At 52.0% G+C, this 112,927-nt stretch overlaps 6 protein-coding genes across 7 annotated transcripts; 3 read left to right on the forward strand and 3 right to left on the reverse strand.

Annotated features, from left to right (window-relative positions):
* Positions 1-766: 766 nt before the first annotated feature.
* Positions 767-51,060, forward strand: BAZ1B (bromodomain adjacent to zinc finger domain 1B; the record flags this gene model as incomplete). Of its 2 annotated transcripts, none has more annotated exons than XM_079544973.1 (19): positions 767-879; positions 4,385-4,501; positions 6,506-6,650; positions 7,549-7,747; positions 11,389-11,510; positions 12,341-12,538; positions 17,966-19,658; positions 22,966-23,104; positions 23,548-23,699; positions 26,439-26,550; positions 36,377-36,475; positions 36,884-37,061; positions 38,029-38,214; positions 42,240-42,387; positions 43,961-44,108; positions 45,902-46,020; positions 48,269-48,420; positions 50,073-50,176; positions 50,694-51,060. In XM_079544973.1, 19 exons carry the CDS (start codon positions 767-769, stop codon positions 51,058-51,060), a joined length of 4,491 nt encoding a protein of 1,496 aa, XP_079401099.1. The 2 variants fall into 2 exon arrangements, with proteins under 2 accessions (XP_079401099.1, XP_079401100.1); XM_079544974.1 differs by having other exon boundaries at positions 23,548-23,678.
* Positions 51,061-56,107: 5,047 nt separating this feature from the next.
* Positions 56,108-57,859, reverse strand: FZD9 (frizzled class receptor 9; the record flags this gene model as incomplete). The annotated part of the gene is made up of 1 exon (XM_079545149.1): positions 56,108-57,859. The coding sequence occupies one exon, from the start codon at positions 57,857-57,859 to the stop codon at positions 56,108-56,110; it is 1,752 nt and encodes a 583-aa protein (XP_079401275.1).
* A 23,599-nt stretch (positions 57,860-81,458) lies between these two features.
* FKBP6 (FKBP prolyl isomerase family member 6 (inactive)) lies at positions 81,459-89,004 on the reverse strand (the record flags this gene model as incomplete). The annotated part of the gene is made up of 7 exons (XM_079545032.1): positions 81,459-81,534; positions 84,532-84,641; positions 84,961-85,155; positions 85,757-85,876; positions 87,061-87,263; positions 87,790-87,879; positions 88,833-89,004. 7 exons carry the CDS (start codon positions 89,002-89,004, stop codon positions 81,459-81,461), a joined length of 966 nt encoding a protein of 321 aa, XP_079401158.1.
* A 2,940-nt stretch (positions 89,005-91,944) lies between these two features.
* On the forward strand, positions 91,945-96,016 carry TRIM50 (tripartite motif containing 50; the record flags this gene model as incomplete). The annotated part of the gene is made up of 6 exons (XM_079545255.1): positions 91,945-92,349; positions 93,244-93,339; positions 94,176-94,406; positions 94,741-94,763; positions 95,052-95,176; positions 95,418-96,016. The coding sequence occupies 6 exons, from the start codon at positions 91,945-91,947 to the stop codon at positions 96,014-96,016; spliced, it is 1,479 nt and encodes a 492-aa protein (XP_079401381.1).
* A 197-nt stretch (positions 96,017-96,213) lies between these two features.
* NSUN5 (NOP2/Sun RNA methyltransferase 5) lies at positions 96,214-99,059 on the forward strand (the record flags this gene model as incomplete). Its single annotated transcript, XM_079544997.1, has 10 exons — positions 96,214-96,306; positions 96,394-96,516; positions 96,606-96,780; positions 96,846-96,954; positions 97,230-97,368; positions 97,806-97,921; positions 98,104-98,282; positions 98,375-98,579; positions 98,681-98,833; positions 98,954-99,059. The coding sequence occupies 10 exons, from the start codon at positions 96,214-96,216 to the stop codon at positions 99,057-99,059; spliced, it is 1,398 nt and encodes a 465-aa protein (XP_079401123.1).
* A 3,002-nt stretch (positions 99,060-102,061) lies between these two features.
* Positions 102,062-111,602, reverse strand: POM121 (POM121 transmembrane nucleoporin; the record flags this gene model as incomplete). Its single annotated transcript, XM_079545038.1, is given in 14 exon segments — positions 102,062-102,156; positions 102,336-102,464; positions 103,256-104,899; positions 105,188-105,370; positions 105,686-105,788; positions 106,184-106,311; positions 107,018-107,088; positions 107,915-108,006; positions 108,759-108,930; positions 109,243-109,323; positions 110,739-110,909; positions 111,012-111,203; positions 111,287-111,578; positions 111,581-111,602. Coding segments are annotated over 14 exon segments (3,375 nt in total).
* Between the last annotated feature and the right edge of the window lie 1,325 nt (positions 111,603-112,927).

A 112,927-nucleotide genomic window follows, 5' to 3' on the forward strand; every position in this document is an offset into this window, starting at 1 on the left:
CTCAGACTGGGAACTGCTGCAGAGAGCCCAGAGGAGGGCTGGTCAGGGCCTGAAGCATCTCCCTTATGAGGAAAGGCTGAGAGCCCTGGGCTGTTCACGCGGAGAAAGGCTGAGGGGATATCAGTGCCTGTAATGGGCAGGAGTCAAACGGACGGGGCCAGGCAGGGACAGGACGAGGGTCAACGGGCGCAAAGCCACACAGCTCCACACCGACACGAGCACCAACCTCGCTGTGAGGCCGCCACCTCCCCACAATGCCCCGCGCGCCGCGGCCCCTTCAAGCGCCGCGAGGGAAGGAGGGAGCGCGGGGGAGGGTAGGAGCCGAACGCGGAGGACAAAGCCCGGCGCCCGGCCGCCTCGCGGTACCCGGATAGGCGGGGGGAGGCGACACGCCGCGATTGGCCGCCGCGGGGAGTGGGCGGGCGGATAACGGAGCCACAAAATGGCGCCGCGCTCCCCGCCACTTACATAACGCGACCTCTCACCTTCCGCGCGGCGCAAGGCAGCTTGCTGCACCGGCGGGCGGGGCGAGGAGGCGCGATTGGCGGATCCGTCGACTAATCGGAAGGCGGCGGCCCCGGCCGTCCTCCAATAGGCTATCGGGGCGGCAAGAGGGCGGGCGGCGCGGGGCGGCGGGAGGGTTGGGGTGCGCGCGGGCAGGCCGGGCCCGCCGCCTGCCCGGCAGGGGGAGGGGAATCTCCCGCCATTTTTCAATCCTCCCGCCCGGGCCCGGCGTCACCGCGCGGATCCGGCGGCCGTCGCCGCCATGGCGCCGTTGCTGGGCCGCAAGCCCTTCCCGCTGGCCAAGCCGCTGCCGCCGGGGGAACCGGGGGAGCGCTTCATCGTCCCGCACACGCAGGAGGCTTTCCGCACCCGCGAGTATCCTCACGGCCGGGGCGGGCGGAGGGGGGAGGAGCGGGGCGGGCGGCTGAACGGCAGTGGGTGCGGGGGGAGCACCGGGAGGTCGGGCCGGGCGGAACAAAGGGGCTGGCGGTCCTCGTGGGGCGGCGCGGGGCACAGCTGCGCTCCTGCGGGGTTTGGGGTCCCGGCTGCCCCCGCCGGGGATGGAGATCCCGCAGGTCTTGGCGGTTCAGACGTTCCGTTTATGACTGAAAAAGCTGCCAAAGAAAAACAAAAAAAATCTGGGGGGAAAAAAAAAAAAGAAAAAAAAAAAAAAAAAAAGAGCCCGCTCTCATTCTCCGCGAGGAAGCGGGCGAGAAGGATCTGGAGGAGTTCAATTCCTGTCGCTGTCGGGCAGCCCCGGCCCCCGGGCGCAGCTCTGAGCGGGGCCGCAGCTCCGGCTCGTGGGGAGCAGCGGGGCTGCCGGCTCTGCGCCTTCTGGAAAGTTCACGTCGCCAGAGAGACGTCACGGGGCTAAAAAGAGAAACTAACGCCGGGTTTGTGCCGTACTCTGCTGGCGATGCGTGCGATGGAAGCTAGGCCAGAGGTGGAAGAGAGAAGAGGAGGAAGAATGCAAAGGAGTGTCGGCTGCAGGGAGGTGTTGCCCAGTGATGGCAGGTGGGGTTCTGTTGGCCCCGGCTTTCCCCAGCTGGAGGAGCAGTGAATCAGCACTTGCTCTGTGCGGGCTCCTGTGGTGCACGTCCATGAGTGAGGTGTGTGCATGGCAGTGGGTTCACACAATCGGAGAACGGGTTGGAAGGGACCTCAGAGACCATGGATCTCCAACTCCCCTGCCACAGACAGGGCCACCAACCTCCACGTTTAATAGTAGACCAGGCTGCCCAGGGCCCCATCCAGCCTTGAGCACCTCCAGGGAAGGGCACAGCGCTCTGTAAGGCTCTTTAGAACTTGCAGCTGTAGAATAGGGTGAAGAAAAATAGGGGTGTCGTGGCATTGTCTGGTAAATGTGAGTAGATGCACCTGTCCTGTGACTGAGCGTTCAGGTGTCTGAGGGCACTGGGCAAGTGGGTAGAGTGGACTGGGGATTTATTTGGCTGTAGTGTTTCCTTGTGGCTTCCTTCTGCAGCCATACCCCTGCAAACTCATTAAGAGGAGCCGTGCTGCCCGTGGTCCCTGGTGTCAGGTGAAGCCCACGGTGCCCAGAGTGAGCGGGCGTAGTGTGGGCGAAGTGCCGGCATCTGGAGATGGGCTCCTTGCTGCTGGAGCTCTGCAGGGACTCCTGGGATCACGTGGGCTGCAGAGCAGATAAATGCTCCCCGTGTTGTGCATGGGATGGGCTTGTCCTGTTACTTCGTCATGCACCTGGAAAAGCCAAGTGTGTGTGTGTGTGTGTGTGTGTGTGTGTGTGTGTGTACATGTGCTGAGGGCTTCGTGTCAAAATACAGAGTTCTGTTGACCAGCTTATCTCCCTGAGCATGTTGGCTGCTGTGTGTGACACCAGTCAGGCAGTGTGAGAGCATGTGGTCGCCAGGGCTGACCCTGAGCTGGCATGGCTGTGCTGAGCAAAGCACCCACAGGGTCTGTTCTGGGAGCACTGCTGCTTTTCTTCCCAGGCAAAACCTGCTGCCGTTGCACCCATCTTCAGTTTGTGCTGTGAGCAGCAGAGAAAAATACCGATCAGGCTGCGTTTTGTGCGCATGTTGAAGACTATAGTTTACATCTTCAGTGCAGTATCATCCAGTTTAGATCTGGCTGAAGGATGGCAGTGCTAAAACATTACGGTGCCATGCTCAGTAATTGTAGCAAGCTTTGCCTGCCACCTTGGGAACTGTGCTTCCTAAATACACTCCTGGGAGTTTGCCCCTTTAGCTGGTACATGTGGGGCCAATTATGACACAATTAAGCTATTTTGGAGCTGGCACTCATTTCTGGAAGAGTTTCACTAACCCACGAAGGAGTGAACTGTCTGGTTAGTGCTCCTCCTGTATAGTGGCCAGCTTGTTTGCTTTAAAACATTTTTCTTTGACACAGTCTCTTGTTTTTAATTTGGTTTTGTTCTCTGGCTTTTGACAAACATCTAAGCGATCATTGCTGTGATACAATCTGTAGATAGCTAGTTTCATGCAGCGTGTGTGTTACGGCTTTCTGGGGATTGACTGCACGGAGCTGTGTCCACGGTTGGTTATTTATGAGTTTGTGGCAGCTCTGGCTCTGTGCTGCTGGCACGTCCCACGTGTAGCCCCACGCCAGACCTGCTGCATGGTCTGAAGTGCACCGCGCTTCTTTCCAGTCCGAGTGGAAAGGGCGGGCAGTGTGCATGTAGTGGAAAGTTTGAGCTATAGCGAATTTACAAAAACATTCTGCTGCTGTTTGCCTTTGTGCTCGTCCTGTGGCAGCAGGGTGGGTGGTCATGTGCCTGCAGCGTGCAGGAGGAGCAGAGGGATGCGCAGTGCAGGAGGGAGCTGGGAGCTGCTCTGCCTCTGTTTGCATCCCTGCCAGTGAGGGCTGGGCTGGCTTTCCTTATGGGGAAGGCACAGGAAAAAGCAGAGCTATGGTGTCAAGTTGTTCATTACTAAAGCGGCCAACTGCTGTGGTGCGTGCAGGGCTGTTGGTTTCCTGTTTTATTTTTGCTGTTTGGTATCACTGCAGAGAAGTGCCCAAATTCCCCTTTGGTTTGGTTGTGGTGCCTTATAGGCAGGAGGCAGCTGGGCTCTCTGTTATGTCTGCAGCCACAGGGAACACTGGGAAACACCACCAGTGTGGCAGCTGTGAGCTGGGCTAACTGCAGGGCTGCTCTGTGGATGTACAGTGTGCAGCAGCAGCCACCCCTGGGCTGTGTCTGGGCAGCTGCCTGGCAGTGCTCACACTCCTGCACCTCCTGCTCTGACTCAGGACTGGGGAGAAATGCCCAGGGAAGTGGGCTTGTTGGAGTTGTGACTTACCTTCCTAGTGCAAATTTAAAAAACAAAACAAAACCAACAAACAAAACAAAGACAAAAGCATACAGCAAATGAACAGGCTGGATGAGTAAGGATTTGCACTGTTACATTTTCTGATGGTTGTTCCCGTGCAGTCTGTAGAAAGCTTCATGTATGTGTGTGACCCCATAAGGCAGGGAGCAGCAGTTGCCAGTGGACGGGCAGGTGGTGAGGGTCCTTCTGTGCCTCTTCCATGTGCCTGTGGTGCCGGGGCTGCTTCCCCACAAGTCTGCCTGGGAAAGCTGGAGTCTCATCAGACCCAAGAAGTGCTCAGCCACACGTATTTCCTGGTGCATTCCTCAGCTTGGTTGGTGGCGTGGAGTTTCCGTAGGGCAGCGCAGAAGAGGACAGGCTATGGAGAGCTCTGGTAGTTCCTGGTCTGACAGCATTCAGATTTAGTGCAGCAGAGATGCAGGGTCAAACCTTGCTGTAATGTGGCCTTTATGCACTCAGACAGAAAGAGTCTAATTGAATAAGACTGTTTCGTGCTATTGTGGTGGTGCCTACTGCATAACTCCTGTTTTCCTGAGCTGCTGCTGCTACAGGGAGTATGAAGCGCGGTTGGAGCGATACAGCGAGCGAATATGGACGTGCAAGAGCACAGGAAGCAGCCAGCTGACACACAAAGAGGCCTGGGAGGAGGAGCAGGAAGTTGCTGAGCTGTGAGTACCCTGCAGAGCTGGTATGTGCCTGTGTGTGGGCACTGGGGCAGGGCAGGGGGTGTGCAGGGAGGTGTGGGTGCTGGACGGGGAGGTGGCTGCCTTCCTGCTGCCTGGCAGTAGGTCTGGGGCTTCTGGAGTCACAAGCAAAATATCTGAACTTGATGCTGTTGCTAAAACAGGACAGTAAGGTACTTTGCTGTAGCTTGGTGTTACTGAACTCAAATAGCTCAGTGTATGTATTTGTTGTGTTTTAAAGCTCCCTGAGTAATGGGAGTTCTGTATAGTGAGGGGAAAAAAAATCCTGATGTAAAAATAGAGCAAGATGCTGTTGGAGCATTTTGTATCAGTGAGATCTGCAGCTGTAATTATTTTTGACAGATCTGTGGTGGAACTGGTCATTCAGCTGTTCTGGAGTAAGTGTTTGGGCATTCATTCTACTTGAAATGATAGAGAACAAAGGGAGAACAGCAAGAACAATTACTTTGTTCAGACCAACAGTGTTCTTCCTTGCTCATGTGTCCCCAGCTTGCCCTTGCAGTGCTCAGCATCGCCCTGAGTCTTTGGTCGAGATCCAGCACGGCCCTAGAGCCACAGGGGAATTGTCTGTGAAGGTACTTGCCCGTGACTGAAGTCACATCTGTGGTTTGGTACTCATGAAATAAACTGTATGAATAATGCCAGACGAAGGGCATGTTTCTCTGTTCTGCAAACTGATTACTTAAATTTGTGACTTTTTTTTTTACCTGGATTCAAACAGGGCAGATAGTGGTACCACCAAGGCAGGAGAACTTCTGTGTCTCTTGGCGAAGAGTGCAAATTCCTGATTGGTTGGTGGAGGAGTTGATAGCTTCACCTTGAGGAGAAATGCCCCATAATTTAAGGTTTAAACACGTTCTTAAAGGCAACGAATAGGAGACCTATTTCCTGCTGGTCCTTATTTCAGTGGAGCTTGAAGTGCTGCTGTCACCTTCCTCACCTGTGTTTGTGCTCAAGAGGAGGGCATGCAGCTGGCAAAGGTTGTGTTCTGTTGGGTGGTGAGGTTCGATTGGCTGGGCACTTTGGAGGGGAAAAAAAAAACCCCAAAAGGACCAAAGTGTGACTGAAAGGTTTGTCGATAACTGTAGCTGCAGCATCTCTGAATGTTGGTGGAAAAAAGGATTTGATGAAATTTTGTGTGTCTCTAAATGGGTCTAAAAGCTGTTTAGTGGCTGCTGACAGGAAAAAGAACGAGATTGTTTAGTTTGCTGAAGGAATCAATCTGTTGGTGGCAGTTGCAGAACAGCAAACAGCAGAGGAAGCTGAAAGGGTTTTGGAAAAAGCAGAGCATTTTGTGCCTTCTTGCAGTAACGTGACACAGATCTGATTTTTTTGCAGCTCAGAGAGCTTTCCACAGTGCACTTCTCAGTACCCTGTCAATTCCTGGACTTGACTGGTTCAAGAATAAGTGAACTTGTAACAGTTTTTTGTCTCTTTTGAAAAAGTTGTAGAATCTTGACATGATGAAACACAGAACGTTTTCCTGTGGAAAGATGAGATTGTGTAAGCCTGCCTTTGCTTTCTTTGTTGTGTTTGGAGTGCGTAGGGCCAGGGTTTAGGAAGCAGGAAGCTCTCAGTGTTTACCAGCATCATCTTATGGTTTGTAGGAAGCAACAGTTTTGAACAGGACCCAGAATAATGGCAAGATCTTGGTGTATATTTAACATCAGTTCAGGAGGCAATAATTACCAGCAGGAAAGGGTTTACCAGCAGTGCTGCTCTTCCCAGAACCCCCTTCAGCGTTCCTTCTGGGAAGGACAAGTACAATTAGTGTTGTCGTGCCAATTAACACTTCATGGGCTGGTCACACAGGGCAGCGCATGAAAAAACTGTCTCTGCATTCCAGTGTGGCTTCTGCCTGGAACATTGTGCTGGCTGTGGCTGCTGCTGGAATTGTGAAATGGGAGACTGCTTTGCATTTTGACTTTTATTCCCTGAATAACGAAAGCTTCTTATGCCCTCGCTCAGCTTGAAGGAGGAGTTCCCCATCTGGTATGAGAAACCGGTGCTGGAAATAGTTCACCACAACACTGTATCTTTGGAGAAGCTGGTGGATGCAGCTTGGGTGGAGATCATGACCAAATTTGCAGTGGGAGAGGAGTGTGATCTTGAGGTATGGATGTGTTTTCTATTTGATCCCCTGCTTTTGCGCAGAGCCGATCTGGGATATCTAAAGGCAGGAGTGGGAAAGGATAGATCAGTCACTTGTGTTATCAGAAGGGTGGTGAGAATTTCTGTTCTGTGGAAGCCCAGGGGCAGCACTGCTCTCAAATGCAGAGCAGTTCCATAAACAGAAGTGTATGGATGCACCACACTGATGTCCTGAGAAGGACTGACTTGTGTGTGCGTGGGGAAAGCGAGGATACCTTTCTTATCGGCTGAAGTGTGTGATGCTCTGTGTGTATATATTTAAATATATACAATAATTCGTATTTGTTTTAATTGGAAGTGGTTACAGTTCATAATCTGCTGTGGCCTTTTCACGTAACGTGTTCCCAGAAGTGGGAATCTTAAACTGGTATGGATTGAAGTCAACAGCTTGGATGTATTTAGTGATGTTCTGATAATTAGAAAAACCCCTCTGAAACAAGGATTAATGGGAAAAACTCAGGCTCATTTAAACTAGGGAAAGTGACGAAAAACAGCTTTCTGCTAACAATCTGTTTAGGACCTCTTCTGGAGCTACCAAAGTAACTCCTTCCTTAGACTGAGAAAGCAGCATTGTGAAATGCTGGAGAAACTTGTGGGTTGGCAGTTCTTGTTCTTAAGAATTTGTACAAAGTGTCCTGATAGGAGTAGGAGGGGAAAGCTTGCAGTTGTTTCATGACAGAGATGAGCTTCTCTCAGTCAGGCGTCCATTAAGTGTTTTGCCAAACCACAGTTTAGAAGCCCATTTATTTATTGTGAGTTGTTTGTCTATTCGGTGGGGTGACTTCTTTCTGCCTTTTCATAGCATTAGAACTCATTCACAGGTCTTGCTCAAGCTTACTTTTGTTGATAATCTGATGCAGGTCGGTAAGGAGAAAATGCTGCCTGTGAAAGTTGTGAAAATACATCCCCTGGAGAAAGTTGATGAAGAGGCCTCTGAAAAGAAATCTGAAGGAGCCTGCGATTCCCCATCCAGTGATAAAGAGAATTCCAGCCAGGCAGCCCAGGACAATCAGAAGGAGTCTATCCTGAAGGAGGAAGACAACAGGAAGGAAAGTATGAGTAAGTAGTAAAACAGCATGCCACCAGGGAACAGCTTGTGTAACCAGGGTCCTGAAATTGTCTTTGTTAGTGGTGGCATCAGTGCTGTTGCCTCGCTTATTTGAAAATGGAAGCCATTCTGTATTCCAAAGGTGCAGTGCAGAATGCTACATGTGGAACGGTGGAAACATGTGGAAGGTTTGAAAGTATAACAAGTGTACTGAAAAGGGTGAGGGGAACTCAGAAGTTGATGCAGAATCATAAAATTCTGCTGCCATATCCCTGTTCCATCCTTTGAAAAACCACCTCTGTCATTCTGTGATCAGATGCGAGTTCTCGTTTTCTTTCTGCTATCAGACAAGCTCTTTTTTTCATGTCCCCGTTTGACATAAAAAGCAAACATTGGGCTTTCCCCACTCCAGTTTTCAAATGATGAGCCAAAGTTCCTGCAGAAACGTACATACCAAACTCTTTTCTAAGGGTTCGAGGTAAGGTGTGCTTTCAAGTATTGTTCCCTGATCTTGTATCTGCTTCTCCTTGCTGTGGATAAAGCAGTGGATGTCCAAATCTTGAATCTGAAAAGTTTTGACTGAAAGAAAAGAAGCAAACAAAACCAACAAAATAGTTTAATCTCCTGTATAACTTCTTGGAAGTGGAATTCTAATACTCTTTAACAGATACGGAAGTGTTTGTTAACCCAAGCCAAGAAAATCCATAGCATATTAATAATCTGGATAGGCTGAATTTTAAAGACAAAGAGATGCAATAAGCTGCTTCCTTGTTGTAAGTAGTCAGTCCAGCATCTAAGAAAGGTGTACAGCCTCCTCTGGTACAGAGTAGGGGGAGCTCAAAGGCAGCGCAGCAAGCTAGCTGTGGAATCAGGAGCAGAATACAAGTTGTTCCAAGCTCTCTTCTGGGCTTAGTAATTGTCAACTGTTTCTGATTTGTACTGGAAAAAGTTACAAACTGTTTTGATTTACAGCAGCTTTTTTGGGCTGAGATCTTTCATAAGGACCACTGTGATAATTTGCTCAGTGGTGTGTGGTGCTCCAACCAGCTGCGTTCAGCTGCAGTCCTGTGCAGGCTGGCAGTGTTGCTGTGCAGCATGGCACATCTCTGTAGTGGAGCAGGGATCCCTGCACCTTTCTCAGGCCATGGCTCACGTTTGACCTGCCTTAAGTTGCCCCCTGGTAAAGTGGGATTGTCCTTCCCTTTCTGTAGAAGATAAACCCTGCCAGCTGTCTCACACCATAATCACTAGAAGCAGTGAGCGCTCCAACTCTTCTTGTATGTAGGCCTTTATTAAAAGGTATGTAATGCTATGCTTTTACGTCCCAGGTTGTAACAGAAGATCGTCCATAGACGTCAACTCATTCCGAAATATGTATCCCAGAGTCTGTTACAATAATGTATTTTTACAGCATACTTTTGCAGAAGTAATGAAGACCCCACTCCTGCAGTGCTCCCTTGACTGCAGCTGCAGGAGACAGCATATAACCTCTGTGGGTCACCTCGCCATGCTTACTTGCACTTTTGCTTTCCTGTGTTACATATTTGAACCACTGTTGATGTGTGTTGAGGTCACTGAACAAGAGTGAATGCTGAGGCTTTGCGTCACTGCCTGCTGTGGGACTGTGTCGTTCTCTGAGCTCAGCAGGGGGCACAGTTAACCCAAGTGTTTCACTGATGTCAAACTTGCAGATTCTGTTGAAAGACAGCTTTGGTTTCCTTAATTGGGAGATTATGGTGCTTATGTTGGGGGAAAAAAAATGCAGCTGCATACAGGAATTATTGTCAGATGTGCGGTCTAAAGTAGCTTTGTGTCTTTAGTTGCTTAGGGAGTGAAATCTGGGAAGTCTGCAGAACCGAAAGGCTAGCTTTTCCTGAACGTGGATGATGAGCTCCTGAAGGCAAGTTCTGCAGCTTGAGCTGCACGTAGAGCTAATACTGCTTTGGAAAATCTAAAATAACTGATGAATAGGAGACAACAACATGTGGGTGTTTTGTAAGGTTCCAGGAGTGTGGCTGATGTAAGCTTTGTTCCAGTACAATGCATCAAAAAATGTACTTAAGGTATGCATTTTATAAAAATAACTTCAGGAAGGAGTGTGTAGTGATTTATTGCCATCTTCTCTTGGATTTCCAGCTGCTGTTTGGTGAGCTGCAATTCAGTTATGCCTATTTCTAGAGTGTAGGTATTAAATCGTAGAGAGGTCACTTGCAGGCCTATTGCAGAGTGGTGTGTGGCCAAGTCCTTCAGAGTCAGAGCCAGGACCGAGCAATGCCATGTTAACTGTAGGCACAAGTCTGTCATGTGTGGTACACATCTGCAGCAGAGAGAGCACTGCCAGTTAGGACACTGAACCAGATTTCTAAAAGCAGATCTTTTACACAACTTGAAGTGTCTTGTGTGCAGCTTCCAGTGTGCTGTTGAGTGAAAAAAACATGATTTGGTGTTTGTTAACTTACCAAGACTTCTAATACAAATGCGGAACAACAGCAGGTCGAAGTCAAGGCTTGTGGGGAGCTGATGAGTTGCTTTTCATGCGTACTATTACAAAACTCAGGGTGCTTTTTTTGTTTACTCAGAACCTCTGTAATGAGTAGCACTTGGAACAGAATTGAACCTTCATTGTGTGGAGTACATGGTGAAGGCAGGAAGTAACTACATGTTTGCGTGGATGGTGCAGGCAGCCCCTGGCATCTGTGGTCTGTTACCGAGTCTCCTGATTTTTGGAGGAGATGGGTGGCAGAAATTGGTTGTGATATCCATAAGCTGCAGTTTATATATACACTGCTGAAGTTTAAATGCTGTAGGACTTAATGTGCGACAGTGATATGCCAATTAAAAAATCTGACTTAATCTAGCATCTTATAACTTGTGTTCTGTCTATACTTAGCAGGCAATTATTTTCATCTGTCAGGCTTACTTTAGTGCTTTCATTGAGTCATAGCCACAAGTGTGAAAAACATCTGGGGATTGCTTTGTTCAATAAGCTTGGGTTTTTGTCTTGAGTGATGAAAAGTGCGACCTGAATGTGGAAACAATAGGCCTGGTGTCAGCTGGCGAGGAGATGTGATTCCTTTGTGCTCTTGCAATTACATCTCTCCTGAGAGTGATTTAGGGAAGTTGTATGAATATATTTAAAATCCACAGCTAAACTAGCTCACATGCACGGTAGCACATAGCTGGAAGTCACTTAGTGACCAGGGAAGTGAATTACTGACTTCAAATTAAACTCCTGCAATAGAATTATGCAGTAGAATTATTTGAAATATGTTATGACAGAGCCAGTTGGCTAAGCAGCAGCCAGCTAAGCAGGTTGCCAGTTAGATCATAAAACCTAGTGTCAATTTGTAAACTTCATACGACTTTTCTGCCTCTTCAGAAGTAGTTGCAGCTTGGCTTCCTTAAGGAGGTGAGTTTAAGTAGTGCTAGTAGTCCTTTATGCTCCTTGAAAACAGGTGTGGTCACTGATTTCACACCTATTTTGGGATTTCCCTTTCTGCCTCTGTCTTAAGAATGTTTCTGAAAACTAATCTGGGGACTTTTAACCAAACACTGTGTGGGTGGTGAGAGTGCACAGCTCCAGTTAACATCAGAGTTCTTTAACTTAGAAGTCTAACACTGAGACACTTAGTGTCTTGTCTTGGTTTATCAGATGATCGAGCACGTCGGTCTCCTCGGAAGCTTCCTACTTCTTTGAAAAAGGAAGAAAGAAAGTGGGTTCCACCAAAATTCCTGCCCCACAAGTATGATGTCAAGCTGAAAAATGAAGACAAGGTGAGATGACTGCTTGAATCCTTCCTCTTATAACATGAGCATGGAAGCTCAGTTTAATAATCTATAGGTAGTGTATGTAATATGACATAATACTTCCTGATGGAGTTGGAAGCAAGATGTCTGCAGTTACCAGCAGGGCTGACTAGTCTCACTATTCCTATATGTAGTTTGGTTTTGTGTGTGGAGACACGTGACAATCCCCTGGTACTACACAGAGCTGAGACAGTGCTGCACTGGCTTTAGAGATGCTGCTGTTTCCTGGCTCACCTGCAATCAGGCTGTGAATGAAACATGGTGGGGGCTGGGGTGCTGATAGTTGCGAGCAGGAGCAGCTGCTTTTGTTCTAACAGAACCTCATTGAGCATCACAGGGAACTGTGCTTGTGGAAGCTCTGCGTAGCTGCATCACTGCTGCATGCTTTTTGTCATCTGTTTGCCATTTTGATGGAGGCAGCACTGACCTCAGCTTAATGAGTACTGTTTGCAGAGTCTGGTATCAGGGCAGAAATCGAGACAAAATAAACACTAACATGTGAAAGCTTCTAGGTTAGTAGCAAGCATGTGTGAGGAAAGGTCAGAGACTTCCGTAGTTGCCAAGTAAAGCAATGGGCTTTGGCAAGAAGTCTGTAACATAAAATAATACTTCTAAGGATTTTTTGGCTGAGTCCCCTACTCATCTCTATTATGTATCTCAGTTCTGTTTCTGAGTCTTTGTGTAATAGTTTGTGGACATGAGGCAGTGTACCAGCCCGTGCTCCTTTTAGCCATGTGATGTCTGTCTGTCATGTGCCTAGATGTTAGATGCTAACAGCATGTGTGCTTATGTCCAAGATCATCAGCAACGTGCCAGCAGACAGCTTGGTCCGTACAGAGCGTCCTCCCAACAAGGAGATCCTGAGGTACTTCATCCGGCACAACGCGCTGCGCGCTGGCATCGGTGAGAACGCCCCGTGGGTGGTGGAGGATGAGCTGGTGAAGAAATATTCTCTCCCCAGCAAATTTAGTGACTTCTTGCTTGACCCGCATAAGGTAAGAGTTCCTAAAACTATCTCCTTCGGAAGGTGGGGAATGGATGACAAAACCAGTTCTCAGCATGCTGGTTTGGTTCTGCTACTCCTGAACTGAAATTCAAGAGGCCTACAGAGCAGATGCCCTGCTCTTGTCATCTGTGACATCTGTATGGAGTGACACGCTTTACTTGTCTAAAGCAGTGGTCCACATTAATCACAGAATCACAGAATTGTAGGGGTTGGAAGGGACCTCCAGAGATCATCGAGTCCAACCCCCCTGCCAAAGCAGGTTCCCTACAGCAGGTCGCACAGGTCAGCATCCAGGCAGGTCTTGAACATCTCCAGAGAAGGAGACTCCACCACCTCCCTGGGCAGCCTGTTCCAGTGCTCCGTCACCTCACTGTACAGAAGTTCTTGCGCACATTTGTGTGGAACTTCCTATGCTGCAGTTTCCGGCCGTTTCCCCTTGTCCTGTCTCCACTCACCACTGAAAAGAGTCTGGCCTCGCCATTCTGCCCCCACACCTTAGATACTGATAGACCTGGATCAGGTCCCCTCTCAGTCTTCTTTTCTCGAGGCTGAACAGACCCAGTTCGCTCAGCCTTTCCTCATAGGAGAGATGCTCCAGGCCCCTCATCATCTTCACGGCCCTCCGCTGGACACTTTCCAAGAGATCCCTGTCTTTTTTGTACTGGGGAGCCCAGAACTGGACACAGTGCTCCAGATGAGGCCTTACCAGGGCAGAGTAGAGGGAGAGGATCACCTCCCTTGACCTGCTGGCCACGCTCTTTTTAATGCATCCCAGAATGCTATTGGCCCTCTTGGCCACAAGGGCACACTGCTGGCTCATGGCTGACCTGTCGTCCACCAGGACACCCAGGTCCCTCTCTGCAGAGCTCCCCTCCAGCAGCTCATCCCCCAACCTGTACTGGTGCATGCAATTATTCCTCCCCAGATGCAAGACTCTACACTTGCTTCTGTTAAACCTCATCCGGTTTTTTTCTGCCCAGCTCTCCAGCCTGTCCAGCTCTCGCTGAATGGCAGCACAGCCTTCAGGCTGTCAGCCAATCCTCCCAATTTCGTATCATCACAAACTTGCTGAGGGTGGCCACCATCCCCTCATCAAGGTCATTGATGAAGGTGTTGAACAAGACCGGACCCAGCACCAACCCCTGAGGAACACCGCTGGTTACAGGCCTCCAACTGGACTCTGCACCACCACCAACGACCCTCTGCGCTCTGCCAGTCAGCCAGTTCTCAACCCACCTCACTGTCCACTCATCTATCCCACACTTCCTCAGCTTTGTTATAAGGATGTCGTGGGGGACAGTATCAAATGCCTTGCTGAAATCAAGGCAGACTACATCCACTGCTCTCCCCCTATCCACCCAGCCAGAGACAACATCATAGAAGGCCACCAGGTTGGTCAAGCATGACCTCCCCCTGGTGAACCCGTGCTGATTACTCCTGATAACCTCCTTTTCTTCCAGTTGTCTGGAGATGACATCCAGCACAAACTGTTCCATCACCTTTCCAGGGACAGAGGTGAGGCTGACTGGCCTATAATTGCCTGGATCTTCCTTCTTGCCCTTTTTGAAGACTGGAGTGACATTGGCTATCCTCCAGTCTTCAGGCACCTCCCCTGTCCTCCAAGACCTCTCAAAGATGACAGAAAGCGGTTCAGCAATCACCTCTGCCAGCTCCCTCAGCTCCAGTGGATGCATCCCATCGGGTCCCATGGATTTGTGAGCATTGGTGTTGCCTAGGCGCTCTCGGACCACCTCTTCCCTGACTGCAGGGAGGTCTTCCATTCCCCAGATCCTCTCTCTAACCTCCAGGGTCTCGGATTCCTGAGGGGGAGCTTTTTCACTGAAGACAGAAGCAAAGAAAGCATTCAGTATCTCTGCCTTCTCAGCATCCCCCGTTACCAGCACACCCCCGTCACTTAGCAGGGGAGCCACATTCTCCCTAGTCTTCCTTTTACTGTTAACGTAATTAAAAAAGCCATTTTTATTATCCTTTATCCCCTTTGCCAGATTTAATTCCAGGCGGGCTTTAGCCTTCCTTGTCGCATCCCTGCAGGCCCTGACAACATTCCTGTATTCTTCCCAAGTAGTCAGACCCTTTTTCCACATTTCATGGGCCTTCTTTCCTTTGAGTTTGCGCCTGAGCTCCTTGCTCATCCACACAGCTCTCCTGCCACCCTTTCCCGATTTCTTCCTCACAGGGACACACTGATCCTGAGCTTGGAAGAAGAGCTGCATTTAAGAGCATTTAAATGCCGACCAGCTCTCACAGGCCCCCTTGCCTTCTAACACCCTCGCCCATGGGATTGCTCCAAGAAGGTCTCAGAAGAGATCGCAGTTGGCTCTCCTGAAGTCCAGGATAGCAATCCTACTTTTTGCTTTACTTCTTCCACTCAGGATCTTGAACTCCACCATCTCATGGTCACTACAACCCAAGCTGCCCCCGACCTTTACTTCCCTGACAAGCCGTTCTCTATTAGTGAGAGTAAGGTCCAGCAGTACCCCTCTCCTTGTTGATTCCTCCACCACCTGCATCAGGAAGTTGTCTTCAACACATTGCAGGAACCGTCCGGACCACACGTGCCTGGCCACATTGCTTTTCCAGCAAATATCTGGATAATTGAAGTCCCCCCATAAGCACCAGCGCCTGGGATCGTGACATTGCTTCCAATTGCTTGAGGAAGGCCTCATCAACCTCCTCCTCCTGATCAGGGGGCCTGTAGCACACACCCACAACAGTGTCAGCCATACCAGCCCGCCCCTTGATTCTCACCCACAAGCTCTCCACTGCTACACCGCTCTCCCCCAGGTTCAATACATTCTAGCTGCTCTCTCACATAAAGAGCAACTCCACCACCCCGCCTCGCTGGCCGATCTTTCCTAAAAAGCACACAGCCCTCCATGACAACATTCCAGTCATGCCAGCTGTCCCACCACGTCTCCGTGATCGCAATGAGATCGTAGCCATGCGACCGCACGCAGATCTCCAGCTCTTGCTGTTTATTTCCCATACTGCGTGCATTAGTGTATAGACACTTCAGGGAAGCAGCATTCCCCTGCCACACTCCATTCCTTCAAACTCCACCCATCAAGTTCACTTTTGAACCTCGAACTTCCTGCACAACCTCAGCAGCCCTCATTTTGTCCCCTTCCCCCTTCTTACCTAGTTTAAAGACCTTTCAATGAGGCCCGCCTGCTCCTGGGCTAGGATCCTTTTACCCCTTGCAGACAGGTGAGCTCCATCTGCAGCCGTCATACCAGGAGCCGAGTAAATTGCCCCATGTTAAAAAAAACCAAAGTTCTTGTGCCTGCACCAGCCTCTAAGCCATTTATTGATGAGGAGGGGTTTTTTGTTCCTCTCAGTGTCCTTCCCTGCCACTGAAGGGATAGAAGAGAAGACCACCTGCACTCCCGCACCATCCAGTACCCTCCCCAGACCCTTGAAGTCATTCCTGATAGCCCTTAGGCTTCTCTTGGCAGCATCATCACTGCCAACCTGAACTACCAATAAGGGGTAGTAGTCAGATGGGTGAATAAGCCCAGGCAGCTTTCTAGAGATGTCCCTGACCCGTGCCCCAGGGAGGCAGCACACTTCCCTCCGGGTGGGGTGGGGTCGACATATCGGGCCCTCAGTTCCTTTTAGAAGGGAATCTCCTGCAACTATCACCCTCCTTTCTTTACCAGAAGAGGCGGTCTGCAAGCGTGGAGCCGAGCGCCTCTCCTTAGGAAATCTCGGCGGCTGTTCCACCACCTCATTCTCAGCCTCCTCACCCTCCAGTTCCAGGGTTTCAAACCTGTTACTCAGAGGCACCTGGGGAACCGAGGTTGGTCGGGAAGGGCGCCGCCTGCGTCACTGAGATGGGACCTGCTGCCATTCCTCTTCTCTCAAGTCAGCTCTCTCAGTTTGACCATGGCAAGGGAGAGAGTCCACTACAGGCTGGAGGTTGCAGTCTCTGCTTGTTTCTCACAGAGAGTTACACCACCAGTCCATCTCCCTCTTGCAGTCTCTAACGGATCTTAACCTCTCCACCTCTTCCCTAAGCTCCACCACAAGAATTCACATTAAGAATTCAAGTTGTTCTGTACTCTAACTTGACTCTTCTTAACCTTTCCAGGTCTGCTTCTGGTGTGGGAAAAAGCACACAGCTAGCATCTTCCATGTGATTTGCAGAGGCCCCTAGCTTTGTGGTTCAGGATGGCGCTTCTGCCATGTTTCCCACTCGGCACGGAGATTGAATTTTAAACCAAGAAATGATTGGAGAACTTTTTAATCCAGTGTTCTGGCAAAGTAACTGTTGTATAACTGGCAGCTTAATACACAGCATGAGCTGTGGATCTGTTAACTTGCAGTTACGGTAACTTGTTAACACTGGATGCTTTCAATAGAGAAGTCAACACCATTTTTGTAGAATGAAGTTATGCTTGGATAAGCAGATTCAACTTTGGTGCCATCTTTAGTAAAAAAAAAAAGTCTCTTAACAGCTAATGAGGACTCTTAAATTGGAGTAAGGCCTTCAAGAGTGAACACGCAGAGACCAGAAAATCTGATTTTTTTTTTTGACAATCTTGATTGCATGTGTGAGCTGGTTTTACCTAAGTCTGTTCTTACGAGTACCTTCCTGTGAGCTTCCATCTTTATCTATGATAACTACTGCAGAGTTTTTTATTGCTACGTAATTTTTGACTCTTCAGCTGCTGTTTTCTGGTCATTTTATCCATAACCTAAATGTCATATTCTTATAAGTGTGTGATATTTGATTTTTCACTTATTGAAATGGCTTTCTGAATTCCTGAAACTGAATTGAGTTGCTGAAATCAGTTTCTGACTCTGGGTTAAACTGTTCTATGCTGAAAGTGTGCTGTCAGGTGGATTATTTCAACAGCTTAAAAACAAAATTCTATTACATGAATTCAGAATTGAATTTTCTTTCTTCAGTTTCATTTGTGACCTCATCCTTAAAGTGCAAATATGGATCGTGAAACTTCCAGGCAGTTCAGAGGCAGGTCTCTGAATTGCTGTTAGCCATCACCTCTGTGCTCTATCAGTTTTTACTTGGATGAGGTCAAGACTGGACCCTACAGGACTTGCTAAGAAATCTTGAAGTGAAACAGCTTCTGAAATTCACCTTTTGAGAGGAAACAGTGATTTTATGCAGTGCAGTGGAAAGCATTTAAAATCTTCTTGTGTGTGTATGCAATACTTTCTTTTACAAAGTTAAATGTTAACTTTCTGGAATGAGCTGCTAATCTCATAATCAACCTGCTGACTGCTGTGCATTGTAATGAAAGCTATTGCAGAAGCCTTTGTTACCTTAAGGTACTGTGTGCTACTTGCCCACGGGGAAGAAATATGTAAAAGCGATCTAGATCCTTCATATATCTTCCAATATTAATATAAAATCCCTTTCTTTTAATCTTAGTATATGACTCTCAACCCCTCAACCAAGAGGAAGAGCTCTGGGTCACCTGACAGAAAACCTTCCAAGAAATCCAAAACTGATGGATCATCTTTGAGTCAGCCACTGAGCCCTACCTTGTGGTGTCACGTGCATTTGGAGAAATCTATTATTGGCTCCCCACTGAAGATGAAAAACTCCAAGATCTCAAAATGTCCCAAAGAGGAGTTGGAAGAGATGATGAAAATCATGTCGCCTGGTAAACTTGATTCTGACTTTCACATTCCAAAGAGGAGCCGACTGGGAAAGGGCAGCAACAAATCCTTGGACAAAAAGCAGAGAGGCAAAAGGGTTTTAAATGGGCAGAAAACGTCCGGGAAATCAAAGTCTCCTGGGAAAGGCTTGAAGACCCCTAAGATGAAAATGAAGCAGATGACGCTCCTGGACATGGCTAAAGGTACCACCAAGGTGTCCAGGACTCCCAGGAGCTCTGGAGGCACCCCTCGGTCTTCCAGCAAACCGCAGAAGCTGCCTCCTGCAGCACTGCATCTGATTGCCTACTACAAAGAGAACAAAGACCGGGAAGACAAAAAAAGTGCACTCTCCTGCATCATTTCCAAAACAGCCAGGCTGCTCTCGAACGAGGATCGTGCCCGACTCCCTGAGGATTTACGAGGACTGGTACAGAAGCGCTATGAGCTCCTCGAGCACAGGAAGAAATTGGCCACCATGACAGAGGAGCAGCGGAAGGAGTATCTGAAGAAGAAAAGGGAAAAGCTGAAAGAGAAACTGAAGGAGAGAGCGAAAGAGCGCAAGGAGAAGGAGATGAAGGAAAAACTGGAAAAAAACAGAAGATTTGAGGACCAAGATCTCAAGGGGAAGAACTTGCCCACATTTAAACTGGTTGATACTCCAGAAGGGCTTCCTAATACGCTCTTTGGGGATGTTGCCATGGTTGTGGAATTCCTGAGCTGTTACTCAGGGCTACTGATGCCAGATGCTCAGTATCCCATTACAGCAGTCTCCTTGATGGAAGCTCTCTGTGCAGAAAAGGGAGGCTTCCTTTACTTGAACCGGGTACTTGTCATTCTTCTGCAGACCCTGCTGCAGGATGAAATTGCTGAAGATTATGCTGAGCTAGGGATGAAGCTCTCTGAAATACCACTTACGTTGCATTCTGCTTCTGAGTTGGTCCGCCTGTGCTTACGCAAGTCGGACGTACAGGAGGAAAGCGAGGCCTCAGATAATGTAGATGAAAGCAAGGATTCGGCGACTTTTGAAGATAACGAAGTACAAGATGAGTTTCTGGAGAAGCTGGAGACGTCGGAGTTCTTCGAGTTGACTCCTGAAGAGAAATTACAGATACTCGGGGCGCTCTGCCACCGGATCCTGATGACCTACTCGGTGCAGGATCACGTAGAGGCCAAGCAGCAGGCCTCAGCCGAGCTGTGGAAGGAGCGCCTCGCTATCCTGAAGGAGGAGAACGACAAGAAGAGAGCGGAAAAACAGAAGCGGAAAGAAATGGTGGCCAAGAACAAGGAGAATGGGAAAGATGAAAATGCAATGGGGAGAAACGAGAAGAAAAAAAATGAGATTGTGAAAATTGAGCACCGGGTAGAAATAGAAGCTGATGATATGATCAGTGCTGTGAAGAGCAGACGCCTTCTTGCTATCCAAGCCAAGAAAGAAAGGGAGCAACAAGAAAGGCAAATGAGAGGTAAGAAAAAGAACGGAGACTGGGGCATTTCTGTGTTGGGGGTGGGGTGTAAGGCAGAGCACGTTAATGGACAGTCTTTCCAAAAACTTTATCTGCCTTTAAGGAATTTGCTTAAAGGAAAAAGGAAAGACACAAATATTCTTTCTTACAGGCTGGGGAAAGCTTTAGGTGTTTGTATGGTGGCTCAAAATCTGGAATGTTAAAAATGATAACTGGTTTTAGTTCTGCCTGCGGGCATCTTTTTAACAGTGCCTTCTAATTCTGTCAGACTCAGGAAAGCTGGAGAACAGAAAAACTGTTTGGAGGACAGGAGAGGAGGGAGGAAAAAAAGAACAGTGTCTAAACAGCTGTGATTCTGTGATCTTCTGACTGCGCAGGGAAGTCTCCTGGCTAATGGCAGGCTCCTGCAGATGCTCCACACATGTTGTCGGATTGATGCTAGCAGGCTTCTCAGAGAAGGATATGGGCAACAAACTTTTGTTTGTGGTTTCTCACTTCAAAGAAGTTGTAATGGAGTTGTATAAATGCAGGCTGTCCCCTCAAGACTCTATAAATCACCAGTTACTCTGAACTTGGGATGCCTCTATTAGCGCTTTTTGCTAAGGAGCGTGGAATATGAGGAGTGAAGCACTGCAGTGTGCTTCTGGGTTTGTTTGGTGTTCTTTTGGTTGGTTTTTCGTAAGCTTGGACAGATGGAAGTGGACAGCATGACCCCATCTGGGTTATTTCCTTTGTGAAATAGTTGAGGGGTGAAGATCTCGCATGGAGCCTGGTTTATGTGACCTTAGTGGAGTCTGGAAATATTTGTTCTAGAGATCGAGGATAGGTAAATTCTATGGAATATCCCAGGGCTCTGAAGGGAAGTATCGTACTGGACACAACCCTAACTTGCACTGAAAGTAATTATACCTTTTAGATCATCTGGTAAGGGATGCAGGTGTTGGAAGTCTCACTAGAATCAATCATCAATCTCAGTGTCAATTAAAAACTGGTAACTGTTCACTTGATGCTCAGCCAGAGGGCATTTGGTTGATGCTTGTTCACAGGTGTCACGCCTTGTGCTGCTTCCCCTGCAGATTGGTTTCTGTTTGACCAGGGGTCTCTCGCTGAGTACAGTACTAATAAATCTCACTGGTCTGGCTTAGATCTCTTACTCCCACATCATAGACATTCTGAATATTGTGGGTTTTGCTTTTTTTCTTCTTGTGCTGTGAGCTGTGGCTTTTACCACGCCCACAAATTTTCTGCATTTATTTATATATATGCATATATATTATAGATGTATTTCGTACAGTTAACCTCTTACTGACTGATTTTACTTTGGTTTCCCTTTTCCCATGGAGCATCTGGAACATTGTCTCACTAATGCAGAAAAACAAAGTATCAGGTGTCAAATAGACTACAGCTGGATGGCTGCTTGGCCCTGGATCTGGTTGTGTTCCAGTTGTTTCATGGCAAGTTTGTGACAAAGCCTTACTTCAAAATGAAACACAATCCAGACACTGCTGCTGCTTGAGCTGCTTCATGTTGTTTTCACTTGGATAGTTTACACTAGTGAGATGTGAAGGAAAAACAATGCTGTTCTGAAGAAGATAAGATTGTGTGCTGGGTAGCTTGATTCATTCCTGGAGTCCAGAAGAAAAACAAGCTCTCTCTGGCAGAGAAGGATGCAGCCTTTCATCGAAGTTTGACTTCGTATTACTTCATTTCCATCCAGCAAAGTCCAACATTTCAGTTATCCAGGTCTACATTTACCTGTTCAGTGGTTACTAGCAGACATAACGATACTCTCATAGCAGCAGAGTTCTGGATTAATGCTGATGGTGCAGTAGTTGGGCTGTGGGGTCAGTGATGCTGAGCCAATCTGCTCAGGGCTTCAGACTCTGGGGGTTGTGTCATTGGAGTGTGTGAAAAACAGAGCTTCGTTCCCACTGTGGTTATCATCTCAGCATGCTCCTTCCATCAGACAGACTTTTTGTGTCTTTTGCACCCTGTCAGTTGCATTTACTTTTAATAATGGTAATGTCTTTTGGAAGTAAAGCAGTTGCAGACAAAACACCTGAGTGGTTGAGCTGGTGGATGAGTGTGTGTGTGTGTGTGTGTGTGTGTGTTGCAGCCAGAGGTGTCCTTGTTGCTGCTTGAGTCACATCTGTGGAGCTGCAAGCTCCAACTGCTTGAAAGTTAAGCCTATGAAGATCGCAGCCAGTACTCCTAAGATGGTCTCAGCTTTAACAGAAAAGAAAGTAAAGGGAGAACTCTCATGCTGCAGTTACTGAAAGTTGGTTAGTATTGGTGTGTTATTATGTGAAAGCTGGTCAGTTGGGTTGGTGTAATAAATGCAGGGGTATGTCTTTCAGCACATCTCATTAGTCTGTTAGGGTTGGTCACGGTGGCAGGACTTCAGAAACCAAGCACATACTTACCAATCAACTGTTACCAAAGCTATTTTAATGCAGCGAATGGCTGCAAGAGAGTAGGTAGCAGCCCTGGGAAAGTTCTAGCAAGAAACTGCCTTTCTCTTTGAGTGAGCAGCTAGCATACAACCTCTGCATGTTAGCTTTTGCCTGCCCTACAGCTCACCCCTTCCATATGCTCTCGTTCCATCTGCTCAAACTCTTTAATGTAAAGATAAGTCTTCATTATTTGGTTCTTTTTATGGAAGGCTAAAAGCCTTCAAACTTTCTCAATGCAAAAGAATATTTCCCACAGTCTCATTTGTTTAAATGCTTCTCCACAGGGTGGCATATCTGGGAAAGAACAAAATGTTAAGACTTACTCATGGTTGTGAGACACTTGTGTCTAGAGTAGGTTTCTGTTGTGCTGCGTCTGTTTGCTCAGTATGTGGACTTGTAGGAACACCATTCTTCATAGCTGCAGATGTGGAGATGCAGGTGCCTGTTGGCCATGCTCATCTCTATCATGTTCTTCCTGCTCTACTCTCAGCCTTAGAGCCGACTAGAGCAGAATTCCTTGTTCTGTGTTGTGCTGTAGTTAAAGAAAGATCTTTGATTCTGTTACGTGGAATTGCATAGCAGTAATTATATAGTAATAGTCAACTTTGTTGACTTATAAGGAACAATAATGAGGAATGTTTTCTCCAGTCTGTTCTTATCCAAACTTCACTTCTTGATAATTTTTTTCTATAGTGGTGGGTGGAAGATGATGTGAAGGGTGGATGGCTAAAGCAGTCGTAACCAAAGTTACCAGTAAATGATTTTTTTTTTCCTGACCAAGTGGAATGAAGGATGATACTCATATACATATGCAATAACAGAAAGCTAACTCTTCCACACACTAATTCCAACAGTGAGAATGGAGAAGGAAGCAGAGGAAGAAAGAATCCGGAAGCATAAAGCTGCAGCTGAGAAGACGTTCCAGGATGGGATTGCCAAAGCAAAGCTTGTGATGCGCAGAACCCCGGTTGGCACTGACCGCAATCACAACAGGTAGGAAAGGAGGTGGCCCTGTGCTGCTGGCTGTCCTCCCTCCTGTAGGAACAGATAACAGCTTCCAAGAAGTGGTTGCTGTGGAGGGTACTCTGCCTGCACTGAAGTTTGGAGGAGAGCAGAAACAAAGTTTGTGCGTACAGAATGTGGTAGTTTTCGCTCATTTACGTAGTTGGCCGTTTGGAGGTTACAGCCCACGAGCCAGCAGAGCTTCAGTGCTCAAGAATCCAGTTACTGTCTTCTCCCTCTTTGTTTTGCAGGAGTGCTCTCGGAATGAATTTTAATAAGAGTTTTTCCAGTTTCTCAACTAAATGTATAGATGCACCCAGATATTAATTCTGAGAACAGATATTCCCTCACATGCAAGTAAAGGTGTATGTGTGTGACAGTCACCAAACTTGTAACAGGTGGCTGCTAACGTGTGCATGTGCCTTGCCCTGCAGGTATTGGCTGTTCTCGGATGAGGTCCCTGGCTTGTTCATTGAGAAAGGTTGGGTACATGACAGTATAGACTACAGATTCATCCTTCCTCATCAGAAAAAAGAAGAAGCCAGAAAAGACTACAGCTCAGGAGGTATGATCAGCCAGCCTCTCTGTGGATCTTTCCTTTGTTGCTGTCTGATTGTTAGGATGGGTTTATGAACTTAAGGGAGAACTGGCCAGTCTTTGTGGGAGTCCTCTGTTCTCAACCTGCTGTGCATGCAGGGGAACCCTCACATGGGGAGTTTGTTCATTATGGTCTCCCTGCTGCGGATTTTGAGACTGCGGTGTAGCACTGAAGCACCATGGGATATGATCATCTCTCTTAAAAGCAGTCAGCATCAGCTACAGAGTAACTGCTCTGTTTTACTTGGTACCTGTTTACTTACCATGTGCCAAACTTCTCGGCAAGCTAAGCTCCACCAGTGACAAAACTCACAAATTCATCTGTTTGCCACAGAGAACAAACATGCTGCTTTTTCTCTGGGAATCCGTAAGCTAAGCTGCGACCAGGTGCTGTCATTGTAGAAATCTCAAGGCCTGTTTACTACTTTTCTGTAGATCCCTCTGGGATAGTGTCAAGCAGAGAAGTCTTCTAGATACTCACAGCTTTGCTGATTGAGGCCATTTTGGCAAATAGTCGCTCTTGCACATCCGCTCAGCCTGCTCTTCACCTTGTCATGAATGTGTCGATGAGGTGGAAGGATTAACCAAAGATCTGGCTCTTGCTCTGTGATTTTTGCTTTGGTGGCGTGGTGCCTGGGTGGTCAAACACTGCACTAGGAAGTGGTTAGGTGTTGTAGGTTGTGGTCAGCAGCTCTGTATCCAGGTGGAGGCCAGTCACGAGTGATATTCATGCTCTTCAGTATGTTTATCAATGACATAAGGAATGGGATTGAGTGTATCCTCAGCAAGTTTACAAACGGCATCAAGCTCAATGGTGTAATTGACACAGTAGAATAATTAAGGTTGGAAAAGTCCTCTAGACCATCTAGACTGACCTTGGTATTGATGATATCAACCTATCATCACCATGCCACTAAGCCCCATCCCTCAGTGCCACATTTCTGCACTTCTTGGAAACTCCTCTGCCTCCCTGGTAGCCTGTTCCAATGCATTTCCTCTCTTTTGAAGAAATTATTCCTAATATCCAATCTCAACCTCCTGTGGTGTGCCAGAAGGCTGTCATTTCTTGTCCTAGTGCTGTTACCTGGGAGCAGAGACCCTTGCGATACCAGTCAGGATGCTGCTGGCCTTCTTGGCTGCCTGGGCAAAGTGTTCATGTTGGCTGGTTCATGTTCAGCCTGCCATTGACTAATGCACTACATTGACTAATACACTTGGATCCTTTTCCTCTGCGCATCTTTCCAGTCACTCTGCCCCAAGCCTGTAGCATTGCATGGGACCAAAGTGCTGGAACCTGTACTTGGTCTTATTGAAGCTCATCCCATTGGCCTTAGTTGTCAGTAAAGATATTAAACAGATCTGCCCCCAGTGCTGACTCCTGGGGAGCACCACTGGTGACTGGCCACCTCTGGCCTGCTCTGGGCTCAGCCCTCCAGCAGAGTTTTACTCAGCAAAGTGTGCATCTGTCCCAGCTACAGGCTGCAGCTTCCCCAGCAGAATGCTGTGGGAGGCACTGTCAGAAGCTTTACTAAATTCTGAGTAGAATTTAGTCTGTGCTGACAGCCTTTCTCTCATCCCCCCGTGCTGTAGAACAAAGTCAGGCTGGTTGGGCAGGACCTGCCCACACTGGCTGGATCTGATCTCTGGTGGTCCTGCATGTGCCTCATGATCATACTTGAGGCAGCGTGCCCTCTGACTTTTCCTGATACCAAGATCAGGCTGTAGTTCCTCAGACAATTGAGAAATTGGCCCACCTGGACCAAATGTTGTTCAACAAGGAAAAGTGCAAGGTGCTGTACCAGGGCAATGGCAGGTATGTGTTCAGAAGGGGGGAAGAACTCCTTGAGAGCAGCCCTGCAGAAAGGACTTGGGGTTCTGGAGCAGGGAAAGCTGACCTGAGCCAGCAGCGTGCAGCCCGGAAAGACGCCAGCAGCCTGGGCTGCATCGGCAGAGGGGTGGCAGCGGGCAGGGAGGGGACTGTCCCCCTCTGCTCTGCCCTCGTGAGGCCCCACCTGGAGTCCTGCGTCCAGGCCTGGGGCCCCCAGCACGAGAAAGACGTGGGGCTGTTGGAGCGGGTCCAGAGGAGGGCACGAGGTGCTCAGAGGGCTGGGGCACCTCTGCTGTGGAGCCGGGCCGAGGAGCTGGGGGTGTTCTGCCTGGAGAAGAGAGGAGAGCTCACTACAGCCTTCCAGTATAAAGGGAATTTGTATGTAGGAGAGAAGATTGACTTTATACGTGGTCTGATAGTGATGAGACAAGGGGGAGTGGCTTTAAATTAGAAGAGGAGAGATTTAGGTTAGAGGCCCTGGTTCTCTGCCTAGAGCTGCGAGTTCTCCATCTCTGGAGGTACTTAAGCCATGAATTTGGTATGGCAGCTGGCAGGGGACAACCAGATCATGGCAGGGATTGGGACTGGCTGTGCTCTAAGGTTCCTTCCACACCATTCTAAAGTTCTGTGAAATGGTTGAAATGCTTTTCTTAATTTAATGAATGTGCTTTAGGATGTAATAATATTTTCTTGAAGAATTGCTCATCTTTGTGTTTCTGTAAGTGCTAGTACTGTGGGCTTTAGCAAAGTAATTCTGGATTGCTTTTCTCTGCCAAATGCACTGTTGGTAGAAGTGTTGATTGGAAGTACTTAACTGAAGGTAGGTTAGTTCTTATGAAATAAAGTATGTCTGAGAAGAAGCACGAATAAGAATTTGAGCTTGTGCTTTTTTTTTTCCAGACAAGCGGAAGAGCACAGCCGCTGATGGCAGAATGAGTGCACTTCACAGGTCTGCATGTGCTGCAGACCTCCCTGCAGAGACCACTGCACCCAAGCAAGGACAGAACTTATGGTAATACATGCTTTATAGCTGCAAAATACTCAAAGCATAAAGGTCAAGGAAACCGTACAGAGAAGTCACTCAATAGGTCCTACTGTGTACATAGTCCTCTTTCAGTATTTAACTGCTGAATTAGTTTATAGGCCTGCCAGACCTCTGTAACTGATATTACTAACAGTGAACAGTGAATGGCAGCTGATCCAAGAGACTGTAGAAACACTCTGTTTAATTTAATTAAACTTAAAGCCAATCTAAATTAACACTTTTTTGTTGTATCAATTTTACCTATTTTATAATCAGGAAAATTCTTATTTGAAAAGATTCGCTGTGTCTGTTGTTTTTAATTCTGCTTTCAGTATTGGCAAGCTGTATTTTGAACAAGAATCTGTGGGAGCAGTGACTTACCTGGTTGTCTAGGTTTTTGTTCATGGCTCGTCTTAACAGGCCTGAACTGTGGCTCATGGAGTCCTTCAGCAGATGAAATAGCCTCTGTATAGCTGTACATATTGCTGTCTTTGGAGCCACATGTATAGGCTGCTCGTTCTTCTATCACGTAAGACATGCAGAGCAGTCCCCCAGCTCCTTCTTTCTTTCTAGGTTTCACAGCAAGTTGGGAGACTGCATTTGTTCTCCTATAACGCCATTATGTGGAATTGTTTTTTGTTGCTATTGATGATTATTAGAGCTTAGCAAAATATTTTTACATGTGGACAGCCAGTTATCCCTTTAATACTTCCTAATGCCAAGCTGTAGCCACCAACGTGTCTTCAAAATGAATCAATTGCATGTGAACAGTCTACCTTTGAGCATGTTTGACCTGCTCCACTGACTGGTTCTATCAGTGTCTTTAAAGAAAGTCTATGTCAAGTGTTGCATTGGATGGTAAGGAGAAGTTAGCATTGTCCCCACGACAGAAGAAAAAATGGCCCCGCCTGTACCTACCAAATTACTTGTGAAGGACTGTGGTTATCCATAACCTTGAAAACTCACAAAGTACTGATGCCTGCAGCTCCTTTATAAGCAGTGTCTTTTTCCCCCAGTTTTCTCCTGCTGACAAGTGGGATTTCTCCATCTTTGCCAAATATCACTAGTTTGTGATTTGAGCTCCAAAGTGTAGTTCTGCTGCTGCAGGTCAGAAATCCTTTACCAAAGGTCTTCCTCCTCTCCCATCAAGAACTGCTGAGGAGACTGACATTTGTGGACATCTTCGTAATTCTCTTCCCTTGCCTTTCGTTGTTAGAGGGCTGTAGGAGAAAGCAAAGATTCCCCTGTGTACCTTCACTCTGTCTAGTATTGCAGTGGGAGATCTCCACCTCTTTTCCAGTCTAAATCATTGCACATCTTGTTACATGGCCAAAATTCAGGAAATAAGTTATTCCTAGATCATGGGTGCTAAATAAGAGGTTGTAGATTGTATGATTCACAAGAAAGTTCGCTCAGCTCTTCCTTAACTGCCTCTTTTACTACTACTTCATTCAGCAGGGGTGGAAATACATGTTCCAGTAGAAGGACAAATTATGAAAGAAAAGCCATAGCTTAAGCTACTAGTGCACACTGCTATGAATTCAAGGTAATACAGAGCCAAATCAGATGAGCTATGTAATACAGAACCCCTGTGTAATTCTAGGCTGAGTTTGAAAAAGCACAGCATTTCAGACAGCACTGCTGAATTTCTCAAATCAGGTTGGCAATTTTTGCTGATGTGCTGAGAGGATCGCAGGCTTACAAGGCTTAAAAGTGCTTTATGGAGTCAGGAGAGGCAGCTTTATGAACCAGGTGTTGTCTGGTCTCAGGACGGAGTTATATTCTACTTTTGAAGAGCAGCTTTGTAAGAAGTGACAAGAATACTGAATCTAAGCATACAATGGTGTTTAAAAAAAGAGAACAAAGTAATTAAGAATCTTAGTTTAAAAAAAAAAACAAACAGACAACAAACCTTAAATTGGCACCCAGAAACCTAAAATGCTTTCAAAAACTTTCAAAGAGATCATGAAATCATAGAGTGGTTAAGGTTGGAAGGGACAGTAGTCCAACCCAACCCAGCCATGCCCACAATCACTCAGTGCCACATCTCCACAGTTCAAGAGCACCTCCAGGGATGGTGACTCCTTCACCTCTCTTCTGGAGAAGAAACTATTCCTGATATCCAGCCTGAATGTCCCCTGGTGCAACTGGCCTTTCTACACCCAGGCAGATCAATTCTTCCTCCCAGCTTGGTGTCATTTGAGAACCTCCTGAGGGTGCACTCAATCCTCTCCTCCGATCCTCACTGAAGGTATTAAACAGATGTGGTTCCAGTACCAATCCCTGGGGAGCGCCCTGGTGATGGCCGCCAGCTGGATGGACCTCCACCCAGCACTGCTCAGAGCCTGGCCCTCAGCTGTGTTTTACCCAGCAAAGTGCACATCTATCCCAGTCCCAGGACAGATGTGAGACAAAGCCTTCACTAAATTCTAGGTGGTTATGTCCAGCCATACCCTCATCCACCAGGTGGATCACCTTCATAGAAGGATTGTTTAGTTTCCATGCTAGGTAATGCCTCTTACCTTTAGGAAAGAAAGTTTTTAGGAAACTAGGGGGGAAAAAAACAACAGCAGTAAGGAAACATTCTCAATATGGCTCATTTCAGGATGAGGATTTTATTAAAAGTAAGAAGGCATGCCTAATAACTGCGGTTGAGTCTAATGAAAGAAATGAAAAGGAGCTTAAACTGAAGTACAGACGAAGGACAAAACAATTCTTCTCAGTCGGGAGCAATCTTGTTTCACAAGATCTGTTGTTACAGGGCCTGGCAGGAGCTGAAGTGCCTTAAGTTGAGAAGGAAGCTTTTCTCATGAGAGAATAATTGGCTGGGAAGCAAATTACAGAAATACTGTAATGTGTCTGTGTTCAGCAGAGTGATAGCAAGTAACGTTAGTGCAGAAGGGAGAAGTCTCCTTAAAGTGCATTTTATTTTGATGTAGAAACGGGGGACCAAAAAATTAAACTAGGAAATGGCAGTTGTTGTTGTTGTTGTTGTTCAAATAGAGAGGAAAGAACTACTTCAGATCTGCTGATATCCCCGACTCACTGCTCCTGGCTGCTGTGGATCTTCTCGTTTGTGCCTGTGCAGCAGTTGGAGAAGCCACTGACAGAGGAGTTTGTTGATGACTGCTAAGCACAGGCGTTCTTGTCCTGGCACTCAAGAAGGTTATGAAAGAGCAAATGCTGAAATCTGAGGGGCAGGTTTAAGAACTGTCTCTGTATGCCTGCTCTGCTCTTCTGCCACTGAGAAATAAGATGCTGGGCTAGATGACTTTTTTTGTCTGACTCTTCTGTTATATAATGTCTTCGATTTCTGTCCTATCTGATGGATGCTAGGAAGGACTGTTAAGAATCGTAGCATTTGCTGATTTTTTTATTTATTATTTTTTTTATTGAATGAAGATATCTTGCCTATGTGCACTGGTCTCACAACCAGGTTGGTAGCAAGCACTGAAGGTGGATGGTCTGAACCAGATTTACACCTTCATGCCCTTAATTGAGCAGAGGGTACAATGGCAGTTTGCTAAAGAGCACATAATCACTTCAGACTGAATTTTTTTCTGCACTGGCTGCATGAATTTCTCCCAACAGGATCACCAAAAGCCGTTTCTACAGAGAAACAGTAAGCTCCCTCCGCTGAAAGACTTTCTTTGAAGCTCTAGAACTGCAGAGAGCCTTTCTGACAGCTATCACTACAAAAGGGAAAGCAAAGGCAACCTGAGATCTGTTTCTTGAAGGGACAGCAGCAACTGCAATTTCCCTCTAGGAAATCCATATTCCTGTTACAGTATTTTGCTTTCTGGCCATCGCCATTGATCTCTCCTTTCTCAAGGACTCTCATGAGTTTAGATGGTACAGAACTGTCTCCTCCTTGACTGCTTTTTCATATTGTCCTTGCATACCCTGAAAGGCCTTGAAACTGCACTGAAGTCCTTGGACATCGGTACTCCCGTATTGTTTGCATGCTATAGCTCATAATGTTGGCATGTGGTGTATAGGAAGTTTCATTTCTTTGTGTTCTGCTGCATCTTCTGCCTCTTTCCTGGTAGTGCATCTAAAACGAAATTAAGAGTAGCCTCACACTGCACATATAGCAAGGTAAAGCTACAGCTGTTCTTCATTTAGGTCTTTGAAATCAGTACCAGATTAACTCCTTGATGTGTTGTTTTTCACAGTCTTGCTCCTTTTCTCCTTGAGAATGGGAATTTACAGGACAATAGTAAGGGAAGAAATAGAATCCGTAATTCCCCAAGAGCTACAGGAACAGTACCATGGACTTACATGAACAGTACCACTTCATGGAAGTGGTTTTTGCTTTTGGAGTACTTTGCCCTGCAAAAGAAGAGGGCCTGCTCTCTGATCCTAGAAGTGGTGAAGCTGAATATCAGTTTCAAACCATAAAAGTCTATTTCAAATCAGAAATGCGTGGATGTTTGCCACTCTTCTGCCAGGAAAAGACAGAAGAACCACACTCACTGATGTTGATGCCTATTAAAATCTCCCTGTTTAAAGATTCTGGGCATTATGGTCCTTGAGAAAGTCTTGTGTCCATGCTTTAGTGCTTTGTGTGATACATGTGCACCTGTCTTTCTGACAAGAACCATGGGTTAATTGAAACCTTTCTAGTAGTACATTAGTGCACAATAGACTTTTCACTTATCCTGCTCAGGAATCCCAGGTGTGTATACAGACTGGGAGGAGCAAACCTTGAGAGCAGCCTTGCAGAGAAGGGCCTGGGGGTTCTAGTGGATGAAAAGCCAGCAGTGTGCTCCTGCAGCTTGGAAAGCAGGTGGTGTCCTGGGTTCCATCAGCAGAGGGGTGGCCAGCAGGGACAGGAAGGTGACTGTCCCTCTGTACTCTGCCTTCATGAGGCCCAATCTGGGGTACTGCATCCAGATCTGGAGCACCCAGTACAAGAAAGACGGAGCTGTTGGTGTTGGAGAGGGTCCAGAGGGAGCCACAAAGATGATCAGGGGACTGGAGCAGCTCCCCTACAAAGGCAGGATGAGGGAGCTGGACTTGTTCAGCCTGCAGAAAAGAAGGCTGCGGGGTGACCTCACTGCAGCCTTTCAGTATAAACAGGAAGGGAATCAACTCTTTGAAAGGATAGATAACAGCAGGATGATGGGGAATGGTTTTAAGTTGAAGGAGGGAACTTCTTTATGAAGACAGTGGTGAGGTGCTGGAACAGCTGCCCAGAGAGGCTGTGGATGCCCCGTCCTTGGAGGCGTTCAGGACCAGGTTGGATGGGGCCCTGGGCTGGTATAAATGGGGAGGTTGATGCCCTGCCTGTAGCAGGGGGTTGGAGCTTGATGATCCTTGAGGTCCTTCTGACCCAAGCCATTCTATGATTCTATGAAAGCAGTTGCATTTTAAAAATAGTGGCATCTCTGCAGAGTAACTCCCATTGTTCTTCATCTATTAGGAATACACCATGGTATGGCGGGTCCCCTCAGCAGACAATTTGAGTTAACCATGTGTGGGTGCTGACAGACTCCATTCTCACGCCTATATTCTACAGATGGAGTTTCCCTGTTTCTACCAATCCTCCAGAGCAGGTACTGATCCTGGGCTCCTCTAGATGTTGTCCTCCTGATTTCCTCATTCCGTAGTCTGCAGTCCAGGTTTTATACCTTTCTTTCTGTCCCTTGCAGCATGAGAACAAGTGGGAATATTCAACCCAAGTGCATGTGAACAGCTCCTTTTGAGTGAATACTTGTATCACGTTCCCTCTGTTACAACTGCTGACCAGCCTGCTGGCTTGTGCTGCCAGATGTGTAAGGAGAGAATCCTGGCTGTTATTTAGGCCTTTAGCCTAAACAGGTTACCCCATTTGTGGTCAGTTTGAAGGCCTCCATCTGGTCTTGGTTCTCCCACGGGCATCATTTCCATTACTTCAGATTGTGTTATAGTGTATAAGTTCTATGTCAAGCTACATGAATGGCACCAGTTACTTTCCCTTCCTACTTACTAAGAATCACAAGATCATGGACCTGTTGTCTCCTCATTTAAAATACCAGCCGTCTTTGTAGTGTCCGTGCTCCCAGCCTTGTGAGCCCTAGTTGGAGGTGCAGGTGTTTCCTTTGGGGGTAGGGAGTGCATGGAGCTGGTTTGGGAAGCAGGAGCTGTAACTGCACATAGCAGCACGGTGTCACTGACCACAGGTGTGTCTTTGATGTGTTTATATTGTGTGCATTTGAGTTCAAGCTGATGTAAAACATCCTACTCCTAGAAGTCCTAGTTCTTACTCATTGGGAGGATTGAGAAAACTTGAGTTTGTCTGTTGCAGGTACTCTCCTTTCCCTGTTTCCTTTTCAGCAGGAACAAACTTGTGCTAGTTTAGCCCGCAGGTTTCCAGCCTTTTGGCTTGACTGAGCCACAGTTAGTGAAGAGGAATTGTCTAGGGCCACATCTACAAAGGTTGCTCTTGAACAAGTGCCTCTTAACTAGTTTCCCTGGAAACTGCAACAGATGCAGAGAACACAAGAACACTATTCAATAGAGCAAATTCTCAGCCACAGAACACTCTTTTTCAGTGTAGTCACCACTAGCTATGTATTTTCACCAGCAGTGAGCAAGAGCCTGCATGCTGCACTCGTAACAACCTGCACTGGTGGAGCTGTGACCCACTGCACTGTCACCACTGCTGAAATGCACCACCCTCTCTCACAGCGCTTGCATCCATGGTTGGGTCCATCAAGCGTTCAGCAAGTGCCCATGTTTGTCAGTGGTGCCACTTTTCCCTTGTGGAGGAGTTCAGTGACACACCTGTGCTTCATATGCGCTTCCATGTTGGATGCTGTTCTGTCAGGTGTGACGGGGCAGTGGTGGGAAGGATCAACCTCTACTGCTGTGCCACCAACAGCTTCTGACACTGTGGGCCAACATCATAAAACAAAGCACTACCTTCAAACAGCCCTCATAAAATATATGATACTGTTAATGTATACAAGTAACGAAACTTATTTTAGTTTTTAATATATTGAATATATAAAAAAGACAAAACATAGGCCCAGTTTCTGGGAAACTAACTTATCTTTGTGGTTTGATGAAAGTAGCTGCAATTCCCTGAGCTCTCAAGGTGTTCATCAGAGGTTGTGGATGAAGTTTTACTCTTCCTGTTCTTCATCATTCAAAACAGCACAAATGTTCGTACTGCCAGAAAGCAGAGAAGAAGGAGCCATTGTGAAGTGAGGGATGTTTCTCTGGTAAGAGAGGGCTTATAGAAGTCTGGCAAAGAGGCATGATCAAATTTTTTATTACAGTTCTATACATTCCATTTGAAAATTTGCAAGTCTTGTTTTTAAGTCGACTGAAAATGGAGTCACAAATAATCCAGGAAGTTGGCGATTTTGTTGGCGATCTTGAGACCGGTTTCAAATTCCTTTATCAAAACGCCCAGCATGGCTGCGGGTTGTTCTCTGTTCACAGGACCGTGTTTATCTGAAGTGGCAAAATCCATAAACTTATTTGTCATAACTTGAGTCAGCACTGCACCATGCCCTCCCCGTGCCCACTTCCAGGGGCAGTAGTGCACTGGTGTTCGCTTGGTGCCCAGTGACAGTTGCACCACAGTGAAGCAATGGCCTGCATGCAGCCCATGGGTGCACGTGCCTGGATGGCCCCACCTGCCTTCCTTACAAGGATGTTCCTCACAAGGATGTTCCCTGCTTTCTCATTCTGGCTGGCAGCCTGCGTTCTTTCCCCAGACGGTGTAGTTGTAGACTCCCAGTGCCTTATGTTAACTGTTTCCAGTGGCCTTTCGTTTCTAGCAGAGAGGAAAACTGTGCAGGAAATTCCCCTCTTAGTTGCGTAGCTTTGGAGGAAAACTGAGAAAGCTGGGGTAGAAATATCTTCTCAGATATTTCCCAAATGAATCCCATGTAAGCAGCAGTGATTTAATGCTGTTTTATCACAACCTAGGCAACCTTCTTAACACACTGGGTATTTGTGCTCTTTGGGTATCTGCAGGATGACTGGAAGCTTGCTTCGTGCCATTCCCATGCTGTGACAAGCTCTTTCTTCTGAAACATGGTTTAGGATCAGTTCAAAGGTTTACCCCAAGGTTTTGGCAGGAAGTTGATGCTAAATAATCTCGAGGAATGTCTCTATTTAGCACAATTCCAGTAGACTTAGAAATGCCAGACTTTGTAATGATCTGTCTGTAGACCTTCAATGAATGTAGGAATGCTGATCACGTCACTCACCACAAGTGGCATCTGCAAGAAAAAGACAGGATTTGTGTTGTTTGACATTGTTTGACATATGGTTATTATGGGATTGTGTGAATGTCTTTTGAGTCATGTGACCAGCCCTTCATTGCTTCAGAAGTGCCTGTGCCAGGCTCCAGTGGGTGAGGGATGTTTGGAGCTGCTCTGTCCTGTTCCTTGCAGGCAGAGTGTGCAGAAATAGTGGCCAAAAGATCTGATCTCTGTGTGCAAAGCGAGGATGCCCTTCAGTGTTGGGGTGTACTGAAGCAGATGATTGGCAAGGGACCATTTTTCTTCTGTTTTTAAACAATTCTGTATTTTATTGGCGTAATCAGTTTAATAAAGCAATGCAGGTTGTCAGGCTGTTCCCCTAACATAAGCATACTAGCGCTGTGAAATACTTTTTTTCCAGATGAGATACTTAGTAAGGATTTCTCCCAGGATAAGAACCCATTGCAGATACTGATATTCCAGGAGAGTCGAACAGCACCCTTCTCTAGCTGTAAGTTGGTTCATCTGAGCTTGTGCCCAAGAAGAAAACTTAGATCTCAGGTCTTCTCTGTGGCTGGCGAGGATCACGTCATGGTGATCACTTTGTGCTTGTTTCCATTTAAGATTTTGCTGATCCTTCAGTTCCCTTTTGTAAGGAGCAATCATCTGCTAGCTACGTGTTTGTATTTTATTTTTTGTAAGCCCAGGTCTGCCAGTGCTCGCACCAGTACGTGGTTCAGGAGATGAGGCACGGAGCCATCACAGGAAAGAACAAAAAGAAAAAGAAAGGTGCAGGTTTTCAGGATATCAGAAAGCTTAGTTTGACCATACAGCCCTGCATCATGACCAGCAGTGTGGTTGCACTCTGCAGTTGCTGAAAGTGCCTGTTTAGAGAACTATGCAGAAATTTTGCCCTTTTAGATTCAGCTAACTGCAGGCTACCATTGCTCTCTTGAAGGACTTTGTGAGCAGAGAGCTGATGAGAGCAGAAAGCTGATGAATGTGATTCCCAGATACTATATTTAATCTTTCAGGTTAATGCAAGCTTCTTAGAAGGGAGATCTTCTGCACTTGTGGAGGGCATGGCTTTCCGTCTCACATCTGTAGCATCAGCTATCGTGGTCTAAACTGGAACATACTCTTTTTGATCTAGGGCTTAATGAAATCAGTTGAAGGCTCTACAGAAAGAATGATTAAATTGCCATACTATGCAGTGCATAACATGTTAATCTTTTCTAGTGCATCAAAAATGACATTCAGATTGCTTAAGCTGACTGCAATTCAGTGAATCTAATCCCTAGGGCAGATTACTAAATTCAAATGCCAGTGTTTTAATAAACTTAGTGGGAGGAGACATCTATAAATTAGTTCTGTGTTTATTTTGTTTTTGTTCTTCTTACCCTGAAATGGGCTACATTTGGGGACCTTGAAATGAGGCCAGTCTTACAGAAAAGCTGGTATAAGCATTCTGCCTAAGTTTTTCACCTCGTCCCTGGGGTTGGGATGTAGATTAATTGTCATTGCTGTCTACTAATTCTTGTGAAGTGCTTAAGAAAAGGAGCTGCTGCTGCAGAGATGGATTAGCTGATGTTGGTGAATGTTGTATCTTCCAGGTTTCTCTGTGACAGTCAGAAGGACTTGGATGAGCTGATAGACTGCCTGCATCCACAAGGAGTAAGAGAGAGCCAGCTAAAGGAGCGCTTGGAGAAAAAGTGAGCCTGCTGTTTCCCTGTGTCCCTTCTCAGCTTCACAGCACATCCTCACCATAGCAAGCTTTTCCATTCCTGTGGCAACGTTCAGCACTTCACTTTGATTGTACCTGTGCAGGGGCAGATAACAAGAATGAGAAATTATTCTTTTGTAGACAGTAACTACAAGTATTACTCAATAAGTAATGCTCAAAATCAGGAGGAGGTTCAGTCTTAAAGGTGCTCCTCGCAGCTTGCAAAGGCAGTGCTGTTCCATCCACAGAGGCGGAGCTTTGCTTTAAAGCATCCTTCAAGGAGCGTTCCATACTGGTGGGGCATGTGGCTGTTATTGGAAGCTGTTGTTGCCCAGCACACTGACAACTCACAGGGCACTGGTCTGCGTGCATTCAAAGGCTTTTCTTGATTTTCTAGGTATCAGGACATCACACATTCTATGCATTTGGCTCGGAAACAGAACTTGGGCCTCAAATCCTGTGATGGCAACCAGGAACTGCTGAACTACCTCCGAAGTGATCTCATTGAGGTTGCAACTCGGCTGCAGAAAGGAGGGTTGGGATACGTTGATGTGACACCGGAATTTGAAGCAAGAGTGAGTGGAAAGTCAAAGTAGTGCTAAGAAAGATAGACCCGTTGACACTGACTCTAAGGTCTTGACTCTTTGGGTCGGGAAAATCAGATTTGTTGCATATGCATTCTTTGTTAACTAGTATTTCAAGACTACACAACTGCTAACTTGAGGCTGATTTGGTGTAGGGGAGCTGTAGCTTTGAGGGTAAATGTCCTGCACAACTGTGCAGCTGTCCTGTTTTCTTCAGCTGTTGGAGGGGCTTCTTTATGGAACTTCAGTGGAGCTCTTTTTGGCTCCTTTTTAGCTTCTGTGTCAGAGCCAGAATGTATTGTTGAGACAGCAGTTTTCTTTTTTTTTGGTGATTTTTCATAAATTCAGACCACATTAGACTTGGAGTAATGTTTGTGCCCCACATCTAGGAGCTAAAGGTCGTTCTGTTCAGCGGTGTATCTGCTCAGTGAGCTGAATATGGCAGTGTTCTGGCTAGTTCAGCCTTGCTCACGTGAGAATTTCTGGTGCACTGTACCTCCTTAGGAGTTGATAAGCTTACCTGATATGGGTAGAGTACACATGCTTGAGACTGGTGCGTGCACCTACCAAAGGATGACATTGTCTTGGAATGCTTAGTAACCTGTTAAACTGCATCCTCAGTCAGAACAGAGACCTCTCTGTGCAGATGCAATCGTAAGTGTTAAGAGAGTGATGGGAAACATCAAATGGAAGAACTTTTTCTTTTCTGCCCTGAAGCATCTTGCTTTTTTTTCCTTTTTTGAACCGACATAAGCATTGATGTGCTATGCATGCTCATCAGCCACGTGTGAGCTCCAGCAGAAGCAGCAGCAACATGCTGATCCCATAACCGAGTGTGGGACTTGGTGCACGGTAACACTGCATTAAGTATCACAGATATCCATTGCCAGGACAGAACCTCCCTAAACAGTGCAAAGAGTGATGTCCAACTGATGTGATTGTGTACTCTTCCTAACAGGTATACTCACTGGAGAGCCTAAAGGATTTTGGAGAGTGTGTGATTGCACTCCAAGCTGGTGTTATTAAGAAGTTTCTGCAAGGTTTCATGGCCCCTAAGCAGAAGAGAAGGAAACATCAAGGAGAGGACTACATTGCCAAGGCTGAGGAGGTAGATGAAGAAAAGAAAATGGCAGAAGAAGCTAAGGTATTGTTCACCCCAGGGCTCTTTTTAGTCCTGTACTGCCTTTGAACCCCGAGTTACATTAAATTTCGTCTGGCAGTAAATCCTGTGCAGTTTCTCCCTATTGCAAGTTTAGGGTGCAGTGAGTTTGTTGTTTATGGGTCCAGATGTTCCCTGGTTACTCTGAAGTGTAAAGGTTTAGCTGAGTAAAAGTCCTTCTGTATAGCTGCAGTTGCAGTATTCTCTCTGTAGGCAGGAAAAGAGTCAAGTTGGGTATCTGACTTCCGTTGCAAAATTCCTCACCTGTGTATAAAAACACATTAATAAAAATGCATTACACAGCATTTCAGGGAACTTGTTGAGTTGTATCCATCAGAGAGAACAGGTGGGGTCTTATTGCCTTCGACCCACAAAGAAAAAGAGAGCCTTGCTGAGGTTCTGGTGAGTATAAGGCAGCGAGGTTCAGGTAAATATCAGAGTTATGCGTATTATTCAGGAAGATAGAAGACTTGTTATGGATAGAAATGCCCACAGCAACGCAGGCTGGGCTACACACAGCTTGCCTGGAAAACCAGGTGGAAGAGCTGGGTGACTCTACAGGTGTAGCCTCCCAAAAGGCATGGAGGGAAGCTGCAGGGGATTTGGTAGATTCTTCAGGCAGTTGCCCTGAACCAGCATTTCATACTGTGAGGATGTTGGTTGTTTTCCTGAGCCGAATGGGACATTGGTGACATGGGATTTTTTTTCTCTTTTTCCTCTCCCTTCAAAATGAAATGATTTGCCCTGATTGGTCACTGTCTTCGGTAGAAGTGGCAAGACCAGCATTGGAGCAGCAGGTGCATTTGACATTTCCAGACTAGAAAAGTAATAGATGTTCAACTCATTATGTTTGTGTTTTTGTTTTTGTTTTGAAACCTCTTATCAGCGTGTGCTGAGCCCTTGGGTCTTTGTTATGCGTGGCATTGCCATGTTAAGAGGATGTTTGGGTAGTCACTAGAAATTTTTCAGTCTTCAGTGTGCTGAAGTATCTAAATTTTGTTAGCTTTGTTGAATCTTCCAGTCTGCAGTGCAGTGGGAATGGAAAGCTCCTTTTTTCTCAAAGCTCTCAGCAGAATGTAGCTGTAGAAATCAGTTTCTCTGGGACAGAAAGGACGTGGATCACGGCGTTTCGCATATCTTCAGCAGCACCACGTTGTGCTGTCGTGTTTTAAAGCTGTAGTTGGAAGTCACTCCTGCAGGGTGTGCATCCAGGGCAAACAAAGACTTACTGCAATATCTAAACTGATGTAGCAGTGAGTTCTGTATTGGAGCCCCAGCCACTTCCCTGCTCACGCTACAGCTATGTTAGACATGAAACCTGAGCTCTTAGTTGCCTGAAAAGTGAGTCATTTTGATCCTGATTAGTTTTGGCACTCTACCCATAGAGCTTTGCTCCCTTGATGACATGGCGAGGCCAGGCTTCCATAGCATTGCTTCATCCTCACAGTTGCAGAGTTTTCAACTATATCAGCTCAGTTAGAAGATGTGCCTAGTATGGCTGAAACATCCTGATTAGTACTTTCGTCCTCTGGAAACCAGCTGGAACAGCAGTACTTCTGAATACTGCAGGATTTAAATTCAAAATGGCAATTAATTTTTGCAGTATTGCCCAGTTTCTCCAACGTGGCTGCATACCTCATTACACAGCTCGGCCCTGTAGTGCCATGAGCACAGGTGTCCTTATCGTCACCCTGGGCAGGTGGCGCTGCAGGTCTCCCTCTGGTGCTCTGGTTTTGGTGTCTCTGGAGCAGTAATGCAGTGCAGTGCCCTCTTTACCTTAGCTGCTCATGGTCATACAGTGAATATTGAACTCTTTGGATTTATTTTTGTGTTCTTACATAGACTTTGAAAAGCAGATCTCAAGCTGGAGTCTTTAGAGGTGTAGCTGCATTGAGAGTACATATCAGGGAAAATACAATGTAGCTGAACTGGAAAAACACACTTGGTGTGCTTGAAGGCTACAGCAGAGAAATTGTGGCCCATTCTGCCTAGTCTTCCCTGTGAGAAGCAAGTTGGGGCTCAATAAGGTATCCATCTGCTGGCATAACTGTCTGCACCAAAGGCTCCTCCTGGCTCAGCTCCCCAGTTAGAGAGGCACTACTGAGTGGTAGAAGAGGGCAGTGCAGACCTGGCTTGTTACTGCTTCTGAAAAACTGTATTTTGCCTGTGTGTTTACACCTGTGTTCCCACGTGGGGAGGCAGTAGCACTGGAGCTGTGCCAGCATAGGCAGTGCATCAGCTGTGGGCCCTTTGCAGCACGAGGTGCAGCACAGCTGTCTGAGCACAGGTCGGCTGCCCGCCCCTGTGCTTGCTGCTCAGGGTGGCTGTGAGGGGCTGGGTGGGGGGCAGCTCTCACTGGAGTGCCCCGATGAGGGCAGACAGCATCCCAGAGTCACAGTCAGAGAGTTATGGTTGCAGAGGTGTTTATGGTGGAAAGGCATTTCTGTCATCTTAGGATACCAGACGAGAGTTTCTTAGGTGCAGGTTTGTCATCTTTCCCAAAGCAGGAATTTTCTGTTACTCTGCAGTTGAAACGTGACTGAGGCTGCCTCTGGCAGTGTATCTGTGGGGCTTTTTTTGTTTTCCCTGCTAGAATGCTCCCTTCCCAGTGGGAGGGTATTTGACTTCCTTCAGTCTCCGTTTTTGCCTAGTTGGCAATTGGAACTCCCCTGATAATGGTCCTGCTAAAATGCCACAGTCTCATGATGCTTGGGAAGCAAGGCTAAAAATCTGTGAAATTCCACAGGCTTGGAGAGAAAAATCTAAGCATAACGTGCCAGCAGCTTTTGCAGATTTATCTTGGCCCAGCAGTTACCCAGTATGTTAACAGCAAAACCCATGGAACAGTTACTTGGAAAATCAATTACACAGTATGTGAAGCACCTCAACAATGTTCTGCAGAGAAGTAGCACGATGCTGTGTAATCTACCACAGTAGGCAATGCAGGTTTCCATTTGTCCTGAATGTCTTGGGCTCCAGGTTGTATGCTAGCAATGGCAACGGGGATGTTGGCTTACTAGAACGGTTTGTGTGTTTTTCCAAGCATCTGATACACACTGTGCTTCTTCAAATGCAGTGGGAGGAGAATGTGCAACTCTGCAAAAGAAAAAAAAACTGGGTTTTGTTTGGCTCCCAAATTGCTGTCAGCTGCAGAGTTCAGTTTTTCCCATCTGACACTTCACTGTTTGTTTTTCATTCTCCTTGGATAGAAGACTAACTTGAGTTCTATTATGTCCCTGTCGTGTCTAGGCCATCACCTCATTGTTGTAAAGCAGAGGATTAATGATAGAGTTGGATGTGCAGTGGCTCTGGATTACTCCTCTGTTCTGGTGCATTTCCGATCTGCAGTAGTATGATTTTCAGAACCCCCTGGAGCTGAGTTGGAGGTTTCACATGCAGCTTACTGTGTGCAGACAGCACAAATCTCAGGCTCTCATCCTCACTTGCAGCTCATTCTGGGATCTCACACGTGCTGAGGTCATTCCATCTCAGGAAAGGGGCAGGTTTCATATCTGGGGCTGTCACATCTGATCACAGTTGATGTCACAGTCCTTTGGCAAGGAGGACGAGTGGCAGCTCCTGCTGATGGGCCCGAGCCACCCTGCAGTATCCACTGGAGGGCAGCGCAGGCTGCTCCAATTCCCCGCACTCGAGTGATGCTGCCAGCTGCCTCCTGACTTTAATCCCACATTTTGCAGTGCTAGATTTCTACTTTTTATTTTCTTAGCCTGCCGATTATTTGGGTTAGACGTTCAGAGTAAGAATCTAGAGGAGTTCACGTTGGTTGTTCCAGCCTGGCCATAAAATGTAGCAGGACTATGAACTGTCTGATCCAGCGAGGCTGGTTATGGATAAACCACAAGTAGGGCCGCAGTGGCTATGTAGAAGGAAAGAAATACAAAGCTGGGTTTTGATTATTAAGGGCCCCGGCTAAAGGGTATAAAAACATCTTCAGACTGTAGCAAGCTGTGTCTGTGTGCTTTGTTGTAAGTTGTTAGGTCTGTCTGCAGGTTGCTTCAGCCATGGAGAAGTGGAAGATGGCAATCCGTGAGGCCCAGACGTTCTCCCGTATGCACGTGCTGCTCGGGATGCTGGATGCCTGTATCAAGTGGGATATGTCAGCAGAGAACGCCCGGTGCAAAGTGTGTCGCAAGAAAGGTACGCACTCCTGCCCGCGCCTGCCTGACAGTCGCACGCTGTCACCTCTCCGTGCCCTGCTTAGGCAACGTGCCCCTCTTGCTGTCACTCTGCCTTTGGCTGTATTTTGAGTTCTGACTGTCAGGATTTACGCGCTCAGAAGCATTGATCTCACGGAAGCGTTTGACCCTGACTCCAATAAACCATTCTGATGAAACTGGTGCGGAGTGTTGCAGAACGCTGCAGTGCTGCTGTCCCCTGGGGTACTTGGACACAGATTGTCTGCAGATCCTTCTGCAGGAGCATTTGTGCCACTGTCTCAGTTTCATTTATGAGCTGGAATGGTCTGTGGGTCTCTGAGCCTTGTCAGTTGTTCCCATCTCCTGCAGAAGGAACAAGCAAGAAGAGGCTGGGAAGGTTAATGCACCCTGTAACTGAATAGGAGAGAGCAGTGGGATGATGCTAGTTTGGGGCTAGAGTGGGAGTGGAACTGCCTGCTGAGCTGGAAGAAGCAAGCTCTTTGTTTCTTTTGTGAGAGCAGAGAAATGAAGCTGTTTGCCTTTGGTCACTGCTGTGGTAAGGCTGGGGAGTACCCAAATAGGTGACAGGAGGGACTGTATGAAGGAGGGCTTGAGAATCCTGCAGGTGGAAGGGGAAATTAGACAGTGTTACCAGTCATTGAGTACTAGTACTAGCAGAGTAAAAATTGTTCTGCCATAACCTCTCCTTTTGGATGGAAGCCTGGAGGAGAGAGCTTGGTAGCACATTCTGCCACATCATGTGCTTTTTGTCTCCTTTTCTATTTGTTGAAACACTAGTGGGAAATGAGGGCAGACAGATCTGAGGGAAAACGGAGCTGCTTTTGCTTACCAGAAGGCTGTGTTGTCCACTTCTGTAAAGAAATGAGCTGAACCAGTGCAACATCCTCCACTGTGGAGCCTCCAAACTAATATGTAAACTGTAAAAATATATAAATTGTAGGCAGATGTAGGAGAGGGATCACCTGAGACTAACAGATTATGGTTTAACAGAACTCAAGAACTGGGATGCTAGGGACATGCTGGCAAGCTCTCCACACTTCTTTTCAGTAAATGAAGTAGCTGGCTCAGGACTGTGTCTGTGTTATCTGTCATCACTGAGAAGCATGGAGAGACTAGTTCTGCTGCATGCCCTTTTTTTTCCTATGGGCTTGCTACCTTAAGTAGAAAGAAAAACACTGTGCCTCACGTTGAGGCTAGAATTGCTATGGTTATGTTCCTAGCTTCTTACTAGGCTCATGGGCATGCTAGGCTCTCTGCAGCATGCTTCTTTCCTCCTGGTCAGTTTGGCATCTACTCTGGGTGAAATGTATTTGGCGGCTTTCTACCCTTGTCTCAAATGAAATCTTTGCAGAGCAATGGACTTTGCTTTGTCTTTTCTTCAAATACTGCTTGTTTCCACCGCAGTGGAAACTGAGAAGGAAGGGTGCCCGCTATCAGAGGGCACTTTGCATCTTCCTCTCACTGCGTTCTGACCTCCAGCCACATGGCAGCTTCTGCGTCGCGGGTTGTGCAGGGCTGTGGTGCTCAGTTACAAGTAGGTTGCGCTCTCCTAGGTGAGGATGACAAGCTGATCCTGTGTGACGAGTGCAACAAAGCCTTCCACCTGTTCTGCCTGAGACCAGCACTCTATGAGATACCAGATGGAGAATGGCAGTGCCCAGCTTGTCAGCCCTCCACTGCCAGGCGCAGCTCCCGGGGCAGGTGAGTGGCACTCCATTCCTTTGAGTTGTCACTGGTGCAGATTTTTAGCCATGTTTTCACGAGGATCAAAACAGCCTTAAACAAAGACCCTTGGAAAGGACCGAAATAGCCAGGTTGACTCAGTATCTCTGAGTTTCTTTAAGTTCAGCACACTTGTGTGGTGACCCATGACATTTAATAAATAGTTTCAGTGTGGCAGTGAAAACGTACACAAAGCGTCAACCAAAATTTATGCACTAGAGACTGTCTTGTTCACCTGAGCAACTAGTTGAGTTCCTTTTTCATGGGATTGTAGTGGGTAGCACTGCAACTCTAATGCCCTGGGCTAAGTTATTCTTGTGGCCTCATCTAATTAAAGCAGACACTACTCCAGGCTGCAGCTCAGCCCCTGTGTGCTACTAAAAATCAGATAATGAAATGCCACCTTGGCACTTCTTTTGGCCTGATGAACATCGGCACTTTTGTGAGGTAGGATCCATTATAGATTGTGGAGATGATATGATTTGAGGAGGAATCAAAGTTGTTGTGTGCAGCAGAATTGAGTAGCTGTTTCCTGACAGCAAGGGGCTGAATTGCTTTGTGAATTGCTGTAGGCTGGAAGTTAAATGTATGCAAAATGTATTTTTCTGCCTATATTGTAAGCTAATTGCAATGCTGCATCTCCCTGCTTGTCAGCAAGGTGAGGCTATCAAATAGCACCTAATGCATAAGCAGTCAACAGATCCTTTCATCCAGAATGGCAGCACAATAGGAGGCGTGCAAACTTGTAGTGTACAGGTGGTGCACAGCCTTAAAAGTATTACTTAACTCCCTGGGCACCATTTAAGGATTCATCAGGCTTGTTCCAGAATGACAGGGCTTTAATGCAGCTGTTCTAGCTTGCGATCGTAGTTGCTTTGATGTGGTGGAGTCACCTGCAAGCTGCTTGGCTGCTGGATGAGAGCCATCAGGTGGGGTAACACCTGTCTTGTTACCTGCCTTCTGCTCTTGTCTTCCTAGCTCAGGCAGGGGAAAAAATGCTGGCCTGCAAAGACTTATGCCCTGCTCTATTGTGGGAGCTAATTCTTATTCCATTTACTGCTCAAGCTCCCTTGTCTCCAGAGGACCGAGACTCCCACAATAGCTTTGCCTTTGTCCCCATCTGCCTATGTGTGCTGCTTTGTTTTCCTGTGTTTATTATGGTTAGAATGCTTTAACAGACACATGCAGAAAGTTAGAACTGTCCTGGGCAGGGTCTTTGTGGCTTTGATGCCAGCACGTAAGAAGTCTGAACTGATATTTGCTCAGTAATACGTGAAGTTTAGCTGTGAATAACACTAAACAAGGTCTGTTTCCTGTAGTGACAGGGGAAAGCAATAACGGGGAAATACTCCAGCAGGAGCCAAAGGGGAAAAAAACAGCCCAAAGTAAAACCATTGTGAAACTCCTCAAGCGAGGCTTGCAAACCAGGGTGAAACAGCAGCACTTGTTCACAGAGAGGAGAATTGTGCAGCAGTCTCAATGTCAAAATCTATTATCACATGGTTATCTAGAACAGGAGTGGGGGAAAAGGGAGAAAAGACACAGATTCAGCTGTTGGGGTGTTCCAGCTGTAGTCCGGGAAGTGTTCTTTTAGCTGTAGCTACAACTTGTATTTCACTGTGTATTTCACTGGATCACTTCAGTTTGAGTCGGGATGTTTATTTTACACACTGAGGTGGTCAAGTCTGTGTGTGAGCAAACAGTACGGGGGGCCCAGGGCTCCTCATTCCCAGGTCCTGGTACAACACATGTGTTTACCTGCCGTGCTCTAGGAACTACACAGAGGATTCTGCTGAAGATGAAGGTGAAGAAGGTGAGGAAGCTTCTGATGAGCAAGATGCTGAGGAAGAAGAAGAGGAAGAAGAAGATTATGAAGTCGCTGGATTGAAACGTAAGGCTTTGACCATGCGGGAAATTAACAGAGAATATTAAGACTATGCCTTCAGTGTTCAAAGAATTGATCCAATTTTAGACTTGTGCTTTCACATGAAACAGGTTCTTACTAGGAAATAGGGAGTTGCACAAGGGAAGTCTGTGATTGTGTTTTCCCTGGGGAGCTGGAGTGAACTCCCTTCCCTTTGTGACAAAGATAGCGCTTCTGTGAACTGTTGTTCTCCTTGGAACACTGCAGACACCCGTTCAGCATCAGCAGAAGCTGCAGCAGGGAAGTCTAGGGAACAGCATTACCTGTAATTGGTACTGGCAGTCTGTGCCTGCAGTGTGTCTTGGAAAACTGGAGCTTTGGCCACAACACTCTACTGCTCTTGCTTTTTCCCTTCCTAGCACAAGCTCGTAGCACCTTACATGCAGGATTTCTAGTGGAAAGGGGCCATTTTTAAGTAGTCAGACCAGGACCTCATCTGTTGGTTCCCGTGGGAAGGCACAGTAGTCAAAGTGCAGCAGGGCCTGGGCAGCCAGCACCTGTTGGTTGCATAGAGACCACTCAGGATACACAGCTGACTCACTCCTGAGCGGAGTGAAATAACATTTTCTAGACTCATCAGTGACTACTTGCCTACCCCAGCGTGCAGTGCAATTTCTGGTATGCATGTTGACTTTGTTTTTAAGGGAGTTTGACTCCGTCTTGTTTGGGCAACTTGGTGCAATGAGCAGCTCAGTCTCAGAACAGCACACAGCCAGCTTTTGCTTTCTGTCAAAATGTCCTTGACTGACATAAAATTAGCTTCAGCCTGTCCTAACCAGGGCAGATGGTGAAATTCAGAGACCAGGACCCCAAGGATTATCCTGTATTCTTTCAGGGGTTTCCATCCGGGTCTATCAGTCTCGATTTGCCTGCTTTATTCTGGTTTCAGGGGTGTTCACTGATACCCTGGCTATGCGTGCTGCTTGTTGTTCTGTGGTGTATCCATGTCCACACTTGGAGTATGTTCAGCCGATGTTGCGCAGCCAAGTCAGGAGCAAAGCCAAGGTTTCCAAACAATAGCATAAGGGTTACAGTCACTAAAAATAAAGCACTAAATGCAACCCCGTGGTTTTAAAGAGCATTAACGTGGAAAGGTCACTGTGGAAAACTTTTGTTTTAATAGAGAAGTCCCATTAATCCTCGTGGCGTTTATCCTGAGGGATATAACCTAGAATGTTGGATTGTCAGACATCTAACACATGCCTCACGCTTGACACACAAGCAGGAGTGACAGCAGGCAGGCGGCCCGCTGCCCTGACACGCGCTGCTCCCGCAGGGGGGCTGGGAGGGATGATTTATTGGGCAGGGCTGGATTAGAGGCTGCAGATGGAGCGCTGCAGCACGCTGGATGCAGCTTGCTCAGACCCTTCTGACCAGATGGAAGGAGCTTGGCTGGGGAGGAAGACCTACACGTTCCCTTGGTACAGAGAGAAACTTAAGGCGAGGGCCTTCAACGCCGTGCTTGTCTCCATGGGCGCAGCGCTCTGACAGGCAGACTCGCACACAGAGCGCTTCTGTGGGACGCAACGCAGCAGCTCCTGTCTTGGGGAATAAAATCCCATTGTTTCCCACTCACAGCTCCCCGCTGCAGTAACACGACACTCCCTCTGCACGCAGTTCACTTTTCAGGGGGGCTTAGCAACTGGCTTACCCTCTGTGTGGGCCACTTGTAAGCACTTGGCAGAGCACCCTGAGGGGCAGTGGGAACCCGAAGGAGGTCTGCAGGTTTCTGCACCCGATGCTTTCTGAAAGGATGTTGCAGTCACATTTAAAACAAATGTCTGTCCCTCACCATCCTTCAAGTCTGGATACAGCAGGGTTTCAGCGCTTCATTCTGCAGGTCTTTACTGCAACGCTCAGACAGAAAGCAAAGCTTTGGGGCAGAGCAGCTGAAAGCCTCCAGATGTCCTGCAGAAGCTGGGGTTTGCTGGAAGCTGGCATGCATGGCCACCCTTAGAAAGCTGCTGCCAGACAGCAGTGGCCTTTTTTTGGATGTGGGCTGTTACCAGCATAGCTCATCTGGAGAGGGTATAGAGCACAGCTGACAGGGGCGTGTGCTGAGTGAGGATGGTGACAGAAAGCCGGGTCACCGCCATCATCCCTGCATTCACTGTGCTGTGAGTGAGGCTGCCTGGCGCTGCCGCTGTGCAAAGGGCTTGTGATCTCTGCTTCCAGATTAACCCATTCCTCTAAGCCACTGGCTTATGTGTTTCAGTGAGACCCAGAAAGGCCGCCCGCGGCAAGCAGAGCACAGCCATGTACTCCTCGAGGCAGGGAAGGCACCAAAGGAAGAAGCAGTCGCTGCACCCTGCCAGGGGACCCCGGCAGCGGGCTGCACCTGTCAACAGCGCAGACATTGATGAGCTGGTAAGAGCCAAATTGCTCCCCGGGGGCTGCTCACATCATGAGTTATAAACGAAACAGGTGTCACGCTTCCTCCCCTCCCCTTCCCAAAGAAATGCCCTGAATTGTACTGTGAAACCTGTGCTGGGCTGCGGGTGGGTTAACAAAGGAGTCATATCCTTAAGGGCCCGGTGCACACGGAGCAGAGATATGCCAGGCATCTTTCCCCAGCCGCTTTCACACATTGTCCCCCTTGATTAGCAGGCAGCCTGCAGCTTGTTAAAGGGTTTTAAATAGCATCCATATGTCTCTGCAGAGAGGTGGGGGGATCGAGGAGGTCCTGGATGGTCAGAGAATGCCAGCAATGTAGGACCCTCACTCCCTAGCCTTGGCCATTTTCTGACAGTTGTTGTGCGTATGGTCACTCTCCAACCTCCAGGACATAATTCAGCTGGCTTAGGTTTCACTTGACATTTAAAGAATAAAACCTTCTGTTCCTGAACAGAGCAATCTTGTGCGTGCGTGCTGTGCTGGTTGTCCTGGGGAGGGCCACACTGCAGCACATACGTGAGGATACCAGAGCTGCACGGGCTGCGTCACAGCTCCTGCTCCATCTGCCATCTGTCTGCTGAGCAGCAGTGGTGGTGCTGCCTGTGTACCCTGCCACTCTTCTTGAGTGGTTCCATCATGTCTTCAAGCTTCTTGTGCTGATCGTGAGTGGGCTGGCTGCCGGATCTGCAGCATCCTTCAGTCTGGTCCATGTTACAGAGTGGAGGGCAACCAAACCAGCAAGCTCATCACGGGCTCCCCCCGTGAGCATAGTGAGCTCAGTGAAATACTCAGGTGGGGAAAAATGTTAGGGAGCAGCTTGGTCAGGAGCTCTGAAAAACTGCCCAGGGCTCTTCCATGAACTGTTTGTCCTGTGAAGAGATGAAAGCTGTTCAGGAACGTCTCCATGTGTTTTGGAGCCTTCCCATCACAGACATACCTCAAGCAGTGCGATGCCTTGTGAGCCGTGTGGCAGAGCCGAGGAGATCTCCCTGTGCTGACCTACAGCTCTGCAGGCAAACGACTGACCTTGTGTCACTCCTGTGTACAGGACAGCAATCTGGAGGCATCAGCTGCTCTCTGGTATTTAAGATGGCAGAGTAGGCTCTACGATGGGCCTGTCAGTACAGCAACACAAGTGCTGTCTCCCTCTGCCTCTCACATGCTGTCCGCCAGGGGCTCATAGAGGGAATTTACACTCTGCATTTGCTGTCTGTATTCTTTGGCTGCTTGCTTTGACCGTGTTGTCTTTGAACCTATCTTGAAAAAGCTTGCTGCCCCCAGTGAGAAGAGAGGCTGCTTGTGATCTATTCCCATCAGAGCTTCTGTATGGGGCTCCCATTTTGTAACTCAGGCCCCCTCCACATGTCTTGGCTGTTACTATCAAAGGTCCCACAGCAGAGCACTTTCGATTATTGTGGAAGATGGCTACATTTGAAAGACCAGAAGTTTTTTCCTGCAGTACTTCTGTATATTCCCACACCACGAAGCGCTGGCTTGTGAGCAAAAGGATTGAAAAGAAAAGCTCTGCTAGGAACTAGCTGCTTCACCCTAGATATTGTTTGCTGAACGCTGAAGCTCATGGTGGTTCCCCTCCTTTTAACAGCATCCCTCCTTTGTGTGGGCAGGTCCTTCAAACAAGGAAGACAGCGCGTCGCCAGAGCCTCGAGCTGCAGAAGTGTGAGGAAATCCTCAGCAAGCTGATCAAGTACCGCTTCAGCTGGCCCTTCAGGTGAGGGGAGGCGGCCTCCTGCGTGCACACAGGACTGTGGGGCGCCATGCTGTGGTCCTGCTGGATCCACTGGCTGGTTGTGAATTGTGCATCCTGTGTTAGGTGTAGCAAGTGACACTTGGGGAGAAGTGCTCCATTAGAAGTTGCTCCAATAGAAATCACCGTGGTCTCAGTTCTCTGCTGGACTGGAGACCTGGGGTTCCTCTGGTGCAGGATAGCAATGCGATCGGTTGTGGGACAAGGGCAGGAGGCTGGGATCGGTTTTCAGCAGCCCCCGGGTTTGTGGGCAGTGGTGCACAGAGCCGTCGAGCCGCGCGCCGCTCCCTGCACCGCCCTCCTTCCTGTTACCAGTGCTGCGCCCACTGCAGGGCTGACCTGTCTGCTGCTCTCGAGGCGTGTGGTTTGCGATGGCACTGTGGTGGGGTGTGCTGGGGCTGCTGCTCACGCTTGGCAGCTCTGCACTGTGCAGGGCCAGAGCTGCTCATTTCCTTCCTCTTTGTGGCTCTTCATTCATCAGGGAGCCAGTGACCACAGAAGACGCCGAAGATTACTGTGAGGTCATCAGCAACCCCATGGACTTCCAGACTATGCAGAGCAAGTGCTCTTGTGGCAATTACCGCTCCGTGCAGGAGTTCCTCTCTGACATGAAGCAGGTGTTCTCCAACGCTGAGCGCTACAACCAGAACGGGAGTCACGTACTGTCCTGCCTGGAGAAGACGGAACAGTGTTTGATCGACATGGTGCACAAGCACCTGCCTGGCCACACCTACGCACGCAGAAAACGCAAGAAGCTCTCTGCTGGTTGCCAGGGACTGGAGGAGCAGGAAGGGGACAGTGAGTCCGAGCCCCTCGAGCATTCCCGGGGGCGGAGAAGGAAGAAGTGAGGGATGGCGGGAGGGGGGAGGGGGGACCAGGGGGAGAGCCAGAGCTGGAGCAGGCCTTCTGGTGCTGCTGGGCAGCAGGATGGGTTGTCTGGAGGGAGTAAAGAAGCAGCAGGGCACTTTGCTATTAATCCAGCCTTTCCTTTGGCCCATCTTAACTTTAATTTTTCTGCAGTTTCCTCAAATATTTTGTCATCCGTTGAGCGAGCGGAGATGACTTAACTGCTTCCTGCAAATTACACAGAGATGATATGTGTCTGTCCTTCCAGGAGGGGAAGGCGGGAGGGCGAAGGAAAGGCCTGGCCAAAGCCTGACTGGGCAGGGGAGCACGAAGCCTACTCCAGCTCCAGCCCTGCCGCTGCCTCGGGCTCTGCTGCCTGCACTGTGAGATCGGCCCCGAGCTGTGCAGGGAGGGATTGTGTTGCTCCACGGACAGACTGGGTGCGACCAGGCCAATGGGCTGCTAGTTCTTGTATGTATATATTTATATGGTGTTAATTTTGAGCCCCTGCTGCAGGGCCGCGTAGCGAGCAAGCACTTACGTTTATGGAGACACAGCTTTCACCAGCATCCTAACACAATTGGCTTCGAGGTGCTCTCGCTTTTCCCCCCTCTCTTCTCGGGGAGTGATCTCTGGAGTTGTTGTGCTCCAGAGGGGTCTTCCGAGCTCAGCTCTGTGCCGAGGTGGCAGAGTAGGCAGCAGGTTTCCCTGCTCACCTTGACCAGCACGCAGTCGTAGCCCTTTGGATGAACCGAGTGCCAGAAGCATACGGGAGAGCATGGTTTTCTGCACACCCCTGGGGAGCTCAAGGGTAAGGGGAGCAGCAGAAACATGTTACGTTTAACTTTTTAAATTAATTTTCTAGTAATTGAAAGTGGCTTGTTTCTAGCTGTGATCTTGTATAAAGAACACCTGTAAGATACCGTTGTCTTGCTTTGGCACATGTACAGTTTATATCAAATGGTGTTTGCTGTATATTTTCCCCCTCTGAAAACTCATTTTCCTATCAGTAGCTGGGGTCGCACCGGGGCACTCGTGAGGGTCCCCAGTCCCACTCCAGCCGTGCTCTCATCTCCTGCAGTCACACCTCCCTTAGCTCACCTCCCTTGCGCCCTTGGTGCCTCAGGCTGCCCCGCGCTGGCCGTGTCCCAGCAGTGGGTTCTGCCATTCGGCACACTGGCTTTTCTCTAAGAAAAGAGTGTTCTTTAATCACCTCTCCATCATGACAGATTTTGATCATACAATCAGGGCTTGAACTTTTTATTATGGAGTTCTGCAGTTTGGAACAAACTAGCCACAGGGCTGCTCTGTCCCGGCTTTGTGACATGGAAAAACGGAAGCAGCAGTTGCAGCTCCTGTGATTTGAGAATAAAAGGATCCTCGGTGACAAGTCGCAGCCTAGTTTTGTGGAGTTTTTGGTTTGTTGTTTTGTTAACAGGTATTTGTTTCAGTTCTGACTGCTGAAGGCTGCAGCCACAAGACACATTTCCAGCCACCTCCCCCCACCCCAGCCTCAGCTCCTGCCCCATGGAGTAGCACTGACGTTTGTATCTCGCACGTCCCCATCAGAGGCCATGTTTTGTCCTGTTAATAGAGAACATTTTCTGCAGGTCCTACACAGTGAAACCTTTGGAACCGTACGTTTTTTAAAAATAAATGTCATTTGTGGGGGGAGGGGGGTTTCTCCTAAGGGCTGTACTTGTAATAAGTTGGAAAATGAAAAATAAACATTATGTACTTGTGTTTGTAAAGCCGGCTCGCAGCGTGTCCTTTGTGGTATCCTCTGCTCCTGCAGCACGGCGGCCTCGCACCTGCTGGAGCTCCCACCAAGAGGCCCAGAGGAGCACTGAGCTGCATCAGGCCAGCTCACAGCTCTGCACTTCTGGGCCAAATGCTGCTCAGGTTGGGTGGCAGCGGCCCCTGACCGTGCCTCTGCTCCAGGCGGTGGAAATGGCTGGGGCCACGTTCACGCAAAGCTGGTGCGAAGCTGCGCTGACAGCAGGTTAATGTGCAGCATGGAGCTGTGTGCCCTGCGCTGGCATTTTGCAACCACGGCTGTCTTTGCTGCAGTCCTGAGATGGCCAAGGCCTGTTCTGTGTGTGTCTGACCAAACAGCCGTCAGATCCCTTACCAGCAGGGCTGGGATGCTGCTCTGCTGAGCTTCAGAAGCAGGGGAAGGAGCTGGTGCTGATGTACGCCCAGCAGCTCTCAAGTGAGGGTGTTTGCCAGTTTTCCTGCACTTCTCCCAGTGCCACAGGAACAAGAGGGCGGTGCTTTCCTGGGTAGCGCTGTCACGCTGCGGCACCAAGCGCAGCCCCCCGAGCTGCGGTGGGGTCTGGCAGTTGGGCAGAGTGAGGCTGAGGAGCCCCGCTGGGTCTGGGGGCTTCAACGTTACAGGCAGCGGATAAACGTTGTTTGCGCAGAGAAACCTCACGGCCGTGCCGCAAGCAGGGGTTCACTGCTGGGTGTGCAACAGGACCCGGGCAAACCGGAGCGTGATCCAGGCTGGGATGTTTCCAGGCCTCGGCGTGGAGTCCTCACATCAGCATCTGCTGCGAGACCTTTTCCAAGCCCTGCTTTTTATAGCAGCCCTGCATGGCATTACTGCCCCGTGAGACCCTATTAATAGCCGTCACTCGGCCAGTGGGCGGCCGTGGCACCCGCTGCACCCACTGCAACGCCGGGCCGGGCCTGGGACCCAACAGGGCTGAGCCACGGTGGCCAGCGGGACCGCACCGAGCTCCTGGGGCTGCGGAGGAGCCGCCCGGGCCGCCGGGGCTGATAGCAGGCGGTGGACAGGCGCTGGTCAGGCGCCGGCGGCCCCGTGCTGCTGATAGTTGGGGCCCAGCAGGACGAGCTTATCTGGGCGAGTGCCTGAGAGGCAGCGAGGCTTGGCAAGAGGCAGGGTGCTCAAGGGCAGGCTGTCCCAACGGGCTCCGAGAGCCACGCAGGAGCTGGACGACCGCAGGGATGCAAGCAGGACACAGAGCTGCCCCCCGCCATCACTGCCGTGTGTCTGTGCTCGGGCTCATGGTGCAGCGCGATCTGGGGCTCAGCGTAGCTCAGGGCTCAGCCCCAAAGAGGCTTCGAGTGCGGAGTGCCGGGGCCTGGGTCACCAGCCCTGGCCCAGGTGAGCAGCTCCTGCCCAGCCCGCCTTGCACCGGACTTTGGAGTCTATCCCTGAGCCAATATTGACTCTCCCAACCCCGGTCTCAGCCCCGTTATCTGCCCACACCGCCCCTCCATGGCAGCTGGGAGGCCGCAACCCCTTGGCCCAGCAACGGGGCACCAGGCAGAGATCCCTGCCCAGGGATGGGGCTGACCACTGGAGCGCCCAGTACCATCGCACGGTGCCCCCGCAGCGACTCACTGGGCACCAACGGCTGCCGTGGTGCCACAGAGCTCCTGCGCAGTGCTGCACGCCCACTGCTGCCCCTCCATGTTGCCTGCTGCTCCGCTCTGTGCGCTGCCGCCAGCGCTGCTCCCGGGGGAGCAGAGGGTTTCTCAGATCCATCGCTCAACTTCTCCCCACATCCCAACACCCCCAGGGGCGGTGGAGAGCGGATTAAAGGCGCTTCCCAACATCAATCGCGGTGGCGATGTGCACACAAAGCCTCGCTCAGCGCTGCGGTGCAGCACTGAAGGGCTGCGTCCCATCCCGGCTGCAGGCTGGGCTGGGCTCGCAGCCCAACTGTGGGCCTCCACTGTTGCCCCTTCGTGGCCGCATGATGCTGCAGTGCCCCCAGCACAGCCTGTGCGACTTCTCCAGCCCCACGGCAGATGTCTGCTGGGCACCAACGAGCTGGGAGCGACCTGGGCAGCACGGGGTGCTCGGTGCAGATGCTCACCGTGGCGCCGGCCCGGCCTGCCAGCAGCAGCTGGGGCTGGGTGCACACAGAGGACACGGCCCCTACAGGACACACCTTGAGCCTGCAGCTCTTATTGGGGCTCTGGGCCACCAGGACTGGTGCCAAGGAATGGTGGGCACCAACCTGTGTGTGCCAAGGCAGCTGCACACAGATGATGAGGGACAAGCAGGCCGCGTGCTGCTCACTAGCTAGAAATGAGAGGACAGAGACTTCCATTCCATCCCGCAACCCCTGCCCACTGCAGGGCTGGGCCCATGGGCTGGCACTGGGAGCCCATAGGCTGTAGCCAGGCACAGGCACCCCACAGCCACAGCTCTCCCTGGCTCCCTGGGCAGCTCCACCAGAGACGCACAGCTCCTGCCCCGGCCCGGCAGCACCAGCTGAGGGTTGAGTTTCCCCTGGGACAATGGGGAAGGCGAGATGGGATGGTAACCGGAGCAGGGGATAAATAAAGCTGCCCAGAAGTTTCCATGACCCGCACCTCAAGCTGCTGCTTGGCACACCGAGGCCAAACCCTGTCCCCCAGCCCAGCACTGGGCTCCCGGCCCCGCACTGCACCAAGACTGCGATGGCACAGCAGCCCCACAGCTCCAACCAACACCACTCAGCATCGAGCACTGAGCGGAAAACATTATTCACTACATGAGGATCTGTGCTGGTGGATCAGTTGGGATGCAGTACTGGGGTTAGGGCTGTCCTGACTCCTCTGGGCGCTGCTCCCCATCACCCAGCCAGGTCAGCCCTGCATGCTGCCTGCACCACAGCACTGGTGAGCTCTGCACGGCCACCCTCAGCCCCTCTGTTCCTGCACACAGCACGAGGCTCGGTTGAAATAACACATCCAGGGTTTATTGTTTTTTCCATTCCTCGCAGCTAATGATTAAAAAAAAAAAAAAAAAAATCTAAAATAAATTACAGAATTAAATAAACACGAACTGGATTATTCCCCTTCCTGCCCCAGCCCCAGCCGCCCCCCCAAAGAAAGCGTTAGAACAGTCACTGGATTTGGCAACAGCAACAACAACGGAACGATCCCTAGGAAAAGCAGCGAGCTGCCTGGGCCGGGCACTGCAGTGGGCAGCCCAAACCCATGCGCCCCCCATTCCACCCCACAGCAGCCCCGGGGCTCAGCCCTTACCCACAGCACTCTCCCGGTGCCACGCGGAGCAGCAGCCCCACGCTAGACGTGTGTCGGGTTGTCCAGGTACGGGTCCGTCTTGGTCATGTGCAGCATGACGGTGGGTGCCTTGTAGTGGCAGTGCACCCCGCCGCAGCTCACCCCGCTGCAGGGCTTGCCCCTCGTCCTCACGCCCAGCTTCCTGTTGCACAGGCTCTGCCAGGTCTGCAGCGTCTTGGAGCTCCACACCCACACCCCGCTGGTGATGCCCACCACCAACGACATGAAAATCTTTAGCATAAAGACAGCCACAGTGGGCACCGAGGCCTCCAGCGAGCAGTTGGCCGCACGTCGGCCGGGCAGCGGTACACAGCCGCGCTCCAGGGCACGAAGGTTCCAGTAATCCACGTTCAGGCGCTCGTAGAAGTAGCAGACGATGACGCAGGTGGCCGGGACGGTGTAGAGGATGGAGAAGACCCCAATCTTCACCATCAGCTTCTCCAGTTTCTCCGTGTTGGTGCCGCCCGTCTTCATGATCTTCCGGATGTGGAAGAGGGCAACGAAGCCGGTGAGGATGAAGGAGGTGCCCACCACCAGGTAGCAGGAGAGCGGGATGAGGACGAAGCCGGTCAGCGCGCTGACGTCCATGCTGCCCACGTAGCACAGCCCCGTCAGCTCGTCCCCCGCCACCTTCCGCATGGTGAGGATCACGATGGTCTTCATGGCCGGGATGCCCCAGGCGGCCATGTGGAAATAGCTGCTGTGGGCCTCGATGGCCTCGTGCCCCCACTTCTTGCCGGCAGCCAGGAACCAGGTGAGGGTGAGCACGACCCACCAGAGCGAGCTGGCCATGCCGAAGTAGTAGAGGATGAGGAAGACGATGGTGCAGCCCGTGCTCTCCAGCCCCTCCTGGATGATGTAGAGCTCGCCGTTCTCCCGGTCACAGGCGATGTTCTCAGCCCCTGCCACCGAGCGGATGATGAAGGCCACTGAGTAGACGTTGTAGCACATGGAGAGGAAGATGATGGGTCTCTCGGGGTACTGGAAGCGGTGCGGGTCGAGCAGGAAGGTGAGAACGGTGAAGGCGGTGGAGACAAAGCAGAGGGTGGACCACACGGCCATCCAGACGAAGGCAAAGTCCTTGTCCTCGCGGGACCAGTAGACGTCCACGCCGGGCGAGCAGCGGGGCGCGCAGGACAGGCTCTTCTCCACATACTGGAACTTCTCGGGGTTGTCGCAGGCTCCCAGCCCGTTGGGGCCACGGCCCTCTGCAGAGCCTGGAGGCCACGGCCGGGGCGCGACCGGCAGCATGCCCTGGCCCTTGTGCGGCTCCGCGGCCGAAGCGTTCTCGGGGGCCTCCATGCAGAGGGCGTTGGGGTCGTTCTTGGTGGGCAGCCGGCCGCAGTCAAGCGACTCGGGCCAGCCGAAATTGAACTGCTCCATGATGGGGACGCACTTGTGGCGCGCCTGCTCGCACATGGGGCGGCAGGCGGGGATGCTGGCGCTCACCTGGTCGGTGCACATGGGCGCGTACAGCGAGCAGAGGAAGAAGCGCAGGTGGACGTGGCAGCCGTACTCCACCAGCGGCGCGAACTCGTGCAGCTTCAGGGCGGCCTCGCGCTGGCTCTCGTGGCCCAGCAGGTTGGGCATGCGGGTCAGGTTGTACCCGATGCCGCGGCACATGGGGATGTCCACGGGCTGGCACCGCGCCGCCCGGCCCCGCGCCGCCTCAAGCGCGCCCAGCTCCAGCCCGCGGCCGGCGGCCGCCAACTGCCACAGCAGCGACAGCGCGAGCCGCAGCCGCAGCGCCGCCATGGCCCGACCCGCGGCTACAGCGCCGCCATGGCCCGGCGCGCCCGCGCCCCTGCGCGCCTCCGCGCCCCCGCGCCCCGCGGCGGCCCCGCGCCGGGGCAGCGCCCGCCGCCCTCCGCCGCGCCGCGCTCCATGCGGCCCCGCGCCGCGCCGAGCCCCGCCGAGCCCCGCGCAGGGCCCGGCACCGCGCCCGCCCCGCGCCGCGCCGCCACGCCCCCGGGGCGGAGTAAGGGCGGGGACGGCCCGGACGGTCGCGCGGATCCCCCGCCGGCGGCCGCGGTTCGGAAGTTCGGCGGTTCGGCGCGTGCGGCCGCTCGTCGGTCGCGGGAAATCGCGGCGCCGCAGCTCCCTGCCGCCGCGGGGCTGTGCGGGTGTCCCGGGGCTGCGGGGAAGCGCCGACCCTCGTGCGTGCGCTGCGGGCCGCGCTGGGGGCGAACCCCAGCCGTGGGCGCTGCTGCGGGCCCGGCGGGGAGGTGGGCGCTCGTCCGGCCCTCGCCCCTCCCGTCCCGCTGCCGCTGGGGCCCCACACGCTCCTACGACAGCGCCGCACGAGCGGCCGCCCGGCGGTGCCCGCAACTCCCGGTGCCTCCGGGCCGCGAAGGGTTAATGAGGGGCGAACTCGCAAATAAATGTCTTTTAATTTAATTTTGCTTTAATATGTAAAACTGTTGCTCTTGGCAGGGGGTGCCGCAGCCCGGCCAAAAGCAACACGTGGATTTTCGGAGTCAAGGGGCTCCTTTCAACGTAGAGGAGCGGCGGTCGCTCACCTCCGTCCCGCGCCCTCGGCCGCCCCGTGGGATGCCCAGGCCCCGCCCGGGGCGCACGGCGTGGGGTCCGGCGGTCCTCAGCACGTCAGCCCCGCGGAACAGCCGGGGGAGCGCCGGGGCGGCCGTGGGGGAGCGCGCCCGGATTGCCGTGCCCGCGGCACCGTGGCTGCGCACAGAAGCTGAGGTCTCCGGCAGGTCTGGAAGCCTCACAGTGAAAACAAGAACAGCAGGTAGAGCAACGCGGCAGATTTATGGCTTTGGAAGTGTCCCTGGGCTGGGAATCCAATATCAATAGCTTGAATAAAGAAATCACAGAGGCTGCACAGAAATCTGCCCGCGAAGCATCCAGGCCGGCGGAGCGGGGCCGTATGGCAGGAGCCTGTGGTTCCTGGCAGCAGCTTTGCCCCATTTCCTTTCTTCCCGTCAACAGCGCTTGCAAACCTGTGCGAGATCCTCAGCGAGGGGAGGGGGAAGGAGCGGGAAGGCCACGGGTTGAGAGCAGTCGCCTGGCGCTGCCTGGCTGCATGGAGAGGCTGCGAGTTGCCCCCAGCACGTGAATGGGTGGGACGTGGGCACGGGATTCCTGGGCATCCCCCGTGGCAGCAGCAGTGGGGACAATCTCTGCCTCAGTGGGAGCGATGGAGCAGGGCAGGGGGCACAATGGAGGAGAGGAGGTGGAGGAGGAGACGGTCCCATGGGTTCTGCACCTTGGCAGGGGCGTCTGGGGCGTCTGTTGGGATGCACAGCCCCACGCACCCGCTGGGCTCTGCGTTCCCTGCAGGGTGGCTCTGCTCCACCCTGGGCACAGCCTGCGGTACTCCAGGCTCTCCCCGGTGCTTTCAGGTGGGGGCTGCGGTAAGGACTGAAAGACCCAAAAGCGCCTTCAGCTCCAAAGGACCCTGCACTGTCAGTGCCAGCCTGAGGGAGGGCGAGGGCGCAGCTCTGCAAGGATCCGGGCAGCAAATTTTCCCTTCCCAAAGAATTTCACAGGAATAGCTGTGTGAAAGGCCAGCTGGGTCGATTTCAAAGGGATGCCAGCACCAGGGCCGGATGGGATGGGGAGCAGCTGGAGGGGTCCATCCTGGGAGAGCCCCCCCAGCTGCAGGCTGGCACCCACTTGGGCACCATGCGGATGAGGGGTCTCTCTCTGGCCATGCTGTGCCGTGCCAGCATTACTGGGGGCACAAGTGGTCCTCCAGCGTGAACCCTTCTGTTCTTGCACGGTGCAAACACAGGTTGGGGCAAAGCAGGCGCTGCTCTGCACCCTGTGGCTCTGTGGCTCAGTGCTGGGATCTCCCCGTTGGGGTGCAGCAGTGGGGTTGGAAGGGCAGGGGGTTTCTGGGGACAGACAGCAAGGAAATGGGGCAGGAACCTGACACTGGCGGGAGATGGGCAAAGCAGAGAGACCTCATGGCACTGCCCCCGCCCCAGCTGGCACCAGCAGAAGGGAAAAGCCATTTCTTCCCTGACTCAGGCATTAATTATAGCAGTGCAACGAGAACCCTGGCAGGGGGGAATTAACAGCCGTGCTCATCCTACACCCAAGCTGCAGCTATTTTTATGGCTTCATGGGACTGTGCAGCATGTCACCAACCAGGCAGCCTTGTCCAGGAAGGGCACTGCGGGCACTGTGGGCAGAGAGTGATGGGCACAGCCCTGGGGGTCCTGCTGTGTCCAGCTCCACACCCTACAGCTCTGTACTGAAACACCCAGAGCCTGGCATGAGTCCCCTGCAGGAAGAGCTGTCCCCTCCTTATGTCACCCCCTGCCATCTGCACACCAATGTCCTGCCTGGCACGGCACAGCTGTCACCCTCTGCTGGTCCCAGTGCCAGGCTGCTGGGTGGTGCCAAAGGTGCTGCAGGTCCCCGAGGGGCTGCAGAGCTACATCCATGTCCTCCCAGCCCAGAGCTGGGACATGGCCTGACCCAGAATCCATCTCCTTCCAAATATTTCCCTGTCTCCTGGTGCAGAGGGACAACCCTGCTGTGCCAACTGTCCCCGTGCAAGACACAGCCCACCTGCTCCCAGGCAGTGATGCCAGTGCCTCTGCTGCATCACAGAGGAGGTTTGTAAAGACATTTCCTGGAGGATTTGGGATTTTTTCCCTTTTCCCTTTGGCATGTAATTTCGGTAACTCTAGCAGCTGTGAGAGCTGTGCTGGAGAAGGTCAGCAGGAGCCACACTGGTGGCAAGCCTGGAGGAGCTGCAGGCTGAGCCACGTGCAGCCCCCATCCCCTCACTCACCACCTGCAGGCCTCGGCAGCGGCCGTTCACTCTGAGCCCTACTGATGGCAACATCCCTGCTCACAGCAGCTGCCTCCCATGGGCCGGTGAAAGGATGTCGCTCACTGCCAGCTGCCTGAGCCCGGGAGGAATGGGTCACAGCCACCAGACCAGGCCATGGGGTGACTGCCCTGTGGCTGACCCTCTGCGCTGCCCAGTTTCCTGGCAGAGCAGGCAGAGGAGGAGCGCAGTTTGGAGCAGGCAACGCTGTGCTCCCGGGTGACGTTCCAGGCTAGCACAGAAGCCCTTTCATCCCCAGCCCCACTGCCTGCCCGCTCCAGCGTGCCTGCACCCACCTGCGGTGCCAAAATGGAGCTCAGCCCCAGGCTGCCCCATCCCACAGCCCCGTGGTGCTCCCGGCACGCCGGAGTCGGCACCGGCCCGACGCAGGCACACACTCGGCTCTTTCTTTGCCTGGCCCGGGCCCCTCAGCCCCGCACACAGCCCGGCGCTGGCAGGCAGGTCTGTGCTGCACAATGTGCCTCCTTGTTCAGCCCGTCCCAGGGCCGGCTTGTGGGGAATGGCAGGGAATCGCCTCCGTTTCCTGCTGGAGTTTTATTACATCTCCATATAAATAAATAAATACAATTCAGAGGAGGAGAGCAGAAGCACGGGGCAGCTTGGAGCCAGGCAGGACGTGGGCTGGGCCGAGCCCCACTGCGGGGCCGGGATGGGGGGAACATCAAACTGGGGCACCCCGGCACAGGGCAGTGGGCAGGGGCTCCCCAGGCCCGCTTTGTCCCCGCAGGAGTTGTGCCCCACAGTGCTGTGTCCCTGCACCTCCCTGCCCCCATACTGCGCACTGTGCTCCCCACTGTCATCTGGGCTCCTCCAGGCAGCCCCGCTCCCCCCGCCCCAGCAGCAGCCCCGCTCCTCCAGCCCAACCATTTTGCACTGGGCCGGGGTGGTGGGGCTGAGCCCTGGCAGGGATGTGTCCGAGCCCGCATCACATCGCAGAGCAGATGGCTGCGAGGACCAGAACGTGCTGGAGTAACTTACTACTGAATGGGCCAAGCTGTCCTTTTGCTCAAACCGAGGTGAAATATGGATGTGCTGAATCTGTGGAGCCCTTGCAACTTCCCCATGCCTGTAAGCATGAGCAGCCCCTGGGCAGCCCCATATGCACATGCTAGGATGTCACAGACTTATAGAGTTGTATCAATTGCAAGAGACCTGTAAGATCATTAAGTCCTCCTCGTGCTCGCTGCAAACTCCGGCAGTGGGATGCAGAAACCTTTCCCCAAAGCACACGTTGGGGAGCCAGGCCAGCCCCCACTGCTGCAGGCACTGCTGTGGTGCAGGGGTGGCCTGGAAAGAATTCTGATGCTTCCTCCTGGTGCTTTTGGGCTGAACTCAGCTTCTCCGGCAGAGTTCAGGCCAAGCCTTGCAATCAGGCTGCAGCAGCCAAGGCTGAAGCAACACCAGCTGATATTTGCACATCCCTGAGATCTCACTGTCCTCTCCCCAACATCTCACAGAGTTCGCTGGCACTGGGGAACGCTGCACTGCGCCGGTTCTTTCCCTTCCTTGGCGCAGGTCAGCCCGTGTTCAGGTCACAGCCCTTCCTCTTTCTGGTGGTTCCAGCCCAACATTCGGTCTCTTCTTGCTCCTGGCCTGCTGTTCCTCCTCTCCCATCCGGCTCCTCCATCAGCACTTCACTCACCTCCTCCCCTCTGTGGAGCACGCTATGAGACCGTCACCTGCAAAGCGTCTGGAGGAGCAGCTCCAGAGGGACGTCCTACAACTGTGTCTCTGGCCTCTGTCCCGAGCACCACGGGCATTCAGCAGCGTGCATGGCAGCCTGCAGCCAGGCTCACACACAGGCAGTGACTGCGCGGTCTGTAGCAGTGTGCTCAGATCAGAGCCGCTGAGGAGCGCCGAACCCAAAGCTGCACAGCAGGGCTGCATGCTGCTACCTGAGCAGCACTGCCGCGTCATGCACTGAGCTTCAAGGCATCCCCAGATGCAAACGTTTAAGAAAACACTGAAGAACGCAAAGTTGAACGACAGCACAAGATGGGGCTGCGCCTCCTTAGGGCCCAACGCAGCACAGGAGCTCGAGGAGGGAATTTGGAATGGAAACCCTCAGGTATGTTAAACAAAAATACTATTTACCATTCACTTACTAATCCTGACACTCCGGGGAAAAAAAACACCGAACTCCAATATTTGTTTAACAGGACTCAGCAGTTTTGGGTTTTGCCAATGGTGCCCAAAATAGTTCATGAGAAACAAGTGATCTTTCAGAGGATGCCCCCTCCCTCCAGCCACCCTTCTTAAAGGTCAGACAACAGCAGGGAATGCTCTGACCCCTCTCACAGCCACCAGTGTCCTCCTGCAGGCACAGTTAGCAATAACAAGCATTTTACCCAACCTGAGCTTGCTTTCAGAGCCGTCATCCTCTTGCCCTGTTCAGAGGGCAGAGGACCAGGGGCAGGGATGTACCCTGGAGCCCTGCATGGTAAGCAGAGCTAGCAGGTCTGGCAGCACTTGTGCCTCCAAACACCAGGACAGGAATACATGTGGGTCTGCAGCTCAGGCTGAACCTCAGCTTATGTGAGTGAGCGCCACGGGTCCCAGCTGCCCTCCCTCCAGTGCCCCCAGCCTGTGTGAGCTCCAAGCAGAGCTGGGAACGAAGAGCTGTGCTCTGCCTGCCCCAAAACCCCGTAAGGGAGAGAGGGGGGGAAGGAGGCAGTCATAGGTCCCTATTCCATAATAGCACCAAGGGACCCACGTGGGTTTGGTGCTGCAGGACAGGCTGTGCCAGGCCGGGGAAGCCCTGGGATGCAGCTGCAGGTCCCCATCCCGCTGGGCTCCGGGGCTGCCCTGCTATGGCAACAGCATAGCTCATGCCACCCCAAAACCATGCACAGATTTGCTCTGGGTCCTACAAAAACACGACTGGACACACTGGACTCTGCCCAGGTAGGCATTCCATGGCCCAAACACGCTGGAAAAGAGGAGCCTTGTTGTCCCCACTCCCCTCCCACCCTCTCCCCCCTTCAGGCCTCCACATTTTCCACCCCATGAGTGCTTCAGCGCAGGAAAATGTGAGGGCATGGAAAACCAAACCACTCCCAGCAGCCGTGCCACCGTCCTTCTCCTCACCCCCTTCTCCTTGCAGATCTCACGCCCCCTGTGCCTGCATCTAGCCCTCCTTCAAGCAGTGACACCGCACCCCTCTGCTGTCCCTCCACAACCCATGGCTCAGAGGCTCTGTCCCCACGTCCCCAGCATGTGTTGCTGCCAGGAGTGGCTTTCAACACCCACTGAGGCTGTCCTGAAGGAGACCCAGACCCGACGCAGGGCAGGCAACAAGCACTCAGGAACGCTGGCTCGGCGCTGCCTGGAAAGCCCCTGTGATTCCTCCGGGTCCCCGTGGCACTCGGCACTTTCCTATTTGTCCTTCCAAGAGGCGGCCACACTTGAGGCTCACACTGGAAGCCCTTTCCCTGACAGCTCCCAAGGACGTCCTGCATTCCACCTCCATCCTCTCTGTGCTCACACACACAGCACACACAGCACCCCGCCTCACCCCGAGCCCCTGCGTGTGGGAAGCTCCGGCGTTTCCCCCTCACCCCACTGCGGGAAGGCAGAGCTGTAAATCTCACTTTTCCTGTCTCTGGCCAAGCCAGGCAGTGCGTCAAACGCTCCCCGTGCCAGGGCAGGGTCCCAGCTGCAGCTTTCAGCCCTGTTTTAAAGCAAATCCAGGCCCTCCATTTTCCCACTCACCTCAGATTTCTTGTCTGCAGCCCTGAACGCTTCCCTGGACCCCTCCTGTCTGCCCAGCGTGGCTCTCATGGCCTCTTCCGTAAGGATGTTCCTTAATGGGAGCAATGGAGAAGCTGGGTACACCAAAACGAGAGGAGTGCAAGGAAAGGGGAGGGCAGAGCAGCAAAGCCCATGGAAGGCAGGTAAGTTAGATTTGCCCTTTCCAAAACACTTGAAAAGGAAAAAAAAAAAAGTCTGGGAGCTTTAGAGGGTCCATGCCTCCCTGCTGATGGCCGGGGATGAGGACAGTCCAGCTCACACCCCAGGCAACTGAACTGCCGGGGCACCACACACCACAGCCTGCATCCCACCGGCCGTACACAGCTGCTCTGAGCAGGTCCCCCCACCAGAGCAGCACCCCGTGTGCCCTTACACTCCCACACCTCATAGCCGAGCAGTGGATGAGCAACAGAAAGGTCCACAGAGTGACCCGGGTGCAGCACCAGCAGCACTTCCACAGCTCCCCCACGTCTGACTGCAGCTTACCAAGGAGGGACACCCCAAACTGCTACAGGCCCTCCAGCTCAGGGCCGTGCTGCCAGCGAGCACAAAGGGCTGGCACAGCTCACCTGCAGCAGGCAGGGGCTCACCCTGCCACCACAGTGCCCATCACACACACTCGTGTCTGCAGAGGGATGGCTGTGATGACAGAGGTGTGCACATAGAGCTGCTTGAGAAACGGGGAGCTGCCCAGTCTCCCACCTTGCACAAGCAGAACTGCTCCCAAGGGCACCTTTTATCCACAATTTGCACCAACCAGTCTGACCCGCATGCAGGGAGCTCACTGTTTGTGTCAGCCACGAGACAGAGCAACAGGCAAACAGATGCTTGCTGAAACAACTGCTAATTGTTCCCAATTTCAGCCAGGTCTTGAATACTCATCAGTGCGTGGCACGATCCCTAATGTGTTTTGCAGGATGGCAAGGAATGATTGCAGCTGACCACAGGGAGGGAGCAGTGCTGCAGCTCCTGCAATGCTACCGAGGCAGAGGGGATCTGTGTTCATACCCCTCCTGGAACAGGAAAATGAGCTGCAGGAGGGCAGCTGCTCCGTGCTCCTCTGTGCTCTCATAGCAGCACCGCAAGGGCTGTGTGAATTATGATTTGAATGTGTTCCAGGGAAGGAGGAAGGGTGCCGGAGGTCTGCAAGGATGCTGCTCCTCCCACCCGGCCCCCCCCCGGCAGTAACACTGCAGCTCAGGGCAGCAGGACCCTTCCAGGGACACCCCAGCCTCACTAGGCTGCTGTGTGCAAGGATGCCCCTCCTGCAACTCGAGCACATCAGGCCCTGCTGCTGGCTGCAGAAGGGGGCAGTGGGGCTCCGTGCTCAGCCAGAGCTGCCCAGCCTACCTGGGGGAAATCTCCCCAACAACCAACCCTTGGTGGAGGCTGGATCCAAACTGGAGCTGCTGGTCTCTGGTGGTGGCAAACCCTCCAGGACAGCAACATGCTGCCGCCTGGGTTCACCTTCCTCTATGGGAGAGAAAGGGAACCCGAGGGAACAGCACGAAGCTGCCTCAGGACAGGTTCAGGTTGGCTGCTGGGAAAAGGTTCTTAACCAGCGAGGGGCTGCACACTGCAGTGGCTCTCCAGGGCAGCAGTCATGGCCCCAGGCCTGCTGGATTTTAAGGAGTGTTTGGACAAGACTCTCAGAAACGTGGTTTGAATTTTGGGTGGTTGTGTGCGGAGCGAGGAGTTGGACTCAGTGATCCCCAGGGATCCCTTCCTTCAGGTGATTCTATGGCTCCATGGGTGCTGGCCAGCCCTGGGCACCCCACAAGCCCAATACTGGCACCAGCCTTGGCCCTCAGAAGACCCACACTGAGGTCAGAGGGCTTTTCCCACAGGCAGGGAGCACACAGCCAGGGCAGAGGCTTGCTGGAGGACCAGAAAGAGCGTGCCATGGGGCTGCACCCAGGGGGTCTCCCTGCAGACAGCACCGTCCAACAGCGCCTGCAGGCTGTGGCACACGGGGCACGGTGAAAGAAAGGAATTTCTGTATAAATCCCATTTACCAGCGGGTTTCTCACTTCCCCTCCAGCAGACAATCCCAGCCCTCAGAGTGCTGCTGCATGAAGAGACCGTTTAATATATTTTTGGAAGAGGGGAAAAAAAAACCCTCTCTCAAAAGAGCCTCTTTCAGCTAATAATGAAGTGAATATTATATTAAGAATGAAAACATATTCAGGGTAACTTACAGAGGGAGACAGAAAACCTTTTCATAACACCCTGGCCACAAACACAACTGCCAATTAAACCAGCTTCGTTCCCCAGCCTGTGCCAACACAAACTCAGGGCAGGGAGCTGGGTGCCCGCATGGCCCTGGCCAGGCAGCCCGTGCTGCTGAGTGGTTTCCAGGCCTGGCTGCTGAAATAAAAAGGGCTCAAGGCCTTAAGCAGCCCAGCCTGGGGCTGCCCCGCACTACGGGGCTCACGGCTGAGCAGGGAACGGGCTGCAGTGATGGGGCACACGGTGCTCAGTACATGGGAGTGTGCCTGCTGTCCTTGGGAGCGTGCCACGCTGCAGGGCTGCTGCAGCAAACTGGGTAGGGAGGTGCTGAGCAGAGGTCACCAGCCTGGGGCTGGCCACCAAGGCATGGCAGGAACACTGGACAGGTGATGGCCATACCTCAGCACTCTGTGTGTCCCCCCAGTGCCCACCAGTGATGGGGAGATGTGCCTGCAGGGCTGAGCTTGGCGCCCCCATCACCACCAATGCCTGTGGGTTCCCACATGCGCTCAACGTGCCACCTCATCTCCAGTTCTGCCAACCCATGCCTTGTAGAGCTGTTATGGTTGGAAAAGACCTCTAAGGTCACGTAGTCCAACCACCCACCTACCACCAGTACTGCCCACATCCCTCAGCACCCCACCCCCACGGCTCTGGAACTCCTCCAGGGATGGTGACCCCACCACTCTGTGGGCAGTTGTGCCACTGCTTTTTGGAGAAGTTTCTCCTAATATCCATCCCTAACCTCCCTTGGTGCAATGTGAGGCCATCACCTCTCATCCTATCGCTGTCACCAGGGAGCAGAGGCCGACCCCCATCCCCACCACCTGCTTTCAGGCAGCTGCAGGGAGCAGTGATGCCTCTCCTGAGCTCTGCCCCACTCTGACCCATCCCAGCTCCCCCAGCCGCTCCCATCAGACGCGTGCTCCACAGCCCTCACAGCTCCGTTCCTTCTCTGAACGCACTCCAGGGCCTCCACGTCTTTCTTGCAGTGAGAGCCCAGCAGTGAACGCAGCACTGAATGCAGCCTCACCAGGGCCGGCACAGAGGGATGGGCAGCTCCTGCACCAACCTAAACGTGGCAGAGCTGTGTGCACAGCCCACACGTAGCAGCGCAGGGCCATCAACGCCACCATCACACTCCAGGGTTAGAGCACTGACTGCCACCACTGCAGGCAGCAGCAGGGGCACGGTGCCCACAGACAGCCTGGGAGCTGCACGGCACACGCAGGAGCAGGGGCTGTTACACACAGCTCACATCAGTTTGATCCTCACCTCACAGCCCAAGAAACCAAAGAGACAGGGAGACGTGAGGGCACCCAGCATCTTGGGCTCAGATTAAAGCTGAGCACACCCAGGCTGGGAAAACATCATACAATATCAGATAATATTTTAATTGCTCGGCAAAGTTCAGAAGCTGCAAGTTGACATTAGATAAACCCAAACTGGAAATACAAGACCACTTCTGAGCTGTGAGAGGTAACCTGCCTTTGGAACGGTGCCTCCACCAAACACCCTGAAGATATTTGTCAAACTATTTAAAGAAAGGGGGGAAAGTGGCTTTTGGGCCAAAAATAAATATTTCAGTAGCAAATTTCTCAAAGGCCCACATTTTCCCGTTAACAATCAGAAACTGTGTTTCTTTGTGGAAATTTTTCTGTTTTGCTCACGGACTTGTATTTCTGTTCTAATGCCAACTAAAGATGGTAACGCATTTTTGATCTTGCCCAGAGATGGAAAGTTTTATTCTTTTTCTTCAAGAGGAATAAAAGCAAAATAATAATAATAAAAAATATCAGCAAAGTCATTTTTCACATTCACCTTGCATAGAAAAATTGCAGAACTCCAAAATTCCCTTCAACAAACTCTAGCTGACAACTCAAAGTCTTTAATACCTCAGTAAACCAATCTTCAAGCTAGAGACGGCCTGCAGGTCAGATGTGGTGGGGCTGGGAGGTGGTGTGGGACCTGCAGTCCCCATTGCTGCAGCACTGCAGCGTGCTCAGCTGGCAGCCAACAGGAGCAGAGATTTGCAGGAATCCCTTTTGGGACACAGTGAGCAATCCCATCCAGGTCTACTTATGCATTTAAATGCCTGTGCCTTGGATGGTGCCTTTGGTGATGGGTTTTGTCCATACACGTTTGGGGAGCAGCACGTTGTGCCTCCACCAGATCTCCCACTTACGCCAAGTTTCCATTTGCAAATCCACTCCAATGGATGCCATACTCCCCTGACCCAGCAGCCAAAAGCCAGCAGCCAAGTGCCAAAACGTCAGGATGCTGAGGGAGCTCCGAGAGGCACGGCAACCTTGAGCTGGAGAACTCTGCCACACGTCTGCCCTCAAGTCTCCCATCTTATCCTATCTGTCATGAAACACAATCCTCTGCTTCACATTGGAAACTGGCATCAGCTTCCAACGCAAGGAAGCCAGTGGAGCAATCTGTGCAGAAAAGGACTACTATCCATGATAGAGCCCATCAAAAACAAACCCCGGGACTCCTGCCGTGCTGCAGTATTACGAGGGAGGCATTGCCATCTAGTGTCGGCCCTGCAAAGAGGAACCAGCAAGGCGCTGGTGCTGGGAACCAAAAGGGGACGGGACATGGCAAGGCAAGGACAGCACACAGGGCTGCTGTGCCGTCTGTGGGCAGAGCAGCTGGAAGCACACAGGGCTTCTGTGCCGTCTGTGGGCAGAGCAGCTGGAAGCACACACGGCTACAGGAACCCAAACACAGGAAAGCAACCACGCTTCTCCAGTGAAGCCCAGGCCTGCCACCTGCCAGGGCTCTGAGCTGGGCAGCAGCTCAGTTACAGCCTTCCATGCAACGCTTGCTTTTTTCAGTTGTGTGTTATCACTGCACATCAAAACTCCTGCAACGAGATGAAGCCCTGCGCTCTATAATTAAGATAATTAGTATTATAGAACTCTCCTTCCCCGCCACCTTCCTGTTTATACTCTTGGAGGCTTTTGGAAAAAGCTGGTCTGACAAAAAGCAGTATTAATCAGATTGTTCTTAAGGAAACCATAAGAAACCCAAAGCCCACGTTCCCCTTTGATCTGCTTTCCTCCCGCTAAGCAGTGCGGCAGGATCTGAGCACCCCTCTCAGAGATCAAGATGGTTCTCCACAAGCACAGAGGACTACAACAGGCAGAGAGCTCCAAAGTGTGCTTGCAGGCTGCTGCCAACTCAAGATTTCTCAACTGTTGGTTTTTTTTTCTTTCTTTTTTTTTTTTCCCTCTCCAGTATGTCCTACCAAGAGGGCATTTTATTTTAAGATACCATCAGAGCGTGGTGGTATTGAGTCCAAAAAGCCATAAAGATGTCGGCAGAACTGGGGAAAACAAGAACACTTCAGACGTTTCTCTCCTGGCAAGAGGCCACCTTGGAACACACACTGACCACAGGCAACTCTCCCTGCCCTGCAAGTCAACAACAAGGCACTGAATTATGCTTAGAAGACATTATCCAAACTAGTCAAACACGGATGGGAGAAATATCATTGAAACAGTGTTCCGTGTTACCAGGTTCCTTCTTTGCAGAATCCACGTGGCTTCTTGCAGCTTCTACACTGGCTTGCTGCCGCCTCACCAAGAGGTTTTGCATTTATCAGCTCAGCCGTGCCTGCATTCAGAATGATGCAGGGGGAACACGGCGTGTTCTGCTCCGAAAGGAAACCAACTTGATCAAAGCTAGTAAAGTCAGCAATATTTGAAGAGGAAAAGATGGTATTCTGAGGTAATTTGAAATATAGTATTAACACTCACTGGAATGTTCAGCCAAAACAAAGAGCATAGCATGCTGTTGCCCAAGCAGTTAGCTACATTAACAAACTGGACTCTATTTCCAAATTCCAGTTCCTTACACCGAAAGAGACATTAATCACTCTTGCACAATAAACTGGCACAAGTCCTGCCAGCACTAGTTCTCAGATCGGTTTATTTTCTCAGAACAAAAACAATATTAAACATAACCTTTTAAAGAACAATCTGTATAAGCAATACAAAACCTCATGGCATCCTACTTGTACTTTCAGATTCCCTTAAAGCAGCCCATAATCTGCAAGAGGTAGGATGTCAGGAACGTTCAAGGAATGTTCATGGAAGAATAAAGAGCTCGGTTCTTCTACAAACAGCCCTAGAATTGCTAAATAAACCAAATTCAGGAAAACCACGCTGTGCACACACCACGAGGACCTCCACGTCGTGCTTCTCCCAAAACACACAGATCCAACATCAAACCCTCCATGTGCCCAGGGACAGGTCTCCTTTTCGTCCAAGGACCGTTCCTTTCGTCAGCTGGAGAAGTCCTAGGATAACAAAGACCACAGTCATCATTCCCACAGGAAACACTGTACGTGTTACTCCATTTTAGCAGCTCCAAGCATTGCTAGCACGTCTCTACAGTGCCCTGAAAGAGTCATCCAAGAGTTTTGTAGATTAGTACAAGTGGATCAGGCACGGTGGCGTTCCCATAAAATTAATTCAATTTCCTCACTTTAGACTTGGAAGAAACTGAGTGTTAAGTGATAAGAATTCAAAAACAGCCAGCTCACTGCAAAGAGCCCAGAAGGGCCCTTCAGGTCATCTCCCTTCCCATACTGGGTGACCCATGATACACACTACCCTGCATTTTTTCAGCTGCCTTCTGAGAAGCCTGGTACCTGGACGTTTCCTCTTTGGCTTTGAGAAGCCAGTCCTCTTTCTCCCAGATTCACCCTTCCCCTCCGAGACTTCTATTGCTTCTCCCTGCACCTTCCTCCCTTGGTCAAATCATTCTTTGCAAGGGCCATTACCTCCAGGAGGCCCAGCCACAACACGACAGCACGTGCAGCGTGCCAAGGAACACAGTGCTCCCAGCATTTTGCTCTTTGCTAGCACCCCTCACCCACCACTCTCATTTGTATTTGGGTCTTTACCAGCCCTGGAGTCCAGGCACACTCTACGATGGCAGAGCCTGCCCCCAGAAAAGCCTCCATCTCTCACCTGCAGCTCCCACCCCACCCATCCAGCTCTTTAAGGTCACTGGAAGGAAAGCAGTATCTATGCACAGGTTTTCTCTGGATATAAGCCAGACCTACCCCTAAGCTGTGATTTTCTTTCCTCTATATTTCAAAGGGGAACCTCTTGGGTTCAGTGCTCCCCACTCAGATCTGCCTCACAGATGTGGCTACAATTCCACAGCACTGACCTTACTACCAAAAGCTCACCTGCTTCTCCAGTGCCTCTTCCAACCACCCTGTCCCTTTGCAGAGAGCCCCAGCACCTCCTGCTCCCTGGCCTGAGATCACTCACAACAGAATCCTGACAAGTTCCCATGATTTGTCTGAGTGTAGATGATACTGAAACACTGCTGAGAAGTCAGATTCATCCCTCCAGCATTTATAGGTTGAATGGTGGAAGGAAAGGAAAAAATTAACACTAATAAAGCAAAATCCTTGGAACCTTCTCCATAAGGTAACTCATTATCTGTTTCCTACAGAAGTCCTGAGAGTCACCAGGAAGATGTACATCCCCACCACCTTTCAGTTCAAGAATACTGGCAGCCCAGTCCAACTTCTGCTGCTTTCTCAGGAACTACAGCCTCTTGAGCTTGTTCAGCCAGCTCAGCTGCAACGGTGATGTCTGCAAATTAAAATCAAGTTACTAGCAGCAAAATAAGGAAGCCTGCTCCTAAGGTATATCAACTTACAGAGTGCTAACCAGAAGGCTAAAAAGCAGTGACAGGAAAACAGACATTTACCTGCTAAAAGATGAGAAGGCAAAACACCACACGATGCTCAAAATACAGACCTCCCTTTATATTCTTGGAAAGCAACTATTTTGCTCTTGCACCACAGTATCACAGGACAGTTAGGACTGCAAGGAATTGGTCTCCAGTCCATAACATGTTCATAGCAGAGTGAGCTGTGAGATTGATTGGGTTACCCATTTTACCCCAACGACCTTGAAGAATCCAGGCTTCATTCAGCCAGTATGCTCAGAGCCCATGGCTCACATGACCCAGCCAGAAAAGAGTCCACCCCTATCTGAGGCTGCCCCCAAATACACCTTGGGATAACAAAAGGATCATGGAGTCACAAGGTTGGAAATGACCTGCAAGATCACCTAGTCACATAGAACAGCGAAGCAACTTTCAAGACTGTCAGAAATACACCAGCAGTAGATTGCTAGCCTAGCACAAATTAGGATTCACAGCATCAAGAAACAGCCACCACCATCACAGTCACCACCCTGGTTCACTCAGACTCATGAAATCCCATGTTACAGCCCCATTTTTATCACCAAACCTTCCAAAAATCAAGAGCTTGCTGTGAGTAGCTTGTGTTACACCCAGCTTTGGGCTGGCAAGCTCTATCAAGCACCTACCCTAACCAGGAGAATGGGGAGACAAAGTTTATTCAGAAAGAGAACTACTAGAGGGGCCTGCAACTGATCTTCTCTTTGAAAATTGAAGAGATAAAAATGCTTAAGTCATTTCTCCATTTCACAGCAGAGTTGTAGCAACTAGGATAAGGAAAGAAAGGTTTCTCACGTGAACAAAATTCCTTAACTTGTGCTGTGGCATCCTCTGCTTTATTAGAGAAAAGCATCTTTGCTCCTGTTAAAATGCAACCGACTGCTCTGCTACTTGTCAGTCTAATACTGTACCCACACAGCACTTCCTTTCATGTGTCCCTGATAGGCATACTTAGAAGATAATCACTTGATGTTTCCGCAGGCTGTTAGTTGTGGTTGGGGTGTGTAGCTGGGTCTAAAACCTACAGCTAGTGAGATTTCCTGTGCACCAGGAAAAACAAAGGATCAAACTGCCAGGCTGCTGGTTTCATGGCTGCTATTTGAAGCAGTAAGAGTCTTTACACGGAGCTAATTAAAAAATATATATATTCAATCTGAAACCCTAAAGCCATCTCAAGGAGCGTTTGATCAGTTCACCTCTTCCATGTGCACCTGATGACGACGCAGGCAGAAGAGGAGCGGAAGGGAAGTGCTCAGCCCTGGAGACGCAGCGCGCTGGGCAGCGTTCAAAGCCCCCACAGCTCCTGCAGGTAGAGGAGCCGCACACTGCAAGCAGGGCTCCGCTCCAACGTTTGTTTCCTTCCCTTAAAAGCAGGTTGGCAGCAGCTCAGCCACACGCAGCAGAAACGCAGGCGCTCGCTTTGAAGTTCAGACAGAAGTCTGTCGCTACCAGCTATTTTAATTCATGCTTGGGAAAGACAAGGCAGCTGAGCATCGATTTACAGCAAACAACATGCCAGGTCACAGGTCATTCATAATCACAATCGCCTTTACTCTGCATCAAAGCCATAATTAACTGTTAATGTTTAACTAAGGCTTTAAAATTTGTTTAAGCTGCTTTCTTGCATAAAGCACCGTGGCTATCTCCTTCCCAGCTGAGTCTCCAGAAGAGCTGCATGAAAGCACTGTGTAGGCACCAAGCACAGCAGGCAATATTTCCGCCAAAGCATGGGGAGGCTGGGAAGAAGCTCCCACCAGTTCAGCCCCTGGGAAACCCACACTTTGAAGCAGCAGCTCCTAACTGTGCTCATAACCCCAGTGCAGCAGCAGCTCCTAACTCCTAACTCCTAACCCCAGTGAGAAGGCACTTCTCAAGAGAAGCAGTCGAGTCGTCAGCTTTGTGGAGGGCAGACAGGCCGGGAGGTTGGTCTGGCTGATCCATCCCTGAGCCAGCAGCTACCTGCAGAGAAATGCAGCCTCCAGGTGCTGCCAACACAAAGCAGAACATCTCACTTTCAGCACTTCAGCTCAAACTTTGTGGTCACTACAGGGAAGAAAGGAAAGCTTGACTTGTTAATCAGGAAGACAGCATGTCTTAACTCCAGCACTCTGGAAGAGCACGTTACACACTCACTTCTGGAGCATGGATCAGCAAAGAAGCTAAAACCTTCTTGAACAGCAATTGCCTGAGAAGTGCACTTCATTCAAGACCTGACAAGTCCAAAAAGAACTGCCACCCCGAAATGACAGCCTGGAGGAAAACGGCTGCCACCGAGAGGTGAACGAGCTCCTTCTGAAAAGCATCATGTGGAGCCCACAAGAGGTTACTGACATGCTGCAGCTCTTCTGAAGGCAACAACAAAGCCTAGCTACAGCCTGCTTGCTATCAGCCCGCTGATAACAGGATGTGCTGGGCAACCCACCCTGATAGGACGAGAAGAAAGGGCCATCTACACCACCAGGCTATCATGGTTTGTCAGGACAATTATTAGAGGGAATGCCACACATCACCATCACTGGCGCATTCAGCACGCCTTCAGAAAGTTACCTAATTAGGACACCACTTGTCTACTGTCTGTGCAAGCAGTTCTGCAGTCAGCCATACACCATTTGCCTCACTCAGATGTAATGTAGGGATGTCCAGCTGTTAGTGCTTCAAGTGGACTCACTTTCACAGCCAAGTGAAGCCTACCTTCAGGTAGCACACGAGCGTGCAGAAGCTCAGAGACTCTCCAGGTCGTGAAGAGAAAGACAGGAGAAGACCCCAGCAGCTGCCTGGAACAGCCCACTACAGGTGCAAGTGATGTCAGCACTCAAGGGTGAAGGTAGGAGGAGAAGATTCTCTATTCCTTGTTCGTATAATAAAGCCATACAAACCTCCGGTGTCAACTGAACATCTGTGCTTATGTATTTTTTTCCCTTAGGATATGTTTTTTGCTAACTGATCCATTATAATCCTCAGCTCTGCAAAGCATCCACCATGAGTCTCCAGCACAGTGTGTAGACAGAGAGAGAGTTCAGTGGAAGGAAGAATTAAGCAGATTGTTAGCAACACTTGACTTCTGATGAACACTTGAATACTGATGACCTGAATCTAAGGTGCCAGAGAGAGGGTCTGTCAAGTCTGCTCAGATCTACTGTGTGCCAAGGAATCCTAACGCAAAGAAGTGCAGGAAGAGAAGCACTTTCCCAAGCATTTCCAAAAAAAGGAAACCCCTTCAAACAGCACCCAGACAGAGCAACAACACTTCCTCAGAGAGCAAGATGTCTCATAAGAGGGGCAATTACAAGAGGGTGAAAGGAAGGGATGAACTCTTCAACACCTACTTGTGACTTAGGGAGGACTTAATTTAGCAAGTCTGGGCTGAAACTGTTCCTTACAGTAGCTCCCAGTCCTTCAAAAGCTCAAATTTTCATGTCAATAATGCTCAGCATTCTGTCAAATCACCAGTTCCCTGATAAAGCAGTGTGGGCACTGGGACAGGCACATGAAGGTCACATTTCCCTTACTGCAAATAACTCTGCAGATCTGCAAACTGACTCACAGCAGAGCCAAGGCACTCCTAGTGTCTTAAGCAAACAGCCCTCCCAAAAGCAAAAAAACACTTCTGGGGGCCTTCAGCATTGCAGCCATCTGGACAATAAAAGTTTGTAGCTTCATTTAAACACATTAAACACTGTGTTTGTGGAATAAGCCTGTAATACTCGGAAGGCTACTAACAGATAAATACATCAGCCATCATTGTGTGGTGTGCACCACTATCGTCTGAAGGTTTTTTTCCCCCTTCTCTTGTATTGGAATTACCCTCTGCTGCACTGTGAGCCCCACCAGTCCTGAGACAGCAGGACACCAATGACAGCAACCTGCCCTGGTGCAGGCAGCACATGTGGGTACAGCAGCACAGCCACGCAGAGGATTAAGCCCCTTTGTGTTTCTGCTCAGGATAACTTACCACTGAACTACAAAAGGAGTGAAAAGCATCCTCCGAGCTCAGATCTCCACGCCCAAATGCTTCTCCAAGAAACCAGACTAGAAGAACAGCACACAAGAGAATATGGAAAAAGATCCTTTGTTTTGCTGTCTAAGGCTGCGCATGACACATTTAAATCCCCAGATGTAAGATTAAAAGAAACAGATAGGATAAAGATGTGTCTGAAGTGCTCCAGATCAGCAGGGCTGGTAGCCAGGCAGGCCAGCTGTGCCTGTATGGGATGGCAAGAGCCCAGGGAGAGCTGCTACAAGAACTAAGCGGCACTGGGGGCTTCTGTGCCTCAACAACAGCACAATTAAGCAGTAATCTGACCTCAGGCACGAGTCACTGGCACCTGCAGCAGGCTGCCATCCAAAATCTGTTTCTTTGGTTGCTAATTGCTTTAGGTAGGTTTATCCTATTTGCCTTTATACTCGCCACGGTAACAAAACGTTTTTACTCGTGCTTTGTACAACTGAAACATGAGAGGTAGAGAAAGGAGACTTTAAAAGTCATGTTTCATAGATGCAGTTATTTTAAGCTCCTCCATCTCCTTGCTGCTGGAATTGAAGGGCACCAACTCTGAAGATTCTGCAAAAATAAAATTTCCTGTGTAAAGACATTCACATCCTACACATTGTCCATTCTCTTCGAACTTTAACTCCATGATAAATATGATGAAAAGAACCCAGCACCTTTTTCACTATCCACTGATTTGTAACAGCAGCAGACAATTTAGTGCGTTTTATCTTCCTGCTGCTGGCTAAAGTAACAAAAAAAGAAGTGCAGAATAGGAATATCCAGCAGGGCTCAGCCATCCCTTTCTAGAGTAAGTGTGCAGAGCAGATAGACAGGAGCTTGAGGAGCACAGCCATGCGTTCCTTCCTACCTTACCAGGTGGCCCAGGGTCGAGCACACACAGGGAAACACCAGGCTTTAGATGCTCACAAAGTTTCAGGGCAGAGAGTGCTGGGCTGGGCCTTGAGGCACCGTTCTGTAGAGGCTGAATTTCACCACCTCACCTTGGAACACGGGCACAGCAGGGCACTGCAAGACACTGCCCAGGTCTTCCTGCCAGCACGGGCAACACCAACCCAGCACACCAAGTGCCCTCACCAAGGACCTCTGTAACCGAGCCTTCCTGTCCTGTCAGGGTTCAAAGAGCACAGGAGCACGCAGCTGTTTCCTTCTGGTCCCTGTCCTCTGTTCCCTCCACACCTTGTGCGTGGAGCCAGTAGAATCATTTCCCCACTGCTGGTCTCTAGAAGAGGCCTGAGCATAGCTGTGGTACCTCTCTGGGAGATGAGCTTTACTGCAGATATAAATTGCAGAACTCCTCTGAAATTAAAAAAAGAAAAAGATGCTACAGGAAGGAAGACCCAGAGGGGGGTAAAAACCTCCAGACAAAACCCCCACCAAAGCATCCTAGAACACCCAACCACCTTTTTAAAGCTTTCCTCCTCCCTCTGCTTAGCAAGGGGAATGCTCACTGAAGTCATCCTCCAAGCCTCTGCATTAGCTCCAGCAATGCTCAGCATAAAGCAGTGCTTAACAGTTTCCTTTGCAGCACAGGACATCCCAGTGGTACAGCAGTGTGTGTATTCTAGAGAAGCAAAATTGCTGTTTCTCTGCTGTTCAGCCTCACACAGTGGGCAAGGACAGTATCAGCAGGAGGCACATCTTAGATCTTCAGCTCTGTGATAGGGGAGAGCAGGAGGGGAAGGAGCAAGCTGCTGTCTGCTCAAAGTCTGGAGTCTCCCCAAGGCACGAGCTGCAACTCTATTATGCACACATGCCTCAGTTTATTTGCCAGTCTCTTTTAGACTATTAGGTCAGTTTAACTAGCAACTGCTGCTGATTTTTAAGTCCAATTATAGTCTCTTATACCTGATGACACAGCCCCAGTTCTGCAGCCAATTCTCACCAATTAATGGCTTCAGAATTGCTAGATCCTGCTGTTCACAGCAGTCTCAAGTTCGACCTCATAGTTTCCTGCCATAATTTCAGTATTGTTTGTTTTCACTGGAACATTTCCCCGTATGCTGTCAGCTGCTGAGACCACTTCTCCTGTCTACTGGAATTCTGATACACATTAGAAGCACGCTTTCAGCCTTGGCCCACCTTTAATTAAAAGAAGTCTTTTTGGGATTAAACTCCCATAGACTTGCTATGAGGATGTAGGCATCTCCACAAAATCTGCACCCGCATCTCATGATTAAGTTCTCTTCATCTGGAAGGACCACAACTGCACAAAGACAAGTTCCATTATTTTGTGGCGTTTAAAAGTCTGTCACCAAAAGCCTGCGTTTTCCACTGCAACAAAGAAATCTACTGAGGCAGTGATCTCAGTCCATCCAGCTTAGGGTGCTCCGAAGGGGGCTTTCAGCCATGCCAGGTAACCTGGCTTGATTTATGCACTACAGAAGATAGAGGCAAGCAAATAGCTCAGACATGGAGAAGGGCAGGCATAAGACCCCAAGCCACTGTGTTTGCAGGGGACTACTGAAGGAAAGATTTAAGAAAGTGTTTATATTTCTGATTCTACTGCTTAGTATTTGTGAATTCCACTAGGAAGCATCACAGGTGGCCTCATTTCACCAAAGATGCTTCTTCTGAGTTGAAACTCCACTAAAGAGGAAGAAAGTGTGCTCTGAGCAAGATGTAATTCCAGGAAGAGACTCTACAGTGAGAGAGACAGAAATACTGGGCAGAGTGACTCTATTCAGGTGTGTCTGGTTCTGAGTATTATTATGGAAAACACAGCAGAGCCCTGGATTACCCAGCACAGACGAATGAACCCATTTGTCCCTGAACCAAAGCAGCCACTGCAAATCTCACTGAAAAAAAAAACAGCAAAGCCCCTTGGGTAGGAGAGCTGAGCCAGCAAAACACAGCAGGGAGTCAGGGGGAGCAAATGCCCAATTCCAGCTGTGAGTCATGTAGCTGGTAAAGTGGCTGTGGGGCCAGACCAACTCAACACCACCTGCCAACCGCTGCACACAGAGGTTTTGCACAGCAGTGCGATTCCACCGATCATCAGACACCAGCTCCCAGCACAGCCCACTGCCCATCCGCTCACTGCACGGATCAAAGGCGGCTGCCAGAGCCACTGAGAACAGCTTGTGCCCTAAACTGAACTGGTGCAAACTTGTCAGAAAACAATAAGGAATGTTCTGCCTCAGTTCTGGATAGTTAGCTGTGCCTTTGGAGCAGGAGCTGCTGTGCTCCTCTCTGAATACGTAATGACTTTTTTTTTTCTCCAGCAAAAGAGATTTTTCTCACAAGGAATTAACAGTGGATTGTTATGTAGGTCTCAGTGATGTAAATTTGTCTGGAAGACTAAAAAAAAAACAAAAACAAAATGCTTCAACTAAACTTAATTTCAAAGGCCAGCAATCTGACTGACAGCTGTCACACAGCTGTGAAAGGAGGCAGAGCTCCAAGGAAGGGCTGCATCAGCAGAAGCCATGGAGAAAATCTGCCTGATGGGCACATCGGCTTCATCTTTAAGCTTCCCTTTTGCCTTTCCCCATCTCTGCAAGTCCTGCAGGCCTTCACACTGCAAGTATCTACAGAATCTCTAGAATTCTGAGAGTCTCCCTGCCAAACCCACGCTGTGGGCTTCCTGCACAAATCGGGCACAGCCCCCCATCCCAAAGCACAGCCTGGGGCGGTGCAGAGACGACAGTCTCATCCCCAACCCATAGCAGAATGATCTGTGCTCTGAGGCAGCTCGCAACAAGCAGCCACGAGTGGAGGGCAGGAGAGAGAGGGCTGCAGCAAGGAGCACATCCAGCTGGGAGGGGGATGCACTGCTTTGGGAAGCAGCCGCTCAGTCAGACCTCTCCCTCAAATACTGGGTGGCTTCCTCGCAGCCACAGACAAGAGAAAGAGCTGACCTTAAAACAGCACAGCTGCATCCTGCGCTCAGTGCTGCCAGTGATGGAAAAGCTGCTCATACTCATGTTCAGAAGGAAGAAGGATACTGCCTGCATTGTTTGAGATGGAGTGGCAGCCACCTCTGACGGCCCCGAGCTGCTGATGCCTTCTGACAGAAGGCTGCTGTCATTTTCCACAACCCTCTCCCTAGGGCTTACCCCGAGGCAAGAGACCAGCGCAGACTTCCAGTCCCCCCTGCACCCCCTCCAAAGGTTTTGACAAAAAAAAAAAAAAAAAAAAACAAAAACCCAATGATCAAAGAGCCTTTGTGCATTTATAAACCTGTCAATTTTGCTTGAGGATTTAAGGCTTTTTAAAGAGTCCAAAACACCTATTTGAAATATTCTATACAAACAGGTTTTTTAATATAAAAAAAAAAAAAAAAAAAAAAAAAAAAGAATCAAAAAAGCAAAACCCAGAAATAAAATATTTAGATTTTTCTGAAGTAAGGCATTCCAACAGCTCCAGACCGGAGTGCTGGAGGGGAGGAGGAAATCCAATTTTTAAGTTTGACAGGAACAATTTTTTTTTTTTGTTTCTTTTAATTGGCAGAGAAACAAGACTACACAGCTATTTCTGCCCCTGGCTCTGACAAGGAATAACTGGGATGAGCAGCACAGGAAACGAAAAAAAAATAAACTTATTCAAGTGCTGCCAGTTTCAGGTTCCCGTCCCATTCTAGCCTGCCTGGCAGAAAGGATCCCCCAAGCACACAGTACAGTTGGGTTTCACACTGCCATCCTGCCCCTTCCCCTCTCTGTGTTCTCATTAACTTGTATTATGCCTCCAAAATCCTCCTACACAGAAGAAAAGTGTGTTCCCCACCACAAAGCCCAGCCCAAGAATTGCATGGCTTTAGGAGACCTCAAACTTTTTCAGGAGCTGAGTACCTTTATTCCTGGTCACGAAGAAGAGTTGAGAGCAGCAAGCATTCGGCAGCACATTTTTTTCTCCTTGTCCAAGTAGTCTCTGTAGCAGCTGGAAAGTAGAGCACAAATATGGAGTTGAGAGCTGCAGACTGCCCATCAAACCATCAGCAGCACAGTCAGAAAAAAATACATACATGTTTAGACTTTCAAGGCAACTAGCCTAGTGCTGCTGGAAGAGGGAGCAGCTCCCCCCCCCCTTCTTTCTGCCATGAAATGAATTTTGTCTTATCACCAGACCCTGAGCCTCTTCTCTGCTGGTATCTATTAGGTAGTAGGAGCATTTGACCTCTGGTAGTCAGATGCTTTCTGCAAGCATCTTTGCAAGCACAAGGTGATACAGAACTCCCACCTGTACTCAAAGCCCTACTGTGGTGCCCATCATCTGCACCGTTCCTCGTGCAAGCCATTACAGGGCCCAGCAGGACACAATGCAGGCGCTCCACTGTTCAGCAAACTACTGCTAATGGCGATCTACCACTGACCCCACAAATCCAGGCAGAGGATGTGGAAGGGACAGTAGGCTGCGTGTCCAGCCTATGTAGACAGCAGGACAAATGCATCCTGCCAGCATCCCATTTACATGGCACAAGCTATGCAGACCACTCCACGTGAACCACTGCTTCTGGCAGCCCCAGCAGTGGCAGCAAGCAGCACGGCGTCCCCGCACCCCACACTCCACCTTGCAGGCAACGAAGCCTCACTGGTGAGGAATCTCTGAGCAGAAGGTGACTCAGCTCAGCACTGCCCCAGGGATCAATGGCTGCCCAAAAGACAGCTTTACTGCATCTGCTACCTTATATGGGCAAAAGCAAAGTTTTTGTTGCAACAGCAGAAACAGCAGAAGGTGGTGCTGGCTAATGCTCTCTCAGCCCCCCATGAACACTACCTGTGTGTCCACAACTTTGAAGGGTATCATTCAGTGAAACTTGAGCTCATGACATCTCTGCTGTGAAGTCCTGCAGGCAGATGTTGTCGTAAGTGCCCACAATAAGAAGATCAGTGATGTGCGCCTAGACTGGATGACACATGCTCACAAGCCTACCAAAGCAGGAATCCAAGAATTCCTCACCCAGAGGCACAATTTCAAGCCAGATGTCAGAACAACTCTGTTATTTCATATTTGATACAAACCATGTCCTCTAAAAAGTCACCAAAGGCAGCATCAGAATTTGTACCATTGCAGCTGATATCAGACAAGTTCCATAAGGTCCTCGCCCAGGACTCTGCCTGTCTCTCTCTGGTGAAGGTGAACTTTGCCAAGAGCCCAGCTTAGCTGTTAGCAGGTACTTGCCAAAGTTCCGCTCATGCAGCTGAAGGTAGCTGTTGATTAACAAACAACATTCCTTTTTGCCAAGTTTAAGTGCATTCAGTAAGGAAGTAAAAAGCTCTTAAAACAGAATTTCAATTCATATGCAGTTTCTGAAGCATCTGTCAGATCACATCACAGGCTTTCACAAGCAAGGCAGTTTGGTAACGTTACAGAGATCCAGACTGAGCTACGTCATGACTAACAACACTCTGTACTGTTGTCTCCATCTATTTCATATTAATTCCATTTTTTGTCATTGTAAAAGCAAGAAATACACCAATTTTAACTGGCAGCAAAGCAGAAGCTCCAGGACAAGAGATGCTCAGTGCACACTCAGCTCACTGTAACACACATTAGTAGTACCTGCTGCTGTCTCTAGACTCTGAGCTGACAAACTTTCCGGCTGCTTCCCTGAAGGCAGAATGCCTTGTTGCTTCCTGGCAGAAGAAGCTCAATTATTAGCCAGATTTTTCTCCTACCAGCCAACATACTTTGAATGAATCTAAGAGAATGTTTGAGGCTTTTGGATCAGGTCTTCTTGCACTGTACCACAGGTCCTGGACACCACCCACAAGCCAAGCCTCCAACTAGTCCATCTACCGAGCTATCCAGAACTCTGATAAGCAGGTGTTCACCTAGCAGTTTGGTAGCAAGGTACTGGGGACAAATGAGGTTCAATAGTAGTATTTTACTGCACATTTTCAGACCAGCAGCTAATTTTAATTTCAGGCTCTCCACATTTCTGATGTAACAGAACAAATTTGAAGACTTGGTTTCATCACAGGGTATTAAAGTCTACTCAGATATATAGGGCACGTGCAAGCCCAGCCGTCTACCAGAATGTTACCAGGTGAAGATCCTTAGCCTACAGATTGGCTCAAGCCATATCAACTCCTCCTATTAGAGATGTTACTGCTCCCTACAAGCCTTATTGCCTAGCAGCAGCACAAAAGAAGAGGGCTCCGATTCAGGGGCTGCTTTGGGAATCTCTGAAGCTGAGGACTTCCTCACATTCTGTGTCCATGAACAGTGCCAGAAGTACAGCACACACTTATGGGAACCAGCTACTGCTTTTGCCAGTTTCAAGCAAAAGAACAGTGTGAGGATGGAGGCCAGTGTTAGTCATGTTTTCGTGGGGGCAGGGCATGACTAAGGCTGGTAGGATTGTGCTGTACTCAGTCTGCGGGCAAAGGGAAAGTCTGCCTTTGGGATTGCTCATCTGTTACCACCAAGGCAGCAAGAAATTCAATTTTAACATCTTCCCACAGATGGGAAGGTATTTGTAGCATTGTACAGCTAAGCACTTGCAGTGCAAAAAGGTGCTGTAATCAACTGACACATCATAAAGGAAATGAAAATCACGTATTAATTCAGAACACGATCTTGAATGCTAGCCTACTCCTTGGGTTTGAGGCATCTCAGCAGCCCCCCACCCCTCTGCCATCAGCCTGACCCACTTAACTCAGATGGAGAGGATCACACCCTCCCTCTGAGAAACCCTACGGAAAAAATGAATACTCTACAGCTTCTCACATATCACCTGCAACCACTCTGTGTGCAAAGCCTTGAATCAGCCTTTCCCACAATAAAAGACGCTCTGCATTTTCCCAAGTCACTTACCCAACACCTTTGGCTCTTGATTATTACTAATTTTTTAAACAAACACTAGAGTATTTTAGTAGTTTCCAGTGGATGTTTTCAGCGTGTCTAAGCACAGCAATGGAAGGGAGTTCTCACCTTGCCAGCTTTTTCAGTTCGTTGTTAATATCATGGTTAAACGGCTCTATATGCTGAGCTCTGATCAGGAAGTCCCGAGCTTTTTCGTATTCTGCCATGCAGAGACAAGCCTGCCATTGAAAGAAGACAGATGCATTAAAAGATAAATATAGATTCACTGCTGCTCTTCAGGACTGAGATACGTACAACTACAAACATTTCAGAGACAGATATGGGTATCTCAGGAATCCCTCGAGAGGAGATTTGTGTGACAGATTTACTGAGAAGCAGATTTTCAGATGCTGACAAATCACCTCAACTGCTGCAGGAGCTTAGGAGGTCTGGCCTAGAATTTAGTGGCTCTCCTCAGTTTATTAAACAGCCAGTCAGACTGTCACAGCCAGTCATCACTGCTTGATGTGGCTATCAGAGGAATTTATCTTTGCCCACCTGGCCACACCTGAACAGCGCCTTGACATTTCTTTTGTCAATCTCCAAGGCTTTTTCCCCATACATCAGAGCTCGGGCAGGACATTCCAGCTTCAGGCAGGTAATTGAGAGATTCAGGAGCACCAGCAACTTGGAAGCATCAATCTGACACAGCTCTGCCTCGCTGGAAGGGCTGCGACCAAGGATGGAGTACGCCTGAGCAGACAGGGAAAAGAACTAGCACACAACAAATCGACCATGAGAAATCCATCCCAATCAGCCAGCTACATCCATGTTTCTCTTATTATTTTTAACTAGGTAATCAAACTCCTCAGTATACTGCACGCCTATCAGCATGACTAGCCAGCTCAGTCACAAGACTGCAGCAACCCATCAAGGAACTAGAAGGCAGCAAAGTAAAAAGGTACTCCCTACACAGGCTGTGGAGTCTCCATCCCTGGAGATGTTCCTAGATGGACATGGTCCTGGGCAACCTGCTGCTCCAGCTGACCTTGAGCACAGGTTAAGCAAAATCCAGAGGCTTCTTCCAACCCCAAGTATTCTTGTTCCCAACTGGGAGGCCAGAAGGGAGCAGGCCTGAAAGAAGGGCCTGCAGATTTCTGCCAGCTGTTCTCCTCTTTCATTTACTACTGCTGCTCATACAACAGCATCTCAGATCAGTTCTTAAATAATGAACTATGCCTGAATATATGACGAAGTTCTGTAATCTCTGAAGTGTATCTGTTACAGTGAGCTAGCACCAAATTGCCACTTTGACAAGCCATGGGTGGAAAATACATTTCTTCTGGTGTCATACCCTCTTGTATCTGTCTTTGGCACCCTCGAAGCACTGCTTACGGAAGAGATAATTCCCAAACTCTCTCTCCACGTCTGCCACTTTCAACACCTTTTGTAGAGGAAACGTATCCTGCTGCTCCTGTATAAAGAAATACCTGAATTTCAGCTCAAGCAAAAAAAAAAATCAAGCAGAGACAACAGGCAGGAGAGACCTGCACCGTTGCCAAGGCCCTTCAGCATCCAGCCAGGCCACCACCACACAGCATTTCCCTTCTGCACTGCTGCTGTGCTGGTAACTCTTGGTAAGAAGTACTACAAAACAAGTCAGGAAGCAAAGGGACCCTGCAGGAAAAAAAGCAGGAATTTCTTCCTAAATTCTGCCCAACTCTTTCAACTGCTTAGCACACAGCAGACAGCTAAGACAAAAACATATTCCTGGCACAACAGGGAAAGCTGCATTGCTGTAACAGCACCCTGGGTGGCTCCATGACCAGCCTGACAGAGCTCAGGACAGCAATCCAGCAAAGAAGGAGCAAAAAAGAAAAAGAAAAAAAGAACAGCAACAAAAAAGGGGCAGGTTGTCCCCTGCATATTGAAGTTTGAATCAGCTCCCAGAGAGGGGTGAGTTAGCAAATTAGGGAGTAAGCTCTCCCCCATGCAACAGATGGTTTGATCTCAGGCCTGGGTGTGGAAAAAGCAGCCTCTGCAAGGGCAGTGAGGGAACAAGGAGGGCCTCCATCCATCAGCATTGCAGCATGTGCCCCAATCACTGACCCACAACTACAACCCAAAGCCTCCTACATGAAAAGGGAGAATTAACAATAACACGGTAACTCACCAGGGAGGAGGGAGGGCAGTGAAGGAGCACTTGGGAAAGCAGCCAAGAAGCAAAGACAAAGGGTGGGGGGCGGGGGACACTTGAATGCTCCAGACTTCACAAGGACTTTGTTTTTAAACAGACAGCTAGGTACTGTTCTGACACTGCGGAGAACTTCCAGGAAGCTGATGCCCTCTAGTGAAACCCTAAGGTTTCTGGTAAAGCTAAAAATAAATGCAACTTGTTTCACTGACTCCACTACGGTGCAGCAAACAAAGACAGCACCCAGCTCCTCACCCTGCACTGGGTTGTAAACAGGGCAAGGCGTGCAGGATAAGCTTTAGAGGGCACATGTCTGCATCTGCACGGATCCAGCAGCCCAAGGTCTGGATAACTGTTCCTGCATTAAACAAACATATGTAACACATGATCCTCAGCAACTGAAGGGAAAGACAGCAAAGTTTATCTTCCAGGCTTTTTCCCCAAGCCTTATTAAAGCAACTCACAGCTGTCAACGCAAAGAACGTGTCGGAGTCAGCAGAGTCTAGGAAGTCTATCAACTCCACTTCAAATAAGACCGTGGCATTTGGGGGGATCAGAGGAAGGCAACCCTGCTGGCCGTAGGCATAATTTGGTGCGAAGATAAACCTTGCCACCTCTTCCTTCTTCATCGTGAGCACACCGATTTCCAGACCCCCCAGCGTAATGTCTGTCACAACAAGAAACAGAAGGTCAGGAGAATCCCAAACCCAGCATCCAATCTCCGGCTCCAAATTAGAATTTTCCTCTAGGCTTTAAGAGGAAATCCCAGGTAGCAGATCAATACAGCGGTGAGTTTCCCCACTGTTACAACTCAAGGCACACACTGCTGCACAACTCATCTCTAGATTAACGAGGCAATCTGCTGTGGGACAAGCACACAGCAAACATCCTCATCTCCTCTTGTTGTTAAATCACTCCTCTTGGGTGATTTAATAACACTGACGTGAGAAACTGCTTCAGGACAGCAGCAGAAAGCACCCACACTGCCACCAACAGCATGGGCCCTGCTGCTCATTGCCAGCACGTTGTGTGATCAGTTCTGGATTGACCTCCATCCACCAGGAGGAGGCTTTCTGATTCCATTCAGAAGCTTAAGAGATTTCAAGAAAAACCTCAAGATACCAAACAGCATTTAAATTCACATGCCTTAACAGATACTCATTATAGCCCTGAGAGATCCAGGACAAACCTACCTTCTCCAAGCTTCATCAGCCTCGGGAGCTTCTTGGTGCAGTTTGTGCAGAAGGGCTTATCCATATGCTCCAGATACCCAGAGTACTTCACTGCACAACCCAGAACAAGGAGCAGGTAGGAGAGAACAGCAAGATTTAGTTATTGTGTCTGGTAACAATGCTGTCACTAGCACTCTCACAGTCAGTTTTGCAACCATGCTTTCTTTTTTCTTTCCTGATGCTTTAAATAAAACAGCAGAGGGAGCACAAACCACTAACAAAAACCTGGTCACATCAGCACCAGATAAAACAGCTGCTTGGAAGCCTTTATTCTTATCTAAACAAGAGATGCAATTTCGTGTCAAGAACTAGTGAGCTGCAGGCAGGAGGAGAATGGGAACTTAAGCCACAGAAATTAAAACACCCCAGTTATCTGCAGAAGGACTTAACAAATTTGTTCTCAAAGCACAGCTTGAGCCCTAGGAAAAAAAAACAAAGGAGAAAATGTAGGCCTCGAGCTCTGCTATTGCCTGAGTGCTGCAGGGCCAACTCCAGTTGTCATTCATTTAGGAGAAAAACCATAACGAGCTTCCCCTGACACTCATCAGGCCCTTGCACAGGAACCGCTTCCAGCTTAAACTTCTTTGTACTGTGAACACGGCTGGGTCCCGGAAGCCCCGCTCCGCTCCAGGTCAAGACGCCCTTCCGTTTAATCTGTCAGCTGCGAGAAGTGGCAGAGGCTGCCACTGCAGAAACCAATAAGGCACAGCACAGCCCCGAAGCAGAAAGCCTCACTGCTGTATGCTGACAGCATATGGAAGTTCGTCCGATCTGATGCCAACAGGGCGCTGCACAACGGGCTCCCGGGCCTGGCCAGGCGGCCCAGCCAACACGAGGCCCCACGGAGAGGCGGACAACGGCACCGGCAGCCTCCAAGGGCTCGGCTGCTCGTTCCCGTGCTACCGCAGGGCCAGACGGAGCGAGCAGCACCGCGGCACGGCGCCGGGGAGCCTGTAGCCCCGCGGGGCACCGCACCGCACCGCCCGGTCCGACCGGGACCGTACCCGCCACGGTGGCAGCCGGCGGCACGGGTTGCCCGGTGCCGGGCCGCAGCAGCTCCTTGAGCACCCCGCCGTCGCCGCTGATGTCCTGCAGGCCGCGGGCTCGCAGCGCACAGCGGAAGCGAGAGGAGATCGAGACCCCGCTCCCGGCCCGCGCCTCGCCGCCCGCCTCCATCGCCCGCCGCGCCTCGCGCCCGGTCCCGCCCCTCAACTCCGCGCCAATCACCGCCCGCGCCGCGCCGCAGCCTCGGCCAATGGCGCTCCGAGGAGCGCCCGCTTTCCGCCTCGCCGCTAAAAAGCCACGCGCCGGCGCCTCGGGAGGGAGAGCGCGCCTCGGGAGCGGCGCGAGGCTCGCGGTGCATTCTGGGGGATGGAGTCCCGCCGGGGCCGCGCTCGGGTCGCGGAGCTCACGGTCCGTGCCCCACCGCCGGCCCCGCTGCCTGCAGAGAGCTCCGAGTCCTCCGCCGCGTGTGGCTGCTGAGGGCCCCCTCCGGGCTCGGGCCCGCCTCTCCTCATTGGTGTTCTGGGGATGGAGCTCAGGGAGTGCCGTGGCCTCCTCGTGTGCTGCCCGCTGGGGAAAGCGTCCGTGCGGCCCCAGGAGCTGAGCGCTGCCGTGCCTCAGATGGGGGCAGTAATGCTTCGGGGCTCTTAGGGATGGAGCGTCTCCCGTATGAAGAAAAGCTGAGAGCCCTGGGGCTGCTCGCCTGAAGAAGGCTGGGGGGGGGAATCTCATCACTGTTTGTAAATGCTTCAAGTGTGGGAGTTGAGTGGATGGGGCTGGGCTCCTCTTCTGTGGTGTGCAGCAACAGAACAAGGGGCAACAGGGAAAATCTGCAACATCCATGCAAATATGAGGAAGAACTTAGAATCATAGAATCATAGTATCCTAACCTATTCCAAGGTTGGAAAAGACCTAAGAGATCATCCAGTCCAACCGTTCACCTATTCCCAATAGCTCCCACTAAACCATGTCCCTCAACACAACATCCAGTCTTTCCTTGAACACCCCCAGGCTCGGTGACTCCACCACCTCCCTGGGCAGTCCATTCCAGTGCCTGACCACCCTTTCTGAAAAGTAATACTTCCTAAAACTTCTTTCCTATGTGGGTGCCAGAGCCCTGGAACAGGCTGCTTAGAGTTGGGGGATTTTCCTCTGGAGATATTCAAGACTGTCTGGACACTGTCATGTGCAGCATACTGCAGAGGACTGCTTTAGGGGATTGTGAGAGCTCCAAAGGTCCCTTCCAACTCCTATTATTCTGTGATTTTATTACTATGGGTCTTCTTCTGTCTTCTCCAAAACAGTGAAGTAGTTCCAGCCAACCAGCCAGTCAAAAACAAACAAACAAACAAAAAAACCAACACTCTTTCAACCAAAGAAGAGTTTCAGTTGATAACAAAGCATTCTAGTGCAAATGTTTCTGTTGATCCAAGTGGTGTGGATGACTGAAACCAGAGTGGGACTCGTCGAAACCACCCCTCAGCCAGGCAAACACCTTCATCTCTTATCAAGTTTCTGTAGTCATATGATGTGTGTTTGTACTGGTGCACAGAGTGCTGGTCAGCCTTTCGGGGGCCAGGAGGAGGTGTGGTTCCATCGTCACAGCCCAGGAGAGGAGGACTCACGGCCTCACTGCTGCGCACACTGCCGATGACCCTGGAGCAGCCTCTGCAGGGTTGAAGACGCAGTGGAGCAGTCACCAGGTGGCCAGCACTGCGCCTTGTCACACTGAGGGGCCACTGACCCACTGCTTGCCACGTCTGCCCTTGTGACGGAGCTGAACTCTTCAGCTCAGTCAGGAGAAGCCGAGGGACATCCATCAGGTGTGGTGCACCAGGAAGAGCCGAGCCAGGGCAGAGAGGAGGCGGCACAGGGCACGTGAGTGGTGGCGAGTCGGACCTAACGGGGTTTCCTTGAGAGCAGTGGGAGCAGCTGAAGCTGGTCTCGTGTGGGTGGCTGACCATTCGTGGGCTGACAATGGCGCTTTTCTTGATTCCCTGCTGAGCTCCTATAAGCAGTGCCTGATAAAAGCTGAGCTCAGGTCACAGCCTCCCCTTTCCCTGGGGAAACTACCAAGTCTTTGACTTCAGATTTATTTCCATGTGAGCAGGGAGACCACAAAGGCTCTGATGTGTGCTCTCTGCCAGCCTCTGTTCAGGAGCAGGCATGCACACTCTGTCATGCTGTCACAGTTAGAGCAGGGTCACCTCCAGGGCTGGGCCACCCAGGCTTGTCTGCCTGGCGATGCCCGACCTGTCCGACTGCAGCAGAGCCCATGGGACTCTAGGTCTTGGTGGCTATGTCCCACCAATGCTGTGTGGAAATCAATGTTGCATGAACCACACAGTTCTTAAATAGAATGGCCACGTGTGGCTGTAAGGCTGGTGGGAAATGCAGAGATTTTGACTTGTGTCTTTTGTGGGTGCTGGCCAAGTGTGGAACACTGGTGATCAGAAACCACATTGTTTCAAGGGGGTAAGCTGAAGTCACAGCCCTACACACTGTGGCTCGAACTCCCAACCCTCATATCAGTCAAAATTAACTTTGCAAGTTGTACTGTGTGGTTTCTCTCTGTCTTGAACATAAAAATGCTGTTTGTGATTTCATTCTGCTTTTGCTCAGATGCATCACTTGATCTAATGCCAGTCCTGAGGACATGCAGGGGCTGAGACAATGAACCAAGGAGATCTGTAGAAGTTCATACAGGCCAGAGTCAGTGCTAGAACTTCTCAGCAAAGATCCTTCTTGGCTCTGTCTCCAGCCTTGCCAAGTCCTGGCATGCAGGCAGGTCTCCCTTGGAGGGAGCTACAGGCTGACACAGCTGCCAGGGAAGGAAAGGTTCTAGATGAGGATCAGCTCGGTGGTGCCTTCTGCCACTGCAGGCAGAGCCAGAAGGCCTGACCATGTGCAGTCTCCTGTTGTCAGAACACTGCAGATTTAAACGAGCATCTCATGCTATCTGTGGAGTCTAATGACAAGCTCACAACTGTCTGAACTGCTGATGGGACACAAAGGTGTTTGAGGCATCTCTTCACTTCTTCAAGTGCCGAGCTCTGTTTTTGCTCATCTGTGTTTGCCTTGCTCTTTGCATTAGGGCTGCTGGAAGGTGGCAGCATGGCTCGGAAGATGAGCATTGATAATCTGGAGGACCAGCTGCTCTGCCCCATCTGTTTGGAGGTCTTCAAGGAGCCCCTGATGCTGCAGTGTGGGCATTCCTACTGCAAGTCCTGTGTGCTGTCACTGTCTGGAGAGCTGGATGAGCAGTTCTTGTGCCCCGTGTGCCGCAAATCCGTGGACTGCAGCGCTTCCCCACCCAATGTCACGCTGGCCCGCATCATTGAGGCACTGCAGAGCAGGGGCGAGACAGAGCCCACCCCAGAGTCCTGCCCAATGCACCACAATCCACTGAGCCTCTTCTGCGAGGCTGACCGAGAGGTGATCTGTGGGCTGTGCGGCACCATTGGCAACCACAAGCAGCACAAGATCACCCCTATCTCTACCGCATACTGTCGGATGAAGGTTGGCAGGCAGGGGTGGTGAGGGCTCCCTGGGGTGAGGATTAGGACATCTGTAGCAGTCTCAGCCCCGAGTATGGCAGTATTAGCATCTCCTGTCCTTCAGTAAAGAGGCTGAAAATGGTGCCAGTGTGGGCAGCACGGCCCCATAGCACAAGCAGATGTGGGGCAGGGACCCTGGGCTGGGGCCAGCCATTTCTCAAGCCAAGCATGTCCCTGGCTGAGGAGACATGTTTTTGGTGGCTGAACCACAGTGGAGGGCAGCTGAGGATCAGGGTGAGTCATAGAGGCCTTTCAAGATTGTTTACAAATACCATCAAAGGGAGTCTGGAGATAAGGGCTGAGGCAAGGTGCCAAAGGAGAGCAGGGAGGGAGGAAAACAGGAGCACCAGCCTGGCAGAGTAAACAGCTGGTGTCCCCTGCCCAACATCACATGAAAGCCCAAGGAGTGGAAAGGCACAGGGCCACCGTTCCCCTCAGCTCCCGACACCAAGGCGATAAGAGCAGGAGGCACCAGGAACGTGACTGCCTGAGCCAGGCTCCAGGTCCAGTACTGACACAGCGTTGCAGACTTGATGCTGGCTGCAACTGCTCACCTGGAGTGTTGTCTTCATGGGGTGCCAGATGTGGAGTGGAGCTGCAGTGCTCCTGGCAAGAGTACTTGGCCAGCAGCACCCAGCTCGGGGCTGTGCTTTGAGTGCTCTTCTGTCTCTGGCACCCCCAAATCCTCTAGGTCAGACCAAAGATCAGCAGGATGTGCAGAACCCCATAGAGCTTAGAGGAAGCTTGGGAGGGCATGGCTTCTCGGGGCTCCTCGGGGGGCCGGCAGGCACAGGGGCAGAGCCTGCGATCAAGCAGGATGCCACAAGGTTCCTCAAGACAGCTGTTGTGTTTCTAGGAGGAGCTGTCTGTGCTGCTAACCGATGTCCACCGGTGCAAGAGGAACCTGGATGAACAGTTCAGCAAGCTCATCAACAACAAGATCCGCATTGCGGTGAGTGCCAAAGGAGCCGGCTTCCCAGAGCTCTTTGCCTCCCACACAACCATCAGAGCAATTTCTGCTCCTGGGTCTCCTCAGCTCACTTCCTCCATTCCTCTCCCTTTTCTCCCTTCCCTAGGACAGTAGGCAGGGCTGTTCCTACTGAGATTCCTGTTCTCCAGGAATACTGGGGATTAAAATAGCCCTGTTTTCAGGATAGGTGATGGAGCCCTCTCAGGTGGCAAAGCCAGAGGGGTTTTCTGCAGGGGAGACATAACGTCACTGAGAGTCCTGGCAGGAGCTTCTTGCCCACATGCCCTTGGAGATGATAACACATGAAGAACAGCCTGTTCAGAGCAGGCTTCCCTGTTAGAATGCTGAGAATTTCACAACGAATTTACATTTCATTTGGCTGTGTACCCATTTTCCATGCAATAGACATCTCAAGGGAATCTCTCAGTATCACTTTTTGAGGCTTGAGCTTCTGAATTGGGCTCCTTAGAAGCCAAATGAAACTGGAGCTTGAATTCCCCCAACTTAGTGCAGAACCCAGGTTGTTCCCTGGTAGCAGAGGAATCCAAAAGCTCTTTCAAGGCTCTGATCAAGCTAGTTGGGACATCAAGACAAAATCTGGGTGGAGAGAGGTATGTGGCAGGGGTGCCACGGTGCTGAGGGCAGCCGGGTGAAGTAACATCTGCAGCTCTGTGAAGAGCTGCTCTTTATTTGGAAGACAAATGCAGGGTAGCATGCTGGGACACGTAGAAGTTGTTGCTGGCATCTCTGAAACTGGGAAGTGGGTGCAGGAAATGTAGGAAGGCAGTGCTGCAGAGCCGCTTGCTGTCTCCCTGCAGAATGAGGCAGATGTCTTCAAGTGGGTGATCCAGAAGGAGTTTGAGGAGCTGCACAGGTACATCGATGAGGAGAAGGCCACCTTCCTGGAGAGTGTGGAGGGGAAGGCGGCCCAGCTCATCGCCTCCATTGAGTCTCAGGTCAAGCAGACATCAGACACCCTGGAGAGGCTGAAGGAGATGCAGAGCATTCTGGAGACACTCAGCAACGAAAGTCAGCTTGATTTCATCCGTGTGAGTGTGCCCACCAGCGACTGCCTCAGGAAGGCGGCAAGGCTCAGCCAGGCTCTCCCACCATCAGCCACTGCTCATAGCCCTGGGCCTTTCCTTGGGCAGCGAGAACCCTCACCAAACATAGCTAGCACACCATGAGGTGTGAGATGGAGGTGCCTTCTGTCTAGCACAGGCTTCCCCAGATGGCAGAGAGCTGTCCATCAGAATTCATCTCCCAGGAGAGGAGAGCCTTGGCCTCTCTGACCCAGGACATGGATGTGTGGAGCTGTGACCATGCAGAGGAGCTGCTGTTGTGTCAGTCTATCACCACTAACTTTTTCTCTTTGTTTTCCAGAAATACAGCTCCTACCAGTTCAGGTGAGTGATGGGACCCAGCAGCATGCAGCACCAGTGGGAATGGCAGCACATAGGTCAGCGAGCACCTCAGCATTGTGGGGGCAGCCTGGTGTGGGCACTCTGCCCTGCTCACTTCTGTGGGCATTGCTGTTGAGATGGAGAGCCACAGCCAGAGCCATGTAGGCAGCCCCAGAAGAGGGCAAAAGCAGCTGCAGAGACACTAGTGGCTCCATCATACGCAGCAGAAGGTGAGAAAAGAACACATGCTGTTTCCATCAACCTCTGTCATGGCTGCACTTGTCTTTTCAGGTCAGAGCTTCCTAGCCTACACCCAGGTGATGCCATCTTCAGTCCCGTATCATTCAAGCCTTGTTTCCACCAAGATGACATCAAGATGACCGTGTGGAAGCGGCTGCACCGCCACGTCCTGCCAGGTACCAGCTTCCCCAGCCGGCATCGTGTGGGCAGCTCTGGCTGTGCTGCCAGGACAGACTGCCCAGCCAGCGTCCCATGTCCTGGCCTCTGCCTTGCTCTGCTCACCTGCAGCAGAGCTCCAGGAGCACTGGCTGGTTCAGCATCTCATGCTGGTAGCGCCTGCTCTGGTGTCTGAGCAGTCCGCTCGGGTTCAGCAGCACTCCCAGCAGCATGCCTGGAGTCTGCCTGCTTTCCTTTTAGCTCCAGAGATGCTGAAACTGGACCCGGTGACGGCACATCCCCTGCTGGAACTCTTCAAGGGTGACACGGTGGTGCAGTGCGGGCTGTACCAGCGCCGGGACAGCAACCCCAAGCGTTTTGACTCCAGCAACTGCATCCTCACCTGCAAGGGCTTCTCCTGCGGCCAGCACTACTGGGAGGTGATTGTGGGCACCAGGAACCACTGGCGCGTGGGCATCATCAAGGGCACGGTCAGCCGCAAAGGGAAGCTCAGCAAGTCTCCCGAGAACGGCGTGTGGCTCATCGGCCTCAAGGAAGGGAAAGTCTACGAGGCCTTCAGCACCCCGCGGGCCACGCTGCCGCTGACCGCCCGGCCGCAGCGCATCGGGATCTACCTGCACTACGAGAAGGGCGAGCTGACTTTCTACAACGCCGACAGCCCCGACGAGCTCAGCCCCATCTACACCTTCCAGGCGGAGTTCCAGGGCCAGCTCTACCCCATCGTGGACCTGTGCTGGCCGGAGCGAGGGCCCTTCTCCCCTCCCATCATCCTGCCCCCTCCCGCTGCCGGCCGGCACACCCAGGGCCCCCCCGCGGCGGAGGAGCCCCCCAAGCCGTAGGGCGCGGATCCGCGGCGCCGTCCTGAATAAAGCTGCCGCTGTGCTGCCCGAGCCGAGCTGCTGCGAGCGGGCGGGGGGCGGGGCCGCGGCGGAAAGGGGGCGGGGTCACGGAGGCGGACTCGCTGTTGCGGGAAGGGCGTGGCTTGAGGCGGAAGTGACGTATTATCCGGCGCACGTGGGGCGACTTGGCCGTCGCAATGGCGCTGTACAGCGCGGCCGCTGCTGTGCTGAGTGGGCTGGAGCGTGGCGAGGGAGGCCTCAAGAGCCTGGTGTACGGCAGCGACTTCCCGGTGCGCAGCGGGGCCGGGGTTGAGGGCAGGTGGTTGGGGAAGGGTCCGGAGCGGCGGCGCTGAACGCCCGGTGCCACCGCCCCGCAGCACGCCCGGCAGCTGTACGCGCTGGTGGCCGAGACGCTGCGCTACGGCCCGGTGCTGGACGCGCTGCTGGATGGAGCCGCGCTGCTGCGCGTCGAGAAGAAACTGCCGCCGCTGCTGGCCAAGGTGAGGGCCGGGCCGTGCCGTGCTGGGCTCCGGAGCCGTGCTGGGGGCCGCGGCTCTCCCCGGCAGCGGGTGCTCACCGCCTGCCCTAGGTGCTGGTGTACGACCTGCTCTTCGGCAAGGGCCTCAAGTGCGGCGGCCGCTGGAAGGCGTTGGCCCGGCGGCATCGCGCGCGGCTGGAGGCCGAGCTGGCCCGGCTAAAGGTGCGGCGCGGGGTGAGCCGCAACGAGGATCTCCTGGAACCGGCGCCGGGAACCGGGCCGGAAGGTGAGCGGGTGCGGGCCGGGCGCTGCCCACCGCGGCGGGGCCGGGGCTGACCCCACACCCTGCAGCCCCTCAGGTGCCACGTTACGTCCGGGTGAACGTGCTGAAAACGTGCGTGGATGATGTGGTGGAATTCTTCAAGCGCCAGGGCTACTCCTTCCTGGGCAGGGCGAGCAGGTGGGCTGGGCCTGGTGCTGTTTGGGTTCTTTGTGCAGCGTGGGTGGGTGGGCAGTGACCCCCTGTGGGGTGCGGTGGGTGAGTGGTAGAGAGGTGGTGCTGGTGGTTGAGGTGTCCACTGGTGTGCTCCTACCTTCTATTTCTGGGTGCTGCCTGGTAATGACGTTGGGCAGAGGTGTGGGGTGCAGGGATTTCTGCACCTGGGCTCTGGAGGAGGGCTCTGGTGCTGAATGTGATAAGGCTGAGCTGTGCTCATCCTCTGTCTGTATGGGCAGCGTGGAAGAGCTGAAAATCCTTTCTGGGAAGAAATTCTTGTTGGATCTTCACCTCCCGGAGCTGCTCGTTTTCCCTCCGCAGACGGACTTCCATGACAACCGGCTCTATATGTCAGGACACATCATCCTGCAGGACAAGGTTGGGAGCTGGGGAACGGGAGGCTGCGGCACAGGGGTAAAGACCTCTGGCAGGAGTGGGGGCTCAGCCTTTTCCTACATGCTGAGACTGGGCTTGGAGCTGCTTTGCTGCAGCGTTTAGCTTAAGCAGCTTAAGCAGAAGCTATGAGCACAGGCTGAGGCTGTGGGGATCCCCCTCAGCTCTGCTTTCATAGCCTGTGGGTAGGGGGTAAGTGGCTCTAGCATGCACTGTAGGAGTTCCCCATAGGGAGCTGGGCTGTGGTCATGCGATGTTGCTCCCACCATTTAGTAAGAGGCCTCCAGACCCAGAGCTGGGTTTGGGTGGTGTGCAAACATGCGACTCCACAGCAACTGCTGTGTCCCAAGGAGGATGTGGGAGTGGCTACTGCAGAAACTGCTGGCAGCCCACACCTTTCTTTGTGCCCTGTCCTCCTGCAGGCCAGCTGCTTGCCAGCCTTCCTCCTTAGCCCTTCTGCTGGCTCCCATGTGATCGATGCCTGTGCTGCCCCTGGGAACAAAACCAGCCACCTGGCTGCCATCCTGAAGAACAAGGGGTGAGTGCAAGGCTGTGGCAGGGCCGGAACAGACTGGGTGGCCCAGTTCTGAGGAGAAGGTTGCAGGGCTGATGTGGAAGGAGCTGCAGATGCATGTTGAGGCTGTGGATGCATCCGAGCAGCTTACACAGCACGGCCTTTGGGCTGGCCTGGGTGTTCACACCCCTTGGGTTCTTTTTCAGGCATATCTTTGCCTTTGATGTGGACACCAAGCGCCTGGCTACCATGAACACCATGCTGATGCGGGCAGGGGTCACCAGCTTCAAGCTGGCCCAGCAGGACTTCCTGACAGTTGATCCCCACGATCCCAAATACAGCAAAGTAAAATACATCCTCCTGGACCCGTCATGCAGCGGCTCGGGTAATGTGGGGACTTCAGCCATCTCGTCTGTTAGAGGCTTCAGCTGGGTTTTCTGTGGGCAGACCCACAGGCAACGGCTGCTGTCCCTGCAGGGATGGTGGCCCGGCTGCCACTGGAGGAAGCTGCCCCGAGTGCAGAGCGGCTGCAGGCGCTGGCTGGCTTCCAGCGCAGGGTCCTGAGCCACGCGCTGCGCTTCCCGGCGGTGCAGCGTCTGGCCTACTCTACCTGTTCAGTGCACCGAGAGGAGAATGAGGACGTGGTGCACGCAGTGCTGCAGGAGCAAGGATCGGCCTTCAGGTGCTCCTTTCCAGGGAGGAACAGGCCTTGGGGAGTCTGTTACCTTTGGTAGCTCTGTGTGTTGCTGCTGGACTCAGTGCTGTCCCTTGTCCCCTCTGCAGGCTAGTGGATGCTTTCCCATCCTGGCCCTGTCGAGGACTTGCTACCTTCCCAGGGGCTGAGTGCTGCCTCCGCGCCTCTCCTGCAGATACGCTCACACAGGGCTTCTTTGTGGCTGTCCTGGAGCGCTGTGGGGAGGAAGCTGCTGTCCCCAGGTGCAGGAAACGGGGGAGAAGTGGGCCCAGGGCTGCCTGGAATGCATTGTCTTCTTGCTGAGAAGGCTGCGGTGTTGCAGGTGGCATGAACCACTCAACTATCATTGCTCTTGTGTGCAGCTCCCTGCCTGCAGCCACTCAAGAGAGCCTACAGCAAGAAGAGGGAGTAGAGCCAGGAGCAGCTCCTCCCAAGAAGAGGAGGAGGAAAAAGCAACGTGTGAAATAATTCTAGGAGCATGCAGTGCTGGTTTCTGGAGCTGGTCTGTGCTGTAGCCCTTGCACTGAGTAACAGAAATAAAGCTTTTCACCAGCTGCTGGCTTGGTGAGCTTCTGTAAGTTCCTGACCCAGGCCTCAGCAGTAGGGCTGGTGCTCCCTGATGCACGCACAGGCAAAGGAGTGGAAATTGCTCCTGCACATGTATAGGTGCCCCCAAAGCTGGGCAGCTGTAAGAAAACAAATCAAACAACAGCAGTTTCCTTATCCTCTGGAGTTGGATTCCTCCAGCTGGAGTAAAGGCAGTATAGTACTTTATAGGCCCCTAGAACTCCATACCTAACCCTTATCTGGGGTTTCAGAAAAGGCTTTTGCCTTACAGTGATAAGCCCTTCCTTTAGGCGATTAGTCATCCTTTGGGGGACTTCTCTATGTGTGTGCAGTGCACCCTGCCCAGACCTGCCCCTCTGTGGCCTTCAGGCTGACAGCTGTGTGACAGCCATGCCAAGATCCAGGTGAGGTGGGAGGGGAGGTGAATGCTGCCTTGCCCCTGCAGCATTCTGCCTGAATGAGGAGGGAGTGCAGCACTGCGCAAAGCAGAGGGAGCTGAAAAACAGTATCCCGAGCACAGTTCAGCCCTCACACAAAAGCAAGCCAGACAAGAAAGTCTTTTTATTTTAAATTGGTGACATAAGAAGCAAGGAAAAAAACACTGCATGTTCACTCTAAATCCTTACCAGCCACACCAGGAATGGTCCAAGCCTCCAGTTCTGAGTAAGAACCCAGCCTAGCCATCCCCATGCTGCAGCCCAGGGAGAGGGGAGCTTTCCTCAGGCCTGACCCTGCCAAAAGCTGGGGCTGTGCTGGAGCTCTGTTCTCTCTGGAGGCAGCCAGCGTGCCCCAAGGGTGCTCTCACCTTCGCTCCTGCTTGTCAGCCCTCTCTGCACACAGGTGGTGGCTGGAGCCCTAAGGAGGGAGGTTGAGAAGGGGCAGCCCCTGCCCTGTGTGACCAAGCAGCCTACCAGCCCTGGGCCCAGCTCCCTCTGTGTCTTCACTCATCCCTTAACACCACAACTGTGGTTCTGGAGATAGGGAGGAATTGCCAGCACCAGCTCCTCTAAGCACCTCTCTGCACCCCTAAGGGCACGTGCAGCCAGCTTGGCTCCTTCAGCATTGAAGCATCCTTGGCCATGCTGGGGGCCACCCTGCAGTAGGCTCCTACATGCCCTCAGCTCTCTGTCTTGCAGAGGTGAGGACAGCCCACACCAACTGCAGCAGCTGGGAGTGCTCCCAGGAGAAGTGGCAGCCTGCAGCTGCGCCCCCCAGCCCTCCTCCCCCAGCTGGGGGGGGTTGCCCCATACCCCTCATCTGTTCCCAGCCCTGCAAAAGCTCCTGCTCCTCAGCTTCAGGGGAATTAAAAAAAAAGTTTATTCACATCCACGTACATCACATTTGAGAAACAAGGACATATTGTTACAGCCTGGGGGGAGCAGATGGCTCCTGCCCTGGGACACAGCTGCCTTTCCCCAGCGCAGCCCTGTCCCACAGCACAGCCACTGCCCTGGGGCGCGACAGAACGGGGAACTACCAACAGCGCTGCGGTCAGCAACCTCACTGAACCAAGCTTGAAGGAATTCAAAGGCAATTTAGCTTAAATATAAAAATAAATTCTTATTTTGTTAAAAAATGTTTAAATATTTTTTTTTTTCCTTTTTAATTTAGACTTCAGCAGACACACACACTCACACGGCTCGGAGAGTAAAAAACCCGGCAGCCAGGCATTACTGGAGGCAGAGGGGAGCTGCGGGCACAGCTCTCAGCCACGGGGACCAGAGCTCCAGTCACCTCTTCCTCACTGGGCTCCCAGGGGTGACGGGCACAGGGGCAGCACCGCAGCTCCTTGGAGCTCATAGGAACTAATGGATGGGGATGAGCTCAAAGTGAAAATCCATTCCAGTTTGGAGAGGGGACAAACCCACCCACTCCGGGCTCCTTTCTTTGGTGGTGCCAAAGGAACTTGAGGTGGTAACATGGCTCCAGCCCAGAAGAAGGGGTCCAGGAAGAGAAGAGGCTGCAGAGGCCAGGCCCCCGCCCCAGCTGCCTTTCTTTCAGTCACAACAAAGGGACAGAACTCACCCAGCATGAGCAGCCACGCAGTGATGCTACTGTCAACATCCAATTAGCCAGGGTGCGTCCCACGAAGGGATGGGCACCCCAAAAAATAACTCCAAACAGCAAATCCGGCATAACCAACATGCCGCCACACACACGCTTCAGTTCTTCCTCCAAACTCGATTCAATGAGCGCATTAAAACAGGAGCACAAACAAAGCAGAACAGACAGGGCTTGAAGCGAGCGGGTGGGGGGAGCCCAACAGAGGTGGGAGGCAGCACAGAGCTGCCAGCTCCACACCCCACGCCTCAACCAGAGGCTTGGCAGGAGCTGCTGAGTGGCGGCAGTGGGCTCAGCCCCCATCCGCAGCAGTGTCACCCCCTGTGACACCAGGACGGCCACGCTCACAGGGCTGGGTGCTAACGCAGCCTCGTGCTCTGCAGAGATGGCAACAAGTGGCTTGAAGCAGAGGGATCGTGTTCACCAGGCCATGAGATTCAACAGTGGGGAAAGATTTCTGGGCCTGGTGAAGACCACATCCCGTGGCAGAGAACAGGAGCCTCAGGCTCTGAGTGTGGACGTGCTGGTGCCATGCTGGGGGTGACGGTGACGGGGGGTAGGGGCTCAGAACATCTATAAGAAGCAACAGGGAAAAATTTACACGTTATGAAACATGGCAAAACAAAGGGAGGGAGGAAACATGGTGGATATGTACAGAGGTTCATCCAGCCTTGGCTGTGGAACTGTTCAAGTAAGAAGAGTTTGGTTTATCTTGTCCCGGCCAGCATCCACGAAGACACGGCCCGGCACCATCGCTCACGTGCTGGGGAGCGCTCTGAGCAGAGCCCCAGGGGACACACTGTGCTCCTTGCAGAGCCAGCAGCGGGGCTCTGAGCCCCAGGTTACTTTTTACGGGTGTGCTGTCGCCGTGCCTGCAGCCGCTGCCGAGCGCCGGTCTTGGATCCTGCCCCGATGGAAAACGCTGGAGTTGATGGACCTGGAAGCAGAAAGGAGCCACAGGTCACAGCACAGCCTGGCAGAGGGGGAACTGAAGAGCTGGCCTCCTGCAAAGCCTGCTTGTGAACCTGTCACGCAGAACTGTGTCACAGCCGGCTCACACAGCCCAGCCCGGCCCTGCTGCCATCCCACTGCAGCCCCCCAGCCCTGAGCTCTTACCAAAGGACGTGCCGACTCCTGGGAAGGCCGAGGCAGGAGCGCTGGGCGTCCCGAAGGAAAGGCTGCTGCTGCCACTCCCCACTGCTCCTGGGACAGGGGTGCTCTGCCCAAAGGTGGGGGCAGGAGTTCCTGGAAAGCAACAAACTGCTGTGAGTTGGGCTGAGCGCAGCCTCTGGCAGCCAGCAGCACCCGCAGGCACTGGGATGCAGATTTCCTTCAGGAACTGAAGCCAAGCCGCCCCACCAGGCACAGCCTCTTCACTAAGAAACTCCCTTGCTTTCTCATCATAATCCCTGTGCCTTCCCACAACAGGGGGAAGCACAAAGGCTTCCATCTTTCTAGACCAAAAGTTTCCAAGCATGTGGGCTGCAAATTCATGGGAGGCAAGATGTTTCCATGAGAGAACAGTCCAGAGAGCCAGCAAGGAGACCGCAATCACTGGCTGCAAGGGGTTCTGCTCGCCAGGAAACTCTTAAATTGATTACTATGAGAGTGGAAAGGTGCTGGAACAGCTGCCCAGAGAGGCTGTGGATGCCCCGTCCCTGGAGGTGTTCAAGGTCAGATTGGATGGGGCCTTGGGCAGCCTGAGCTGGTATGAAATCGGGAGGGTGTTGGCCCTGCGTGTGGCAGGGGTTGGAGATTCGTGATCCTTGAGGTCTCTTCCAACCCGGGCCATTCTGTGATTCTGCGTGATTTCAAACATCAGCTAAACTGTGGTTTCTCAGGCAGGAGAGCAGCTAGCTGGGCTCAGCAGAGGCCTGGCACGTTTAGAGGGGCCAAGGGGCACCACACTGAAGGGCTGCAGACCCTTCTCCTCCACCACTGAGGGCTGGGGATCTGGGAGCACATGCTCCACAAGCATCACCCCTCAAAGGGCTGCAGCAGAGCCCATGGAAAGGGACAGACAGAAAGCAGCTCACCTCCAAACACGGGCTTGGCATCGGGCGTGCTGGGCACAGTGAAGGCGAACGGCGTGCTCTGGCTCGGCGCTCCCAGCGTGCTCTGCGTCAGGGAAGAACCAAATGGTGCGGCAGCTGCAGCCGCTCCGCTCTGCCCAGCCCCAAAGCTGAAGGGCACCGCAGGGGAGGCGCCGCTCAGGGCGGGTGCGCTGAGCCCAAAGGCACCGGCAGAAGGGCCCGGCTGGGCGGCCGCCCCGAAGGCGAAAGGAGACGGCGCGGTGCCGAAGACGGCGGTGCCAACGCCGCTGCTTGTGGTCTGGGTGCCGGAACCGAAGCTGGCTGCGGTAGAGGTGGCCGTCCCAAAGGAGAACACCGACGTGGTGGTCCCAAATGCCGCCTGGGTGCCGCCGGTGCCAAAGGTCGGCAGAGCGCTGCTGCCAAACGCCGGCTGAGCGGTGGACTGGGCTGCGGGCGCCCCGAAACTGAACGGGGGAGCAAAGCCAACAGGGCCCGCAGCGGGCTTGCTGGCGGGCAGCTGGCTGTCTGCAGCAACGGCACTGAATGCGGGCTGGCTTGCTGCCCCTGAATACGGCGGCAGTGGCTTCACATTTGTGCTGAAAGTACTGCCAAAAGCTGAACTGGAGGAGCCGAACGTCAGCGCCGGTTGGCCTGTGGTGGCCGGGGCAGAAGATGTCAATGTGGTGCTTCCAAATAAGCTGAAGCCCGCAGTGGTTGTGGCTACTGTTGAGTTTGCAGGTGCTTGGCCGAACGCAGGGCCTCCTGTGACGCTGGTGGTGGCAGAGACAGTGGCTGCGGTGGGCTTTCCAAACTGGAACACTGGGGTAGCAAAGGTGGGTGCTGTGCTGGTGGCAGAGCTGGACAGGCCACCAAACGTGAAGGGCTGCGACGCGCTGGTGGCTGCGGTGGCGGTCACTGTCAGGCTGGTGCTGGTGGAGGCAGGCGGATTGAGTCCAAAGCTGAACACTGGTTTGATGGTGGCATCCGTGGAGGAGTTGAGCGTGGTGGCAGTTGTAGCTGCGGTGGTGAAGATGACGTTTGGCAGAGCCGTGAATCCCACCAGCGTGGTTGTGGAGGCTGCTGGCACTTCCGCAGCTGAAGCTGGCTGTGACAACGGTTTGAAGGCAAAAGGAGAGACCTTTGCTGGAGATGAAGTCGCCGTCACGCTGCCAAAGATGGGCTTGAACACAGTGGTGGTGGAAGGTGCCGAGGAAGGGGCTGAGCTCACAGACACAGTGACCGCAGCAGAGATGCCTGTTGTAGCCGGTGCTGCGCTCTCACTTTTCGGCAAAGCACCAAAGATGGGTTTGAAGACAGGGGTCGTGGTGGGCACTGCAGCAGCTGCAGTCATCGCCGGCTGGCTGGCAGGAGGGGAGCTTGGTGCCCCAAAAAGGATGTTCGGCTTCAGCACGGAGGGAGGTTTGCTGGGGGTTGGGCCCAGCTCTGTGGTTGCGGGAGGTGCCACGCTGCTGGCAGGCTGTGCCCCCGAGGCAGGGGAGACGGAAAGGGCAGCCGTGCTTAGCACAGACACAGGCTTGGTGTCAGCAGAGGTCGCAGGTAGAGAACTTGACTCCAGTGACACGGCAGGAGCAGGCAGCTGTGATGCTGATGAAGACGGCTGGAATGCTATCGCAGCTCCAGAAGAGTCTAGAAAGGTTAATTTTCTTTTTTTTAGGGATAATGAATAACATATAGAAAGACTTTCTGCCAGGCAGCCGCTCTGCCTCTGCAAACGTCCCCAGAAATGCAGCCCCCTGCACTCCCACAAGCTCACACCCAGACCATTGGCTGCACCCCCCAATTTTTCCTCCAGATTCAGGTCCAGAAGAGCATTTAAACAGGGATCTTCCAGCCTGCCTCCCCCAAAGGGAATACAGAGCTGCTGCTGAGTCTGCTCTGCCACAATCCCATCCCACTGACCCCTTTCCTCCTCACCTGCTGGCACAGGTGCAGCCTGGCTGCCCTGCATCTTCTTCAGGCTGTCCAGGAGCAAGTTGCTGCTGGATGTGACAGGAGCTGTTGACACAGGTGCTGAGGAGGAGGCCCCTGTGGTCACTGTGAACGCTAATGGCCTGGACGCAGGCATGGTCTCTGCAGTGGTGCTACTGGGGACTGGATCTAACAGAAGGAAGCAAGAAATCAGAATCTGTAAGCCTGCTGTAGGGCACTATCCATTAGCAGAGCTTCTCCAAAGAGAAAACCACACCAACATCCCACTGCTCTGGCCCTGGGGGACCTCAGCCATGACCCTGCAGGCTCTGGGACACAACCACTGTCAGCACCCTCAGACCCAAGGACCAGATAGAACTCGCCTGGGAGCATCCCTGGTCTGTGAACAGATGCCCCACTGCCAGCTAGCCTCATGCCCCCCTGTTCCTACCCCTCCCCGTTCCCTGCTGTACCCCAGGTGCCCCGTCTGCCCACAGCCCTTACCAGCCTTATCCTCCAAGACCTTGTTGAACCACTGCAACGCTGCCTTCTTCTCCGCATCCAGGTCCTCCGACGTGATGGTGTAGCCCAGCTGAGGCGGCGGGGGCTGCCAAGAGAGAGCAGCGGCTTAGCTCCTTCTCAGGGAAGCCGGCAGAGCTTCTCTGAAGGTGTGGTGAAGGCTGGCCGTCGCAAGACACGTGGAGCAGCTGGTTCTGCCGCAGCACGCTACCGCGGAGCTCCGGTCCCCACTCCGCAAGACCCCGGCTTGGCGCTGAGGGCACGGCCTTCCCCAGGCCATTACCTGGTCCGGCAGCAGGCGGCACAATCACGCACAGCCCACCAGACACTGGGGCTGGGGATAGCGTCACTTCCCACTCCGCCAAGGACAGGGCCTCCTTCCTGAGGGCAGGCAGGTCAGTCTCCCCCCAGCCCTGCAGAAATTGCAGTGAGCACATTCTATCTCCAGAGGAGGGCAAAAGGGGTTGCGAGACAGCGACGTACCAGCACCAGCTGGTCCCCCCGGCGAGACGACAGCAACTGGATCTTCCGCTTGCGCTTGCCACTGCTCCCCGATGCAGCTGGAGGGCTCAGGGAGCCGCGCTTCCTCCGCACAGGTGTCTCCACCACTGCTGAAGGGGACAAGTCAGAGCCAGCTCTGGGCAGAGGAACAGCCCGGCTCGTGCCAGGCTATTTCGTCCCTTCCAACTCCTCTCCGCGTGACCCAGTCTGAAGGCAGAGCCAGGGATACAGCTCTGAGCTGACGACAAGGCTGCAAGAGCCTGAAGAGCAGCTGCCTGCAGCACATCTTGGCAGCCTGGTACAAAAGCCTGCCAGCCTTCAGCGGGGCAGTAACTCCTTCTCTACTCCCCAGACTGCCCTTGCAATCTGCCTACCTGAATCACAAACCAGGCAGGCTACACGAGCCACATCTAGTGCTGCACCACAGGACCCAGGCAGCTAATTGAGATGGACACAGGATGTCCTGTTCGTTTAGGCTGAGAAAGCATTGGAACGGGCTCAGCCTGGAATATGATCAGGGCTCTTTCGGCATGGCACACCTTGCCCTGAGGCTGACAGTAGGTCCTGGGGCAGCTGAGGGGCTCCCTCTTGTAAGCCAGCTCCCATGCATCTGCTGGCATATGGCATCTCTTGTTCATCACTTGGAAACCCATTCAGGGCAGCAGAACTGCCACTACCCCTGGACCATCACACTCCAAGTTGCCTGGTGATGTCTCAAGCCAATCTTACCTGCAGACCTAAGAGATGTCCCACCCCACTGCTTGTGTACACCAACGCCCATCCAACCCCACGCAGAACAGCTGTGCTTATGCTCACCTTTCTCTGTCTGCAGCTCCTTATCTGATTTCACTGGGGTGGAAGTGTTGGAGTGATGCGACTCCTCCTCCCTGCACCAGTGGGAGAAAGCCAGTTAGGATCAAGCCATAGATGTAGCCCCATCCCCCAAGAGGCCAAACACATGACAGAATCCTACCAGCAGCCCTGGCCCACGAGGCAGCCATCCAACAAACCCTGAGACAACACGGGCACAGCATTGTGCTTCCTGCACTGGCCCAAGAGCAGCTGAAGGCACAGAGCTGCTTCTCCCTCTAAATGCACAGCTTGGTGCCTGTCTACACACCCCCAGTGTTCTGCAGGATAAATCAACCTCAGAGTGGCAACCAGCAGTTCTGGTGGGAAATGCACCTCTCACAGGCTCCTCTCCTTTCAGTGCACAAGGCTGTGCCAATTTTGGTTCTGACTGAAGCTTTTCCCATTGGAGCCTGGTCCTCTGAGCCAAGACAGAGGAGCACAAGGGCTTGCACTACAAGGAAAGCCCTAAAATGCAATCTTATTTTTACATATTTTGTGTAGCTCCTGTAAATTACCTTTGAGGAGACAACAATAATCAGTACCTGTCTCCTCCTGAGTTCTGGCGGCTCGGGGAACCCACAGCAATGCCACAGCAGAACACCACTTCTGTGGCAACCTCACAACACTTCCATCTCTAACCAAGTCCCAGAGCAGGGCAGGGATGAGGATGGCGCAGCGCTGCTGCTCCAGCACTGCCAGGACAGCAGTGTGACAAGGTGGCAGGGACCTGAACTAGTGCAAACCCAACGGGACCAGCACACTGGAGGGCCACCAGCAGCCAATATTTCATGAACAATCCTGGTGGGACAGCTGGGACGGTGCCTGCCCTCCTCTTGGCTGGGACAGCGGGCGGCTGGTTACCTGGCTTTCTTGAGAGGCCACTCTGGTGTCTGGGGACGGGAGGATGCGGGGCTGGACAGCGGGGACACGCTCACACCACTCCTCTTCCACAGCTGGAAGCCAGAGAGAGCAGTGACTCAGTGCACAGGCAGGGAGGGAGGAGAGCATTCCACTTTCCTGCTCTATGCTGAACGTCTCCTCCCAGAACTGCACCCAATGAACTCACAGCTTCACTTTCCCTCCATCACCACCAAGCTCCCTTCCACCTTTCGTGGAGTGCTGCAAGGTTTGCCCACACTGAAGGAAACCTGCTTTGTGAGCAAGCAGCCTCTGGGCCCTGACAGCCACAAGGACAGGAGGGGGGATGCTGCTGATCAGGGACAGTCGTGGCCAAAGCACAGCGCAGAGCTGTCTGGTGGCCTCAGGTGCTGCTACCTGTCCCTGCCAGAGGGCAGATCCCGCTCCAAGGATTTCAACCTCACCCCTCTCACAGGAAACCCACCCTTCCCAAGGCTTCCTCTGTGTTATCTTTCCCACAGAGACAGCACAGCTCTGCTAGCCACGATGATGTCCCACCATCACACCCACAAGCCTACCTATTCAAGCAGTGCTCTACTACAGCTCTGCAGCTGCCAAGGGGACCTGGGTCAGAGCAGGAACACACGGCTGTGATCCATGCTGACTCCAGCTGAAAAGGTGGCAGCACACCAAAGGGATTCTTTCTATCGCCTTCCTTTTCCCTAGATCTTGTCATCCCAGTGACACCTCCTCACCCCACAGCTGGTGCCAGGTTTGAGTCACACGGTGGGTCGAGCTGCTTTGTGCCACACATGGCTGCAGTGGTGCCCTCAGGAGTGCTTCCTACCTGAGTCAGGCCCCGGCTGGAGCTGTATGAGCTGGCAATGGCATTGCGCAGAGAGCTGGGGATTCCACTGGTGTACGTATTGTTGAGGGAGCTCATGGAGGAGGTGCGTGACCTCTTGTTTGAGCAGTCATCGGGGCACTGCGAAGCAAGGCCTCTCTTCAGAGAGCCAGGCCTGCAGAACATTAAAGAAAATTTCAGCATCTCCCCACCATCCTACCCATAGGCCTGTTCATCGCAGGGCACGTCGAGGAAGCAAAGCAGCTCTTTTTCAGAGCACAGAGCTGAGGAAGAGACCCCTGCAGCAGAGCAGCCCCACGGCCCCCAGCCTGCACCCGCTCAGCACAGCTGCGAGGCCGAATGATGCCATGAGGTACGGCTACTGCCATCCTTTGCAGAAGCTGGGCTCCACCAGCACCTCGTCCAGAGCCTGCAGGCTTTCACACTCGTCCCTCAGCTAATTGTTTTTGGCCTGATGGACACTCACTTGGGTATGAGAGAGGCGGGGGCACCATTGGCAACCAGGGGCTCGAATGCTGACTGCCCGCTTCCGCTGCTGTCATGGCGCCTGCAGGAGAGAGGGCAGAAGCTGTGACAGGGAGAAGGCAACAAGGAGGAGCACGTGCTCTCAGCCTGGCCACAGAATTCCTCCCAGGCAGGCTTGGCACTGGGAGAGCACTGCTCTTCTGCCACCTAACACCTAAGACATCCCCATTCCACTATCCAAGTCCTGCAGATTTTCCCTTCACCCAGCCCTGTGTCACTGATTCTCAACCCCAGCTGCTTCCCAAGTTCCAACAGCTCCATCAGCTGCTTGCTGTGCTGAGTAGTTTTGATTTAAAGAAATCTTCGCTCAAATCCATTATTTAAAGTTAAAATGTTTCAGAGGAGCTGAGCTACACAATGGAGCCTTGTAGTTCAGATCTCCTACCCCATCCTAGCCAGCTCCTGAATGGTTTGAGTCAGAAATGAAGTCCTCCTCTCCCACAGTGAAACCTGGAGGCCATACAACAAGCCTGCTGTTATGCTGTGCTGGGGGCATCAGGCAAGCCCTGTCACTTAGTTCAGGTCCCCTCCAGCCCTGAGTGATCTGATCCCATTGCACAGCTGATCCAGTGCTCTCCAGCTGATGCAGGCTCCTTTCTGCTCTCAGAAATTACAGGTTTTCTACCTACAAGCATTCTTCATGCAGGCCAGTTGTCAATGACTGGTTTTTGTGGCAGATACAGATATTGACATGTTGGGAAAAAAAAGCTCATGTGCCCATCCTGCATCATCCAGCTCAGCTCCTGTGGGTCTCAGACACACCAAGCAAAGGTGAGAGTTCAAGGAGCACAGAACCAAGGCAGTGTGTTGTACGGGAGGTCACACAGGCTGCAGTAGAGCTCGGCATCCAGGACATACGTCCATCCTTCCAGTGTGCTGGCAAAGGCACTGCACCCTCCTCTCTTATAGCTCAGAACTGGAAATCACTGACCTTGCCTAATGGAAACAGAGGCCTCTCCTGTCTTCCCTTTTGCCTTACCTTGCTTTTACTAGTTACAGGAAGCACAAAGAGCTTTTAAAGTGCTTCTACCTGGAGCCCTAATGCCTGGGGAGAGCAGCAACCCCCGACAAGCAGAATTTCAGCCTGCCCTCACACAAGCAGCTCCCCAAAAGCCTTCAAACCCCATGGGGACAGCAGTCACCTCCCTCCAGTGGAGGCTCCCTGCCAGGCATCCCTTGGCCACCTCCACACTTCTCCATCCCAGTGGCACGGGGCACACACCTGACCCACAGACACGCCCAGGCAGAGGCTAAGTCATATCCTTTTGATCTCAAAGAGGAGGAGGAGTGCCAGAAGGATCTCTGACCCGGCCAAGAAGGCCATGCAAAGGGGCACACGGCACTCTTCTGCCACAGGCACAGTTCTCGTGCACGCAGCATCTATCAACACCGAAGCGCCAGGCCCTTTTCACACGGGCGGCACTGCCGGCTCGGTACCTTCGTTTGCTCTCCTGATCGCTACCCAGCGCCTGCTGCTCTTCCTCATCCTCCTCCTCCTCCACCACCCTCTTCCTGCTCTCCTTGATGGCGTTCAGCACTGTCTCCTTCGCGCACGGGTCCGGGCCGCCACCGGGCAGGAGGGCGACCGGCGAGAGGAGCTGCTCCAGCCTGGGGGGAGGCGAGACGAAGCGGGGTGAGTGAAAGGGCGGCGGGACAGCCCGCCGCAACGAGCCCCGGTTCCGCCCCGCGGGGTCCCCGCTCCGTACTCACACGGGGCTGCGGGCGGGGCTTCTCGGCCGGCCGATGCGCACGGTGACGGGACTGCGGGCCGGGCCGGCGCGGCGCGTCCAGGCGGCGCTCCTCCGTACGACGCCGTCCCAGCAGGCGGCGGGCAGCGCGCCCGGCACGGCGCTCCGGGACGGCGGCAGCGGATAGCGGCGGCGCGGGGCCTGCGGCGGAGCGCTGCGGACACACGGAACACTCAGCGACGGTCCCGCCGCGCCGCCGTCCCCCGGCTCCCCGCACCGCCCCGCGGCCCCGCTTACCACGGCCCCGAGCCCGGGCGGAGCGGAGCGGCCTTCGCGAAGCGGCCCGAGGGGGCGGCCGGGCCTCCGTTGGCGGCGGCTTTGGCGGGCGGGCGCGGTGCGGGCGGGCCGGGCCTCGTGGCGCACCAGGCCCCCGCCGCGCCCAGCGCCGCCGCGCTCAGCAGCGCGCCCCACAGCGCCAGGCAGGCCAGCGCCGCCAGCGCCAGACCCAGCGCCGCCAGCGCCGCGCTCCGCCGCCCCCACGGCCCCGCGCCCGTCCCGGCCCCCGCCATCCCGCGCCGCGCCGCGCCGCCCGCCAGCAGCGGCAACCCGGCATGCAGCGCGCGGGCGGGCGGGGCCTGCGGGCGGGGCGGGGCGGGGCGGCGGCGCTGCCTCGTGGCCGGGAACGCCGCTGCGCGCGCGTCGCCGTGCCGCGCTCCGGTGCCGGCCGGGCTGCGCGTCCGCGTCCCCCGCCTACAAAACCCGCGCCCTTACCTAGCCGCCCCCGCCACGCAGCCCCGCTCCGTCCTGCCCCCGCCGCGCCTCCCCACATCTCAGCCCGCGGTACCGGCGGAGGTTCGGGACGCGGAGGAGCGCCGTCGGGCCCCGCGTCCCACCCGCACATCTCCTGGCTCGGGCGCGCTGGGCCGAAGGCTTTATTTAAAAATCGAAACCACACGACGTTATCGTACAATGGAAAAACGATCCCGCGGCCTCGTGCCCGTCCCCGCCGCCGACCGCGTGCTGCTGCCGCCCCGCGCTCGGCCGAGTTACAAAAGGAAAAGGAGAAGTTCTGAGAGCGCGGCGTCGCGTCCCCGCGTTGCCCCCCGGCACTCCGGGCCCTGCTGGACGCAGCCTGCAGGCCTGAGGTAGCTGGGGGCCCCGCGCCACGCAGCAGAGGGGCGGCTCGGCTCGTATTGCTTCGTGGGACCGGGATGCGGAGGTGCGGGATGGCGCGGCCGGTCGCGAGGTGCTGTCGCCCCTCTGCGGTTCGGGGTGACCTCGGGGCCGTGCTGCCTGCGGGGAGGTCCGGGCACAGACATGGGGGGATGTCGCTGCTCAGACCCCTCCGGTCTCGGTCGGCCAGGAGGTGTCAAGGACATGGCTGGCTGCCCCAGCACCCGCGGGGCCCCACGCGGCTGTTCCTCCCCCCGAATCGGCCCCAGATCCACGAGGCGGCTGGCTGTGCAGGGTGGCCGAGGGCATGGCTGTACTTGTGCACCGATCTGACCCCGCCACAGCGCAACGAGTGGGGTTGCGGTCAGAGCTCCCCCCTGCTCCAAGGCACAAAGGTTCCCGGCTGGGGCTTGGTGTCCCGCCCCACAGCCACCCCTACCTGGGGACAGAGGCATGGTGGGGCTGCTCGCTGCGGCTTTGGGGCGGCTGGCTGCTGCTCCCTGACCCGTCTGTGCCGCCCTGGGCCATCCCGTGCCTCTGGAAGCAGATGTTGCCCAGCAGTGAGCCGAGCACCTTGCCCATGGTTTATTGCTGGCATGAACACAGTGATGTGCCAGGGCGGCCCAGCTCCTCTGCTCCAGGCACTGCTCAGCACAGGGCACATTGGGGACACGGGGCCTGGAGCCCATCGCTGCCCTGCTCCTGCTGCCAGCCCAGGCCCTCCTCGCTGCCAGCCACCCCCCAGCACGGGGCTGTGAGCTCTGC

The sequence above is a fragment of the Tetrao urogallus genome (assembly GCF_951394365.1).
Source record: "Tetrao urogallus genome assembly, chromosome: 20".
NCBI classification, from domain to species: Eukaryota; Metazoa; Chordata; class Aves; order Galliformes; family Phasianidae; genus Tetrao; species Tetrao urogallus.